Here is a 143442-nt window from a genome sequence, read left to right as displayed (position 1 = left end):
GGCTCGCATGGAGCTCTTCCTCATCTTGGTCTCCCTGCTGCGCCAGTTCCAGTTTGTCTGGCCTGAAGATGCAGGAGAACCAGACTTCACTCCTGTATATGGAATCACAATGACACCCAAACCATACAAGATGGGGGTCAGACTGAGACAGAAACCTGGAGAAATGCAGAAACAGTGAACTGGTCATCTTTTTTTCACCAGTTTAAATGTAATTCACATAAATTACAACTTCATATTTGCTTTTTCTAGTTTTCTGTGAGCTTCATTCTGTGTTGTATGGTATCATGGAATTTTCAAATCCATTTCTCAGATACATTTTTCTTAGCTGATTAAGCCTCATTTTGTTCTTCTAAAATTACTAAAGTAACACCTTGTCTAACCTCCTGTGTAATAAAGGTGGGGCCCTTGGTCCAAAGACTATGGGTGCTAAATAGTACATATTAAAATCAAGTTTTGTAGAAATGAGATGAGACTTAGTATGCACTAATAAACTGTAGTTGAAACACTACCTTGCGTATTTCTTCCACACACAATAAAGTTTCAGTAAATGCTTTGAGGATATTGCTCTCAAGTAAAATATCAACATAAAAATACAGGGGTTGGACAATGAAACTGAAACACCTGGTTTTAGATCATAATAATATATACACTACTCAAAAAAATAAAGGGAACACTAAAATAACACATCCTAGATCTGAATGAATGAAATATTCTCATTGAATACTTTGTTCTGTACAAAGTTGAATGTGCTGACAACAAAATCACACAAAAATCATCAATGGAAATCAAATTTATTAACCAATGGAGGCCTGGATTTGGAGCCACACACAAAATTAAAGTGGAAAAACACACTACAGGCTGATCCAACTTTGATGTAATGTCCTTAAAACAAGTCAAAATGAGGCTCAGTATTGTGTGTGGCCTCCACGTGCCTGTATGACCTCCCTACAATGCCTGGGCATGCTCCTGATGAGGTGGCGGATAGTCTCCTGAGGGATCTCCTCCCAGACCTGGACTAAAGCATCCGCCAACTCCTGGACAGTTTATGGTGAAACGTGATGTTGGTGGATGGAGCGAGACATGATGTCCCAGATGTGCTCAATCGGATTCAGGTCTGGGGAAGGGGTGGGCCAGTCCATAGCTTCAATGCCTTCATCTTGCAGGAACTGCTGACACACTCCAGCCACATGAGGTCTAGCATTGTCCTGCATTAGGAGGAACCCAGGGCCAACCGCACCAGCATATGGTCTCACAAGGGGTCTGAGGATCTCATCTCGGTACCTAATGGCAGTCAGGCTACCTCTGGCGAGCACATGGAGGGCTGTGCGACTCTCCAAAGAAATGCCTCCCCACACCATTACTGACCCACTGCCAAACCGGTCATGCTGAAGGATGTTGCAGGCAGCAGATCGCTCTCCACGGCGTCTCCAGACTCTGTCACGTCTGTCACATGTGCTCAGTGTGAACCTGCTTTCATCTGTGAAGAGCACAAGGCGCCAGTGGCGAATTTGCCAATCCTGGTGTTCTCTGGCAAATGCCAAGCATCCTGCATGGTGTTGGGCTGTGAGCACAACCCCCATCTGTGGACGTCGGGCCCTCATTGGCCCAAAATTGGACGCCTGTGAGCAACGGTGGGTTTCCAAACTCGCCCCGTACTGTTTCGACATTAAATACGTCCCTGGCAGACACAATGTGGTTGCGGATGCATTGAGTAGAGTTCCTTTTATGAAGCCTCTGTCCCAGCGCCTCCTGTCAGAATCGTACTCTGCGTTGCTTGACCAGGTCTGTGATGTGGGAGATGAGAATGTGCAGAGTGCATTTCATTTAACCTGTCAGCCTCAATCCCTGGAAAATCCACCTGACTCGAATGCTGGTGTAGTCACCATGTCAGAAGGCGAAACCTCTGCCTTAATGTCTTCTGTTAGAGACTGGGATGCAGGTCCCTCACAGTGTGCTGCGTCTCTTGTTGAGCACCTTTCATCAGTGGCCCCACCTAGTCAGGACATTTTCTCTGAGTTGCCTTTGACTGATCTCCTTTCCCATCAGGAGTCAGATCCTGTTGTTTCCAGGGTAGCTTTCTATGTTGGGAGGAGACGCCGGTCTTCAAGGCGTGAGCGTTGTGGTGAATGTGTGCAGACCCTTAGGATTCTGAAACAGTGGGATAAACTCACATTTTTGGATGGCATACTCTACCGAGTCACGAGAAACCCTATGAATAAACACAAGAGGTTCCAGTTTGTTGTACCTGACTCCCTGAAATCGCTGGTCCTGTCTGGTGTTCATGACAACACGGGTCACCAAGGTCAACCACGCACACATTCATTAGCTCGCCAGCTCTTCTTCTGGTATGACATGGAGAGGGATATTCGTGACCATGTAAGAAACTGTCACAGATGTGTTCTCAGTAAAACCTTAGAGCCTGCAGCAAGAGCCCCTTTGGAGAGTATTAAGACCTGCGCTTCATTGGAACTTGTATGCATTGATTTTTAGACAGCTGAGGACAGCAACAAGTCTGTAGATATTTTGGTGATTTCTGATCATTTCACAAAATTGGCACATGCATTTCGATGTCAAGACTAAACTGCACAGACCATTGCAAAGAAGCTTTGGGACGAATTTTTTTGTGTTTACGGTTTCCCTGAGCGCATTCACTCTGACCAGGGAGCAAACTTTGAGAGCGAGCTAGTCGCGGAGCTCCTTAATTTATGTGGTGTTCAGAAATCTCACACAACTCCTTACCACCCTATGGGCAATGGACAAACGGAGAGGTTTAACTGTTCTCTATGTAACATGTTGCGGTCTTTACCTTCAGGATCTAAACAGAAATGGCCGCAGATGGTTCAGTCGATGACTTTTGCATACAACTGCACTGCTCATGAGACCACTGGATTTGCACCATTCTATTTGATGTTCGGTAGGGTTCCCAGGTTACCGGTTGACCTCATGTTTAAAAATGTCCTTCATGATAGTGACGTCTGTGATTATAACACCTATGTTACATCTCTGGTGGATAATTTGCGTTCTGCCATGCTTTTAGCGCAGCGTAACAGCATGAAAGAACAGAGACCAAGGGTCTTCCTCTCTCTCTTGGGGATCAAGTACTGGTAGCTAACAAAGGGGTTAAGGGGTGTGGTGGAAATTTTATGATTTCCATTTATGTCAGGCTTTCTTAGTATACATTAAACACATTAGATATAGGGGTTAGAGATCTTTTTACATATACACTACCGTTCAAAAGTTTGGGGTCACTTAGAAATGTTCTTATTTTTGAAAGAAAAGCAGTTTTTTTTTCAATTTAGCTAACAATTAATGCATCAAAAATACACTCTATACATTGTTAATGTGGTAAATGACTATTCTAGCTGTAAACGTATGATTTTTAATGCAATATCTACATAGATGTATGGACACTGTGACGCGCGGGCAGGGCGAAGGATGAGACACTGGAATCCTTGCTTTCTGTTGGTCACTTTAATTAGTAACAGAGATTGCACAATAGCGCACGAGTAACACTGAAACATTCACACAGAAACGTGTAGACTCTAGACAACGACGAGCACAGGACACTGCGCGAACGCACATTAAATAGACAACCCACATTAGCCCCACGTAATTACGAGACGATTCACAGGTGAGACAGATTATCACACGACATAACCCCAACCACGGAGATCCACTGACGCAGACAAAGCACGTGGACAACGTTAACACACGCCCAAAAGGGAGGGGCCGGGGTCCTCAACGTGACAGACGCCCCCTCCAAGGGCACTACCCGTCCCGGGGTGCCAACAGGACTGAGTGCCCCGAACCCACAACGATGGGCGGATCCGACGCGCTCAGTCCTGCGTCTGGGAGGTGACCGCCCTTGGTGAAGCGTCCGCCACCGACTGCCTAGAACACCCTCCCTGGGAACACAGGGGAAAAGACGTTAGACAACGGCACAGTCACGAACACACAAACAGGCACGCTTACACACATAGACACAAACGGGAAGAGGGGGTTTGGTACATACGGGCAGACATACGAACATCGGTACAGACGAACACATAACAGGCGCCAGGCTTCGCCCCAGGAGTAGAGCGATTAGGGGAGAGAGATCCGGAGCTGCTGGTGCTGCGTTGGGCAGTCCCCCCCCCCCCCCCCCCCTGCCTTCGCTGCGAACCCTCCGCCGGGTGCAGCGCGGCTGGCGGACGTGCCAGGTGCAGCGCGGCGGGCGGACGTGCCAGGTGTAGCGCGGCGGGCGAACGTGCCAGGTGCAGCGCGGCGGGCGGACGTGCCAGGTGCAGCGCGGCGGGCGTACGCGCCAGGTGCAGCGCAAGGGAGCTCCTCCTCGAAGTCCATCAGTTCCTCCTCACCCTCCAGGATCCCCTCCATGGGCTCTACCGGGCTCTCAACCCGGGAATAGTCCATGGTGCTGGCCCTGGAAGGTCTGGAGGACGCGTTCTCCCCAGGAGTCCTTCGCCCCTTCACTGTTCCCATTGAGGAGGGAAGGCTCTCCTCCTCGTCCTGCGTGTAGGGGTCGCTCTCCGTCTACTCAGACACTCCTGAGCCCACGGACGGGGAATAGTCCTCCGCGCCGTAGTTCACGGTGGATGCGTCGTATTCCGAAGGAGGGTAATAGTCCTGCTCCTCCTCACCTTCCTGTACGGTGGGAGAGGGACCTACAGACGGAGGGAGGTAGTCCTCCTCTTCTGACTCCTCCTCCTCTTCACCGTAGTCTTGCTCCTCCTCCTCGTCGCCTTCCCCATAATCCACGGTGGGGACGGAGTAGACCGAGGGTCCGAGGGTTATTCTTTTATTTTTTTTCTCCGCCTGCTGTTTGATAGATAGTTGTTTGTTTTGTTTTTTTTTGCTCATGTGTTTTCATTGCCACTTCATTGGAGGACAGCTCCTCCTAGGATTTCCCAGTAATTGTATGTGACATGCATTTTGAGGTGTAAATGGCACCTCTTGGTGTCTATGGGGTATCCTGGGGCCTTGCCGGGCGCCAGGCGGTCTTCAGGTCTCCTAGCCCTTCATTTGGGTAGCGTTTTGCTGACATATGTCACCGTTTTCTTAGTGGTTCATGTAATATTGCTGAGTGTTTTTGTGGGTCTTGTGATTTTGTGTAATTCTGGGGGTGAATGTAACCAGGTTGGTCTGTCACTTGTGTATAATTACACAAAATGTACTGTATTTGTTTATCTGTTTATCTACTAGTTAATATGTGGATCCAGACTCCTCCCCTTTCTGTTTCTTCTTTTGTGGTGTTTTTCCTCCCAAGTATAAATAGCGACCACCCAGCTTGACTCTCCCCTTTTCATTTTAATATCGTGGGAGAGGTATGTCACTATTTGTTATTCACCCATTTTATTTCAGTTATGGTGGTGATGGGGAAATGTTTCACAAATCTATTATTTGTGCTTCACTCACTTTTCTTCCATTATGCTTTTAGAGTGCTGGAGTGAGTTTTTCAGCACTGTTTTATGCACTTGCTATGTACTAACAGGAGTGGCTGGTCCAATAAAAGAAGATCGCCTACAAAGATTGCATGTGGATAGTGATTCTTACACAACGCAGAAACACACCAATCACACATACACACACCCAGCCACACCCACGGATGTACATATAAAGACATGGACAACATTAACACACGCCCGAAGAGAGGGGTTCGGGGCTGTAGCGTGACAGGTAGTTGCATTTGTTATTCAAAATATCTAAAACTCTTCTGTAGAATTAGAGTATTTTAAAGCTACTACTGAAGTTAATGTCAGTGAAAACTGACATAAAAGTTAGAGTGTGCATGTATACCATTTATGCATATTGGAATAGCAATATTACTTGACCAATATTAATTGACCAAAATGTATTTATTTAAAAGGATAAAGTCTAATTGTTTTCCATTCCTATCTGTAATTGGTAGAAATACACTTAATACACATACAATGTATATTTATTTTACAAAAATATGATTCTATGATTAATATGTAGGAGAGAGAAATGATGATGGAAAATGTATTGCCACTCCACTGGTAGTGAGAAGTTGCTGGCTCAACAATATAGAATTGCAGCTGTTTTGCCTGGATGTAAGGGGGTATGTTATCGTGATGGTATGTCCATTAAAACATAGAGTGAACAGATTTCCAGCTTCTTTTATTGGAAGCCGCACATCTACAAAAGATCCTGTCATGAAGGAGGAAGGTTAGAACAATAGTTCAGTTCACTGTAGTTGGATTAGATCAGGGGTCGGCAACCTATGGCACGCCTGCCACCGTTGGCATGCCGAGGCATAATCACTGGCACACGACACGCTGGACCAGCATCAGCAAAAAAATTTAGAAATTAATATAAATTATTATATTAATGGATTATACTTTCGGGAGTGACTGTAGCGCGCGACTCTGCACACCTGCGCGAGCGGCATAGGCGTTTATACCTGGCGATCGATCGCGACATAATACTTAATTTGTCATTTACACCCCCCCTCCAATTTTATTTCTTGATAGTGGCACACTCATTGACTACACATGTTAAAGTTGGCACTCCATGTCTCAAAGGTTGCCGACCCCTGGATTAGATGATGCAGGGTAAGAACATGTTAAGTATTCAAGTGTCTATTCCACAAGTGTCTAGGATTGTTTTACTACTACTATAACCATAGAATGCACCATAGATATATAGTGGTCGGTACGTGTGAACAATGGAGGCACATGGATGATGGATGGTTCACTACATACTACAAACAGGGAAGAAATTAATACAAGCAATATAATTAAATACCTAAGAAAACACACAGCTACCATCACTCTCCAAGCAATACACAAGACATACACTTATGTAAATATGTCACGTTGAGGACCCCGGCCCCTCCCTTTTGGGCGTGTGTATACGTTGTCCGCCCGTAGGTCCCTCTGCCACCGTAGGGAAAGGCGGGGATGAATACCCCGAAGACGACGATGGGGAGGAGGAGTACGGGGATTACCCTCCGTCCGGCTCGTATGCCGAGGAGGAAGAGGAGAGCCCACCTCCCTCGGAACTGTCGGCCGAGAAGGCTAAAGGGAGGCGGACTCCGTCCTCCGATCGCTCCGAGGGAGAGAGCATGGACTGCTCCCGGGGTGGCAGCCCGGAGCAGCCCATGAGCTGGAGCCAGGACAGTGAGGCGACCGGAATGGAGGTGGACGTGCCCACCTCCATCAACGTGACAGACTCCCCCACCAAGGGCACTACCTGTCCCGGGGTGCCATCAACGTGACAGACTCCCCCACCAAGGGCACTACCTGTCCCGGGGTGCCAACAGGACCGAGTGCCCCGAACCCACGTCGATGGGCGTATCCGACGTGCTCAGTCCTGCGTCTGGGAGTTGACCACCCTCGGCGAAGAGTCCGCCACGAACTGCCTAGAACACCCTCCCTGGGAAGACGTTAGACAAACACAACGGAACGTTTACAAAGACACAAACAGGTACATTCACACAAATAGGCACAAATGGGAATAGGGGGTTTGGCAAACATACAGGAAGACTTACAAACACTGGGACAGACAAACACGAAACAGGCGCCAAGCTACGCGCCAGGAGGAGAGCGATGAGGGGAGAGAGACCGGGAGCTGCAGGTGCTGCGGGGGACGGTCCTCCTCCAGCCTTGGCTGCGAACCCTTCGCCGGGTGCAGCGCGGCTGGCGGACGCGCCAGGTGCAGCGTGGCTGGCGGACGCGCCTGGTGCAGCGCAGCTGGTCTTTCCCCTCAGTGAGCCGTAGGGCATTCCCCCTTCTCCTCGCGACCGCCCCCTGGAGCCGGCAGTGTGGTCTTTCACCTCGGTCTCCATCGCCTCACTGCCCTGGCTCCAGCTCATGGGCTGCTCCAGGCTGCCACCCTGGGAGTAGTCCATCTCCTCTCCTCCGGAGCGATCGGAGAATGGGCCCACATCTGGAGTCCACCTCCCTTTCACAGTCCCGGCAGATAGCTCCGAGGGGGGAGGGCTCTCCTCTTCCTCCTCGGTGTCGGAGCCCTCCTCATCCTCCTCCTCTCCACTGTAGTCTACGGCGGGCGCGGAGCACTCCGATGGAGGGTAGTCATCTTCATCCTCCTTCTCCCCACCGTAGTCCACGGTGGGCGCGGAGCACACCGACGGAGGGTAGTCCTCCTCTTCCTCCTCTTCCTCCCCACCTTCTACTACGGTGGGAAAGGGGAACATGGGCGGAGGGAGGTAATCCTCTTCCTTCAAGTCCTCCTCCCCAAACTCGCCCTCGGGGTTGACGCGGTGGCGCCAATTATGCAGGCGCCCACCCTCAGAGGCGAGAGGGCACAGGAAGAGGTGTGTCGCTTTCTCCACATCTGTACCACCCCTTGGTAGAATTTCTCCTTCAAATCGGGATCGTCTGTCACCTGAACCGCCCACCAGGTCCAGCTGCTCCAGTGTCGGCGTGGCTTCTCGGCGCGGTGGAGGGGAAGAAGCGCGGTGATGCCGCTTGCTGGGGCTTGCTCCCTTTTTCGGCCGGGTGGTGTAGCCTGGCATCGTCTCTACGGGCGGCTCATCATTCTGTGACGTTTGGCTGAGCGGCGAAAGATGAGACGTGATCCTCTGCTTTGCGACAGGATGTCACTTTTATTTTATACAAATAACGCATATAGCGCACACAGAACATGAAACATACATGGCAACGTGTAGACTTTAGACAACGACGAGCACAGGACACTGCGCGAATGCACATTAAATAGACAAACCACATAAGCCCCGCGTGATTACGAGACGAGCCACAGGTGAGACGGATTATCACAAGACATAACCGCACCCGCAGAGATCCACAGACGCAGACTAGAAGACATAGACGACGTAGACACACGCCCAAAAAGGAGGGGCCGGGGTCCTCAACGTGACAATAAGAGACAGCATACACAACAGACACATAGAAAACAAACACTCAGGAGCTACAACCGGGAAAGGCGAGGTAAGATACAAGACTAAGTATGAACACTATGACTAAAAGCATAAACCAGAACTAAACAACCAACCTAGGAACATAGAGGAATGAGGGGTATACAACGGAAAAGACAGGATAGACATTACCCCCCCTCTAAGTGGTGGATACCAGGGGGGGGGAGCAGGACAGGGGAAACCACAGCAGGACAGGAAGGACCATACACGAAGGTACAATGGAGGGGAGAGACACAGACGGCAGGGGAGGACACATCACAACCGGAGGGGCCAAAGGAACAGGACAGGGGATGTCGAGGAAGTCCCGGATGGACGGGTCCAGGGGCCACAGGGGCGAGCAGCACCAAACCTGGGCCGGACAAACAGGACAGGATGGAACCAGTATCAGAGACGGGAGTAGGCCTAGACACAGGGGACGAGGAGAACACAAAGGTGAATATATGTTGGATCACAGGGTGTCTGACAAGGACGGACACACAAACTGGGACAGGGACCAACAGAAAGTCCAGAACAGAACATGGCAGCAATGGAAACATGAGAGGAGAAGGGGCATCAACAACAGGGTATGCACGACCATCATCAGTTCCCAGCCCACAGGTGAGCAAAATAGCTACCGTAGGAACCGGCACAGTCCGAAGACAGTCAGCAAGCAGTGGCGGAACCGGCTGACAGGTCGAGGGGATAAGGGAGACCGGCGGACAGGCCGTAGAGACCGGTGGGGCAGGCTGACGGGCCAAAGGAAAAGGATTCTTTTTTGGCGAGACTGGATAGCTTACAATCCTTCCTGGTGAAAGATTCACCAGCAGGCCATGTGACCATCTTTCACCAGGAAGGATTGTAAGCTATCCAGTCTCGCCAAAAAATTATCCTTTTCAGGAGAGGCCGTTAATCCAACTGGAGAGCCAGATTCCTGCTGCGTCACTTTGGCGTGGTCGGTCATCATGTAACGATTGACGGAGGCGGGTAGACGCAAATGCCGGAATGTGGACTTTATTTAAATAATTAAAGTGAGACACTGAACATGAACGGATAACTTAGGTAAAGGGGAGTCACAAGAGTACCGGGAACATACACATACTCAACCAACTAAACAGAAAAGACATGAGAGACTAAGACTAACAGATATGTGAACCATGGAACCAAAGAATAAACACGACAAAGGATATACTAAACAAACTTGAATGAACACAACTAAATACACATGTATGGATATATATATCCATTTGGGCATCCATTTGGGCGTCTGCTACCTGTTTGTTGTTGCCATAAAGGCAATCCCCGGCATTGTCTTGAGATCGCGGTGCGCGATTTCAAAATAAGAGCGGATAATGCGATTGAAAAAAAGATTCCTAAAAAAAAAAACACTTTTCAAAACAGCTCGCGGGCCAGAAATAGATAGCGGCCCGCGGGTCGCTATTTGAGTATGGGGGGCGTAGAGGGATAGTACAGGGAACAAACACTGAACACCGAACACTAATTGAAATAGATTGAGGCACAAGGCAGACAGGAAGCAACAACAAACATACACAGCAACCTAAACCAGACAAGAGACAAGGAGCAGACAAAGCAGAGCTGTGCAGGGCAACGGAAGAACTTACGAACACAATGACCGACAACGAAGGGTCCTTGTTTGTAGTGTATGTTGTTCCTTATATGTAATGTTGCGTATTCTATAACTTAGTTGTTCTGTTAGCCGTGTTGTCCCTCGTATGTTTTCTTTAAATAACATTCCCGTTTACTTAGTAGTTCTTCTTTGTTTTATTCGTTGTCTCCTTTATTTAATAAAGTCAATGAAAACCTGCAATTGCGTCACACCCGCCCCCTTGATAAGTTAAATCCACATTTGTCTCTGTATAATCATTTAAATTCTCTTATGCTGTTTTACCTGATGTCAAACCTCACAGACAAAACCATATGAAGATTTATGTGAGCTTCATTCTGTGTTGTATGGGGGGAGTATGTTGTTTTATCAAATACATTTATCAAATACCACCTTCTGTTATTGCTCTATTCTACAGCGTCAATTACATGCAAATTAGGCGATGATGTTATTCAGGGACTTATAGGGACATTTATGACAGCCATTAGCTACTTTCCTTATTGAAGAGTTGGCAGTTTGCAACTCTGCTGGAGGCAGCTTTTTTCCGGAAGGCATCAGTGGTCATCCCATAGGCACAGGCAGTGTCACCGAAATTTCCAACCCCCTCACTCATAATGTTTGTGTCCTCCATTCAGAATCCCTTCATTTTTTGGTCATTGATTCTCCTGATCATTCTATTATACTGGATTGCCTATAGCTAGCAAAAGACAATTCAATCCTGTCATGGTGTGCAGGTGAAGAAGTAATAAGACCACTGCTAGTCACTTTGTTTGTTCACCACCTTTTGCTTGATAAACATTGAAAGCCCTGAGGTGGACACCAAAATTCACATACCAGAGGACTATGCTGAAGTTTTTTAAACAAATCTCAATCTTCTAAACTACTACCACCAATACCCTTGTATTGGAAGTCTTGAATTGGAACCTTTTGTCATGGCTCCAAAAATGCCAAGGCTGACATATTCTCCAGGATGCATGATGATAGTGGGGGTGAGATTTCTAGCAATCCCACACATATCATCCCACTTTCACTCATAGTATTACACAAGCTCACATCTCTGATCAACCACCTGAGGACTTCCCTGCAGGTAAACTTTATGTAACGGCAGCTATATGACCTGAACTATGATGAGGAATCCATACCATACAAAACTCTGGTCATCCTGGTATTCAGCGCACATTGGCTTTGGAGATGACCTGTGATATAATTCTGGTGACATAACATGTCTGAGGATGTTGCGGCATATGTTAATGCATAATATTTGTACCCAAAGTAGGACCCCTCGACTAGTAGGCCCCCAGGTCTACTGGAACCTCTTCCAATTCCCAGACGCCCCTGGTCTCACCTGACCATGGATTTTGTCACAGATCTGCCCACTTCACGAGGTAACACCTGCATATCGACCATTTCTCAAAAGCTTGTCACCTAATTCCTCTACCTAAACTTCCTAGGGCCATGGACACTGTGTTTCTGATTATTCTGTTTCCTTAACTGTGTATCATCTAGTAAGGAAACAGATTCTGGTTTTTGCCTCTGCCTAGCCCCCTTTGTACCACTGCCCGGTTCATTGTAATGTTCCACTGTTACTGACCTTGGACTGCCATTCTGGTTTTTGCCTCTGCTTCGCCCTTTTTGTACCTCTGCCTGTTTTTTGGACTGCTCTCATGTTACTGACCTGGACCGTCTGTTGTCTTGTTTGCCCCTCACATTATTCTTCATTATTGCTTTTAAATCTTCTTACCCAAACTACATATGGATCCTTATTGTCATCCAGAGCACAGACCATTACAGTAACATGCTAAGGGCAGGTCCTACACATTTACAGAAATGTTTCAAACTTAACAAATTATTTTGGCTCAAATCTCAGTCCTGACAGATGTTTGTGTTTCATAATGTATTTGTAAGTGAATGTCCAAGTGGCCTATATGAAAGGTTTAATTAAGAGATGTTTCACCATGTATAACCTAGGCATTGCATAGTCTAGTCAATTTAATAAGTTTTTACTCAAAACTGTATTTACAAACGAATTAACAAAATGGTTTGGAAAGATATGAACATACATGCTCATAGTTGTTGCATTTGGTAACTGTAATGGATAGGAGTACAGTTAAAATGCACAAAAGTTATACATTAATTTTAAGATGTGATTCCACAGCATTAAACTCAACCTAATTGATGACAGATGATGGTTAGAGAAGTGTTAATATGTAGAAGAGAGGAATAACGAGTTGGGAGAAATGTATTTAGTCATTTTACTCTCTTTATCAGAATCAGTATTTGTGGTTCTGAAAAGTGAGTTTTCAGAAAAGGATTCTGAATACGTTGAGAGCAACAAATGAACTTTCTTCTGTCTGGCTGTCTACCAACAGGGTTCAGAGGCAGGTTTATTAGTTGGACGTGTATCAAAGGTACACAGTGTGGAAAGCTGCAGTACAACAGACATCATGCTGGGATCCTTGATTCTGGTTTGGATTTGTATTATCTTCATCTTCATTTTCATCAGTATCCAGAGACCCAAGAACTTCCCACCAGGACCCCGACCAGTACCCATATTTGGGAACCTGTTACAGCTAAACCCCTTGAATCCGCTGAAAGACCTTGAGAGGGTAGAGTGGCATCTTGTTCCTTTCTGAGCTTCACCAATGTAAAATGTGTTTATCACTCATGCAAGTATCTAACGCTTACCTTGTGTTTAATTGTGTGAAAATAATTATACCATGAAGCAGGCAACTATATTAAACATATAACCACCTTAGTGGACAGTGTAGAATAATATGCAACTCTGAAGCATAACAAGAGATAAAGAATTTATATATATATAAAACTGTATATAACCTTCTGTAAATACATACCGAATCAAGACTAAATGTATGTTTTTTCTTTTAGAAATGTATTTATTTCTTCTGGCTTTATTTCTGTAATTGCTGCAGACTTGGTCCATGTTTGTTGTTTTGTATCTATTTAGTTGGCTGAACACTATGGGAATGTTTACAGCCTGTATTTGGGCAGAAATCCAGCAGTGGTTCTTACTGGTTTCAAGGCTGTAAAGGAGGCTTTGGTGACCAATGCTGCAGACTTTTCTGGACGCCCACAGAACCTCATGATCAACAGCTTAAGGGAAAGACTTGGTAAAATCCAATCATGATGACACCCACTAAACAGATTGAGATCAAATTCCCATTCCTTTGTAGAGTCCATGTTTTAATATTTTTTTCTTATTTTAATTATGTACTTAAACATTTACATGTACAAATGGAACATAAATAGAAAAGTAAAGTTACTTATAAAAGTCTAACTTGATAGGTTTAATAATGGCTGACTATGGTTCTGCATGGAGGGAGCATCGGCGTTTTGCCCTCATGACCCTGAGGAACTTTGGCCTGGGGAAGCAGTCTATGGAGAAGAGGATTCTGGGGGAGATTGAACACCTTGTTGCACGGTTGGAGAAAAGTGCTGGTATCGTAATGTTGCTTCTAATCACTTTTTTAGTCACTGTCTCACAAGTGAAATGACAAAAGATTTCTTACTTGTTGACAACAGCTGTTTAATAATGTCATGAAAGCAAATTTGTCACAAATGTGTATATATGTAGGAGCAGATATGAATCCTAAGACTTTGTTCCATGATGCTGCATCAAACATCATCTACCTGGTTTTATTTGGCACACGCTTCGAATATGAGCACCAAACCCTTAAAGAGTTTGTTCGATGTTTCACTGAAAATTTAAAGATCATAAATGGACCCTGGTCAATGGTGAGTCACTGTATTGTCTGAAACAATATTTGCATGAAAACATTTGAAAATGCAGTTTTGTGATGACTGCTATTCTTATTTTCTTTCAGCTCTATGATATACTTCCTGTGGTGAGAGGTCTTCCCCTTCCCGTTAAGAAGGCCTTTCAAAATTACGACACAGTTAAACAAATCGTACTAAACATGATAAACAAGCATAAGCTAACAAGAGTATCAGGAGAGCCAAGAGACTTTGTTGACTGCTACCTAGACGAGCTTGATAAAGTGAGTTATTGAGAAGTTTGACCTGGTCTGACTGAAGGAAACTCCCTCAACATGTTACTTCTTACAAACAGTTTGTCTACTTACTACACAATATTTAATCATGTAAGTAGTCTTATCAGATGATTTCTTATTTTTAACAGAATGAAGATGATCAGTCTTCTTTTGGTGAGAAGAACCTTTTGGGGATAGTGATAGACCTACATGTTGCTGGGACCGACACCACTTCTAACACTCTCCTAACAGCATTCCTCTACCTCATGGCTTATCCACACATTCAAGGTCTAAACCATAACATAACTATTGTACTCCAACAAACATGTAATATTATTGGTATAATATACTTAATGGTCTTTGTTTATGAATTTAACAGAGGTGGTAGTAGTTCCATATGCCTCGTGCATTTCTAGAATGGTGTTTTATTAAAATTTTAATTTCAGTACAATTTTACATATCAGTTATACACATATAAGACTGTAATGCAAATTTGGTACTAAACTCTCTATTAGTGAAGCATTCCATGGCATACCATTTGCGTAAGGTGTAGAAATCATTTCCCAGAGGATTAGTGCAGTAATGCTCTCTGACTTGTATTTGTAGAGAGATGCCAGCAGGAGATTGATGAGGTTCTAGAGGGAAAAGCTCAGGCATCTTTTGAGGACAGACACAACATGCCGTACACACAGGCTGTGATTCACGAGTCTCAGCGTGTCGCAAACACTGTACCTCTGAGTGTGTTCCACAGCACCTCGAGAGATACTCAACTCATGGGCTACAGCATCCCAAAGGTGACGATGACAGTTACATCGTTACTTTTAGTTATTTTGCTATACTTATCTGTCTAATCTCAAATCTTTCTTTTCCATTGTTCATGTTCCAGGGGACCATCATTATCCCCAATCTCTCCTCAGTACTGAGTGAGGAAGACCAGTGGAAGTTTCCTCATGAGTTCAACCCAGCCAACTTCCTCAATGAGCAGGGACAGTTTGAGAAACCTGAAGCCTTCCTACCCTTTTCTGCAGGTGAGAGTTGGGTACAGTTTAAATGTATACAAGCGAAATAATATTACAGATCTTTTGCTTAATTTAACATTGTGTTATTTTAGCTACTCCATTTTGATAATGCTTCAGCCTTTGTTAAGAAGGTTTAATTTAATGCACTGATTAACTGACACGGTTATTGTGTATGTGTGTGTGTGTGTGTGTGTGTGTGTGTGTGTGTGTGTGTGTATAGGGCCTCGCGTGTGTCTTGGTGAGGGTCTGGCTCGCATGGAGCTCTTCCTCATCTTGGTCTCCCTGCTGCGCCGGTTCCAGTTTGTCTGGCCTGAAGATGCAGGAGAACCAGACTTCACTCCTGTATATGGAATCACACTCACACCCAGACCATACAAGATGGGGGTCAGACTGAGACAGAAACCTGGAGAAATGTAGAAACAGTCAACTGATCATCTTTTTGTCTATTTAAGACTTCACCATAATAAACCATAAAATTCACATAAATTACATATTTGCTTGTTCCAGTTTTTAGTGAGCTTCATTCTGTGTCGGTATCACAGTATCACTGGGATTTTGGCAAAGTCATGTTTAAGGTGTAAAGCTCTAAATATGACCTTTTGATCAACACTGACCCTGCACACATGTGGCTGGTCACTGAATGTAGACATCCCATTGTGGCTTATCACGTGTTTCCTGTGCAACACTGGCAGCATCTCCCTGGGTTGGTGGGAGTGGCAAACGTTTGGTAAGCAGTAGAGATGTGGGTCACATGACACCCAAACAGCCCAAGGTTACAGCTGGTTCTCTGCACTGTGTTCGCAGTGTTTAGTACCATTCTTAACCTGTGTCTTTGTACTGAGCGACCCCTCCATCTTGCAGTAGTAGCTCATTTACAACTGATCTGACTCTGTCTGTGTCTACTTTACAGTATGCCCTTTGAAATGTTTGCTGTGGATTTATTCATTAACCTACAGTATGGTGCAAAACTATTAGGCTGAAATGACCATATAAATAATTTCTCAGTCTTTTTATTAAAATAGAATAGAACAACTTAGAATATTATAAAACTCATATCAATGGTGAACTGTGTGAAGAGCACTCACCATGATGGGTTTAGAGGTTCTGATTTGGGATTGCATCTTCTTCATAAGGATCTAGAGTCCCAAGAATGTTCTTCCTTGGCCTTGACCATTGCAATCATTCGGAAACCTCTTCCAGCTGAAAATTGTGAATCCATTGAGAAACATGGCATGGCTCATGTCCCACATGAAATATCTATGATAAAACCTCTACATGATGGTCTATGATAAATCCTCTACATGATGGTCTATAATGAAACCTCAACATAATGGTATATGATGAAATCTCTACAATATTCTCTATGATGAAACCTGAGTGTCAAACTCATTTTGGTCTCGGGAGTCATACAACATAATCGGATCTCAAGGGGCGTAAACTCATTTCAAAATTACATGGAACGAACAATAAGTCCACTTTTTTTTCTTTGTATTAGTGCAAAGTAAAGTAAATTACAAAAATCTTTATATGAAATTAATTGTCCTTTTACTAAATATATTATGATCAAACAATAACGGTCGAGTGGGTCGACTGGTGACGATCCGGAAGGGTCAGGTAAGACACAAACTGTTCCCATGCTTTGCAATGAAGAAATGCTTTCGCTAACACATGCTGATACTGTTGATAATGATTAAATGTTTTGCAATGAAGAAATGCTTTTGCCTATGCACGTTGATAAAGTGATTAAACCTGCTACTGAGTTTTTGCAAAATAAATATGTTTTGCCATGTGATGAGATAAATTATCACATTTGAACACCATATGCACTCTGTGTGCTGATGACACCGATGTTTCCCATAGCAGAGATAAGCGAGCTCCTGTCAACAGCAGACGCCTCTGAGCTGCCTGAGCGGGGGGGAGCAGAACAGAGGGAGGGGTATTACTGCAAACATTTGGCAGGCCGCCAAATGCATGCTGAGTTATTGTGCAAACCTGTCTTCTGTCTTGTCACTAGTTCACAGGTCGGTATAAGAGGCCTTGCCTAAGCCATGGGAAGGTCTGCAGCACAACCTGAAGCCAGGGTGAAAGGAGGGTGTTCGGGGTGCCTCAGTTGAGTGGGAGGAGTGCAGATTGGACGTGCATGCACTCCACGCACAACAGCTGTCAAGAAAGGTCAACGATCACCCACCATGAACCCTATGCTCTTGCTCATCCTGTGATGAAGCACTATGCCGTTAACGATTCACATGATAGCATCTCTGACATAATAGAATTATGGTGATTATTACTGATTTTATTCTGTGTACCTTGTTTGTTGTCTCTCCTGAGGAGTTGTGTCTTGCAGCTGCAGGCAATGCGCTTACACCTAAGAACCTCTTGATGAAAGACGTCAAGGATGACATTCTGCTACAATGTTCTGATGTTGATTCTTATGATTTCTCCGATGTTAATTCAGTTAAATAAGTAACTAATCTTTCAAACAATGTTGTACTGATGTAATTTGTTTGCCATCCATGGAATTCCTGTAAGTGACGCTATGATTGAAAGCCTGCAATGGAGTGATCTGTAGTTGATGTACTTTGTCCATAAAGGACAAAAAGGAGGGAAATGTGATGGAAATTTTATGATTTCCCTTTATGCCAGGCTTTCTTAGAATATATTAAACACGTTAGATGTATATGTTAGGGCTCTTTGCATATATGTGTATTAATAATGGCTTCAGTAGGCCTCAGAAGTGTTTGTCTTCTCTCTGGATGGCCTCGGCTCACTCCTAATCTGATGTTCCTCTGATGTTCCTAAACAGACCTCGCTGGAGGCACCCAATCTCAACTTGGAAGGGGCAATGGTGGCACTCAGTCCATCATGCCATCATGAGGAAGCTGAGCGTGGATGGGGCATGTGAGGGGAGAGGCCAATATACATCTGTCAAATCAGTGTTAATTATGTCATGTTCATCCAATCACATTTAGTTAATCACCTCATGTTCACCTCGTGGACACTGTGTGTGCTTTTGATTTAAGTATAAAAGATAAGAGTTTGGAGAGGGGAATTAGCTCTCTTTGCAAGCACCTTGTGCTTCTATCAAATTCTATCAAAATGTCATATACAATGAGTAAGTTTTGGTAATTTAAAGCAGCTTAGGAAGGTGCCTCTCTAACGTTATTCCTACAGCAAACTGATGATGTTATCCACTAAATGTCACAAATTAACAAATTCTATCAAAATGTCATATACAATGAGTAAGTTTTGGTAATTTAAAGCAGCTTAGGAAGGTGCCTCTCTAACGTTTCCCTCTCCCAGTGCTGTTACGGTGACAGTCCCGGACCCTTCCCTGTGGGCGTGCCGCTATGTTGTCTGCGTGCTGTTATGTCCATATAAGTAGTTCCGTGGGTGTGGGTTGTCCGTGAGCGTGTTCGTAGTATCACCTGTGCCTTGTCTCGAGATCACGAGGGTCTGTGTTAATCAACTATATAATGTGCGTTCGCGCAGTGTCTTGTGCTCGTCTTTGTCTAAAGTTTCGTGTCTGCGTGAGTGTGAACTGCGTGCTGCTCGCGCTCCGCCCGGAGCTTCACGTCAGTATTAATAAATCGTTGTATGTTCACCTTCAACGTCGTGGTGTCTGCCTCCTTCACCCCGTCGTTACAAGTGCAATGTAGGATTATGTAAGATAAGATAAGATAAGATAATCCTTTATTGATCCCGCAACGGGTAAATTTGCAATATTACAGCAGTAGAGAGGAAGGGACAGAGAGAGGAAGTATAAAGACAATATATAAGATAGATAATAAAAAAAACAAAACAAAAATGTATGTATACTGGTTACAAAAATATATGATATTGAAAAATATAATAATCTTATGTATGGTGATATTGCACATAGAATTAGTAACTATTGTACATTCGCCGTATTGAAAAAAATTGCACAATTTGTCCAGCATGTGGTAGCAATATTAAACATTAACTACAGTCTATTGAGTGCAGCGCATGTTGACGGCGTGTGGAAGGAAGGACCTGCGGTATCTCTCCTTCACGCACCGCAGGTGCGGCAGCCGGACACTGAAGGAGCTGCTCAGTGCGGTCAGAGAGTGGTGCATGGGGTGGGACAGGTTCTTCAGCATGTATTTTAGCTTAGTCCTCATTCTCCTGTCTCCCACCACCTCCACTGGGTCAAGAGGACACCCGAGGACAGAGCTGGACTTCCTGATGATCCTGTTCAGTCTCTTCCTGTCAGCAGTGGAGATGCTGCTACCCCAGCAGACCACTCCATAGAATATAGCTGATGCCACCACAGCATCAAACAAGGACCTCAGGAGTGTCCCCTGCACACCAAAGGATCTGAGTCTCCTTAGGAGATACAGTCTGCTCTGGCCCTTCCTGTAGAGAGCAGCTGTGTTGTCAGTCCAGTCCAGCTTGTTGTTAAGGTGGACACCAAGGTATTTGTAGGACCTCACAATCTCTATGTCTGGGCCCTGGATGTTTACAGGCACAGGATTTGAGTGTTTAGTCCTGCAGAAATCCACCACCAGTTCTTTAGTTTTGCCTGCATTGATCTGCAGGCAGTTCTTCTGGCACCATGTCACAAAGTCCTGCATCAGTCCTCTGTACTCCCTGTCATCACCATCACCATGAGGCCAACGATAGCAGAGTCATCAGAGAACCTTTGCAGGTGGCAGCTGGCAGAACTGTACTTGAAATCTGCAGTGTAGAGGGTGAACAAGAAGGGAGCAAGAACTGTTCCCTGTGGAGCCCCCGTGCTGCAGACAACAGTGTCAGACTGACAGCCCTTTGTCCTCACGTACTGCGGTCGGTTAGTGAGGTAGTCCAGAATCCATGTGGTGAAGTGGTGGTCCAGTCCAGTGCGCTCCAGCTTGTCCTTGAGCATGGGTTGGATGGTATTGAAAGAACTGCAGAAATCAAAGAACATGATTCTCACAGTGCTCCCAGTGGTTTCCAGGTGGGACAGAGATCTGTTTAGCAGGTGAATGATGGCATCCTCCACCCAGATGCCAGGTTGGTAGGCAAACTGAAGTGGGTCCATTGATGAACTCACAAGTGGGCGGAGGTGGACAAGGAGTAGTCTCTCCAGGGTCATCATCAGGTGAGATGTTAGTGCTACTGGCCTGTAGCTGTTGAGGTCTTTGGGGTGTGGGGTCTTTGGCACCGGTACCCCGGTACTGCTGTAGAGCAGTACCTTAGAATGGTGGAAGTGAGAGCTGATAAACACCGGGTTCATGTTCATTTACACCAGGGGTCGGCATCCTTTGAGACATGAAGTGCCAACTTTAACATATCTAGTCAATGAGTGTGCCACTATCAACAAATAAAATTGGAGCGGGTTAAATTGTTGACGGAGGGGGGGGGGGGGGCAGTTTAAATTGTTAGTGGAGAGGACGTGTAAATGGACACAAATTAAGTATTATATCGCGATCGATTGCCAAGTATAAACGCCTCCACCGCTCACGCAGGTTTTTTTTGCTGATGCTGGTCCAGCATATAATATAAACCCGCGTTAATTTTCATCGCGGGTTTATATATAGGCCTATATATAGTTATACAGCGAACTATACAGCATGTATCAGCTATGAAGGATATAAAGACATTATCCTCTGTCTGTGTGGATGTTGCCTACCATTAGCAAAAGTGGATTTCTGTTTAAATTGCTGAATAAATCCCGCTCAAAATTACTGTATTATGATTCACAGGAAAATTATATTTATATTATATTTAGAATTCACCCGCCACTGAATTTTAACCATGATGCTTTGCAGATATACAGTAACATGCTGTATACAGGTTCTACAGTAAGAATTTGATAATTTTACAGCAATAATGCTGTGAAAACTACAGAAATTGATTACAGTGCAGTTTCAAATGACAGTAAAATTGACCAATCATATCTTCCCTCTTAGTGGGCGGGCTTAACTGTATGATAATTTCCGCCCGCTGTGGCGATGCTAGCTGTCGTTAGCGTACCACCTCTAGCTAGCGTTAGCGTACCACCGCTAGCTAGTTTTGATTCATTCCTTTGATGCCCTAGTGCGCGTTGTTTACATATTACGCTTCCGAGGAACACGGAGCTGTGGAACCTTATTTTGCTTAAGAAGTTATCTAGTACAGATATTATTGGTTATTGCTTTTCTAAAGCTGTACTGTCATCTCAATTATTTATTTATTTATTATTATTATTTTCTTTATTGCAGTTAATTAGGAGAGGATTTTTTTTTTGGGGGGGGGGGGGGTAGCGGGCCCAGGTTTAATGGTCACACACATATTTCTATAAAACTGTATGTGAACACTCAGATAAATGAATAAACATGGTAGGTTGGCTTTATTCAGCTTTTATTAATTTTTTTATGAAACGTTAGAGAACATTAACCGTCAGTGCACATTGTGCATCTCGAACTGTCAGACAGGCACTGTGCAAAATGTCAAAAATAGTTTAAATAAAATATGCCTGCCTGAAAATATAAAAAATTGCCACACAACAGCAAAAAAATACAAGGGAAAGGTTCAAGTAACGGGGTTTAAAAGCAAACAACAAAAAATGTTTATAGGCCTACTTGACGAGACGAGACGACACGACTGAAATGACAAACGTTTTTTTTCGCCTTACGTGTTTAAAATGGTATGCCATGTTGGTTGTTGTCGTGCGAAATGAAAGACGTTGATGACATAACTTGCACTTTACTTTGTTTGATTCATCTTTATGTTTTTCAAAATACTTTTGAATTTTTTAGTAGCCATTATAATCTCGGCAGATGCTGCGCGTATTCTGTAGCGTGTTCAGCTCCGTTCATTTGGATTGTGCAACAGCAGGGTGTGATTTATTAATGTGCAGTAAGGAAGATGCCTATTGTTAATGTAACGCTGTGGTGACGGAGGAAAGAGGAGACACGACCAGCGTCTTACGGTGCACACAGAACATTTATTTCTCTCACACAACGCAAAGCCCAGCACAGACGGTGCAAGCACGCAAATGCGGAGGCTTGCACAGGCATGAACTTTAGACAAAGACGAGCACAAGACACTGCGTGAACGCACATTAAATAGGTGAATTACACGGACCCACGTGACCTCGAGACAAGGCACAGGTGTAACAAACGAACACGCTCACAGACGACCCACGCCCACGGAAGTACAAACATGGACATAACGACACGCAGACAACGTAACGGCACGCCCACAGGGAAGGGTCCGGAGCTGTTCCGTGACAGAACCCTCCGCCAGGGGCTCGCTACTCCCGGAGCGTCCCGCGCAGCTGGAAAGCCCCGAACCAACACTGACGGGCAGGTCCGGAGCCACCGGGATCACGAGCCTCCGAGAGCGAGACGGTGAGAACCGCAGCCAACAGCTCTAGCACACCCTCCCTGGGAAGACAGGGGAGAAAACATTAAACAATGGCACAGTCACAAGCACGCACACTGGAACATGAAACACTAGAGGCACGAACGGGGAAAGGAAATTAGGGAGACACAGGGGAACTGACACAAACACGGGTACACAGACATTCACAACCGGAGCCAGGCATCCCGCCTGAGGCAACGCTTGTAGCGGCGCGAAAGCTCCGGGAGCTGGCGACGCTGCAGAAGGCGGTACTCCTCCCGCCTGTTCCGCCCGCTCACCGCCAGGTGCCGTACGGACAGCGGACGCGCTGGGTGTAGCGCGACTGGCCGACCGCTTGGGGGCAGTCCCTCTGGCGGACGCGCGAGGTGCAGCGCGACTGGTCGACCGCTTGGGGGCAGTCCCTCCGACGGACGCGCGAGGTGCAGCGCGGCCGGTGGTCCGCCTGGTGGCAGCACTACCGGTGGACGCGCGAGGTGCAGCTCGACCCGTCTCCTGCTTGGAGGCAGCGCGACTCGCGGCAACCTTCATCTCAGGTCCGCGGCTCCCTCCTCTGGGATTGCCGTAGGGGCTTGCCGCCCCATAAGCCTGCCGGCGCCCATTCCCCCTCTCTGGGAACCCCCCGTAGGAGGCCCCATTGGTGCCAGGCCAGCCTCCCCTGGCTCCGGTATCGGGGGTGGTGTCCATCGCCGGCTCTTCCTCCTCGGCTACGCTCCAGTCCATGGACCGAGCGGGGGTCTCACACCGCGAGTGCTCCATGGGCTCCTCTTCACCGGAGTCCCCACTCTCCGATGCGGGCGGACTGTTCGGTCTGCTCCCGCCCCTTTTATAGACGGTCAGGAGCGAACTCACTGACCGGAGACTTTCCCCCTCGCTCTCCTCGCCCTGCTCGTCGTCTCCCGACGGGGCTGAGTACCACGACGGAGGGGGGCTGATGACCTCCGTCTCCTCTTCGTCAGAGTGTTCAGTGATCTCTGACCACTCCGACGGCGGAGGGCCGGTGTCTTCCTTCTCTTCATCGGAGCGCTCGGTGTAATCGGACCACTCTGACGGCGGAGGGCTGGTGTCTTCCTTCTCCTCGCCGTAGTACACAGTCGGCGCGGAGTAGACTGAAGGTGAGTAGCCGGCTCCACCCTCCTTCTCTTCCTCCTCTGAGTCCTCACTCCTGGACTCGTCCTCTGGAGGGTTGGCGCTCACCATCCCCGCGTACATGACCAGCGGGTCCTCCGTACCCTCTCTGGTTTTGGCAGTGGGGTTGGTATCGCGCGTCATAGCGCGGAGCCCCTCTCTCCACGCCGCCTGGAGGGACACCTCCTCTCTCCTCTCCTCGGCGCTCTCAGGCACCCGCTCGTGAGAGGACGCGCACCGGGGCATGGGTCTCCCTACCTCCGAGACACAACCGCCCACAGCCCTGGGTGGCGGCTCTAGGGACGCGGTGGGGTGTTGGTCCTCCCATACACGCACCGCGGACTGGCGGAGGTGTTCGGCCATCTCAGCATCCTCCGTATTCCGAGCGGCGCAGAGCATGTAAGCACAGATGGGGCTCTGCATCATCTCCTGCTCGGAGACGGGGGCTTCGGGACGCCGGACTGGGGAAGAGCCGTGGTGACGTCGGCTCTTTCTCTTTCCCTTAGGCGCCCTGGTGGCGTATCCAGGCATGCATTCTTTTATTCGGCTCGTCTTTCTGTAACGCTGTGGTGACGGAGGAAAGAGGAGACACGACCAGCGTCTTACGGTGCACACAGAACATTTATTTCTCTCACACAACGCAAAGCCCAGCACAGACGGTGCAAGCACGCAAATGCGGAGGCTTGCACAGGCATGAACTTTAGACAAAGACGAGCACAAGACACTGCGTGAACGCACATTAAATAGGTGAATTACACGGACCCACGTGACCTTGAGACAAGGCACAGGTGTAACAAACGAACACGCTCACAGACGACCCACGCCCACGGAAGTACAAACATGGACATAACGACACGCAGACAACGTAACGGCACGCCCACAGGGAAGGGTCCGGAGCTGTTCCGTGACAGTTAATGCACAAACATAATTTAAAAATATTTATTAACAGAAATTAGGATGATTTTATTTGACAAAAAGCTATATATAATGAAAACAAAGACATTTCATGTAACAACTAATGCTTAGCTGCATCCTTGGGCACCCCATGCAGTTAGAATGGTACATTCGACTATGACGTTCATAGTCGACTAGGGGGTATAGTCGACTATAGTCGAATCAGCGACTATTGCAGGTCACCCCTATTCAGTAGTGTTATAAGGTGGGGGTCATAGCGTGGGGATTGTTCACTAGTCCTTCAGTAATGGTGAGGGCATGACTCTTGTCCCACAATAAATATGAGTTCTGAGATATTCTTAGGTCATCTTGCATACACCACTTATTTAAAGTCTATCCACAAATCCTGTACGATATTAAGGGGCTGTGATGGCCATTCCAGAAGCTTCTGTTTCTTTTTCTTCAGGTAGTCCATGGCCAGTTCATCTGACTTGTTTAGATATTCTGTATCATACTCACAGTAGCAGTTCTAGACCATCTGGACTGGGAGGGCCAGATCGGATCAATATGTCTGTCACAGGGTCTAGAATAATTAATTAAAATAGTGACAAAGTCGATATGTTGCAAATCCTACTGCCACTTTATTGCCATTCACAAAAATGATGTGTCTCGCGCTACACCTCATTTAGGGGGGACATAGGTGGGCCAACGATTTTATCACAGAGGCACAATTTTTAAAAAATCATTTAGTTTATTTTAGGATTTTGCAAATACACTATGCAATTGCAGTGGCAATATTTTTTACCTACCTCTGACCAAAATCCAAATACAAGCTTTGTGCTCTAGTTGATGCTAAATAACTGATTGATGAAATAAATGATGGCTGACACTCTGCCAACAGGGTTCAGAGGCTGGATTATTAGTGGGACACAAGTCAACGGTGAACAGTATGGCAAGCAACAGTGGAACAGACATCTTGCAGGGATCCTTGGTTCTGGTTTGGATTTATATCTTCATCTTCAGGATCCAAAGGCCCAAGAACTTCCCTCTAGGACCCCGACCAGTACCCATATTTGGGAACATGTTTCACTTGAATCTCATCAATCCTTTGAAAGACTTTGAAAGGGTACAGTGACCTGTTCTCTTCAACCGGACCTTCATTTAACATTTATTTCTGATACAACTGTTACCATTACTTTACATTTTTTGTTTGTGCCTAATTGTTTATATATTCATACCATAACATTATAAAGTAAGCAGAAATTGTGTCATAATGGGCAATGTGTGGTCAAAGTATACTAATCTGAAGCCTGACAAAACAAATATTTTCATACACTAAAACTGAATACAGCCTCAAGCCATGGATCCTTGTTTAGCAAAGCTGTGGTTATTTTAGGTCAAAGTATGCATGTGTGTATTTGGGATTGGGGGATGGTTATGTATGGCCTTCGCATTTTTTGTACAAAGTTCCAATTAATCTATAAATACTAATCAAATGCACTAATACACAGTATGCCAGCTGTCTCAGAGCTCATTTTTGTCAGTTTCTCCGTGGTCATTGGGTCAGTCAAGGTGGGAATGGTCTCGTTGGAATGTTGAGGGTCCCTGTTGTAAACAAGTGGTATTTCATTTGATTCTGAGCTACCGCTTTCCCGCTATGAGTTTATAAAATCCAGAGGGTTAAAAATTCCTTGACGAAAATTCCTGATTTATCTTAATTTTAATCCCTCCGCAATCCTTGGCATGAGAAATGTGAGGCCAGTGTCTTTCCAACGGGCTAACCAGGTAGTTTCCCGAGGATTGCACCTTCCATGGCTGAGGATCGAGCATCCAAAGTCAGAAAGTTATGTGCCAATACCTTGGTCTCTTTATGGGGAAACATGCCGGACTGGTCTTGTTGCATACATCCATATAAGGACCGCCTTGGCTGCTAAACGTTGGCCGGGATTGGTGCTTCTTTTTCTAAAATTATTGGTGTGCCCTTTTTCCCTCAAAGTTTGCATACAGAATGTATATACTAGAGGTGGGCATAGATAATTTTTTAAAATCTAGATTAATCTCACTGAAATCTTGAAATTAATCTATATTAATCTAGATTAAAATGGCTCATTCAGAATATGCATGCTACCAAAGTAATTACTAAAAGTTAGTCTTTGATATAGGGTTTCTAACCATGCTTAAGGGCCGGCAGCTAGTGGCAACCCATTGAGCGAAGAGATTGGTAAACTTGTCAGATAGAGCTGCGCTGACCTTGCCTTGGTTGCACTCAAAGTAGTTTGGCGGCGACTCTTCCACTGGGCTGCATCAGTGCTTGACCCAGTGTCAGCAGCATTAGCAAACGGGTGCTTTGCATTTAAATGGTACTTCAGACTGGTAGAACTCCTACAATAAACTAATTCTGAGTTGCATAAGGTGCAAGCAACTTTAGTCTTGTCAATGTCTCCATTAGGAAGCTTCTTAAAAATGAATTTTCCATGAAGCAAACCTGGCGGCTTCATGGCTGCATCCATGCAGTCTACACTGACTGTGACTTATAGTTGCACTGACAACATGACTAAGTATTTTGACTGCCTTGTTCATAGGCGATGGCACACAGACTAGATTTTTTGGGGCAAAAACAAAGAATTTTGAGTGAAGTATCTGCTTTTGCATGTATTTTATTGAGTTTTGCTGTTTGCACTAACTGTTTTGAGAAATGCACTAGTTGTGATGCCAATGTAAAGCATGATGTGAGAAATGAACCAAATCGACTGATAAAAACTGTAAATACTTAAGAAAACACACAGTTACCATCACACTCCAAGCAATACACAAGATAGACACTTACATAAATACACATCCAAATGGGATCAAATCCTGCCCTCTTACAAATTTGGTGTACTCAAGGAAAATGGACCACTCTACCCTTTTAAACTCTTAAGGCCTAACTCTAACACCTCCTCCCCTCCCCCTTTCTGGAGCAAGACCTTCTGGGGTTTTGAGTTCCATCACCTCCTCTTCTGGAATTATTTACATATGTCTTAGGAGAGACATATTTAGTGTTCTTTTACTCACTGTTTCAGAATCAGTATTTCTGATTCTGAAAAAGTGAGTAAAAAGACTGTAAATATGTTTAGAGCTACCAATGAACTTTCTTCTGTCTGACTGTTTGCCAACAGCGTTCAGAGGCCAGTTTATAAGTGGGAGGCGTATCAAAGATACACAGAGTGGAAAACCGCAGTGGAACAGACATCATGCTGGGATCCTTGGTTCTGGTTGGTATTTGTATCTTCATCTTCATCATGATCCAGAGGCCCAAGAACTTCCCTCCAGGACCCCAACCAGTACCCATATTTGGCAACCTGTTACAGCTAAACCTCTTGAATCCACTGAAAGACCTTGAGAGGGTAGAGTGGCATGTTCTTCATTTCTGAGCTTCAACAACATAATATGCAAGTTTCTATCTCTTACTTTAAATAGTTTGTGTATAGGTGCTTGTGAATAATTATACCATGAAGCAGAAAATTCAGTTAAAAATATGACCACATGAATGGACAATGTATTATATTATCCAAAATCTGAAGCATAACAAGAGTTAGATTTGAAAAGCTAAATATATCTTTATGTAAATAGATACTACTTTTACTGAATCAAGACTAAACTTTTATGTTGTGCTTGTATAAATGTATTTATTACTTCTAGTTTTATTTCTTGAATTGCTGCAGACTTGTTTATTGTTTGTTGTACCTATTTAGTTGGCTGAACGCTATGGGAATGTTTACAGCCTGTATATGGGCAGAAATCCAGCAGTGGTTCTTACTGGTTTTAAAGCTGTAAAGGAGGCTTTGGTGACCAATGCTGCAGACTTTTCTGGACGCCCACAGAACCTCATCATCAACAGCATAACAAAACATAATGGTAAAATCCAATCATGATGACATCTGTCCCACTGATCAGATTGAGATCAAGCTGCTATTCCTCTGTAGAGTCCATGGTGTAATCTAGACTTTTCTAATTTTAATTAAGTATTACATTTTTTGCATGTACCAATAGAATCAAAGTTACTCATAAAAGTCCAACATCACAGATTTCATATTTGCTGACTATGGTTCTGCATGGAGGGAGCATCGACGTTTTGTCCTCATGACCCTGAGGAACTTTGGCCTGGGGAAGCAGTCTATGGAGAAGAGGATTCTGGGGGAGATCGAACACCTTGTTACATGGTTGGAAAAAAGTGCTGGTATTGTAATGTTGCCACTTTGTTTGTCACTGTCTCACATGTGAAATGACAAAAGATTTCTTACTTGTTGTCAACAGCTGTTCACCAATGTTATGAAAGCAAATTTATCACAAATGTGTATATATGTAGGAGCAGATATGAATCCTAAGACTTTGTTCCATGATGCTGCATTAAACATCATCTACCTGGTTTTATTTGGCACACGCTTTGAATATGAGCATCAAACCCTTAAAGAGATTGTTCGATGTTTCACTGAAATGTTTAAAATCATAAATGGTCCCTGGTCAATGGTGAGTCACTGTATTGTCTGAAACAATATTTGCATTAAGACATTTGAAATTGCAGTTCTGTGATGACTGCAATTCTTATTTTCTTCCAGATCTATGATTCACTTCCTGTGGTGAGAGGTCTTCCCCTTCCCTTTAAGAAGGCCTTTCAAAATTACAACACAGTTAAACAAATCGTACTAAACATGATAAACAAGCATAAGCTAACAAGAGTATCAGGAGAGCCAAGAGATTTTGTTGATTGCTACATAGACGAACTTGATAAAGTAAGTGACTGTGCAGTTTGAGGTGGTTTAACTGAAGGAAACACCCTCAACATGTTACTTCTTACCAAAGATATACACAGTATATGATGTTTTATTTTTTACAGCAAGAAGATGGTCAATCTTCTTTTAATGAGAAGCATCTTTTGGGGATAGTGATAGACCTGCTTGCTGGTGGGACAGACACCACCTCCAACACCCTCCTAACATCATTCCTCTACCTCATGGCTCATCCACACATTCAAGGTCTGAACCGTAACATAACTATTGTACTCCATCTATGTATTATTATTAGTATAATATACTTAATGGTCTTTGTTTATGAATTTAACAGAGGTTGTAGTAGTTCCATATGCCTCATGCATTTCTAGAATGGTTTTGAATATATTCAGTTCACTATAATTTCCCTGAGGATTAGTGCAGTAATGCTCTCTGACTTGTGTTTCAAGAGAAATGCCAGCAAGAGATTGATGAGGTTCTAGAGGGTAAAGCTCAGGCATCTTTTGAGGACAGACACGACATGCCGTACACACAGGCTGTGATCCACGAGTCTCAGCGTGTTGCAAACACTGCACCTCTGAGTGTGTTCCACAGCACCTCGAGAGATACTCAACTCATGGGCTACAGCATCCCAAAGGTGACGATGACAGTTACATTGTTTCATTTAGTTATGTTTCTATAGTTATTTGTCTAATAGCTCTTTCTTTCATCATGTTCCAGGGCACTCTTATCATCCCCAATCTCTCCTCAGTACTGAAAGAGGAAGACCAGTGGAAGTTTCCTCATGAGTTCAACCCAGCCAACTTCCTCAATGAGCAGGGACAGTTTGAGAAACCTGAGGCTTTCATACCCTTTTCTGCAGGTCAGAGTTTACTCCATTTTGAGTATGCTTGAGTCTATGTTGAGTGGGCTTAATTTAATGCCCTGATTAATTGAAAAGGTAACTCTGTGTGTGTGTGTGTGTGTGTGTGTGTGTGTGTGTGTGTGTGTGTGTGTGTGTGTGTGTGTGTGTGTGTAGGGCCACGCATGTGTCTTGGTGAGGGTCTGGCTCGCATGGAGCTCTTCCTCATCTTGGTCTCCCTGCTGCGCCGGTTCCAGTTTGTCTGGCCTGAAGATGCAGGAGAACCAGACTTCACTCCTGTATATGGAATCACACTCACACCCAGACCATACAAGATGGGGGTCAGACTGAGACAGAAACCTGGAGAAATGCAGAAACAGTGAACTGGTCATCTTTTTTTCTGTATAAGACTTCACTAGTTTAAATGTAATTCACATAAATTACAACTTTATATTTGCTTTTTCTAGTTTTCTGTGAGCTTCATTCTGTGTTGTATGGTATCATGGAATTTTCATATCCATTTCTCAGATACATTTGTCTTAGCTGATTAAGCCTCCTTTTGTTCCTCTAAAACAGGGATGCCAAATTCAAATACACCGAGGGCCAAAAAACCAAATTTGCTACAAGCCGAGGGCCGGACTGGTTTAATGTTTATTAAAACATATTGAAATGATTGCACATAGCCTATTGAACCAAGACCTAACACAGTGTATATTATTTAATGCTTAAATGAATAAAGCAATATTTTCTTATGGATCTGTCAGTAATTTCAAGTGAAAACATTTTTCAACAAGCAAACATATAAAAACAAACTTCCTTCACAGAAAACATGTTCTGTATATTAAATGAAAAAAGTAATAAAGGTTTGAAAAGTGCTGGAATTTAGGCTAAAGTACTTGAAAATGCTTGAAATTGTAACTACTTCGTTTCACAACAAATATCTATCTGACTGAACAGTTCTCTTGTATTACGTTAACAAATACGAGCCTCTTGTAATTCCAGGACGAAACATGAGAGAACGTCAAGACGTTAAGATTGGGCGTTTTGACAATAAACAACCATTAAATAAAGTGAATAAAAAGTGAATTATTTCGAATCATTTCGAATAGATATATAAATATTTAACTTTATTAAGTTTAACGTGCTGGTGCACGCAAAGTTACAAAATGCGAGCGGTGCATGACCTCGCGAATCGACAGCGCGTGATGCCCTCGCGCACGGGCGGAGCCACTGCGATTACGCCATTTTCGCCAAGCGGACCCTCGCCGCTTGTGCGTGCTGCAGTGACTTCGCGGGCTACCGTTGCATTGTGGGGAACGTAGAGTTTGTGCGTGCAAAACACCATCGGGCGGCTGTGGCCTGCGGGCCGGTTCTAATAGTAATTAAATATCATCCAAGGGGCCATAGATAATCAATTCGCGGGCCTTGACTTTGACACATGTGCTCTAAAATGACTGAACACAGAAAGCCAACACATTCACACACAAACACGTGTACCACATTGTCTAACCTCCTGTGTAATAAAGGGCCCTGGGTCCAAAGACTATGGGTGTTAAACAGTACATATTAAAATCAAGTTTAGTAGAATCGAGATGAGATAAACTTAGAATGCTCTAATAAACTGTAGTCGAAACACTACCTTGCATATTTCTTCCACACACAATAAAGTTTCAGTAAATGCTTTGAGGATATTACTCTCAAGAAAAATATCAACATAAAAATACAGGGGTTGGACAATGAAACTGAAACACCTGGTTTTAGACCACAATAATGTATTATTATGGTGTAGTGCCTCCTGTTGCGGCCAAAACAGCGTCAATTTGTCTTGGGAATGACATATACAAGTCCTGCACAGTTGTCAGAGAGATTTTAAGCCATTCTTCTTGCAGGATAATGTCCAGGTCACTACTTGATGCTGGTGGAGGAAAACGTTTTCTGACTCACTCCTCCAAAACACCCCAAAGATCTTCTTCTTCTTTCGGCAATTCCCGTTTAGGGGTCGCCACAGCGGATCAAACTCCTCCATCTGGCCCTGTCCTGAATGTCCTCCACTGACACACCAGCCACTCTCATATCCTCTACCACTGCATCCATAAACCTCCTCATAGGTCTACCTCTCCTCCTCTTGCCTGAAAGTTCCATCCTCAAGACCATCCTACCAATATACCTCTCCTCCCTCCTCTGTACAAGTCCAAACCATCTCAATCTCGCCTCTCTAACTTTATCTCCAAAACATGCTACATGTGCTGATCCTCTAATAAACTCATTTCTGATCCTATCCTTCCTTGTCACTCCAAATGAGAATCTCAACATCTTCATCCCATACACCTCCATCTCCCTCACCTGTCTCTTTGTCAGTGCCACTGTCTCCAGTACAACATAGCAGGTCTCACTACTGTCCTATATATATTTCCTTTCATTCTAGCCGACACCCTTCTATCACAGATCACCCCAGACACTTTATGCCATCCACACCACCTTGCCTGCATTCTCTTCTTTACTTCTCTTTCACTTCCTCCATTACTCTGTACCCTCGACCCCAAGTAGGTAAACTCGTCAACCTTCACCAAATCAACTCCTTGTAACTGGACCTGTCCACCGTCTGCCCTCTCATTCACACACATGTACTCTGTTTTACTCCTGCTCACTTTCATTCCCCTGCTCTCCAAAGCACATCTCCATCTTTCCAAGCTCACCTCCACCTGCTCCCTACTCTCACTACAGATCACAATGTCATCAGCAAACATCATAGTCCAAGGGGACTCCTGCCTAACCTCGTTCGTCAGTCTGTCCATGACAATTGCGAATAGGAAGGGACTCAGGGCTGATACCTGATGTAGTCCTACCCCAAATTTAAACCCATCTGTCATTCCTACCGCACATCTCACTGCTATCACACTGTTCGCATGCATATCCTGCACTACACTCACATACTTTTCTGCTACTCCTGACTTCCTCATACAATACCACAGCTCCTGTCTCAGTACTCTATCATATGCTTTCTCTAAGTCAACAAACACACAATGTAACTCCTTCTGTCCTTCCATATACTTCTTCATTAACACTCTCAAAGCAAACATAGCATCTGTGGTGCACTTAGTTGGCATGAAACCATACTGCTGCTCACATATCTCTACCTCTCCTCTAAGCCTAGCTTTCACTACTCTTTCCCAGATTTTCAGGCTGTGACTGATCAACTTTATTCCCCTGTAATTACTACAGCTCTGAACGTCACCCTTATTCTTGAAAATTGGCACCATTATGTTTCATCTTCACTCCTCAGGCATCTTCTGACCTTCCAAGATTCTGTTAAATATCCCAGTCAAAAACTCCACTGCTGTCTCTCCCAAACATTTCCATGCCTCCACTGGAATATCATCCGGTCCAATTGCCTTACCACACTTAATTCTCCAAACTGCAATCCTTACTTCCTCCTTGCTCACCTGAGGCACTTCCTGATTCACAACCTCTACCTCTTCTAACCTTCTATCCCTTTCATTCTCTTGATTAATCAGTTCCTCAAAATACTCCTTCCACCTTTCCAAGACACTCTCCTTACCAGACAACACATTTCCATCTTTATCCTTTATCATCCTAACCTGCTGCACATCCTGCCCATCACGGTTTCTCTGTCTGGCCAATCTGTACAGATACTTTTCCCCTTCCTTAGTGTCCAACTTCTCATACAGCTTGCTATATGCCTTCTCTTTAGCTTCTGCTACTGCTCTCTTTGCCTTGCGACACATCTCCTTGTACCTCCTTGTCTACTTTCTTAGTCTCGCTGAAAATCCCAATTCTTTTTAGCCAACCGCTTTCCTCTCAAACTTTCCTGAACTTCCTCATTCAACCACCACGACTCCTTGTCTATCTTCCTCTGTCCTGAGGTCACACCAAGTACCTTCCTAGCCACATCCCTCACTGCATTTGAAGTCTCATCCCAGGTATCCAGAACACCACCACCATTACCCAGTACCTCCCTCACCTCATCCCTGAATTTTACACCACAGTCCTCATCCTTTAACTTCCACCACCTGATCTTAGGTTCCGCTCTCACTCTCTTCCTCTTCTTCACCTCCAAGACCATCCTACATATCACCATCCTATGCTGTTTAGCTACACTCTCCCCTGGTAACACCTTGCAATCACTAACCTCTTTCAGGTTTCGTCTCCTAGAGAGGATATAGTCGACCTGTGTGCATCTTCCCCCACTCTTATATGTTACCCTGTGCTCTTCCTTTTCTTAAAGTAAGTGTTAACTACAACCATCTTTATCCTTTTAGCAAAATCTACCACCATTTGTCCTTCCGTATTCTGTTCTTTAACACCATATCTACCTAACACCTCCTCATCACCACAGTTCCCTTCACCAACATGTCCATTTTAATCTGCTCCAATAACCGCTCTCTCTTCTTTAGGATCCTGAAAACAACATCATCTAACTCTCTCCAGAATTCTTCTTTCTCCTCCACATCACAACCTACCTGAGGAGCATAAGCACTGATGACATTCATCATCACCCCATCAATCTCTAACTTTACACAGATCACCCTGTCACTTACTTGCTTTACCTCCACTACACTCTTACTAAACTCATCCTTCAGGATTACCCCTACTCCATTTCTCTTCCTGTCTACACCATGATAGAAGAGTTTGAAGCCACCACCAATGCTCCTGGCCTTGCTCCCCTTCCACTTGGTCTCCTGTACACACAGTATATCTATCTTCCTCCTCTCCATCGCATCAGCTAACTCTCTCCCTTTACCTGTCATAGAACCCACATTCAACGTACGAACTCTAACCTCCACCCTCCTGCTTTGCCTCCTCTACTTCAGCTTCAGAACCCTCTTCCCCCCTCTCCTCCTCCTCCTCATCCCAACAGTAGTCCAATTTCCACTAATGCCCTGTTGGACAACAGCATCAGTGGCGGTCGTTGTTAACCCGTGCCTCGACCAATCCGTTATGGAATTTCTGTTTTTGATCCGCATCATTTGATTTGGCGCAGTTTTTACACCGGATGCCCTTCCTGACGCAACCCTCCCTATTTATCCGGGCTTGGGACCGGCACTAAAATACACTGGTGTGTGCACCCTAGTGGCTAGGTTCAAAACACCCCAAAGATGCTCAATAATATTTAGATCTGGTGACCAGAGTTGTATAGTAACGAAGGAGTAATCAGTAATCGGATTACTTTTTCAAGGTAACTAAGCCATCACTGTTCAATTCACAGTAGTTGGATTAGACGATGCAGGGTGAGAACATGGTAAGTATTCAAGTGTCTATTCCACATAGGAAAGATGGTTTTACTACTACTATAAATATAGCATGCACCATAGATATATAGTGGTCGGTACAATGTGTGAACAATGGAGGCACATTGATGGATGGTTCACTAAACATTACAAACAAATATAGAACAGGGGATAAATTAATACAACCAATATAATTAAATACTTAAGAAAACACACAGTTACCATCACTCATCAAGCAATACACAAGATAGAAATTCACACAAATACACATCCAAATGGGATAAAATCTCCTGCCCTCTTACAAGGTGTGCTCAAAGAATATGGACCACTCTACCCTTTTAAACTCTTAAGGCCTAACTCTAACACCCCCCCCCCCCCCCCCCTGGAGCTATACCTTCTGGGATTTTGAGTTCCATTACCTCCTCTTTTGGAGTTATTTATAGATACATTTAATGTTCTTTCTGTATTTCAGTATTTCTGATTCTGAAAAAGTGAGTAGAAAGACTGTGAATATGTTTAGAGCTACAAATGAACTTTCTTCTGTCTGACTGTTTGCCAACAGTGTTCAGAGGCCGGTTTATAAGTGGGAGGCGTATCAAAGATACACAGAGTGGAAAATAGCAGTGGAACAGACATCATGCTGGGATTCTTGGTTCTGGTTGGTATTTGTATCTTCATCTTCATCTTCATCCGGAACCAAAGGCCCAAGAACTTCCCACCAGGACCCCGACCAGTACCCATATTTGGGAACCTGTTACAGCTAAACCTCTTGAATCCACTGAAAGACCTTGAGAGGGTAGAGTGGCATCTTCTTCATTTCTGAGCTTCACCAACATAAAATGCAAGTTTCTAACTCTTACCTTAAATAGCTTGTGTATAGTTGCTTGTGAATAATTATACCATGAAGCAGGCAATTATTTAAAAAATACGACCATATAAATGGACAGTGTATTTTATATTATCCAAACTCTGAAGCATAACAAGAGATGGAATTGAAAAGCTAAATATATCCTTGTGTAAATAGATCCTGATTTTACTGAATCAAGACTAAACTTTTATGTTGTGCTTGTATAAATGTATTTATTTCTTCTGGTTTTTTTTCTTGAATTGCTGCAGACTTGGTCCTTGTTTGTTGTATTTATTTAGTTGGCTGAACACTATGGGAATGTTTACAGCCTGTATTTGGGTAGAAATCCAGCAGTGGTTCTTACTGGTTTCAAGGCTGTAAAGGAGGCTTTGGTGACCAATGCTGCAGACTTTTCTGGACGCCCACAGAACCTCATGATCAACAGCATAATACAAAAAGCTGGTAAAACCCAACAATGATGACACCTGTCCTCTGATCAGATTGAGATCAAGCTGCTATTCATTTGTAGAGTCCATGGTTTAATCTAGACTTTTATCATTTTAATTATGTATTACAATTTTTGCACGTACCAATAGAACCAGAGTTACTTATAAAAATCCAACATCACAGGTTTCATATTTGCCGACTATGGTTCTGCGTGGAGAGAGCATCGGCGTTTTGCCCTCATGACCCTGAGGAACTTTGGCCTGGGGAAGCAGTCTATGGAGAAAAGGATTCTGGGGGAGATTGAACACCTTGTTGCATGGTTGAAGAAGAGTGCTGGTATTGTAATGTTGCTACTAAATTTTTATTCACTGTCTCACAAATGAAATCAGAAAATATTTCATGCTTGTTGACAACAGCTGTTTAACAATGTTACGAAAGCATATTTGTCATAATCGTGTATATATGTAGGAGCAGACATGAATCCTAAGACTTTGTTCCACGATGCTGCATCAAACATCATCTACCTGGTTTTATTTGGCACACGCTTTGAATATGAGCACCAAACCCTTAAAGAGATTGTTCGATGTTTCACTGAAAATACAAAGATTGCCAATGGACCCTGGTCAATGGTGAGTCACTGTATTATCTGAAACAATATTTACATTTGAAAATTTAGTTGTGTAAAGACTACTCTTAGTTTCTTTCAGATCTACGATTCACTTCCTGTGGTGAGAGGTCTTCCCCTTCCTTTTAAGAAGGCCTTTCAAAATTACAACACAGTTAAACAAATCATACTAAACATGATATACAAGCATAAGCTAACAAGAGTATCAGGAGAGCCAAGAGACTTTGTTGACTGCTACCTAGACGAGCTTGATAAAGTAAGTGACTGTGAAGTTTGACATGGTCTGACAGTTTGTCTACTTACCACAGAGATACACAATATTTAATCACCAGTCTTATCAGATGACGTCTTATTTTTAACAGAAAGGAGATGATCAATCTTCTTTTGGTGAGAAGAATCTTTTGGGGACAGTGATAGACCTGCATGCTGCTGGGACAGACACCATCTCCAACACCCTCCTAACAGCATTCCTCTACCTCATGGCTCATCCACACATTCAAGGTCTAAACCGTAACATAACTATTGTACTCCATCAATGTAATATTATTGATATAAAATACTTAATGGTCTTATATACTTAATACTTAATTTATGAATTTAACAAAGGCAGTAGTAGTTCCATATGCCTCATGCATTTCTAGAATGGTGTTGAATATATTCATTTCAGTACAATTTTACATATAAGTTATACACATAAAGACTGTAATGCCAATTTGGTACTAAACTCTCTATTAGTGAAGTAGATGGCATACCATTTGCGTAATGTGTTTCTTGTAATGACATTACTATGTTGTATAGAAGCAGAAATAATTTACCAGAGGAATAGTGCAGTAATGCTCTCTGACTTGTATTTGTAGAGAGATGCCAGCAGGAGATTGATAAGGCTCTAGAGGGAAAAGCTCAGGCATCTTTTGAGGACAGACACAACATGCCGTACACACAGGCTGTGATTCACGAGTCTCAGCGTGTCGCAAACACTGTACCTCTGAGTGTGTTCCACAACACCTCGAGAGATACTCAACTCATGGGCTACAGCATCCCAAAGGTGACGATGACAGTTACATCGTTACTTTTAGTTATTTTGCTATACTTATCTGTCTAATCTCAAATCTTTCTTTTCTATTGTTCATGTTCCAGGGGACCATCATCATTCCCAATCTCTCCTCAATACTGAGAGAGGAAGACCAGTGGAAGTTTCCTCATGAGTTCAACCCAGCCAACTTCCTCAATGACCAGGGACAGTTTGAGAAACCTGAAGCCTTCCTACCCTTTTCTGCAGGTGAGAGTTGGGTACAGTTTAAATGTATACAAGCGTAATAATATTACGAATATTTTGCTTCGTTTAACATTGTGTTATTTTAGCTGCTCCATTTTGATAATGTTTGAGTCTTTGTTAAGTAGGTTTAATTAAATGCACCCATTAACTGACATGGTTATTGTGTGTGTGTGTGTGTGTGTGTGTGTGTGTGTGTGTGTGTGTGTGTGTGTGTGTGTGTGTGTGTGTGTGTGTGTGTGTGCAGGGCCTCGCATGTGTCCTGGTGAGGGTCTGGCTCGCATGGAGCTCTTCCTCATCTTGGTCTCCCTGCTGCGCCAGTTCCAGTTTGTCTGGCCTGAAGATGCAGGAGAACCAGACTTTACTCCTGAATATGGAATCACAATCACACCCAGACCATACAAGATGGGAATCAGACTGAGACAGAAACCTGGAGAAATGCAGAAACAGTGAACTGGTCATCTATTTTGTCTGTATAAGACACCATAATAAACTATAAAATTCACATAAATTACAACTTCATATATGCTTGTTCCAGTTTTTAATGAGCTTCATCCTGTGTCGGGTGTCATGAGCTTTATGAAATACATTTCTCACATTTGTCTTAACTGATTATGCCTCCTGAACACAAGTAGCCAACACATTCACACACTAACACATGTCAGTATTTACCAGACAGACCCTCATGCTGTACAGTATTGTCCACCAGTTGCCTAGTGCAGTAATATTGATTCCACTATTGCATGGTCCACATTTGTCTCTGTATAATCATTTAAATTATCTTGTGTCTTTTTACCTGTTGTCAAAGCTCACACAGACAAAAACATTTCATGATTTCTGTGAGCTGCATTGTTGTAGGAGAGATTATGGGTTTTTATCAAATGGGTAACAGACATGGCGCTTATTCTTTTCTGTCTCTGAAGTTTAAATAACTTTAAAAATGTGATCATTTCAAAATAAAACTATAATTTACTTTTAAAGATTAACGAACACGCTCACTAACGACCCACACCCACGGAACTACAAACATGGACATAACGACATGCAGACAACATAACGACACGCCCACTCGACTGCATCAGTTGTCGACGCGAGTTCCGGAACGGATTATCGTCAACTTCCAGAGTACTATATACCATAATATACAGCTTGAAATGTAGTCTAAAAATAATTATAAAATCTCAAAATGAAATCAGTTTTTAATTTCACATTTCTATATGATAGTACACATCATATGTTATGTGTATGATATTACTTGATTTTAAAAGTAACTACGTTAGATTACAAGACCACAGACCACAGGCTATCAGAACCCCAGACGAACCTCAATCAAGCATGGACCCACCTACAGAGTTGAACCCGGAGCCCATCCAGCCACAGGTCGCAGTAGAGAGGAAGATGGAAGGGCGGAAGCCTCAAATCCAGAAAAAGGAGTGGGAAATCATCAACATAGAGTTAGTCCATCTCCTAGAGGGACTGAAAGGAGTTGTAGAGAAGAAACTGGACAAGATTGGAGAAATCATTTAAAGCTATGGGGCAGAGAGATTTGGGGTGAAAAGCAAGCGTCATAAGGTACCGAAGGAACCAGCTCATGCCAAGTCCAGGAGGCAAAGAGAGATTGAAAGGCTTGTGAAGGAAAGAAGGTGTCTGAGAAAACAGTGGAAGAAGGCCACGGAAGGAAAGGATTTGAGGCACACCAAGGTGACATCAAGCAGCATCTGGCAACGCTGAGAAGAGCTGAATGCCTGAGAAAGCAGCGCAAGAAGAAGGAGAGAACGAGGAGTGCCTTCTACAGAGATCCCTACAAATTTGTGAAAATCCTTTGTCAACGAAAAATCTGGAACCCTCAAAGCACCCATAAGGGAACTGGAGGAGCACCTGAGGAAGACCTCCTCTGACAATCAGAGGCACGTGCCAGCCAGCATTCCAGGTGACATGCCACCAATCCAACAGGCGGAACACCAGATGGAAACATCGAGCGAAATTGAGAGCACAGTAAAGCGGGCAAGAGCAGCATCAGCCCCTGGGCCCAATGACGTTCCATATAGGCACTAAAAGAACACGTCGGGAGTTGTGAGGTACCACTGGAAGCTGATGAGATTGGCATGGGAAAAAGGAATTATACCAAAGGCATGGCGAAGGGCAGGAGGGATCCTGATTCCCAAAGAGAAGAACTCCTCAACCATCGAACAGAGACCAGATCAGTCTCTTGAATGTGGAAGGGAAGATATTCTTCAGTATTGTGGCTCAGAGGCTCTCAGCTTTCCTGCAGAAGAACAACTTTGTTGACAACTCAGTGCAGAAAGCAGGGATAAGTGGATTCTCAGGCTGTCTGGAACACACAAATGTCATCTGGCACCAGATACAAATGGCGAGGAAGGAGAAGAAAGACCTATATGTGGTCTTCCTAGTGTTTTTCATAACACTGAAAAAAATCTAGTTTATTAGCAGTTTGTACCAGATATGTTAAAAAGTCACAAAATACAACTCTAAGTCAAGTCACGAGTCTTTAGGCTAGAGTCTAAGTCTAGGATAAGGATTAGCTTAATGACATAAGATGGAAAAGAACTATTTTATATATTACCTTGGTAGTTCCTATTGCCGGTCATCACCCATATCGGCCACTTCCTCATATTGCATATTTTTTGTGTCTCTTCGCCACCACCGTTGAATATTTTCAAAGGAAATGTATGCTCCTGTCTTAGAATGACATTTAAACTTTATTTTAGCAAAAAAAGAAGTCAAATGAGTCATAAACATTAATTTACACACTCCTGTAAAACAATTTTTGTGTTGAGTAAAATACTTTTGTTTTTTGAATTAACTTAAAATGTTGATGGTTGATTTGATGTTTGTTTATTTTATTGGGGCAATAACGCTAGCTGTAATGACGGCTAAGTGTCTAACGTAAAATAAACAAACATATCTGGGGAATATGTCTGTCACGACCAGACAGAAGAGCAGACACTCGCAGAATGATAACAGAATTTATTTAAACAGAAGCTTACCCACGACAGGGTCGAGAAACCATACAGAACGAAAAAGAAATCCTGGAATAGAACAACAGATGACCAAACTGAAGACTGACTATATACGGATCCAAAAACCACAGCGATAAGCACACGGAACACAGAGACGCATGCATAAAAACAAATACTGAGCAATTCGTTCCTACTCGTTCCCACTATTTATAGGGAGGGGGACAGGTGCTTCCCATCAGTACGATTGTTGGTCTGAACGCTGGGGGTCACATGAGCCCCCGCGGTATTCTGGGTTCCGTCCGTCCGGTGTGGCAGGCACGGATATAACCGGACAGGTCGGTATCACGGGCCTGACAGTATCCCCCTCCAAAAGAACCGGGGGAGGACCAGAGTGAGGACGACCACGGCGACGGCCACCCACCGCACCGGAACTGGGACCCGCCCTACCAGCGGAGGACCGGGAACCACATGGACTGGGAGATGGAGATGCTCGTCTGTCAGGACAGGAGCCAGACAGGAACTGCCTCGGACGCCCCCTGGGCCTCGGAGCAGGCTTAGAAGGGTGACAACCATGAAAATCTGCAATCATACCGGGGGTCCAGGACATCTTTAGTGGGAACCCAACTCCGCTCCTCAGGACCATAACCCTCCCAGTCAATAAGATATTGCAGGATTCCCCCCCATCTCCGTGAGTCCAACACCTCCCGCACAGCATATACGGGAGACCCCTCCATCTCCACGGCTGTGGGCGGAACGTCACTGGGCAGCCCCTCATCCAATGGGCCAGGAACCACAGGCTTAAGGAGAGACACATGGAAGGAATTAGAAATGTGAAAATTCACTGGCAGCGCTAAATGAAATGTAACCTCATTAATTTTGTCGGTTATAGGAAACGGACCGAGAAATTTAAGTTGGAGCTTCCTGCAACCCTCATCAAACCTGAGGTCCTTAGTAAAGAGCCAAACCGATCTCCCGGACGAAAAGAGGGTGCATCGGCCCTTTGCCTGTCCGCCTGTTCCTTATAACGAGACAAGGCATCCGAGATATGACGATGCGTCTCCTCCCAAACCTCTCTACTACGCGTCATCCAATCTTCCACCACAGGGACCCTGGACGTCACGGCTGTCCAGGGAGCCAAGGGCGGTTGGTAACCAAGCATACACTGAAAGGGACTGATCTTTGAGGTGGAATTAATCAGTGAATTTTGTGCTATTTCTGCCCAAATGAGAAACTGAGAGCAGTCATGGGGGTTGTTATGACAAAACAAACGATGGAATTTGCCCAATTCCTGATTGGCTCGCTCACACTGGCCATTGCTTTGGGGATGATACCCAGATGTAAGACTAATATTCATGCCTATATGTTCACAGAACGCTTTCCAGACATGAGAAGTGAACTGGGGACCCCTATCAGAGAGGACGTCCTCCGGAATACCAAAATGATGGAATATGTGACTATATAACGCCTTGGCTGTGTCGAAGGCTGAGGGAAGAGACGGGAAAGGAATATATTTAACACCTCGTGAAAACCTGTCAATGATAGTGAGGATAGTAGTGTTGCCCTCAGAGGTTGGCCGAATACCGAGCTGTAATAAGCTGCGCTGTACGTGTCTCACCCACCTGGATGCCCTGCAGAAAGCGAAGAGTGAGCCCAAGTAATTAATCTATCCCTGAATTCAGCTGGTACGTAAGTCTTCCCCTCCGGGCAACCTGCAGGTCTAACGCGGCCTCTATTAGCCTCTGCAAGCTGTTCATCTAATTCCCAATGAATGGCAGATACAAAAACAGACGACGGTAGAATAGTCTTGGGTTCTTGCTCATAACCTTCACCCACCTCTCCCTGATACATGTGCGACAAAGCATCAGCTTTGATGTTACGGCTTCCAGGATGAAAAGTCATAGTAAACTGGAATCGGGAAAAAAACAAAGACCACCTCGCCTGCCGGGCATTCAGGCGCTTGGCCGTACGGAGATACTCTAGGTTCCGGTGATCTGTAAGTACAGTAAAAGGGTGGAGAGCTCCCTCGAGCCAATGCCTCCACTCTTCCAGCGCCAGCTTAACCGCCAGAAGTTCCCTATCCCCGATACCATAATTGCGCTCAGCGGGCAACAGCTTATGCGACTAGAAAGCTACAGGGTGTAATTTAGGAGGGTTCACACTGCGCTGGGAAAGGAAAGGACTGCTCTGACCCCAGACTCTGAGGCATCCACCTCCACCACAAACGTAGAAGCCGGGTCAGGGTGCTTCAATATCGGGGCAGTAGTAAAGGCTTCCTTTAAAGCGTCAAAAGCTGACTGTGCATGCCCAGACCAACTAAGCCTTCTCGGACCCCTTCGTAATAGGGCGGTGAGAGGGGAGGCGATGGCACTATAGTTCCTAATAAACCGTCTGTAAAAATTAGCAAAACCAAGAAATCGCTGCAGATCCTTCACAGACTTAGGAGCAGGTCAATCCGCAACTGCTTGAACCTTGTGATCGTTCATAACCACCCCAGACAAACTTATAATGTACCCCAGAAAAGATACTGTGCTTAAATGAAATTCACATTTTTCAGCTTTGACGTACAGATCGTTGTCAAGAAGTCTACGGAGCACCTGACGTACTTGGGAAATGTGCGTTGGCAAATCTGGAGGATAAATCAAAATGTCTATATAAAGTCGATCACAAACTTCCCAAGCATGTCACGAAATACATCGTTAACAAAAGACTGGAAAACAGATGGTGCGTTCGACAAACCATAACTCATCACTCGGTATTCATAGTGTCCTCTTGTGGTAATAAAAGCAGTTTTCCACTCGTCCCCTGGTCTGATACGTATCAAATTATATGCAATCCTGAGATCGAGTTTGGTAAAATACCGTGCTCCCCTAAGTTGCTCCAATGCTACGAGAATGAGCGGTAGCGGATACGCGAACTTCGTGGTGGCATTATTTAGTACCCGATAATTGATACACGGTCGCAACCCACCGTCCTTTTTCTTTATAAAAAAAAATCCGGAAGCGACCGGGGATTAGGATGGGCGAATAAAGCCCTGCGCAAGGGCCTCCTCAATGTAATTCCCCATAGCCTTCTCCTCCTCCTGTGTAAGAGGATAAACACAGGATTTGGGCAGCGGAACACCATCTATAAGCTCGATCGCGCAATCATATGGTCGGTGTGGAGGCAACTTAGTGGCGTGGATCTTACTGAATACTTCACCGAGATCCGCGTATTCTGCTGGTATAACGGTATGTTTAGGGGATTGAGGACTCTCAACGGACGTAGCGTGAACACTTACCAATGCATTCTTTAAACATTGTGACCGACAAAAGGGGGACCAAGACAAAATGTCATGCTCAGTCCAAGAAATAACTGGGTTATGTTTCTCTAGCCACGGCAAGCCCAAAATAATAGAAAAATCCGAAGCAGGGAGCACCAACATGGGTAGGTACTCAAAATGCAGAAAACTTGTCTGCAGTCCAACTGGTACGGTAACACAAAATATGGGTTCACTTCCAACTGGCAACCCATCCAATGCGCAGACTTAAAACGATTTGGGCAGGGACTCCACTTCAATGCCAAGGTGGTCCGTGATCCGTTGGCTGATGAAGTTCCCCTCAGATCCAGAATCAATCAGGGCTGAAACGACAAGCGAGGCAGAATGGCCGTACACCACCACAGGAATACAGAACGACTTGGAAACCAATCCTTTTGTGTGAATACTCACCACACTAGCTGTCCAGAGGTAGGTGCTGGATTACGCAGTGGACGCCTTCCACAGTCACGCCTAACATGACCCGCTCCTCCACAGTATAAGCATAGCCCTTCGTGTAGACGGCGCAGACGTTCTTCAGTCGACAAGCGGCCGGAATCGCACTGCATAGGTTCAACTGATGGGCTGACTCGGGGAGGAGGATTGGCAGCATATTCTGGATGAGCTAAGGACAGTGGTACAGACCCACGGCGCTCATGGGTTTGAGTTCGGCGAGTCACCCTTGACCGCCGGCAGAGCAGCTGGTCTAAGCGGATTGTCATAGCAATAAGTTGATCTAAGGTAGATTCATCATCTCGACAAGCAAGTTCAGTAAGAATCTCAGGATTCAGACCATTACGGTAGACGTTTTTAAGGGCCGGCTCATTCCATCCGCTCCCAGCTGCGATGGTACGAAATTCAAGAGCGTAGGCGGCTGCGGTACGAGAACCTTGCTTGAGCCTTAGTAACAGCTCACCCTCCAACATTCCACTGTTAGTAAACTCAAAAACCCGGCGAAAGGTTGACAAGAATTCAGCGTATGACTTTGTATGCAAATCCTCCCAAACCGCTGTAGCCCAATCCAACGCCTTGCCAGACAAGCGGGACACCACAAAGGCTATCTTAGACCGATCTGAACTGTGCTCTCAAAATAAACTGAGCACTGGAGCAAAAAACCCTTACATTTATCCGGATCTCCCTCAAATATCTCGGGCTTACTCACTGGGTAATAGTCCATGCCAGTCTCCGCAGGCGGTACCGGACCGCGAACAGACAGGTGGGCAAGATTCTCACTTAGTTGAGCCAGTTGTTCCTGCTCGGTGCTTTGTTGATGAATCAGTTCAGAAACGGACTGTGACACTTCTTGTATAAGTTGTTGATGGTGGCCCAGCAACTGTCCCTGGCTAGCCAGTGCAGTAGTTACAGACTCCGACTCTGCTGTCTGCATTGTGAAAGGCTCAGTATTTCTGTCACGACCAGACAGAAGAGCAGACACTTGCAGAATGATAACAGGATTTATTTAAACAGAAGCTTACCCACGACAGGGTCGAGAAACCATACAGAACGAAAAAGAAATCCTGGAATAGAACAACAGATTACCAAACTGAAGACTGACTATATACGGATCCAAAAACCACAGCGATAAGCACACAGAACACAGAGACGCATGCATAAAAACAAATACTGAGCAATTCGTTCCTACTCGTTCCCACTATTTATAGGGAGGGGGACAGGTGCTTCCCATCAGTACGATTGTTGGTCTGAACGCTGGGGGTCACATGAGTCCCCGCGGTATTCTGGGTTCCGTCCGTCCGGTGTGGCAGGCACGGATATAACCGGACAGGTCGGTATCACGGGCCTGACAATGTCATCATTCATTGCCTGCATATGACTTCACCAGTTTAAAAATAATTCACATACATTACATTACTTCATATTTGGTTTCAGCACAGAACTACATTCTTTGTTGTATGGGATATAATGGGGTTTTATCAAATAAATGTTTTTAATATTGTCTTAACTCATTGTACCTCCTTCATCTAATATGATACTTAAACTGAACACAGAAAGCCATCACATTCACACACAAGCACATGTCAGTGTTTTCCATGTTTGGTTTTTTGGGATTTTAATCGGTTTCCTTCTATGTGTCATAGTTTTATCAAATGAGACCTTAAGTCTTCATGGATCATGGCCCACATCTCTCACCTAGCAAGAAAACTACCAGCCATACTACATCAGAATGCAGAATCACACAGAAAACACACCCTGTCTGTCTGGTCTAGACAGCAGCTGACAAAATCTGTTACCACTCATGATGCCTTGCCCATCGGCTACCTGCTTTGGTGGTAGTGACGGCACTGCGTGACCCACATTTGCACATCTAATTAAGTTTTTATGGCATTTTATCTGTTTATCTGTCAAATCATCAATTTATTTATTCAGTTTCCAGCTGGTAGATCTGGGCTCCCTGTTCCCTCTCTTTTCTGGAAGTGTAGGGTTTGGATTGTCACTCTTTTCTGTAAGTGTAGCATCCTCCTCTCAAGAAGGGGAACTGAACAGTTTCTCCAGGGAAACAAACGTTTGCCTAAGTTGAGCATGGTGCTTGTTATTGCCAATATACTCCAGTCTGAGATTTTGGCAAAGTCATGTTTAAGGTGTAAAGCTCTAAAGATGACCTTTTAATCAACACTGACCCTGCACACGTGTGGCTGGTCACTGAATGCAGACATCTCATTGTGGCTTTCCACATGCTCAGTCTCCTGCGCAACACTGGCAGCATCTCCCTTGGATGGTGGGAGTGACAAATGTTTGGTACAGCAGTAGAGATGTGGGTCACATGACACCCAAACAGCCCAAGGTTAAAGCTGGTCCTCTGCACTGTGTTTACTGAACACCGCCTTCACTCTCATTCCCTCTTTTCATCAGTTGCAGCCATTTTCAATCATGGAATCATTTACTACCATTCTTAACCTGTGCCTTTGTACTGAGCGACCCCTCCTTCTTGCAGTAGTAGCTCATTTACAACTGTTCTGATGCTGTCTATGTCTACTATACAGTATGCCCTTTGAAATGTTTGCTGTGGATTTATTCATTAACGTACAGTATGGTGCAAAAGTTTCCTCCAGATTTGAACCTGGAGGAAGTGGCGAGTGTAAATTGTTGACGGGGCGGAGTAAAATGGACACAAATTAAGTATTATATCACGATCGATCGATCGCCAGTGGTTGGCGCCAGAGCGAACTAGTAACTCATTGAATCATAGATATGGATCAGAGGTAAATTAGATTTTTTTTTCGGCATGAGAATTCGGATGTGTGGCGTGAGAGCGTGTGAAGACAGTCAAATGCGTGTGTCTCACGCTCAATGCGTGAGAGTTGGCAACCCTGTTATTTACCCATGTATTTATTGTCCATTTATTTATTTATTTGGATCACCCTATGGGTATTATGCTTCTTATCCTGTGTTTTACCCCTGGTTTTAACACTTCAAGCTATTATTTTATTTCTCTTACTCTATGTGGTATGAATAGTTTGGGTAGGAATGATCCCTCAAGTTTTTGTATGCCCAGCCCCCTGAAACACAGGTCTTGGGACAGAGAATGCACAATGATCCCTCTCACTTTCTTGAAATGATCCCTCGAAGTGCAATAGCTCGGTGGCAGAAATGGACTTTCCGTTTCTTAAACGACTTGGAGTGGATGGGCTGGTACTAGAAATGTTAAACTTGTTGGAAATACATGTATGAACCCATCGTTGTGAAACAATAAAACACTGAAAACAAACAAAAAAAACAGTTTACCCCCGCTTTCATGTAGTGTACCGATACTGCTTTTCCCGATCTTTTGCCGTTCTTTTTGTCGGCAAGTGTGAAACGTTCGCGTCGCTCATGCTGCTTTCAGTCTGCTCCTCTTGAACGTATGCACGGAAGTAAGGCGGGAGTTTGTCGACGTTACATCAAGACGACATCAGTGATTGGTCAAATTTGCGGGAAAGTTGCGGTGATTTGCTGAAGTTGCAACACCGCCCTGAATTCGCGGGGTTTGCTTGAATTTGAATTGAAGTTGCAAATCGCAACATCGGGAAATTCTGGAGGGTCTTAGTAATACTCATAGTGCATTAACGACAGCGAAGCCTTAGTAATGCTCGTAGCGCGTTCACACACAGCGATGCTTTAGTAATGTTCATAGCGTGTTCACAAACAGAGATGCTTTAGTAATGCTCGTAGCGTGTTCACAAACAGAGATGCTTTAGTAATGCTTTCTGTAAAACGCTTTGTGACAACATATGTTGTGAAAAGCACTATACAAATATATTTGATTTGATTTGAACTAACAACTTAGAATATTATAAAACTCATATCAAATGTGAATTGTGTGAGGAGCACTCACCATGATGGGTTCAGAGGTTCTGATTTGGAATTGCATCATCTTCATCAGGATGCAGAGGCCTATTCCTCTTGGGCCTTGAGCATTGCAATCATTCGGGAACCTCTTCCAGCTGAAAATAGTGAATTCATTTAGAAACACTGAGAGAGTGTCATGAACTATTACTGCTGGCATACCATGGATTTGTCCCCCCACAATGGTAGCATGTAACTTTTGTTGACTCTGTCTAAATATTCTCAGAACTGACCACTCAGTAATGGTCCCCTGGTTTGATTGCTGCAAGCTCTATTTTGGCACATGGCTCTGTGTGAAAGGGGCTATAAGACTGCCATGGTTTTGTAACCTTTCTAATGCTTTACCTTACAGTGCAACATAAAGCATTCACTCTTCTCACTCTCATTTGGGATAGCAATACAAGGTACACCTCATTATGGACGACCATAAGGTAATTTAGCCAAGAATCCCAGTTTGGTCACTTTGTGGCAGCAACAAGTCATCTGGGTTTAGCTTTAGCTGTGCAATAGCTTGAGTTTGACACAAACTGGAGCTACGAGGCTGCTTTCAGCGAATTGTCTGTGACTCAGGAAATACATTTAGGAGGTCCTTCCAATGCCTTTCCCTGAATGCCAGCTTAATCTGAATGATCAAAGTCAAAATCAGATGCATTTCTATAGCGTTTTTTATTTATTTATTTATTTATTTTTTACAGCAGTAATTTTCACAAAGCCGCTTTACATATGTTTGTGTCCAAGCCCCTTTTCTCATAGTCTGCAAATTCCTCAATATAAAATTTTTAATTAAGGCAATATGGCTGAATTCATTATTTGGCTTCATTATTCTGATAAATTGAATGAAGCAGAATTCAGTTTATTCTATTACCAAATTTAGTGAAGTAGTTTTTTTTTTCTGAATTCATGTAAATATCTGACTGCACAATTTTGTTACATAATATAGATAATAATCCATTCTGGCAAGGATAAACCAATCAGATTTTGTTAGTGTGCATGTTAAAGGCTGGAGGGTGGGGAACTTTCACCTTGTGCTTCAGCAGTGGTGAGGGCATAGCTCGTGTCCCAAATGTAATATCTATGATGAAACTTCTACATGATGGTCTATGATGAAATCTCTACAATATCCTCTATAATGAAACATCTACATTATGGTCTATATTGAAACATCAACATAATGGTCTGTGATGAAATCTCTACAATATTCTCTATGATGAAACATCTGCATGATGGTCTATGGTGAATCTTCTACATGTTCATGTGGTTAAACTGAAAAAAGACCTTTGCTTTTGGATTATATGCATGAACTGCCATGCTAGTGAATTATTTATATTAGTAAAGTGAGTTTTTTTGAAAATGTGCAATTTGGTTGGTAATGGGCACTAGTCTCAAAACTCACGTCAATGATTAATCCACATCATCATCCATTTAGGTAGACTATACACATTCAAACACTCACTGGCAGCCTGCAAACATAGTTGAAAAAATAATAGCGGGAGGACTCTACAAAAGCTGGAAATTAGTGGCCAAAACTGAGCAGAAAGTAACCAAATTGAGAGGAAATGTCACACACACATTTGTAGACCATACAACAGAGCAGTGACCAGAGTAATACAGACAACAGACTACTCAGAAATTGATCATAAGATAAAAACAAGAGTATAAATATTACTCAATAAGGCACACACATATTTCTATAAAACTGTATGTGAAAGTTTTGGCGCATTTGGCCCAATGACACATGCTCTTTTTAAATTTGAAAAATAGTGAACACATTAAGTGTAATCTAATCAAACATTAAACAGCTTTTTCAGCAACATATAAAATCCTAGTCTGGCCTGTGTTATATGCAATGTTGGGAATAACGGCGTTAGGTAACGGCGTCATGTTGTCAGTAACGGGATAATATAATTAATTACTTTTCCTGTCGTTACAACGCCGTTGATGTTATTGGTCATTAAAAGCGGTGCGTTACTATATATTGATATACTAACAGTAATGTGAGCGGACCCCTGCCCAGGCTAGTGAGGAGTAACAGATCTCGATAGGTCACAGCTCTCAGTGTAACACCTGTTTAACTTAACAAGTCAGTAAGCGATTGGCTAAGGCATCGTTATGGTAGCCAATCAGAGCCAGTGTTTTTACACGCGTGCCGAAGCACGCCAGTGACACGACACAAACGGAGAAGAGGCAGAAATGGCGAGTCAGAAGCAAGCCGAAGGAAAATTAGCATTTTCAAGGTGGCTATATAAACATTATTTAAGAAAATACTTGAAGTTCCTGAATGTCTACCAGACTGGGAATTTGATTTATTTAATTAAGAATAGAGGTTTTATTGTTAAGTTTACTTCTGTTGTGAACAAACCAGTTGTCTCAGGTTGAGAATTTAAATTAATTTGATAGATGTAAATGCACTTTATATAGTGTAACTTTTTTTTTCCAAAGATTTTGGATTTTAAAGGATTTTATCATGCACTGGTCTGTTGATGTGCAATAAATATCAAAAGTTAAACACCTTTATGATCTACTCATTTCAACTGACTGTGAAAACTGCTTTTTCAAAAAATCCTTATTCATTGGCATATAACTTTTTTTACTGTAATGCAAATAGTTACTTTCCCTGGTAACAAGTTACTTTTATTATAGAGTAATTCAGTTACTAACTCAGTTACTTTTTTGAACAAGTAGTGAGTAACTATAACTAATTACTTTTTTAAAGTAATGTTCCCAACACTGGTTATATGGCGGGGGTCATGGGGTGGGGATTGTTCACTAGTATTGTTCAGTAGTGTTATAAGGTGGGGGTCATAGCGTGGGGATTGTTCACTAGTATTGTTCAGTAGTGTTATAAGGGGGTCATAGGATGGGGATTGTTCACTAGAGCTTCGGTAGTGGTGAGTGCATGACTCATGTGCATGACTCATGACGTAGAGCTGGGTGTCATCCACATAGCAATGAAAACTGATATTAAATTTCCGAAAGATATTGCCAAGGGGAAGGAGGTAGATAATGAAAAGAAGGGGGCCCAGGACAGAGCCCTGGGGCACACCTGACATAACAGATAAAGGCTGGGTATCAGAGCGGGGGATGTAGGAGACAAAATCCCCCGCGGGTTTTTTACGGTAGTGGACTTGTCCGTGCAATAAGCAATATTACAAGTGCGAGAAAACAAAATTAAGTTGCGCTGAATATTCCGTGCAGATGACGAGGGAGAACTGAAAGTAATCGCAGAAATACTCAACGCGTATAACAGGGGAGAACAGAAAGCAATCGTGGAAATAATCAATACATATAACAGGGGAGAACAGAAAGCAATCAACGCGGAAAACACAGGAGAACAGAATTATTCATGGAATGAAATCAACGCGAAAAACAAACAAAAACCACAGAGAAACAAAGGACGCCAGGGGAAGTAACTGGCTGGCTGGCAAACGCTGCAAAGAACAAAAAAGGTAAAGGAGGTAAGTACTCGAAGAGACAGTATAACAAACAAAAAATCTCAAACAAGAAAGAGGCAGGGTGGCGAGACACCTTGTCATGACAACAGAGAGAAGGACTCTGGCAACAAAGAAGGCAGACAACTCAGTGGTGAGATATTGTCTCTGTCTTCCTTATAAACCCAGGACAACAGGTGCAGGCCATCACTGCTGATTAGCCTGAGGTCTGGCTCGTGGGCTCCTCCTGGTGGTGACTGAAGGACGCACCCTGGGGCCAGCCCTGACACTGGGATATGAATGACTTAACCTGGGTGACCTGAATGCGGCCTGTGAGGTAAGATTTAAACCAATTGAGTATGATATGACGCAAACCAATGAAATATAGCCTTTTGAGAAGGGTGGTGTGACAAATAGTATCAAAGGCCGCACTCAGGTCAAGAAGGATGAGAATGGTAACTAGTCCAGAATCAGCTGCCATAAGGAGGTCGTTAGCAATTTTGAGGGGGGCTGTCTCTACACTATGAAGAGGGTGGAAACCAGACTGGAACTGTTCATACAAGTTATTATAAGTTAAGTGGGAGTGAAGTTGAGCAGCTACAGTTTTTTCAAGAATTTTCTATATGAAGGGAAGATTTGAGATAGCAAGTAAGTTAATGAAGTTAGTTGGGTCAGCACCAGGCTTTTTGAGTATTAGAGTTATTACAGCGGATTTGAGAGAAGGAGGAACTGTCTCAGTCATAAGAGAAGAATGAATGATGTTGGAGATTAGAGGAACTAGAGAAGGGATACAAGCTTTGATAAGTACTGTAGGAAGGGGATCAAATCTAAATACTTCTTCGCAAGCCTTGTGCTCTGGTAGATGCTGAGCTGACTGGTTGATGGAAATAAATGGTGGCTGACACTCTGCCAACAGGGTTCAGAGGCTGGATTATTAGTGGGACACAAGTCAACGGTGGACAGTATGGAAAGCAGCAGTGGAACAGACATCATGCTAGGATCCTTGGTTCTTGTTTGGATTTGTATCTTCATCTTTATCTTCATCAGGAACCAAAGGCCCAAGAACTTCCCTCCAGGACCCCGACCGGTACCCATATTTGGGAACCTGTTTCACTTGAATCTCACCAATCCTTTGAAAGGGTACGGTGACATGTTCTCTTCAACCTGACCTTCATTGTAACATTTATTCCTAGTACAATTGTTACCATAACTTTACATTTTTTGTGCCTAATTGTTTATATATTCATACAATATCATTATAAAGTAAGCAGAAATTGTGTCATAATGGGCAATGTGTGGTCAAAGTATACTAATCTGAAGCATGACAAAACAGATATTTTCATACACTAAGACTGAATATAGCCTCCAACCATGGATCCCTCTTTATCAAATAGCTGTGGTTATTTTAAGTCAAAGAATGCATGTGTGTATTTGGGATTGGGGGTGGTTATGTATGGCCTTTGCATTTTTTTGTATGATGTTCCAACGAATCTATAAATACTAATTAAATGCACAAATACACAGTATGCCAGCTGTCTCAGAGCTATTTTTTGTCAATTTCTCTGTGGTTATTGGGTCAATCAAGGTGGGGATGGTTTCGTTAGAAAACTGAGGGTCCCTGTTGCAAAGATGTGGTATTTCATCCAATTCTGAGCTACCGCGTTCCCGCTACAAGTTTATAAAATTCCAAGGGTTCCTTGATGGTTGATTTATCTTCATTTTAATCCCTCCGCAATCCTTGGCACGAGAAATGCGAGGCCAGTGTCTTTCAGAAAGTCAGAAAGTTATGCGCCGATACCTTGGTCTCTTTACGGGGAAACATGCCGTAAAGAGTAGCATACATCCATATAAGGACGCCCTTGGCTGCTAAATGTTGGCTGGGATTAGTGCTTCTCTGTCTAAAATGATCGGTATGCCCTTTTTCGCCTCAAAGGTTGCGTCGGAAGAGAGGGGCGTGCGCCGCGTGCTCTGTAAATATATTTATATAGGAGTTTTTCCTGCTACTTCTTTTATATGTTTTCAGTTGGCTCAGCTTTATGGGAATGTTTACAGCCTGTATATCGGAGGAAGACCAGCAGTGGTTCTTAATGGCTTCAAAGCTGTAAAGGAGGCTTTGGTGACCAATGCTGTGGACTTTTCTGGACGCCCACAAAACACTCTGCCTAGCCATGTCACAAGAGGCAAAGGTTATGTCTATTTCACATACACCAGTGATCTAACTGAAGTTAAACTAGTTAACTTTGTACAGTCCATGTTTTCAACATTTGTTTTTTTTTATTGATTAAATGGTTAACCTGTTGCACATATAAATAGAATAACTTTAAGTCAGTTTGTTATAAGATTACATGTTACAGGAGTCATATTTGTTGACTATGGTTCTGCATGGAGGGAGCATCGGCGTTTTGCCCTCATGACCCTGAGGAACTTTGGCCTGGGGAAGCAGTCTATGGAGAAGAGGATTCTGGGGGAGATCGAACACCTTGTTGCACGGTTGGAGAAGAGTGCTGGTATTGTAGTGTTGCTTCTAATCACTTTTTTAGTTACTGTCTCACAAATGAAATCAGAAAAAAATTTATACTTGTTGACAACAGCTGTTTAACAATATTACGAAAGCATATTTGTCATTATCGTGTATATATGCAGGAGCAGATATGAATCCTAAGACTTTGTTCCACGATGCTGCATCAAACATCATCTACCTGGTTTTATTTGGAACACGCTTTGAATACAAGCATCAAACCCTTAAAGAGATTGTTCAATGTTTCACTGAAAATACAAAGATTGCCAATGGGCCCTGGTCAATGGTGAGTTACTGTATTATCTGAAACAATGTTTGCATTAAGACATTTGAAAATTTAGTTCTGTAGTGACTTCTCTTAGTTTCTTTCAGATCTATGATTCACTTCCTGTGGTGAGAGGTCTTCCCCTTCCCTTTAAGGGCGTACTCACACTAGGCACGGTTTGCTCGTTCCGTGCCGGGGCCCGGTTATCCCCCCTCCCCACTCCCCCTCTGGCCTGCACTCACACTCGCTTCAGCAACCCGGCCCGAGCACGCTTACGTCATCACAACGCCGCTTTATTTGGAAAAAAAGCGCGCTCGCACAACACTATGGAGTTCACGATTCTCTTTTTATTGTATTTTTGGAGTGCAGAAACACGGTGCAAGCACAGATTTATCGATAATTTAACACAACGATTGTCTGCTAATCGCTTTGCCGCTATGACTGTTTAACGTGAGCGTCGCATCACTGATGTCATGTTTGAGTTCCAGCGAAATGAACCAATCACACGAGGCACCAAGCGGGCCCGGGCACGGATAGCGCTCACACTAGAAGCGAACCGTGCCCGAGTCCACATGAATCGTGCCCTGGCCCACCTCTTCAAAGCGGGCCCGAGCACGGTTAACTGATCCGGGCCCGGGCACAGTTGGAGCGCTCACACTAGCCAAACGAACCGTGCTTCGGCAGGCAACCGTGCCCGGGCCCGGATCACAGAGCCTAGTGTGAGTACACCCTAAGAAGGCCTTTCAAAATTACAACACAGTTCATCAAATCATACTAAACATGATAAACAAGCATAAGACAACAAGAGTATCAGGAGAGCCAAGAGACTTTGTTGACTGCTATCTAGACGAGCTTGATAAAGTAAGTGACTGTGAAGTTTGACCTGGTCTGACTGAAGGAAACACCCTCAACATGTTACTTCTTACAAACAGTCTACTTACCACAGAGATACACAATATTTAATCATCAGTCTCATCAGATGATGTCTTATTTTTAACAGAAAGGAGATGATCAATCTTCTTTTGGTAAGAAGAATCTTTTGGGGACAGTGATAGACCTGCATACTGCTGGGACAGACACCACCTCCAACACCCTCCTAACAGCATTCCTCTACCTCATGGCTCATCCACACATTCAAGGTCTAAACCATAACATAACTATTGTACTCCAACAAACATTTAACATTACTGGTATAATATACTTAATGGTTTTTGTTTATGAATTTAACAGAGTGGTGCATTTCTAGAATGGTGTTGAATATATTCATTTCAGTGCAATTTTACATATAAGTTATACACATAAAGACTGTAATGCCAATTTGGTACTAAACTCTCTATTAGTGAAGCATTCCATTTGCGTAATGTGTTTCTTGTAATGACATTACAATGTTGAATAGAAGCAGAAATAATTTACCAGAGGAATAGTGCAGTAATGCTCTCTGACTTGTATTTGTAGAGAGATGCCAGCAGGAGATTGATAAGGCTCTAGAGGGAAAAGCTCAGGCATCTTTTGAGGACAGACACAACATGCCGTACACACAGGCTGTGATTCACGAGTCTCAGCGTGTCGCAAACACTGTACCTCTGAGTGTGTTCCACTGCACATCGAGAGATACTCAACTCATGGGCTACAGCATCCCAAAGGTGATGATGACTGTTACATCGTTACTTTTAGTTATGTTGATATAATTATTTGATTAATCTCAAATCTTTATTTCTTTCTTTTCCATTGTTCATGTTCCAGGGGACCATCATCATCCCCAATCTCTCCTCAGTACTGAGTGAGGAAGACCAGTGGAAGTTTCCTTATGAGTTCAACCCAGCCAACTTCCTCAATGACCAGGGACAGTTTGAGAAACCTGAGGCTTTCATACCCTTTTCAGCAGGTCAGAGTTTACTCCATTTTGAGTACGCTTGAGTCTATATTGAGTGGGCTTAATTTAATGCCCTGATTAATTGAAAAGGTAATTCTGTGTGTGTGTGTGTGTGTGTGTGTGTGTGTGTGTGTGTGTGTGTGTGTGTGTGTGTGTATAGGGCCTCGCGTGTGTCTTGGTGAGGGTCTGGCTCGCATGGAGCTCTTCCTCATCTTGGTCTCCCTGCTGCGCCGGTTCCAGTTTGTCTGGCCTGAAGATGCAGGAGAACCAGACTTCACTCCTGTATATGGAATCACACTCACACCCAGACCATACAAGATGGGGGTCAGACTGAGACAGAAACCTGGAGAAATGCAGAAACAGTGAACTGGTCATCTTTTTTTGTCTGTATAAGACTTCACATAACAAACTATAAAATTCACATAAATTACAACTTCATATTTGCTTGTTCCAGTTTTTAATGAGCTTCATCCTGTGTCACACACATTCACACACTAACACCAGACATGTATAAAGTATTAGACCCATACTTGAGTAAAAGTACAAGTAGGGGAGAGTGGGGACAGTTGCAACGTGTGGCAGTTGCAACACTGCAGATTTATAAAATCAGAAACAACCTAGAGTGTTGACAGTCATACTGCACATGCTCAGTTGGACCCTCCTTCTTTCTGCAAGATTGTAGCCACTTTTGAACATCTCTTCTGGGTAAACAAAAAACAAGGTAAAAAAGTAAAAAAATTTATGAACAGAATTTTTCTCATAGTGTCTAATCTGTTTGCATCAAGTATTGGAAAGTTGTGTCATTGTAATCTGCAGTTTCTTAGCTTTTAAAAGACACAGCTACCATTTGTCAACGCTAATGTGCTAAGCTATTATAGCTAGTTTTAAGATGGCTGCCAGTGTAGGGACAATTTTATTGGCCTGATCATGAATACATCATGTATATCAATAGTTTATTGTATTAAAAGAACCAAACATGGCTGTATTGTGTTTTTCACAAGTCTATCTTTGTGTTTTTTTAAGGATGTTACTTACGCCTATGGTACAACAGTTTTTGCAATAGGTTAACAAGGCTGTTTTGCCTTCCCCACTTTTTATCAAGTCAGTAAACTCATTGAACACTGTCAGATCACAATTAAACAAAACAACATGAATAATGATTCTCAAGAATAATCTTTGATTACTTTTTTATAAGTGTTACAACTGTCCCTCGGTTGCAACATTTCACTTTCTCCATTATAATGTAATTTACTACAATACAATAATATTTAGACATGTTGTATCAGTATGGCTGGATAGGTGACAGATGTAGGTTTAATGTATTTTTTAAATTGTCTTTCTATTGCGGTCTCTGAGATACTGAAGGAAATACATAAAGTGTTGCTACTGTCCCCACTTTCCCCTACTCGACTTGAGTAGAAGTTGATGTGTTCTTTAAAAACTTTGCTTAAGTGGAAGTACAGAAGTATTCAGCATTTTTTCTACATAAGTACTGCAAGCATTTTATTCTAAAATGTATTACTCATACTGAAAGTAAAAACTACAAGTATTGTCTTTTGAATTAATTAAGGAAAGCCGTCAAAGTTTGATTATCAATTGTCACTTACAAATCAAAGCTGTCAAAGATCACAAATACAAGTGTTCTGTATGTAAAAAACAAGTAGCAACTTAAAAAACGGGGCTTAACACTTCGTACACAAAAAAAAAACAGATAACCTGTGTCTATGGCGTCAAATCCAATTAAAAAATCGAAAGCGCGGAAAATCATTTTGCTTGCTCGAGGAAAATTTGTCACACCCTTTCTGCTTGCGTTTGATTTTTGACAGTCATGGGAGGGACCCAGACAGAATTGGTTGCGGCTGTTTTTAGGATGTGAATTGTGATTGGCTGTCAGAAGGGTCTGTTTCATGTTTATTCTTTCACAATAGGCCCTTTTCACAACAAAGCGGAAATACGTCGCGGAAATACGTCACCGCTGTGTAAAACAAGTTTTTGTACTCGCAGACAGCCCCGTCGACAGGGGGGGACAACCGGGTCTGTTGTCCCGGGCCCCAGGGCCAGGGGGGCCCATCAAAGAGCCCAGCAATTTATTTTTTATTTAAAGTCTATAATTTTTAATAATCTTGAAATCTTTCATTAATATAAATTTTTGTACTCAAAATAAGCTCAATGGCTAAAATATATGTTTTTTACCTATCTGCATATTTTCCATTAAGTGCATACACCCCCGCCTCCCACTGAAAAATGGTTTGATCCAGCATCGACCGTAGCTGGCTGGTACCCGTCCAACAGCGGGAAATACAGTGGTGGAAAGTAAATACAGAAATCTGGAGCGCAGAAAAGAAAGTCGAATTTTAATGTATTTTAATGCATTGTGTTCCAGGTTTGAAAAGTGCTGGAATTTAGGCTAAAGTACTACTTCGTTTCACAACAAATGTAATTCCAGGACGAAAAATGAGAGAACGTGAAGACGTTAAGATTGGGCGTTTTGAAAATAAACAACCATTAAATAATGTAAATAAAAAGCAAATTATTTCGAGTATATGTATAAATATTTAACTTAATTATGTTTAGCGTTCAGGGAAATATTGAAATGGACCTTTAAAGTGACGTACAAGTGCTTGAATTCTACCTTATAAAGGTGTATGAACCCTGCAAACGTGACTTTGTTCATTGCGCTGAAGCGCGGCGCGCGCGAAGTTACAAAATTCGAGAGGTGCACGACCTCGCGAAGAATCGAAACCCTTGCGCACGTTTGGTGCCACTGCGATTACTTCATTTTCGCTGCGCGGACCCTCGCGCTGCTCGCGACACGTCAAGTATAAACCAGTCAGCTGTCAGAAACAGCTGATGTGTGGCTGTATTATATACTATATGACCTAACACAAGGATTGTCTGCTACAGAGAAAATTCAAATGACGTAAGCCGGGGAAACTTTGAAACTTTCTTGTCCCGGGCCCCAGCAAGAATGTCAACGGGCCTGCTCGCAGAAGATAGTTCTTGTCAATTCACCTCAGCATGGAGCATATATTTACTTAATCCCTGTCGTCGCTGCCGAGACAGAATATTGCGGACAGCCTTTGAGTGGGAACATGGAAACTCTTCCACTGAAACCGGCTGGTAACAGCACCAACTTTTAGTCGCGAGCTTCCTACTATGTAGTCTGCAGCAGTGAAATGCTGGCTACACACAAAGGTACTTCCCCTCCACATCACAAAGTTTTCCCCTTCATCTCTCCTGATTGCACAAACCCATTTTCTTTTCTGCTCGTCGTCAGCCAGAAAACCATGGAAGCTAAGATACGGCTGTTTTCGCTTCGAGTTCGAACACCCTGGTACACTGCAAATGCTCTTGTTCTTGGACTCTGCTATTGTTTACTGTTTAACGGAAGTAACTTTACCCTGCGAAAGGGCCTATATCAACGCATTTAGGCAACTGGCATCTCCAAATACTATGAACTATGGTAAAACAAATGTTGTGATGACATCCAAGGTGACCATTTCAGTGGGTAAATAAAAAACAGTGACTTAACCAATGAAAACAATCATAAATATATATTTCTCTTTACATTATAGACTGTACAGTATTTGTGCACAGATATATCTTGTAAATATCATCTTGGTTAAAGCGCCTACAATACCAGTATCATCACTCCGACACGGAATGAAAACCTGGCGTTCATCGCAAGACATTTATGTAGCCAGGTGGACTAGTGTGCTTATATGTTACTAATGGGACAGCTCTGTGTTGTTGGCCGTCTAAATTTCTGTTGGGTTACTGTCCCTTTAAGAAACCGGACTTGCACGCATGCGCGAAGTTGCACCCGCGTGATTTCAGTTGATTGCTCATTTAGAGCACATTTTGGAAGAGAACGAACATAACGGATAAATCGGCTGTAATCCTGAGGTAAATATTTTATTTTATTTGCATGGGAGATGTAATATCCACACACATCCACACACAAATGTTTTCTACCAGTAAATTGGGTTAAGATATTTGGATATTACCAGGGTTGACAGATGGATTGCACACATGGCATGTTTAAGCTAATTGTAATTTCCTTTAAAAATGTGTTTGTACTCCTGTCGTGTTTCAGTGTGATGTGAAGTAATTAATGCATAACTTTTATTTAAACAGCTGTAGACTTTTTGTGTGGATGCCATACTGTGCAGGTCAAGCCTTTAAAGTACCTGAGATGTAAGTGTTTTGTTTTATTTTGTATTACCTAGTGGGTTGATATTGGTTACTCAATATTGTTAATGGTGACATGTGTTTTTATTTACTTTGCCTGTTTTTGTTTGTTCTACAGTAGACCCACTGCCGTATTCTTTTAGGAAAAAAAAGGGGAGAGAAAAGAATAAGCGTTGTTTTATCTCATACTAAACAACGAGCAAAATAAAAGAACCCCTATTAATTAATTTGTGTCCTGTGTGGTACGTTTCCCATAGGCTACATAATTTTGGTACCAGGAGTGGGGTTTTGCTTTTTTTCTCTTACTACAGGTCAAGGGCAAAATTGGTGCTCAGTTAAATACGGCAGTGGGTATAGGTTGTCTTCTAGGAGGCCTACCGTGGACATCGGGACTCTTGGTAGGAAGGACAGCGATACCTTCAGCGTCAAACCACCAGTAGTAGTGGACACTGCCACGGCTACACAGACAGCTGCGTGAGGACACCAACTGCAGGGAGAGCAGTGGAACTGATACGTATCCGTAAGACTGTACACTTGTTGTGGACTCTCACCGTGGACCGGGTGCACAACAAACCTGAGTGAAATGTCACGAGAGCCTGGTGATGAGGGCCCTTCTAGGTCAGGGGTGCAGAGAAATAATGACTTTGAGGATTTGCAACATCGTTTAGAAGAGCTTAGCCGATGGCGAGATGAAACCATGGCTCAAACGGCTATGACAGGAAATAGTTCTACACGCTCCTACATATATGTTCCCAGGGAACGACACATCCAACATTTTTGTGGGGATTTCAGTAGGGATGAGAGATGTGTGGAGGAGTTCATTGAAGAAGTGGAAAGGGTATTGCGTGCAAGGGAGCAAACCCAAGAAGAGCAGGTTGATTTTATAATGTCATTATTGAAGGGGTCTGCCCTAGAGGAAGTAAGATTGTGTATGGGGAATGAGCCTAAGCCACCCAGTGATATTTTCACATTTTTAAGAGAAGCATTTGGCGAGAAGCGTAGTGCAGCTCAGCTTTTGCAGACATTTTACCAGCGGAGTCAAGCTGAGGGTGAGAGTCTCATAGAATACTCCCATTCTCTATCACAAATTATGAAGTCTATCTCAAAACAATCCCCAAATGCAGTACCAAATGACAAAGTTATTCTTAGAGATCAGTTCATTGAGGGTTTAAAAGACACCTCTCTTAGAAGAGAACTGAGAAAATTTGTGAGGGAAAAACCACAATCGGATCTACTTCAGGTACGCAATGAGGTGATGTTATGGTCTGCAGAGGAAACAAAGTCCCACAGTTCGAGGATAGTCAAGAACAGACATGTGCAGTCTGAAGTTGCTAACGAGACTGATTGCTTGGCGGTCAGCGCTCAAGAGCAACATCCTGCTATCCTGGGTGATATACTTAAGGCAGTAGCACAGCAAGAGAAGCGCTTAACAGAACAAGATCGCTCTATTGCTGAGCTTACAAAGGTCATTAAGGAGCTGGCTGTGCACAAGACCCCACAGAGGGTTCAAAACTTTGAGGGTAGAGCTAGGAACCAACCGAAGTTTACAGATGAGGGGCAACCCATATGCTTTAGGTGTAATGGGGTGGGCCATATTGCCAAGAAATGTGTTCAGAAAGATGATTGGAAAGTTAGTGGTTCTAGGCGGTCTCCCACAGACCAGGGAAATGGGTCCCCTCGGTTGCTGTGAACCAGGCAATGCGAGGGGGTACCACAGGCTCTTCCAAAGACACAATATGCCAGAGTAGGTTACTGGAGCGTGCAGTGGGTAAATGTCCGCTAATAGACTTAAAGATCAGGGGGGTCTCTGTGTCCTGTCTATTGGACACTGGAAGCCAGGTCATTACGATAACAGAGAGCTTCTTTAGGGAGCGTTTGTCAGGTGGGGATGAGGACATTCTGTCCACGGCAGGGTGGTTAAAGTTAACAGCCGCCAATGGGCTGGACATACCATATCTAGGCTATCTAGAACTGGAAGTGGAGACTATGGGCGTGACATTGCCAGAGTGTGGTTTCCTGGTAGTGAAGGACACTGAAAACAATTCCTCTGTAGCAGGCCTCATAGGGATGAATATCATCAGTAGATGTAGACAAATGGTACAGTCAGAGTTTTACACCACCTTAGATGGTAAGCTTGACTCAGACTGGCGCAAAGCTTTCCAGCAGATGCAGATGGTAACCCTTGGAGGGGGTGTCACCTTGGCCCAGGTAGCAGGAAAATATAGTGTCCATGTGCCAGCATCCTCCGTGTCAACGGTCATGGCTAGGGGCCTTAGGGCTGTGAGTGATGATGGTCCGCTGTTACTCTTAGAACAGGTTCATACATCTCTACCTTGTGGTTTAGTTGTTTTATCCACCTTGGTGACATCTCAAAGTCATTTGTTCCCTGTGCAGGTTATTAACATCTCTCAGGAAGACATCTGGTTAAAGCCTAGGACCAGATTAGGCATTCTGTCCCAGATAGATCAGGTGCAGGCAGATGAGCCTTGTGAGGTAAAGTTCCAGAGAATCTCTGCCAACCTCGAGCAGGTCACTGTCGACATGAAAGGAGGACTGTGTGACTCTCGGCAAATTCTTGACCGAGTACAGTTGGGGGGTTCTGAAGAACAGCAGTCTCAGCTGCGTGTTTTGTTAGAGAAGTACTCTAATATATTTGCCGATGAGGATTTAGGTTACACAGACAAAGTCCAACACGAGATCCATTTGACCGACGACGTACCGGTGACCCTACCCTACAGACGCATTCCACCTACACAATACAAAGAAGTCAGAGAGCACATCTCGAGTCTTTTAAAAAAGGGTGTAATTCAGGAGAGCATGAGCGCTTATGCCTCGCCAGTGGTGCTCGTACGTAAAACTGATGGCAGTCTCAGACTTTGCGTGGACTATAGGCGGCTTAACTCCAAGACAAAACGTGACGCTTTTCCTTTGCCTCGAATTGATGAGAGCTTTGATGCTTTGCAGGGAGCAAAATTCTTCTCAACAGTTGACCTAGCCAGTGGCTATCATCAGGTAGCCGTACATGAGCGGGACAGACCAAAAACAGCTTTTGTTACGCCGTTCGGACTATACGAGTACCTGAGGATGCCATTTGGGGTCTGTAATGGACCGGCCACATTCCAGCGGCTAATGCAAGCCACTATGAATGATCTGGTATTCCAAATAATGCTTGTTTATTTGGATGACATTCTTGTTTTTTCTGACACCTTTGCTGAACACTTGCGGAGGCTGGAAGTTGTGTTCAAACGCTTATTGGAAACAGGGCTGAAGGTAAAATTACAGAAATGTAACTTTCTCCAAGAGGAAGTGCGTTTCTTGGGTCACCGTATTTCAGCAGAGGGCATAGGAACGGACACCAGCAAGGTGCTGGCTGTAAAAGAATGGAAGGCTCCTGAGACAGTAAAAGAATTGCGGTCCTTTTTAGGATTTTGCAGTTACTACAGAAGGTTTATCCAGGGATTTTCTAAGGTAGCTGGCCCATTGCATGATTTAGTAAATTTCTGCATGCAGCAGGGAAAACACTCAAGATCAGGTACCATGCTTAAATCAATGTGGACTGAGGAATGTGGCAGTGCGTTCGAGAAATTGAAGGAAAAGCTTACAACTGCCCCCATATTGGGCTTTGCAGATTTCACACAGCCATTTATACTAGAAACTGATGCTAGTCTTCATGGTTTAGGTGCTGTGTTGTACCAGCAGCAGGGTACTACTAGAAGAGTCATCGCATATGCCAGCAGACGGCTCCGAAATGCTGAACGTAATGACCGTAACTACAGCAGTATGAAACTTGAGCTTCTGGCTCTAAAATGGGCTGTAGCTGAAAAATTTAGAGGATACCTACTGGGCTCAAAATTTGTTGTCTTGACTGATAATAATCCCCTCTGTCACTTAATTGGGTGCCATAGAGCATAGGTGGGTAGCTCAGCTGTCTGTTTTTGATTTTGAAGTGAAGTATCGGCCAGGTTGTAATAATGCGGCCGCAGATGCACTCTCTAGGCAGGAGTTTGCAGGGGAGCCCAGCTTAGACCCAGATGCAGAGTTGGATGATTGTGTGGCTATTTGTAGTCTCATCAGTCGCGGTGCTGCCAGGTTCGGCAGATACGTGCTCTTGACTCAGGGGTGGCCGAGGCAGAGGAGCCACCAGGTAGTTCGCACACCCTCCCCGGATACACTAAGGAACAGTTAGTCGAGTTCCAGAAGACTGATCCCACTCTTAACGAGTTCAGGAGGTTCTGGGACAGAGAGAGAAAGCCTAGTCACGGTGAGAGAGTGACATTGAATATTTCAGTCAGACGGCTCTTGAAACAGTGGGGCTGTATACGTCTGAGGGATAGACTACTCTACCGAGTCATAAACAACCCTCGCCAGGGTCAATGTTGGCAGTTACTTGTACCGGAATGTTTGAAGGATCGGATTTTGGAGAGCGTACATGACAAAATGGGGCACCAGGGCACTGAACGAACTGTGAACCTGTTGAGGCAAAGATGCTTCTGGGTGGGAATGTATGAAGACGTGGACATGTGGGTGAAAAGGTGTCAGCGGTGCATTCTCACAAAAATGCCTCAGCCTAAGATCCAGGCTCCTGTAAAGGCATTTTTAGCTTCCAGACCACTCGAGGTGGTGGCGGTAGACTTCACTGTGTTGGAGCCAGCTTCTGATGGTAGAGAGAACATCCTAGTGGTCACTGATGTGTTTACTAAGTTCACACAGGCCTTTCCTACTAGGGACCAGAAAGCTGAGACTACCGCAAAAGTGTTATTGAAAGAATGGTTTATGAAGTATGGGGTTCCTGAGCGACTTCATTCTGACCAGGGACGGAATTTCGAGAGTGAAGTTATCGCTGAACTGTGTAAGCTGTATGGGGTGAAGAAGTCGCGTACAACCCCTTATAGACCTCAAGGGAATGCACAGTGTGAGAGATACAATAGGACCCTACATGACTTGCTCCGTACACTTCCACCCGAGAAAAAAAGACGCTGGCCTGAATATCTGCCTGAGTTGGTATATGCATACAATGTTACACCACACTCCACAACAGGGTACTCACCCTATTATTTACTTTTCGGGGTACAGCCACGGTTACCGGTAGATGCATTGTTGGGTCATGTGGATAATTTGGATAGGAAACAAGACTGGTTGTCTGTTCATCAAGAGCGGCTTGGACTGGCTCACGAGAAGGCTAGGCAATATTTGGAGCAAAAAGCCACAGAGAGGATCTCTCTGCAAAATGAGAGAATGTTTTGTCCTCCGGTAGCAGTGGGACAGCTGGTATATTTGCGCCACAGGCCTCCCGGCAGGAACAAGATCCAGGATGCATGGAGTCCTATTGTTTACAGAGTTGTAGATATACAGGGTACCACGCATGCCGTTGAACCTTTGGAAGGAGGGCCAGTTGAGAGAGTTCATAGGACAGAGCTGCGTCTGTGTGAGCCTCCTGTTCCTAAGCCACGAGCTAAGCAGCAAAGTTTGCTGCGGGGTTGCCCAGACGAAGAACAGGTGTCAGAGCTAGCTGACGATAGGATAGTGATACTTGAAGAACCTGAACCCGCTGACAATGATGTGCAAGAGTCAAGTTTGACGGGTAATTTGGCCAGTCCTCCCATTAGGAGGAGCACGAGAGCAACTGCAGGGAGTCATTCAAATCCTTTTCACCTACCCAAGTCCACATGTAATGCAGTTGCAGTGGGTACAGAGATGGTCTCCCAGGTTTTAACAAATCTTGGTACAGCACTGTTTGAAAGGGCACTACAGGGAGCAGTGGTATCTGCACAGCCAAACGTCATCGAGGACGCTGACTGGTTGCAGGGGAGACTGTAGCCAGGTGGACTAGTGTGCTTATATGTTACTAATGGGACAGCTCTGTGTTGTTGGCCGTCTAAATTTCTGTTGGGTTACTGTCCCTTTAAGAAACCGGACTTGCTCGCATGCGTGAAGTTGCACCCGCGTGATTTCAGTTGATTGCTCATTTAGAGCACATTTTGGAAGAGAACGAACATAACGGATAAATCGGCTGTAATCCTGAGGTAAATATTTTATTTTATTTGCATGGGAGATGTAATATCCACACACATCCACACACAAATGTTTTCTACCAGTAAATTGGGTTAAGATATTTGGATATTACCAGGGTTGACAGATGGATTGCACACATGGCATGTTTAAGCTAATTGTAATTTCCTTTAAAAATGTGTTTGTACTCCTGTCGTGTTTCAGTGTGATGTGAAGTAATTAATGCATAACTTTTATTTAAACAGCTGTAGACTTTTTGTGTGGATGCCATACTGTGCAGGTCAAGTCTTTAAAGTACCTGAGATGTAAGTGTTTTATTGTATTTTGTATTACCTAGTGGGTTGATATTGGTTACTCAATATTGTTAATGGTGACATGTGTTTTTATTTACTTTGCCTGTTTTTGTTTGTTCTACAGTAGACCCACTGCCGTATTCTTTTAGGGAAAAAAAGGGGAGAGAAAAGAATAAGCATTGTTTTATCTCATACTAAACAACGAGCAAAATAAAAGAACCCCTATTAATTTGTGTCCTGTGTGGTACGTTTCCCATAGGCTACATTTACATTGACAATATCAACATCCAGAATTTTCATTCTAGTTACCTTATACTTAGCCTGATTGTGTAATTTGTTTGTAACTTGTGTATTCATCTGTATAATTTGTTTTTGTGTAATTTGTAATTTGTGTTAACGGGCCGCCCAATGGAGGATGGGTTCCCTTTTGAGTCTTGGTCCTCCCAAGGTTTCTTCCTATTCTCCACCATCATAGGGAGTTTTTCCTTGCCACTGTCGCCTTTGGCTTGCTCATTAGGGATTTGGACCCATAGTATTGTTAACCTTGTAAATCCTGTAAAGCGCTTTGTGACAACATGTGTTGTGAAAAGCACTATACAAATATATTTGATTTGATTTGTGTTTACTGAACACCGCCTTCACTCTCATTCCCTCTTTTCATCAGCTGCAGCCATTTTAATTCATGGAATCATTTACTACCATTCTTAACCTGTGCCTTTGTACTGAGCGACCCCTCCCTCTTGCAGTAGTAGCTCATTTACAACTGTTCTGACCCTGTCTGTGTCTACTTTACAGTATGCCCTTTGAAATGTTTGCTGTGGATTTATTCATTAACGTACAGTATGGTGCAAAAGTATTAGGCTGCTATGTGTTTGTGTTGTTTTAGCAATGGAAATTACCATATATAATTTATCTGTCTTTTTATTAGAGTAGAACTAACACCTCAGAATATTATAAAACTCATATCAAAGGTGAACTGTGTGAAGAGCACTCACCAAGATAAGTTCAGAGGTTCTGATTTGGGATTGCATCTTCTTCATCAGGATCTAGAGGCCCAAGAATGTTCCTCCTGGGCCTTGAGCATTGCAATCACTCAGAAACGTCTTCCAGCTGAAAATAGTGAATCCATTTAGACACACTGAGAGAGTAAAGTGTCATGTACTATTACTGGTGGCATACCATGGATTTGTCCCCCCACAATGGTAGCATGTAACTTTTGTTGACTCTGTCTAAATATTCTCAGAACTGACCACTCAGTAATGGTCCCCTGGTTTGATCACTGCAGGCTCTATTTTGGCACATGGCTCTGTGTGAAAGGGGCTATAAGAGTGCCATGGTTTTGTTACCTTTCTAATGTGCTACAGTGCAGCATTCAGTCTTCTCACTCATTTGGGATAACAATACAAGGATCATCTCATTATGGGAGACCCTTTAGCCAAGAATCCCAGTTTGATCACTTTGTGGAAGCAATAATTCATCTGGGTTTAATGCAATAGCTTGAGATTGACACAGAGCACAGAGCAGCTTTACATATGCTTGTGTCCAAGCTAGGGCTGTGACGATAACTGCATTATCGCAACACCGCGGTTATGTAATGTCTACCGTTATGTAATGTCGCACGAGACATAACTGCTTCACCGCGGTGATACGTTGCTCTCTCACCGTGGTAAGAAAAAATCCATACCGTCACAACCCTAGTCCAAGCCCCATTTCTCGTGTCTGGAAATTCCTCAATATTTAATTGGCTAGATTTGTTATTTTTAATTAAGGCAATATGGCTGACTTCATTATTTGGCTTCATTATTCTGGTAAATTGAATGAAGCAGAATTTGGTGAAGTAGCTGTTTTTTCTGAATTCTTGTAAATATCTGACTGCACAATATTGTTACAAAATTGTTACAAAATAATATAGATAATAATCTATTCTACCAAGGATAAACCAATCAGATTTTGTTAGTGTGCATGTTAAAGGCTGGAGGGTGGGGAACTTTCACCTTGTGCTTCAGCAGTGGTGAGGGCATGGCTTGTGTCCCACATGAAATATCTATGATGGAACTTCTACATGATGGTCTATAATGAACCCTCAACATGATGGTCTTTAATGAAATCTCTACACGATGGTCTATAATGAAGCCTCAACATAATTCTCTATGATGAAACCTCATGAGGTCTATGGTGAATCTTCTATATGTCCCTGTGGTTAAACTGAAAAAAAGACCTTTGCTCTGGCATTATATGCATGAACTGCCATGCTAGTGAATTATTTATATTGGTAAAGTGAGTTTTTTGGAAAATGTGCAATTTGGTTGGTAATGGGCACTAGTCTCAAGACTCACGTCAATCATCCATTTAGGTAGACTATACACATTCAGACACTCACTGGCAGCCTGCAAACATGGTTGAAAAAATAATAGCGGGAGGACTCTTCAAAAGCTGGAAATCGGTGGTCCAGTAGTGTTATAAGGTGGGGGTCATAGGGTGGGGATTGTTCACTAGTATTGTTCAGTAGTGTTATAAGGTGGGTGTCATAGGGTGGGGATTGTTTACTAGTGCTTCAGTAGTGATGAGGGCATGAGGTGAGGCAAATCCTGTACGATATTAAGGGGCTGTGATTGCCATTCCAGAAGCTTATGTTTCTTGTTCTTCAGGTAGTCCATGGCCAGTCCATCTGACTTGTTTAGATATTATGTACTTACAGTTGCGGGACTATCTGGACACAGGGACACATTAAAATAAGCTAAATAATTTTTTTTTTAGGATTTTGCAAATCTACTATGCAATTGCAGTAGCAGTATTTTTCCCTACCTCTGACCAAAATCCAAATACTTCTTCATAAGCTTTGTGATCTGGTAGATGCTGAGCTGACTTGTTGATGAAATAAATAGTGGCTGACACTCTGCCAACAGGGTTCAGAGGCTGGATTATTAGTGGGACACAAGTCAACGGTGGACAGTGTGGAAAGAAGCAGTGGAACAGACATCATGCTGGGATCCTTGGTTCTGGTTTGGATTTGTATCTTCATCTTCATCTTCATCAGGATTCAAAGGCCCAAGAACTTCCCTCCAGGACCCCGACCAGTACCCATATTTGGGAACCTGTTTCACTTGAATCTCATCAATCCTTTGAAAGACTTTGAAAGGGTACAGTGACATGTTCTCTTCAACTTGACCTTTATTCCTGGTACAATTGTTACCATAACTTTACATTTTTTCTTTGTGCCCAATTGTCTATATATTCATACCATAATGTTATAAAGTAAGCAGAAATTGTGTCATAATGGGCAATGTGTGGTCAACGTATATTAATCTGAAGCATGACAAAACATTTTCATACACTAAGACTGAATATAGCCTCAAACCATGGATCCCTGTTTACCAAACAGCTGTGGTTATTTTGCAAAGAATGCATGTGTGTATTTGGGATTGGGGGGTGGTTATGTATGGCCTTTGCATTTTTTGTACGACATTCCAATGAATCTATAAATATTAATCAAATGCACAAATACACAGTATGCAAGCTGTCTTGGAGCTTATTTTTGTCCATTTCTCCGTGGTCACTGGGTCAGTCAAGGCAGGGATGGTCTCGTTGGAAAGTTGAGGGTCCCTGTTGCAAATATGCAGTAGGCCTATTTCATCCGATTCTGAGCTACCACCTTCCCGTGACGAGTTTATAAAATCCTGAGGGTTAAAAATTCCTTAACGGTTGATTTATCTTCGTTTTAATCCATCCGCAATCCTTGGCACGAGAAATGCGAGGCCAGTGTTTTTCCAACGGGCTAACCATGTAGTTTTCCGAGGATTGCACCTTAGATGGCCGAGAACCGAGCATCCAAAGTAAGAAAGTTGTGTGCCGATACCTTGGTCTCTTTACGGGGAAACATGCCGGACTGGTCTTGTTGCATACATCCATATGAGGACCGCCTTGGCTGCTAAATGTTGGCCGGGATTGGTGCTTCTTTGTCTAAAATCATCTGTGTGCCCTTTTTCCCCCTCAAAGTTTCGTCAGACGGGATGGGTGAGCGACGCGTGCTCTGTCAACTTCATTGCGATCCCGGGTTAGTGATAAAGGGGGGAGTGTCTCGTTAGATAGGGGGTCTCGTTTGCGGTGGAGGGGGGGGGGGGGTGAACTTGTATTGTGTGTGTGTGTGTGTGTGTATGTATATATATTTATATAGGGGTTTTTTCTGCTACTTCTTTTGTATGTCTTCAGTTGGCTCAGCAATATGGGAATGTTTACAGCATGTATATCGGAGGAAGACCAGCAGTGGTTCTTAATGGCTTCAAAGCTGTAAAGGAGGCTTTGGTAACCAATGCTCTGGACTTTTCTGGACGCCCACAAAACTCTCTGCCTAGCCATGTCACAAAAGGCAAAGGTGATGTCTGTTTCACATACACCAGTGAGCTAACTGAAGTTAAACTAGTTAACTTTGTACAATCCATGTTTTCAACATTTGTTTGTTTTTTTTTAATTTACTTTGATTAAATGGTTAACCTGTTGCACATACAAATAGAATAACTAAGTGATTTTCTATTACAAAATTACATGTTACAGGAGTCATATTTGCTGACTATGGTTCTGCATGGAGGGAGCATCGGCGTTTTGCCCTCATGACCCTGAGGAACTTTGGCCTGGGGAAGCAGTCTATGGAGAAGAGGATTATGGGGGAGATTGAACACCTTGTTGCACGGTTGGAGAAGAGTGCTGGTATTCTAGCCATTTGTTCATTTTAATCACTTTTTTGCAAGTCATGGCCAGAAGTTTTGAGAATGACACAAATATATTTTCACATGATCTACTGCCCTCTGGTTTTTATGTGTGTTTGTCAGATGTTTTTAGCACATACAGAAATATAATTGCAATCATATTATGAGTAACAAAATCTTTTATTGACAGTTAGCGCATACTCACACTAGGCACGGTTTGCTCGTTCTGTGCTGGGGCCCGGTTATCCCCCCTCCTCACTCCCCCTCTGGCCTGCACTCACACTGCCTTAATTAAGCCGGCCCGAGCACGCTTACGTCATCACACCACTTTATTTTGGAAAAAAGCGCGCTCGCACAACACTATGGAGTTCACGATTCTCTTTTTATTGTATTTTTGGAGTCATTTTGGGAGTGCAGAAACACGGTGCAAGCACAGATTTATCGATCATTTGTCATTTGCCGCCATGACTGTTTAACGTGAGCGTCGCATCACTGACATCATGTTTGAGTTCCGGCAAAATGAACCAATCACACGAGGCACCAAGCGGGCCCGGGCACGGATAGCGCTCACACTAGAAGCGAACCGTGCCTGAGTCCACGCGAATCGTGCCCTGGCCGACCTCTTCAAGCACGGTCTTCGGGCACGGTTTGGAGCGATCACACTAGTCAAATGAACCGTGCTTCGGCAGGGAACCGTGCCCGGGCCCGGATCACAGACCCTAGTGTGAGTACGCCCTTAGAATGAGTTAATGCAGCAAGTCAATATTTGCAGTGTTGACCCTTCTTCAGGACCTCTGCAATTCTCCGTGGCATGCTCTCAATCAACTTCTGGACCAAATCCTGACTGATATCAGTCCATTCTTGCACAATCAATGCTTGCATTTTGTCAGAATGTGTAGGTTTTTGTTTGTCCACCCGTCTCTTGATGATTGACCACAAGTTCCCAATGGTATTAAGATCTGGGGAGTTTCCAGGCCATGGACCCAAAATCTCTGTTTTGTTCCCTGGGCCATTTAGTTATCACCTTTGCTTTATGGCAAGGTGTGCCATCATGCTGGAAAAGGCATTGTTGATCACCAAACTGCTCTTGGATGGTTGGGAGAAGTTGCTCTCGGAGGACATTCTGGTACCATTCTTTATTCATTTCTGTGTTTTTAGGCAAGACTGCGAGAGAGCCGATTCCCTTGACTGAGAAGCAACCCCACACATGAATGGTTTCAGGATGCTTTACAGTTGGCATGAGACAAGACAGGTGGTAGCGCTCACCTCGTCTTTTCCAAACAAGCTGTTTTCCAGATGTCCCAAACAATCGGAAAGGGGATTAATCAGAGAAAATGACTTCACCCCAGTCCTCAGCAGTCCACTCCCTGTACCTTTTGCAGAATATCAGTCTGTCCCTGATGTTTTTTTCTGGAGAGAAGTGGCTTCTTTGCTGCCCTCCTTTAGACCAGGCCTTGCTCAAAGAGTCTCTGCCTCACAGTGTGTGCAGATGCACTCACACCTACCTGCTGCCATTCCTGAGCAAGCTCTGCACTGCTGGTAGTCCGATCACGCAGCTGAAACACTTTTAAGAGACGGTCTTGGCGCTTCCTGGTCCTTCTTGGGCGCCCTGGAGCTTTTTTGGCAACAATGGAACCTCTCTCCTTGAAGGTTTTGATAATGCGATAGATTGTTGACCAGTGTTGCGAATAACGCCGTTAAAAATAACGGCGTTAGGTAACGTCGTCATTTTGTCAGTAACGGGATAATATAATTAGTTACTTTTCCTGTCGTTACAACGCCGTTGACGTTACTGGTCATTAAAAGTGGTGCGTTACTATATATTGATATACTAACAGTAATCCGAGCGGACCACTGCCCAGGCTAGTGAGGAGTAACAGATCTCGATAGGTCACAGTTCTCGGTGTAACACCTGTTTAACTTAACAAGTCAGTAAGCGATTGGCTAAGGCAGCGTTATGATAGCCAATCAGAGCCAGTGTTTTTACACGCGCGCTGAAGCACGCAAGTGAAACGACACAAATGGAGAAGAGGCCGAAATGGCGTCAGGTGCAAGCCGAAGAAAATTTAGCATTTTTAAAGCGATATAAACATTATTTAAGTGTCACGTATGACCGTGCCCCCCTCCGTTAGCTGTCACTCCGAACCCCTCGTGTCTGTGTTCCGTACCTGTTTACCCCGCCCCGCTCGGTTGTCTCTGTGATTACCTCGTTTGTTCCCACGCCCCTTGTTATTACCGTCACCTGCCCCTTGTTTAATGTCTGTGTATATAAGCCCCTGAGTCTCCCTTGTCCTTCGTCCGGTATTTTGAATTGATTTGTGATGTCTGTCCCATTGCTGTTCTCTGTACCTGACCGTTTTCGTGTTTCTCCTGTTTCCCGTGCTCCCTGTCTTGTAATGCCTCTCTTTGCGTGTTTCACGGACTGCCCTCCTGCTATCGACCCTGCCTGGCTTTCAGACGATGATTACGGTACTCCCCTGAATAAATCTCGCTCTTCTCAGCACTTGTGTCTGTCCTCTCGCTCCGTGGCGCGAGCCACGTTACATTAAGAAAATACTTGAAGTTCCTGAATGTCTACCAGACTGGGTATTTGATTTATTTAATTAAGAATAGAGGTTTTATTGTTAAGTTTACTTCTGTTGTAAACAAACCAGTTGTCTCAGGTTGAGAGAATTTAATTTAATTTCATAGATGTAAATGCACTTTATACCTATAGTGTAACTGTTTACTTTTGCTTTTTTTTTTTTTTACAAAGATTTGGGATTTTAAAGGATTTTATCTTGCACTGGTCTGTGAATGTGCAATAAATATCAAAAGTTAAACAATTTTCTGATCTACTCATTTCAACTGACTGTGAAAACTGCTTTAAAAAAACTTAATTAATTGGATTATAACCTTTTTTTAATTGTAACGCAAATAGTTAATTTCCCTGGTAACAAGTTACTTTTATTATAGAGTAATTCAGTTACTAACTCAGTTACTTTTTTGAACAAGTAGTGAGTAACTATAACTAATTACTTTTTTTAAGTAACGTTCCCAACACTGTTGTTGACTGAGATGCAATCTTTCTAGCTGCGATACTCTTCCCTGTTAGGCCATTTTTGTGCAGTGCAATGATGACTGCACGCGTTTCTTTAGAGATAACCATGGTTAACAGAAGAGAAACAATGATGACAAGCACCAGCCTCCTTTTAAAGTGTCCAGTGGTGTCATTCTTACTTAATCATGACAGATTGATCTCCAGCCCTGTCCTCATTAACACCCACACCTGTGTTAATGGTACAATCACTGAAATGATGTTAGCTGGTCCTTTTAAGGCAGGGCTGCAATGAAGCTAAAATGTTTTGGGGGATAAAGTTCATTTTCTAGGCAAATATTTACTTTGCAATTAATTGCTGTTAAGCTGATCACTCTTTATAACATTCTGGAGTATAAATTGCCATTATAAAAACCGAAGCAATAGACTTTGTAAAAATTAATATTTGTATCATTCTCAAAACATTTGGCCATGACTGTAGATGTTGTTAGTAATTGATTACAGCTGCTCAGTAGTGCTACAGAAGCACATTTATCACAAACATATATGTGTACGTATATGTGTATATACAGAATGCTCCATGAATCCTAAGACTTTGTTCCATGATGCTGCATCAAATATTATCTACCTGGTTTTATTTGGGAATCGCTTCAACTATGAAGATGAATCCCTCAAAGTGTTTATTCGATGCTTCACTGAAAACACAAAAATTATCAATGGGCCTTGGGGAATGGTAAGTGACTGTTAAGTTTGCATTTGTACTTTTGAAAAACAGTGACAGTGGCACAGTGGTAACATAAGGGTGTTGTGATGACTGACTCATTTTCATGCAGATCTATGAGATGCTTCCTGCAGTTAGAGCCCTGCCACTTCCCTTTAAGAAGTTCTTTGAAAATTGCAAAACAGTCCAAACAATGGTGAACAACTTGATAAACAAGCATAAGACCACAAGAGAACCTGGAAAGCCAAGAGACTTTGTTGACTGTTATCTAGACGAGCTTGATAAAGTACGTTAATTGACATTTCAATTGACTTTGGAAGTTTGTTCTGATCTGACTGATAATTAAGTTTTATTGTTACCTCTCCTATATCAATTATTTATTGTATTCGTATAGATACAATTTATAATCATGCAAGTAATCTTATCAAATCACATTTTTTAATAGAAAGGAGAGGGTCGATCATCCTTTGATGACGAGCAACTTACAAGATATGTGACGGACCTGCATATTGCTGGGACAGACACCACCTCCAACACCCTCCTAACAGCATTCCTCTACCTCATGGCTCATCCACACATTCAAGGTCTGAACCATAACATAACTTTTGTACTCTATTTCAAATGGGAGATATTTGGATATCTTACAGATATATGTATAGCCTATTTTGATAAATCTAACAGTGCTAATAATGTTAGCACATGCCTTCTTGTTGAATATAATATTGATTACATTCAGTTCTACCTTATATTTAAACATGTTAAGAAGTAAACAGTGTAATTCAAATCTCAATATCATTGTTACTGCATTAAAATGCAGTAACAATGCAGTGAATTACTACTAAAGTATCTATATCAAAGAAATACACAAGACAACAGCACAAGACATACAAGATATGTAGATACTACATGGCAAAACGGATGACAAAATTAACAGTAATGAAACCAAAACAAACCAGACATTCTTTTGCCCCCAGAGACAATGGTTTATGTTGTTGCAGTAGATGTGTTTTATGGTACAGTAGATAAGTGGGCCTATTACTTTTGCTCATTTCACAACACCACAGTGCTCTTGTGGTTTTTCATGTGAAAAAACAATCATGCACGAGACACATCTGCATATCTGATATAAGGCTGTGAATGTAGGAGACACATCTGCATATCTGACATAAGGCTGTGAATGTAGGAGACACATCTGTATATCTGATATAAGGCTATGAATGTAGGAGACACATCTGCATATCTGACATAAGGCTGTGAATGTAGGAGACACATCTGCATATCTGACATAAGGCTGTGAATGTAGGAGACACATCTGCATATCTGATTTGTTTAATTCAGGAAGTCATATGCAGCTTTCCAAAGCTCCACAGTTTCACAGATAATAGCTAATACAAGAAGTTAAATATTACAGGGGGAAATTTTGTGATTAGTAAAATAGTTGTAATGGTGCTGTTTGTCTTCTGGCTTGTGTTTGTAGAGAGATGCCGGCAGGAGATTGATGAGGTTCTAGAGGGAAAAGCTCAGGCATCTTTTGAGGACAGACACAACATGCCGTACACACAGGCTGTGATTCACGAGTCTCAGCGCGTCGCAAACATCCTCCCTCTGAGTCTCTTCCACTGCACCATGAGAGATACTCAACTCATGGGCTACAGCATCCCAAAGGTGAGGACTGTAATTATTTGATTTATTTGTGTCACATGCTTATTTATGTCTTGTTTTCTTTGTTTTTCTCTGTGTTCCAGGGGACCATCATCATCCCCAATCTCTCCTCAGTACTGAGTGAGGAAGACCAGTGGAAATTTCCTCATGAGTTCAACCCAGCCAACTTCCTCAATGAGCAGGGACAGTTTGAGAAACCTGAAGCTTTCATACCTTTTTCTGCAGGTGAGAATTCTGGACAGTGTAATTGTATGCAGCATGAGTTTTGGTAAATTCTTAGTTCACCCCATTTAACTGACGTGTGTGTGTGTGTGTGTGTGTGTGTGTGTGTGTGTGTGTGTGTGTGTGTGTGTGTGTGTGTGTGTGTGTGTGTGTGTGTGTGTGTAGGGCCTCGCGTGTGTCTTGGTGAGGGTCTGGCTCGCATGGAGCTCTTCCTCATCTTGGTCTCCCTGCTGCGCCGGTTCCAGTTTGTATGGCCTGAAGATGCAGGAGAACCAGACTTCACTCCTGTATATGGAATCACACTCACACCCAGACCATACAAGATGGGGGTCAGACTGAGACAGAAACCTGGAGAAATTCAGAAATTATGAACACAATGCTTAAACTGAATACAGAAAGCCAACACATTCACACACTAACACATTATCAGTGTTCACCAGACAGACTGTCTTGTCTACCAGCTGCCTAGTGCAGTAATATTGATTCTACTATTGCATGGTCCACATTTGTCTTTGTTTAATCATTTAAGTTATCTTATGCCGTTTAACCTGATGTCAAAGCTCAAACATCAGGTTAAACAGCAATACATATATATATATATATATATATATATATATATATATATATATATATATATATATATATATATATATATATATATATATATTGTAATGTCAAGTGGATGAAAAATGCATGGGAGACAATAACGCCATTGTGTTATTTTTATTAATTAAATACGCATTAAACAAACACATAGCTTTGCTGCATGTCACTACTGTATCATACGTGTATTCAGGCAGGGGGTAGTGGGGTTGTCTCAAATATGTGCTGGATGGATGCTCCACAACCACAGTTTTCATCTGGTGTTATCTAGCTCCTCCCTTACCTTTCTCCATCTATATCACTCATTTCTAGGGGTGTGACGATACACTGAGCTCACGAGACGAGATGAGACACTATATTGGGTTCACGAGAACGAGACGAGATTTTAAGAACACTAAAATGACAAATTATATGACTGGACAACAGACTTTTATTTAACTGAGTTACACATGCATTTCATTTTGAAATGTTTTATTATAACTCTTAACATGTAAGATGTAAGCATGAACTTTTAATAAACTTCTTCCTCTACAAATTGAAAAAAAAAATTCATAAAAGTTAAAATAAAATAAATAAAATTTAATATTTCTCCTTTTTTCAAGCGCAAACAATATTACAGTGAGTCCACGCTGTGAGACGGGGCTAGAGGCTGAAAAGTCCGTTGTAAAGTAGTTTTCATCGTTAAGCGTGACCCTAGATTTAGATATGCTTAGATCTTAAATACAGTATAGAAAAAAACTATGTTCTCATGCATATAGCGTGAGAAAGAGTGATTGCGTTGCCGAGAAGGGTTGCGGTAGAGGCTGCGCTGCCTAAGCTTATCGTACACAACACTCCACTGTGCTGCTACTGCTCCTCCACGCACCGCGCGAAATAAAAAAAAGGTTGGTCGTAACTCTGGTCCGTCGTTAACCAGACCCATCGTTAAGCGGGGACTCACTGTATTATGTGCAAAACAAAAAGTCCTACTCTGTCAATACAGAGTGCAAATAGTGCAAACAGAGCCTGACCAAGTATGTCATTGAATTTGCTGGAACTACACTGCCATGTTCATTTTAAAGAATATTAGCATGTCCACATATTAGCATATTAGCATCCCCACACTGCTCCCGATATCCTTTGCTGTCTCAACTTGCCAAAGCGTGTCTTTCTGTCCCTGCTACCTCTGTTCAAGTGAGATATGTTGATTTGAGTACTGAGCTGTGGTGGTGCTGTAAATGTCTCTGCATCATGCTCGTATTAGCCACGGTGTACGGCATTATTTTCATACAATGTTTGAATATGGTCCGTGTCTTATCAGTCACTCTCTTGCCATTTATCATTTCCGCCGGGTACCCAAAATGCTGCCAAACAAACGATTTGAAAGAGGCGGGTGCATCTTCAATAGTAATACCTGTATTTTCCGACGTCATTCTGGCTGCTTGCTGGATCACAAATCCCGCGAGATGCGACGAGAAATATCGCCGAGTTACATCTCACGAGATCTCGTGACACGAGATCTCGTCACACCCCTACTCATTTTCTCTATACTCTGCCTCCTCTCTGGTGGTCCAGTTTAGTGTTGCCACCTGTCCCGGGTTTTCCCGGGACTGTCCCGGTTTTCACGTGCCTGTCCCAGTTTTCCCGGGCTGTCCCGGTTTTTCTTCTTTTTAATATTCGGCCCTGGCAAAAAAACGCCAACAGATTACACTCGCCACCCTGTGTCAGTATGACAGTGTCCTTGTTTTTTGTCAGACCTAGGTGGCAACCCTAGTCCAGTTGTGGTACGTTGAACTTGCTTCAGCCATGGGTTTCTTGTTGCAGGTACTTTAGAGGCCAGCTTCAGTTGTATGAGACTACTAAAACAATGTAGTGTGGTGTTATGCTGAGACCGGTACGGCATCATCACCAACCTACCTGGTATTACATCAGCCTACTAGGTGAGAGGGGAATACGTACCTGATTAGAGATTACCTTGTCAAGACATCGGATCTGTAGACGTATAGACTGATGATGACTTACTAAATTAATTGGTGTGGAGATATTTGTTTTCCAGAAGAGCGTATGCCGCACCTGGGAGAACTTTGATTGGCCCACCCTGATGAGCGGCCTCTTACCTGGAATTCGCCGCGGGAATTTTGGGTATAAATTGGGGCTGGCAAAAGGGGAAGGGGAGTGCACTTTAGTTGAAAGCCTGTTGGAAACTTGAGAGAGCTGAAAATAAAGTAGCGACTTTTGATTATAATTGACCGCCTCCAGTCTTCCTTAATACAATTGCCTAAGCCCACAAGGCCACACTACCACATGTGGGTAAATGTTAATGGTTTTTGTTAAGTGTCTGGGGCTTCTTCCTGACTGACCTAGTAAAAGATTAAAATGCAAAACAATGACACCTGCCCCCCTTGATACTTCTATGTCATGTACATTCTCACATTTCCAATGTTGTGTTAAAAGTGGCACATCATCATCATTTATAGGACGAGCCTCTCAAATGGGCCGTCCTGATCAGTGTTGATCACACAGCATGAGAAAGGTGCTTGATCCTTTTGGTAGACATTTCAAGCGCCCAAAGGAATTGTATTAATGTGTTTAAAGAGGGCAGAATATGTCCCCTTAAATTTTATTTCATCAAAAATACAAGTGCAACTTTTAGTTTACAAGTTCTCAAGTTAAAAATACACGTACAGATTTTGTTTTACAAGTTCTCAAATCAGCTCCTTCATGCGCTCAAGTTTTGCAACAGATTTAGCTCCATAAAATGTGGTCAGCACTCAGGATGACTAATGTCCAGGGATGTTATCATTCATGGTATTACATGCACTGTTTTATCATTTCTTTATCATTTCTCTCATCATTCTTTTACTCATTATCATATGTTCTTAGGGTGATTTACTTAATTTTATGAGCTTTATTTCTTTCTATATATTCTATTCTAGACTTTCTGCTTTCAGAACAAAGACGGTTTTCCATTAGCCTACTGGGTGACACTAGCTTTTTCTGTTATTGCTGTTTGCATTGCATTGCTTCACACACACCTCTGTATGTACATCTCTACACACCTCTGCCTATTGACGCCATATTAGCCCTTGATCAACTTGAAAATTACCTTACAAGTTAATAAAAAAACCAAACACACACATAACAAACAAAATGCTTAGCAAGTGTTAAACTTCACTTTTTTGGAGCAGTTTGAAAAATGACCAACATTTAAAGTAGAAAGAAGAAAAAGAAAATAAATACAAAAATATCAAAAATGTAATTGAATCTTGACCTCTGAAATAAAAAATAATAATTTGTGTATATTTCCCCCCATAAATAAATTCTTAAAAAAAATTCTTTTAAGGTATGTACACAGTAGTTAGTATCTACCAAAAGTGACGGGAAATGGTTTGAAAAACATGACAGAGTTCACTGTGTTGATTTGGCCTCAATGTTGAGCACTTGTGGCTTGTGCGGAAAAAGCAAGTCAAATCTGAGGTCCCTGAAAAGATCTGCTGCTAATGTCTTGGTGTCAGATACCAAAGGACACATTGACAGGTTTTGTGGAGTCTATGCCTTGCTAGGTCAGAACAATTTTGGTGCATGAGGGGTCCGACATATTATGCAGGTGGAATGTTATGACTGCTTTGCTCCAATCAGATCTATTATTTATATATTAAAAATCCTCGTTAGGCTCACTCTCAGAGCTAACAATCAACTCATGGTTCAAGTTCCCACTATTTGTCTTTTTAGTTTCTTGCTATTTACAGATCTACTAGAGACTTGATGATTTACCATAGACCACATGTACTTTTTACACTTTACTGGCATTTCCTACTAAGCTGGTATTCATCTAATGTGGTTTAGCTACTACATATCTGCATAACAATCATAATAATCCACAATAATTCATAGAGTTTAAAAAGTCTAAAAAAGATTATCAGTTTTGGACCTCTGGCCAGGATTTGTAATGGAGCTGCATTCATAACTAAATAATTCCTGAAGGTCATGCTGATTTAATCCCACAAACTTGTTGGGATTAGAATATCATGCCTTCATATCTTTGGTTGCTAGGGAAGCTGTGGTTGATTACATTTAGATGAAAGTTTGCAGTCAAGGTTCCAATAAAATTAGCCAATTTTACATAATTTTTAACACAACTTTTAAACTGTTAAAAATTATGTAAAATTGGCTAATTTTATTGGAACCTTGACTGCAAACTTTCATCTAAATGTAATCAACCACAGCTTCCCTAGCAACCAAAGATATGAAGGCATGATATTCTAATCCCAACAAGTTTGTGGGATTAAAAATAGGCATTATTTTTCAAGGGAGTGTACATATCATGGCTAAATATTGTAAAGTTCAATCACAGAAATGATGACAAAGTATATTATGATACTATAATGTATGCAATTCATAACTCCGTTAGACATTTCACACTTTTTTTCTATTTTAAGGGTCTTTTAATTTGACGTATGTGTCCTAAATATTGACGAACACGAACGTCAGAAACACGCGACTGTTAGAAATCACATGGGAAAATGTGTACTCTTAGCATTCTGGATACAGTTAATAGGTGTTTATAAACATTTAAGACCAGAGCAGTCGAGCAAAAAATCGAAACAGAGTTTGTTCGTGATAAGCTTCTCTTGTTACAAAATGGCGACAGATGCAAAGAGACCAAAGGTAAAAAAAAGACTTTAAATGTCGGGTAAAAGCTATTGTGAACTATTTCACATAGCTAACGCTATCGGTTTCACGTTCATCTGTCTGTATGTGTTCGTTCTTAGTTTTTATTCAGAGTTGATTTTGTATTATGGAGGTCATGGTAAGTGTATGCAATTACTTTTAATTTTAGAGGGAAAATGAAAGCACAGACCGAAGCACTGATGAACTTCTGCAGAACTTCTTATCATGGTGTGATAAAGTGAATCTCACGCTTAGCAACAAGGCAAGTCAAAACCACATTGTACATCATCGACCCTTCCCCATTGATCAGACGCTGAACTGGATTGAAGTTTTATGTAAATACATAAGGTATACATAGGTTGATATTCCCCAGATCAAGCACCTGTGGCAAGTGCTGGAAGGGTTATGTAAACGCATTTTGTTTTGCAGGTCTACTTAAGTAAAGAAGGCACAATAGCGGATTATGGCATGCTGGCTAAAGATGACATAGAAGAAGGCCATGTCGTCTTCTCAATCCCCAGACAAGCTCTCCTGCATCAAGGCACTTCTGCTGTCAAGAAGGTTCTTGAAGAAGGTACAGCAATGGACCGACTCTCATCAGCTTCTCAGATTAGATGTGCTGATTGGCTTCTGACTCGGCTATCTTTCCCAGGAATTAGCTGTTTAGACAGCAACTCAGGGTGGGTCCCGCTCATCTTAGCCCTGATGTATGAATACACCTGTCCAGAGTCCCACTGGAGGCCCTATCTGTCTCTCTGGCCAGACTTTAGGAAGCTGGACCACCCCATGTTCTGGTAAGAGGTTTTAAATCGTCACTAAATATCAGACTGTGTTTGATCATATACACTGTCTAATGAAAAGCTAATTTAACTTGTGTGCTGCCCTGGATGAAGTCAGCTCTATTCTATTTTTAAATTGGTTATTGTGGTTTAATTTGCGTGTCTCTCTGGCAGTACACAAGATAAAGTCACTGAGATTTAAGTTGCTGGCGTGGTAGTCTGCTGGTGTTATGTATGCAACTGCGCTAAGATGTTCAACACACTGACATGTAGGTCCAAGGAAGAGAGAGAGAGGTTGCTGAAGGGGACGGGTATCCCTGAGGCGGTGGACACGGACCTGACCAACATCCAGAAAGAGTACGAGGACACGGTCCTACCCTTCATCGCCTCGCATCCTGAGCTGTGGGACCCAGTGCAACACTCCCTGGAGCTCTATCAGAGTATGGTAGCTTTTGTCATGGCCTACAGGTTAGCTACTCTCTCACAGCCATCAGAAACAGCTGGTGTTGCAAAACACATTCCACGGGCTGGGTTACTGTCCAAGAATGTTTGGATTTATGATGATATGAATTTTTTCATATTACATTTTCATATGTAATATGAAAATATTACAGCTTTGGATCAGGACAGATATTTGTTTTACAGTCAGAATGAAGAGGATTACAGTATAGGAGTTGAGTGGCAGTTCTTAAGAACTCTCCTCTGCTGTTTATCTTGAGATCTGAATTACTGTAAACGGGAAGAATCTTTGCTGAAATTGCAGTCCTGCCCAGAGGCGGATTGTGAAGACACAGAGCTAACTGTGGCACACCGTTTCTGTTGTTCCTTCACATTTTAGTTTCCAGGAGCCTGTTGAGGATGAGGAGGATGATGAAGTACCCAGCCCTCCCATGATGGTACCCATGGCAGACATGCTGAACCATGTGTCCAATCACAATGCAAATTTAGAGTACACACCTGTAAGCTTCATTTAAATAAGTCTCATTAACATTTTCCTCCCTTCTCTACTTTAACTACTACCTCAACTGTAGAACTCAGGATTGCCCAGGCACTTTTGAATGTGACATTCGATATTGTAATGTAATATTTCCAATGAGCTTATTGTTCCATTTCTCACCTGCAGGACTGTTTGAAAATGGTGGCTCTGCGTGAGATCCGGAAGGGTGAGGAGATCTTTAACACCTACGGCCAGATGGCCAACTGGCAACTCCTGCACATGTACGGCTTCACCGAGCCCTTTCCCACCAACAGCAACGACACGGCAGACATCCAGATGTCCTCCATGTACAAAGCAGGTGTACAAGGTGCCGTCACATTTCACGCAGTCACAACTTCAGGCTTAAAAACAGCATTTTTTAAATTATAGGAAGACAGGCAGAGTGGCTCAATATCACGCGATCAGTGATGGCTTAGTTACCTTGAAAATGTAATCCGATTACTGATTACTCCTTTTAAAAGTAACTTAGTTACGTTACTGATTACTTGATTTTAAAAGTAGCTACGTTAGATTGCAAGTTACTTTAGTAGTTACATTCAGCAGCAAAATTTATTTTTCTAATACTCACTTTATTGGAAGTGCATTTTTAACAGTAACAATGTATTGAAGCAGAAACTGCTTAATCCAAAAATCCTGAGGAGGGAAACTTTATTGATAACGCAACTGAACAATAACACTGTTCGCTCTCTCAACTCTTCCTCACTAGCCTGCCGCCCCCCCAGTGTCACATAAAGGGCTAAGACTCCTTGAGTGGCCAAGTGCCTGTCAGTTAGGGAATTCGTTGTGAGGAGTAGTAGTCGCTACAGTATCTCCTGACATTACGTTTGTGTAGCTGCGCAGTATTATTTGTAAATTTATTTGTTAACGTAATACAAGCAAACTGTTCAGTCAGACAGCTACTTGTTGTGAAAAGCTCAAATGTTGATTGACTGGTGGGTGCCAGATGACTGGACCAAGGAAGACAGATTTAAAAACAAGGAGCTGTTTTATAAGAGGTCTGATAGTTAAGTGACTGCTCCCTGTCTACTCTAGGACATAAACCTTGTTCTAGATGTTGCTGTGCAAGCTGTCAGTCCTTTTATCCCCCTGCAGCTACAAAGAGCGAGGCAGAACATCGCCTCCTGGTGGCCAAGTGGAACATGCTGTGTGAGATGGAGATAGTGGGGGAGAAAGGTGCCTTTATTTTTGGCAAGAGTGGATCCCTCACAGACACGGAACTGTATACAACCCTGAAGGTATCTGACTGAGGCTGACTTGCAAAAGAACATTTAGTTCATCAAGTATATAAAATGGATGTATGTACAATGTAGATATGCTCTCGGAAGTACTTGCACAGCTGATGACGGGCCTGGATCTGAAACATTTTTTCAACTGAAATCTTATGTACTACACTGCACTTTCTATTACCACTACATTTTTAAACCATAGTACACTGCATTTACCTCCTGGGGGTGGGGTGTTTTTAATCATAGAAGAGTGCCATGCTGGAACATCTGCATGCCTGTGGTGCTAATGAGTCCCCACTGTAATGGACGGCATTAAAAACCTAAAGCTTGTTTCAAAGAGCCATTCAGCAGTCGAGGTCTGGAGCCAGTGTTACTTTGCTAGTGTCGTTCTCACTGCATTACCATTTTGTTTATTGCATTGTTTGCAGGTCTTATCCATGAGTAAAGCAGAGTTTGAAGAATTCCAGGAGAATCAAGGCTGGGAGGTAGATGAGGGTGGTGATGAAGATTCTAAAATGGCACAGGCCCTGAGCTTTGAGGGGCTGCCAGCGCTGGATCCGCGGTGGAAGGGTCTCCTGCAGGCGGCCGCAGGCTTCACACTGGGCATGTACGCAGAGGACGAGGAGACGGACCGCCGGGTGCTGGAGGAGCCGGCCGCCCTGGCCAAGCTGAGCTCCAGAGAGACCAGAGCACTGCACGTGCGCCTGGGTCAAAAGAGCATCCTGCAAAACCTGCGGCGGCTCACCCAGCTGTAGTGGGCCCGAGCCCCAAGGATCACAGTCCACGTTTTCACTTTAGCCTAGCATTGAACGTCAACGTAGCTTAGAATATATAGACCTTCTGTTGGGCTCCATGGACTCATTTGAGAAAATGTGCTGGCTTGAGTTGCAGGACTGAAGTGTACTCAAACATTCCCAACATCGCCAAGTCAGCCTACCACAATGTCAGGTTCTCCAACACTTCTGGACTGTTGAAAGCTGGATTCATCACTACTCTATAGTCTGTGATAAATGTATTAAATGTTACTGCAGCTTAATTCAAATAAACTTTAAATTTAAAAAATCATATCCATTTTACAAAACACTGAAGCAGTGGCTCCCAGTCTGATGTTTGGTCAACTCACTCCCATCCACCAAATGCTTCTGATTCTGATGGAGAGCTGTTCTGAAACCCAAGGCAATGCATGGTCCTCACTGATTTATGATTGTTTTTCAGTATGGATGAGCCAATCAAAAACCTGAAAAGGATCCATCCTGCGGGGGTGATGAACTAGAGCCAAAGCTCACTACAAATCCCGTGAGGACAAGACAGACGCTTACAGAAACAGATCAGTGCAACATGGTGACCTAAATGTTTTGCGTGTCGTTGTCTACAACAGTGACGTTGCTAGCAAGACTCAATTTTCAACATGGTTCTGTTTAAAATCAACAGTACGTCAGAATGCAGTTTCAAGTGTTTAATGCAGTAACTACAGAATGCTTACATACAGGAAATAAGTAGCAAGAACTAAAGGCAACTAGAAAGTACTACAAAATACAACACGCGGACCAATACATTTACAAAACATTCAAAATCCTTACAAAATGGGCTGTATTGGTCCTCCTTTTTGTTCCGCAATTTGGATCTTTGTACAAACTTTAAGATTCAATTTACCATCAAATTTCTGAATATTTCCACAATTGTACAAGTGCCAGGGAGAACCTCCCACCCACTCTCTTCAAACGGTGCAGAGCAGTGAGCCCGTAACACCACTGCCAGACGAGATCTGTCTGAGCTCTACGCCTCTTCACACCAATAGCTCTCCCCTCAAAACGAAACCAGGGGGAAAAATTAATTACAACAGCTTCCATAAGCCACTAGCATTTATCCTCCAGAAAGAAAGTGTTGAAAGAGAAATAAAATAAAAAATTCATGGTGGTAGAGAGAGAGAGAGAGAGGGGGGGGGGGGGGGGAGGGAGAGAGAGAGAGAGGGAGAGGGGGGGGGGGGAGAGTCGAGAGAGAGAGAGAGGGGGGGGAGTCGAGAGAGAGGGGGGGGGGGGGTCGAGAGAGAGGGGGGGGGGGGGGGGGGAGTTGCGAGAGAGCGGGGTAAGACTGTGCGCACCAAGTGTTCAAGTGTTGAAGCATGTACTCATGCTTGTGTCAGATCTGAGGGAAGGGGAAGGTTATGCCAAAACTGCTTAGAAAGTCCCTTTTCTTAATATTTACACTGAAACAATTTTTAGACTGTTTGTTTTTAACAGCATGCCTTCCACTTGCAAAAAAAGAAAGGAGGAAAAAACCAAAACAAAAACGCACACATCCCTGAACCCTTTAGTCTTGAGTACGAGGCGGTCCTGGTCCAAGGTGGAAGGGAGTCCAGTGCTGGCAGAGCTTTGAGATGATTGGACGAGAGAGCGGTGTCAGTGGAGGGGTGGAGGAGGGGCTGACAGGAGGGGCGGGGTTTCACACCAGGCTCCTGCAGCTTAGCTGGCACCTGTGCCCTCCATCACCTGCTGGGCCTGCTTCTGCCCCATACAGCACTGCGCCACCGACTGGAACAGCCTGACACACACAATGAACATCACATTCATTTTTAGCAGCACAAAAGCTATAAAATAAAAGTACAAAAAGGGAGAGGAAGCAACTCACTTTTCGATCTCTGGGGCACAGTGTACAAAGTCGTGGCTCCAGAACTTGAAGGCTGGATTCTTGATGAGTTCTATGAAGGTGATGAGAAGCCCCCATGGGTGCGGCCTGTTCACGATCAGCCTCTCCAGCAGGACCCTGCATCACAGCACACAATCAAAACCTCACCGATCCAAGCAGGCCTCAAACGCAACCCCGGCCAGAGGGGCTAGTCACACGTGCCGTTTCCAGACGCTAGCATGGCTCACAAAGCTAGTGGCAGCACCAACTGCCACTGGAGAAAAAGTAGCATGTATACAATGGCGTTTTTAACGCTGCCTTATTGGAATCACTCATGCCATTGGTCCAGGGTGAAGGATGCATCCATGAGTGGGAGGAGGCGTGGCCTACCTGGTGATCTGCTCCTGAATGGCTTCAGCATTGGCTTCAGCAAACAGGTAGAGCATGGTGCAGCTGAAGTAGTGGGTGTGACTGTTCGGGTAACGCAGCTGATTGGCTATTGCGTTGAGGAACAGGTAGCGCCCTGGGGGAGGGGGAGGGGGAGAAGAAAGGAGGATAAAGTGGCGGACCACCACAAGGCCAGCGGCCACAGCCGTGGAAGCCCACGGTGGGAACACTAAACTGAAGTCCTGCAGCATGAAGCAGGGTGGTATGCGCACGCGTCCCTCCTCACCCTCGGTGTCCAGGTCCACGGCGAGGTTCTGGAAGATGTCCATGTGTGCCGAGTGCGTGATGGTGCTCATGGAAGGGGTGCTGCCCTTGTTGTGGATGTGGCCGATGGCCTGTGTGCCCACGTACAGCACCAGGGCGTTGATCAGCTGGATGTTGTAGCGGTTACCGGGCTCGTTGGACACCTGGCGCATCAAGAAATAAAAACAAAAACGCTTGAACGCGGTCAAATCTCCCCTCCACGAAGAGCTCCTGGGAAGCGGGGCGCCCCCTACCTGCAAGTTGCTGCGCAGCTCGGAGAGGAAGGTGACGGGCGAACGGGTCTTCAGGTACGAGTCCAGATCCTTCTTGAACTGAGAGGGCATCACACCGGTGAAGTTGGTGAGGATGCGCGGCGCGATGTTGATCTCACTCAGCATGTCCACCTAGCACAGGACAACGACAACGTGGACATTGTTTAATGAAACATGTAGCCCGTCATAAGGGACATCTGGATGACGCTGCGGCGTGAGAGACGGCACTACGATGTGGGAGCAGGCCAAGGCAGAGCACCACCTTTAGGTTCGGAGTGAACGGATCTGGAAGCCTCATGTTGCGGGGAAAGGCACTCAGGATCAGGTTCCTCAACTGGATGCAGTTGGGCGGTATCACGTCACAGAAGCCGTAGTGATAGTCACACAGGAACTCTGGGAAATCATGCAGCAGGACAAGGAGGACTCGCAGGGTGCCCTGAAACAAAAGCACATGACCCGTGAGGTCAAGGGAAGGGATCACTGCTGCACTGCTGAAAAAGCGACGTACTGCGGCCACACCACACAAGGCTGATGGAGCCATCGAGTACGTTCGTACCTTATAGAGGATTTGCATAGGTTTGTTAAGCTCCACGTTCCTCAGGAAGGGCGCCAAGTACTTGAAGAGATCGATGAGCAGCTGGGCGTACATGGGCCACCCCTACAGAAGAACGGGGAGGGGAGGAGTTTAAGGTTGTGGCAACGCGACACCAATGGCATGAAATGAACCCAAACGTTCCCAGCGTTCTGTGGGTACATCGGGCAGCCGGGGTACCTTCTGCTGCGGGGTGTGAGCCAACATCCTGGCTATGAAGATGCGGTGGGAGATGAGCTCCAGCCAGGCGTACACAAAGCCCGGGGCCTTGGTCGGCCTCAGGATGTGGAAGGTGTTGCTTTAACGACAAAAAAAAAAAAAACCCCAAACATTTCAGTACGAGATCACACCGTTCTGCAGTTATACAAAACTCTGGTTTAGCTTTCACCTAAAGCGTTGAGAGTCTCTTGCTAGTAAAACACATTAAAACAGAAGGAGGAACATGGCAAACAGGTCTGTGGAAGCCCCGCTGTGCCACGCCAAGCGAGCTCCGGCGGGCCGGCGTTACCAGAAAGCAGTGAGGGTCTGGAAGTTGATGGTCTCCAGCACGTGCTCTGGGGCGTTGAGCTCCAGCAACAGCATGATGAAGATGCGGTGGTACGGCAACTGCTGGAACTCCGTCTGCCGCACGTCGTGGTCCTGGATCAGCACGCCTACCACGATACCCAACACCTACCACAGCACACGGTTCACTCAAGGTCAGATAACTCCGCACAGCCAAAGGCAACAAATCCCTCATGTCTGCTTACGCACACCAGCTGATTCAGACCCACTAGGACAACAAGACTTCTGCCCTGAGCTTATCACCATGTCCCCCCCCACTGGTGTCCAGTTCGGAGCGTCCCTCCTACTCACCTTGTTGAGCAGGTTGATCTTGGTGACTGTGTTGGTGGCCTCCCCCGAGTGTTTGACCAGCAGGGCGATGAGGCGCACGAAGGCGTCCAGGTTGTGGTAGCACTTGGCGCGGATGATGGCGGCGCTGGCGGCCGGGTTGTGCTGCTGCTCCGCCTGGGCCCGGTAGCTGATCTCCACGCACATCTCCGTGCACAGCCGGAAGAAACGCGTGATGAGGTCGTCCGTCTTCAGGATGCCCTGCTGGTGCATCTGTGATGGGGAACACGCATCATGGTGAGATAGGAGCGATGGTGAAAGTAGCTGGTCCAAGATAGTCTTACCAAAAACAAGATCCATAAACCAAACCATGATTTGTTCATCTAGGTGGATTCCCAACTTGGTAATATTACGCTAGTGCTCACTCCCCCACCCTGCAGGGGTGCACCGTCTCCTCACCTGGCCCACGAAGGCAGAGAATGCCTTGGTGCTGTCCCGGCCTGCAGCTGCAGAGTGGTACAGGTTGACCCACTCCCTCAGCAGATACTCCGCCTTCTCGCGCAGGCCCGCAGGGTCGTCGTATTCCGACGCCTGCGAGATCCCAGAATGCATCATGAAGTTGGGCCCGCCGTGGTGCCGGTCGATCATGGCCTCGTAGTTGGAGCGGACCACGTCCATGAGCTGGGGCAGTCTGCAAAAGACCAGACGTGGCTCAAATGCAGTGCTTGCAAAGCCGGTCGCCAAGTCTAATCTTGGGGGAGAGGAGTGTGTGAGATATACAAGCCGTGCTCTAACCCTTCGGGTGCGTTAGCTCGGGAGTGTGCGCAGGTCCTCATGAGGGTCTCGATGGTGTGGAAGAGGTCGGCCTCAGTGATGTGACTGACGCTGCGCTCGTCCACCAGAAGGAGCTTCACCAGCTGCATGGCGAAGGCCACGGCCATGTAGTGCAGCCCGTTCTCCATCGACTGTCGGGGCAGCGGGTGTGGGCGCGTTAAACATCTTAAACTCTACACATGCTTTAACTAAAAAGTACAACAAAACTTTCAAAAACCAACAGCGCCCTGGGTAGTGCGGGAGGCGTGAGGAGGCGGGGCGTCTCACCTGGGCCAGGTGAAGGTCGTACTGCTGCATGTTCACCAGGTGGTTCCTGATCAGCAGCTCTACAGCCTCCACGTTGTATTTGTACTCATCGCGGCATTCGATCAGGCACCTGCAACGTTCGACGCCACGTTAGGAACGGCAGCGCGACACCGGGTGCGTGCGGGACAGGTGGGCGGGGCTAGAGAGTGACCTGGTGATCTGCTTGTTGCACCACTGCGGTCCGTAGGCGCGACTGTCCTGCAGGGCCTTCAGCACCAGCAGGTGGCACTCTCTGTAGCTCAGCAGCAGGTCCGCGTCCGCTCCACTGGTGGCGTCCAGCAGACCCTCCACGGCCTGGACGTGGGAGGAGGAGACAGAAGGAGGACTGAGATACATTCCTAGGGGGAAACCCCCATTAAATAGATCACAGAAGGGGAGCAGAGGCAACAGAACCAGAAGGACTGACCTTCTGCAGCAGGCCCAGGGCGGTGATGCCGTCGCGGGAGTTTCGGGCCATGGCCACGGCCTCCAGCAGGCTGCGCAGGGCCTGGGCCTGCGGGTTCATGGCCAGCGCCGGTGGGATGGCGTGCAGGTGCTGCTCCAGGTCCGAGATGCATTTGTCGTAGATGTGGGCCATGTCGTCGGTGGGCCACGCCTGCTGCTGTAGGTGCAGAGTGGGGGACGCGTGAGGATCCAGAGCAACACCCTGCACACGTAAAAACCTCGCAATGTGGACCTTACAAACGGACCTAATCACTTAGCAAACAAGGCACTCAAACAAACATAACCCTAAACATTAAACTAATTAGTAACATTAGGCAGGAAATGTTAAGCCAGTCTGGAACGTACCTTCATTGGCTGAGCCAGGAACCCAGTGGGCTGAGACAGATCGTTGCTGGGCAGGAACCCCGGAACGTTCCGGGCAAATTCCTCATAAACAGCCAGCTGCTTAGGGTCCACACCACCGACCTGTGGAGCAGAGACACATTAACACACACACACACACACCCCCAACTCCTGACTTCCACCAGGTTGAATTGAAACCTTATGCAGCAGTGAGCGTTCTGTGGCCAAGGCCCAGGGCTCGGGGTGGGGCGGACGTGCCTTGAGACGGATCTGCTCGGGCATGCGCTCAGCCTGGTAGGTGAGCACCATGGGGTCACAGTAGCGTCGGCCCTCCTGACGGGCATGCTTCCTCAGCTCAAACTCCTACGGCACACACACGTTAAGACGTTTAATTTCATTGGCTAGGATGATGTGATGCCCCCCCCATCCTCCACACAGGACACTAGGGTTTAAGGAGTGTGGAAGACGAGCGTCCTCACCGTGGCCAGTCTCTTGTCCATCTCTGGTCCAGCCTTCTCCACAGCCGTCTTCTGTATGAAGCAGCAAGCCAGTTCACAGTTATCCTGCGCAATGCGGGCGGCGGCTTCCTCCATCATCTCCCTCTGCTGGGACGTGGGTGCCTGGAGAGGGACACACACACACACACACACACACACGCGCACACACACACACACACACAGCGTGAGTGACCGCAGCAGAGCCTCGACGGCCTCCGACGTCACACACACCGCCTGGCCCAGTTCTACCGTTCATCTCCCTCACGTTGGGATTCCCAAATCACAAGAAACCACCACGCGGAGGCTGGCGAGCGTGACCACACACCCTGAGCGCAGCGGCGAAGCTGTTCTTCAGGTTGGTGGCGATGCTCATCAGGAGCGGCTCCCTGCAGGTGATCATGGCCATGCCGGCCGTCAGGTTGCGCATCATGTGGTGGGCGGCGACGCGCATGTGCGACTCCTCCGAGTCCAGGGCGAAGTCCTTCCGCACGATCTGCTCGCAGGTGGTCATGGCGATCTTGATGGAGCGGTCCACCACGGGGTGCACGAGCTCCTGCACCGCCCGCTCGATGGCCTGCCGCACGCACTGCTTCAGCTGGGGGTGCGCCTGAAGGAGGGCCACCTGCTCCCGGGACCGGAGGGGGAACGCAACACGTCAACACACGCGTGAGCTCCTCACACACCTGATGTACTGGTGAGGTAACGATCCGAGCGCTAAGCGGTGAGGAGGGCGAGTTAAGCTCACGTTGCTGTTGATGTTGATGTGTGGCGCCAGGCCTGCCAGTGCGTACACGTTGATGTCATGGTAGCTGAACTGTGGGGTGGGCGGGCCGGTGGTGGAGGTGGCTGCCGTGGAAGCAGGAGCAGATGGGGCAGCTGCTAACAGAAGAAAGTGCATTTAAAAACAAACAACCAACCATGTCCCTGAGCGCCACGGGAAATACAAAATGTACAACATGAAGCAGACAGAGGTGTTAAGTTTGAATCTTTTCTGTTCCCTCAATTTTTTTTCCCTAACAACCAACTCGCATGTATCTCTACTTAAACGAGTAATTTACTCAAGAGGGTGTGAAAGTATAGGCACAACAGTGTTATGCTTCTTTACACTAAGCAGGCATGCAGACACCCACACTGGACTCCTGTAGTGACTATAGGAATCTCCTCCGGTGGCTTGGTCTCCTTCTTTGGTGCGGACAGCTGCTCCTCCAGACTCTTGAGCTTCTCTTTGTCCTTCAACAGGTTTCCTGGCTTCAGGTCATTAATGTCCAGAGACAGGTTCTTACACAGCACCTCGATCTCAAACTTCAGGTTGAGCTGTATAGAGAAACGGCAAGAAATGGACTTTTACATTGGTACTGAAGACAGACACTGCAGAATGTTGTAGAAGGTGTAAGAAAACCAAACCACCACATTAAAGTGGCTGAAGAATCACTGACCTTTAGATCATGTTCCTGGTGTAGCTCAGCCAATACATTCATGATGGCCATGGTCCAAGGGTTCTGTGGCCGGAACACCTACAGAACCACCACAAAACCACACTGTGACTAAGGCGTTCATTCTTCTGCTGTTCAAGTCACTAGGCGGGTTGGAGGAAAAACACCCCCCCCCCCCCCACGCCGTTCAGTGCTCTTGTGGTTTTAATTTACAATGTGGTTTCTAAATTACAACTTAAAATGTTAAAATGCTTATAGCATTACACAAAACCTTCACTCACAGGTTAGGATTTCCAACCTTTTCTACCTTCTCTCTTTTTTTTAAGTACAGGGTCAAAGCCTTATAACAAAGCATGACACAGTAGCCCGATACCAGATACCAAAACCATAGTGTGTGTAGGTGGAGATGGATTACCACGCTACGCAGGCTGGACTCCAGCACTTTGGCCACAAAGGGGACCACATAGAGCAGCTCCTGCTGTCCCTTCACATACGCCTCTAGCAACAGAGACTTCACCTCCAAGTCCTGCACAGAGCCACAGCAATGACGTCAACACATCTGCAAAAAAAACCCCTCCATACAGACGCACAGATCACCACTGTTTAATATGAATGTCAGAGCAGGATTCGGAGGAAGAGCTCACGGTATAGAGGATGGGCTTGTTCTTAGCCAGGGTGATCATGCCGAGCCAGTGACCCAAGTTCTTCAGCAGGGATCGATCAGAGAAATTAGCAGCTGCCTTGTCAGAGGTCAGGAGGACCTAAAGAGAGAAAAAGAAAAAAAAAAACAAATGCAGAAATGAGCTGCTTGACAGACGAGCTTTGGGGGGAGGGGGTTATGGTCGGAGCACGACGGAGCAGTTACCTTAATATTCCTGTACGTCTCGTTCAGAACCATTTTGACAAACTCTGGGTTTTTCAGTGTGTCGAGGAAGTTGGAGTAGAGACTGTGGAAGTTTGGTTCAATGCTAACACGTTTCATCACCAAGTACTGAGACACCCACGGCATGAACTCTTCCTTCACCGTTTCCTTTAGCTCTTCAACCTTACACACAAAACAGAGTTACGTTTGGGTACCATGCCATGTTTAGACTTTTGGGGAGGTGGGGTTGCAGTGTGTGTGTGTGTGGGCCACTTTTGTACCTTTTGAGACATATTAGACTGTGATAGGTTGTTGAAAATGAAAGCAATCTTCTCCTGCACGTTCTCTGGGGGTTCTACAATCCTCTCGGTTTGGTCTGTCGCTACCAGCAGTGTGTCTATGTTTGTGGTGTTGATCGAAGGCTGTGGGTCAAAAAGCAGACGTACATTACAGAACATCCTCACAAACACGGCTCGGCTTTTTGAAGCAGGATCCAGAATTCTCACTAATCACCAGCGTGCTGCGCATCTTGCTTCTCCTTTCTCAGTCACAGAACCACACTACAATAGGACTGCACCAACAATCAAATCCTTGCATTTATTCCAGCAAGCACCAATTGTGATCGTGTTACTCACCGGCACATCCTTCTTAAAGCCTGCGGTAGGTCTGGAGATGGTGGTTTTGGCAACGGTGGTGGTGGTTGTGGTGGTGGTCACAAGGGTGCTAGCCTGGCCTGGCTGAGGTGCTTTGGTTGGTTGAGACTGGGCCTGGGCCTGGGCCAGAGCCAAGCTGCCCGGCGTGGTGATGGAGCCCTGCATCTTCACCGGAGGGTCACGGGACTGCTGCCCATACTCAATATACTGTACACACAGGACATGGAAGACACAACCGGACTTATTAATCTAGAAGTGCTGTAGGGTTAGAATGGAAAAAAGCTTTTGGTTAACAGCAGGCAAAATTAAGAAAAATATACAAGAAACCCATTTACCTCTTGCAAATGGTGAGGGAACTGCAGAAAATGGCTTATTGAAGCCAAATGCTGACAATACTGTGGATAGTCCTTCAACCTACAAAACAGGATCTAATGAACCTTAAGCACAAACAGAACCACTTCTCATTGGATTACCTAGTTTGCTCAATGGATCACCTAGATTGCTCATTGGTGTGGGATACCTTCCACAGAGCCTTCATTTTAAAAATAATCCAGACATGCATGCAGAATCCTAAACAGCCAAAGTATTGCAGAAACAGAAACTGAAGCCCTTACCGATTCTTAAACCGATCTAGTGCAGCGATTCCAAAGTAATACATTTTGGAGCCGTAGGGCTTGCGCAGTGCCTCCAGAACGTATCGCAGGGCGAGGCCCAGCGCCATGTAGGTGACCAGCCCCTTCTCGATGATGCCGCCGAACAGGCAGGCCGTGATGTGCAGCTCCTTGTCTGGGTACTGGGGGAAGAAGCGGTACTCCTCAAACAGGTTGCGCAGCATACAGTTAAACACCTCCCGCTCACGCTTGATGTTGGAGTCCTTAAACCTCTGCAGCATCTCCAGCACCTGGGACGGACAGGACGGACAGAAATGTGTGAATTTCGGACAGTCTCCAGAGAATGACGCTGCTACAAAGCGCACGCACAGATCCAATGGGGATGTGAGCTCACCTCATCCACAGACATGGTGGGGTGAGGTGGGTGGTTGTAAATCCTCTGAAAGTAGCTGTTGGCCTCATCGTCGATCTCCTTACTAAAGTGCTGATTGGCCTCAGGCCACACCTGAGAGAGGTCAGCTGGGGGAGGAGGCAGAGAAGACCTTAAGGCACCATCTGAGCACCGTCATCAACATGACCGTCACTATAAATACAGGCCAAGCTCTAGAGCAGAGATCTCGGATGAGATTTAGTCCCCTGCAGAGTCGAGATCCAACCCTAACCCTCACAAATCTGTTCCAAGACATCTAAACATGGGAGTCAGATGGAACTGAGCTTTGCCGGATGGTGGCGATACGTCTCTGGAGCAGAGTGGTACCGTTCTGACGCATGACTAACAAACAGACAGTGTGCACAAGGTCAAAATAGGTAACCGATTCTTGCCAAGCAGCTTTTTAAAATATATCTATATAGCATTTCCAGACACCAGAATTTTGAGTGACTGCACAAAACAAGCTTGTACTTTTGGACAAGCTGGTTGGCAAGGAGAATCTCACAGTAATGTAGACTGATCTGTATTTCCTCTGGAGACATACAAAAATAGAGGGTAGTACAAATACATTTGCAATTTAGCACCCTTTAAAAGTGTCTGTAAGCCACAGGAACACTGCCTGGGGTGGGAGGTTCACATTCAGAGGAAACACAGCCGAGGCACCCGGGCTCAGTCACACCACCACTTTCAGGGCTTCAACCTACAATGCTGGAAGGTGGGCGGGTTCAGCCCTGGGGTGCTCATCTTGCGCGGGCCAAACGGGTCGCTGCTCACCGCTGGCATGCCCAGGCTCGACCCAATGCCACTCAAGCTGCCGGAACCCAGCGGACCTGATCACAACACATCACTGCAGTTAGTAAAAAAAAACACACACAAAAAAGTAGATGCCACAGCAAAAAAGGTTGTGGATTGGTTTGAGGTAAGCTTTATTTACAATATTCAGAGGCACCTGGGAGCTGGGAGGAGAGGCCACTGATGCCGCCGAAGGCCGTGCTGGGGTTGGGGTTGGTGAGAGGGGGGAAGGCCTTGGCAGGGGACTGGGGGTTGCTGAAGGCGGATCCCAGCGGCGTGGGGAAACCTTGCATGTTCTGGGTGTGGGTGCTGGCTGAGCTGCCCAGGTTTAGAGAGCCCATTGCAGTGAGGGGGTCCACCTGAAAACAAGCAGGAGACATTAAACCATTAACTAACCAATAACGCCAACTATGGTATATGGAAAAAACTCCAGAAACACTACTAATAAAGGGTGGCAAATGCGAGTGCATAGGTAAGATACCAATCTGAGAAGCAGAAGTGGGCCAAACCCATTTTTACACTATGTGATAACAGGTATCAATTTGGTATTTTTCAGAGTTGAATCTGATCAACTTTCATACAAGATACTGAAATCCAACATGCATGTGAATCACAGCATGCACTGGATTTCATGCGACTTGAACATCAATCCGGTTTGATATCGATCAACATTAGGCACTGGCAGGAAGACGAGATGGACAGCATACATTGCAGACACATCAAGACGCAGCCCTTTAAGTGAAGCAGTCGCCATGACTCCAGAGAGAACATTAAGTCCTGTGCTGCCAAGTTCCCGGGCAGCCTTATTAACATGACCATTAGGCCAGTGGTCGCTATGAACGGCAGACTAAGTGGCATCTGGCTGCAACACAGCTGGAGTGTCACTTGAAGTAATGCTGCTTTACATATGGGGGTTTATGAGCATGATCTGTCCTGGCCAAATTCAGATTCAGGACATAAATCAGGACCAGGAGCGCTTTCACCTGCAGTGTGGTAGCCTTACAGAACTAAACTCAGACCCTACACTGGGTGGTGTGTTGTGGAGGTGGGGAGGGGTGTGGTGGTGTACCGGGGAGATGGCGTCCAGGCTGCTGGTGCTGGGGGCCCGTCCCTTGGGCATGACGCCGGGCGGAGGCTGACGAGCCTTGTTCATCACGTTGCTACAGTTGGCCACCATGGTCAAGATGGTCTCCGACAGTTCTTGAGACACGCTCCTGCTCAGCAGCAAAGCACAGGGGTCACACTACGCGTACTACAGGTCATCTACCGCACTGCACCAGCACAAGGGTGAAAAGTGCAATTGATTCAAGACTGTTCATTCGTTACAATTTACGTCCTTACCCTGCACAGGACTGCAGGCAGGCCAACATGGTGGCCAGGGTTTCAGGAGGCAGCTGGGCGCTTTTGGGCTGGTCTTTCTCCGGGGCCAGCCCGCCCATGATGGTAGGACAGCGTCTCTTCAGGAAGGTCACGCATGCCTGGATGAAGGGCTCCTATCACATGCAGGACGACAGGACTTTAATCTCTCGCTGACCCGACACCACTGATCAACTCTAACGAGTGGCGTGACCCACACACACACACACACACACACACACACACACACACTTACCCCATGCTCTCTGATTTTATCAGTCAGCCATTTGTCTAGTTTGAGGTATTCGCGGCGAGAGGCGAGTGCAGCGAGGTCAATAACAAAGGCAAACGGAGTACCATTTAGCAGCATCGACAGAGACTGGAACACAGAAGGGGGCGGGGTTTGGGAGGGGCGGGGAGAGGGGAGTGAGCAATCTAGTCAGTGCGCATGCTCGGCATTACGTGTGTGGGTGGAGTTTACGGAAGAGCGGCTCCACCTTCAAGTCCTGAGCCACATCCAGGATGCGGGAGAGCTTGGCCTGGTCATACTGCTCCCCCCTCATGTACCACTCCGCCATCGAGTGCATGATGAGCTGGCGAATGGAGGGAGACTGGCCCTAGAAGAGGAGCAGCAGAGGAAGAGACCCAACGTCACCCTCGGCGAAGCCGAGAACCGCGAGGCAGTTCTGGAGAGAGAGTCAGAGGGGGCGGCGGCCGTACCTGCCCGTGCCAGGCGTAATGCAGGATGATGGCAGAGTTGGGGTGGTTGCCCAGGAAGATGGGCATGAGGGTGGAGATGAGCTCGTGCCGCAGCGTGTGCCAGGACGTGCTGATCTGCAGCAGCGCCAGAACCAGCATGTCGGGGCAGTGCTTGATGGGGAAGCTGAAGAGCTGCTTCACCTGCTCGTACTGACCCACCTCAGACAGGCGCAGCAGAGACTCCACCAGGTCCAGGCTCTTCCTGTCAACACGGCAAACCACACGCCTCCCGTGAGTTCAGGAACGCACGCGCGCGTGTAAAACCACGCTAGTCGCGGCAGCTAAACGAAGCTAAACGGAACAGACTCTGCGACCAACACGGATGTATTTCGTGAGGACTTTATCTCTAGGGGCAGAGTTACACGTCACGTTACGGGGAGGCACAGACCATGTGGCTATCTCCCTGTTGTCATCCTCGGGTGGAGCTTTGAGGATGTCGATGGCGACCGTGTGACAAGGGAAGTCGGCGAAGCAGAAAACGTCGGGGCTCATGAGGGACTGCTGGATGAAGGAGAGCTGCAAAAGGAGAGGGAGGGAGTGAGATGGAGAGTTCCACGACTGCAGGAACTGACCCAACAACCAGTACTTAATCAGGCAATCACACTAAACGCTTCATTGCTCTCCACAGCGTGGAAAACCGATTCTAACTAAACTACTCTGGAAGAGTGAAGCGGCGTAGAGTGAACGGGTCGTGCGAGGCCGTTTACCTGCCCTTCTGCATGTTTCCACGGCCGGTACACCAGGTCCACGGGGAACACCTCCATACCCAGGCCCCGCTGAATCCCGTAAACCACTATGTGCAGGCCCTTGCTGTCCCGTATCATGAAGCCTGGGTGGTCCAGCTCATACGTCACCTCTTTGAAATTCAGATTGGGATTCTGACAGGAAACAAATCAAATTAAAGAACAAAGTCAATTTAAAAAAGGAATAATAAAGTTAGCTAATAAACATGACCAAAATGTTTTAAATGGTGAAGACTAAAACTGTTTTACTGCAGTAACAGCCAGCCAATACTAAACATTAAGTTCATCACTATGCACCAAAGAGCAGTGAACAGGACTTACGAGCTCTTTAACAACATCAATGAGAACTTCCACGTTCCAGGTGTGGGGCTGAGAAGTGTCGCTTTTATCCTTCCCATCACTCCAGATGCCGCTGCCCGGGGCGGAGATGGACTGCAGTAAAAGCAGAGCAGAAATCAGAAAAGCTCGCTGGGCACCCCGCCACGACGGGCCCACGCAGGGACAGGCGCACGCAGCGCTGCAGAGGGGCACGTCGACGACGCGTGGACAGTACCTGGAGTGGGATTCCATCAGAAAGGCCAGAGTGTGTGCGGGCCATCATGCCCAGCACTCTGGCCACCTGGCAGGCGGTCACCTCACGCACCCCATACTGCAGGATAATGTTCCTGCACTCATCGACACTGCACACAAAGCCACAGGCAACACGTTAAACATCACGCGCCTCCCGTGGCGTCGGACAAAGGAACCGTATGCGCAAAATAAAAAGCACCTTGCACAAAAGCCATAGCCAACTTCTTGCATAAACTCTGCAAGGGAACTCTCCATCATGGTCTTGGCTAACTCTCCAGAGTCTGGCAGGATCCTGTCCATGAGAATGTCCCGTTTCTCAGGGTAGAGAAGTGGTGCAAGCACCACAGGGCAGCGCTCCTGCGGGAAATCTGGAGGGGACAAGGGACAAGGCGTGACGACACTATAGACCCGCGAGCATAGCATGAACCCACTGCTAATTCTACAGACCAGTGCACAGCATTAACCCGCTGCTGATGCTATAGACCCACGCACAACTATCCCGCCACTAATGACCCACACACAGACACCAATCACACTGCTAATGCCAGAGAATGACGCACACACCATAAATCCGCCGGCAACACCAGATTAACCCACACCCACCCCAAATAAGACTGATGCCAGACAAACGCAGAGCATATACCAGCTGCTACCATCAGACCAACACAAACCTGCCACCAAGAACGCACACACACACACACACACACACACACACACACACACAATAATCGCATAGCTTATTCCACAGACTGACAAACAGCATAAGCCCAGCACAGTTCCAGCACAGTTCCCTATTATAGGTGTAAATATGACATCTTTAGCGAGTATCCTTCTGGTGTACCCTGCATCAAACATCTCTTCCTTTGTCCATGGTTTCACAGCACTGAGCAATTTACTTTACATAGATCATATTTTGTTCATCCACTAGGAAATAACTTGGCTAAATACATCTGACAGCAAAAATGCTGTTAGCAACAGCTACAATTAATTCCCTAGGAAAATACAACAAGGTATTACAGGTCCAGTAATTTATAGGTTCTAGTAATCCAGATAATGTTTTGTCAACATCTAGTATGTAGTAGTGTATGCTTATCTGAGGTCATTCCCCCCCCAAAAGGACTTTACTCAAAGCATCTGTTCAAGTTCACACACAGCAAGAACTGGCACCCGTGCCCAGGTGGGCCCTTCACGTGGGCCCTTCACGTGGGCCAGGCCACAGGCCCTCACCTCTGCACAGTGTTTTGAGGAAGGCGTCGATCTGCTCCTGGCCGACTCCGCTGGAGCCCTTCTGCCCAAACAGCAGGTGAGAGAGCAGCAGGTGCAGAGCCTCTATGGCAATGTCCTGGAAGCCACCTTCCTGGCTGCCCCCGAGGTCGGCGTCCACGTACGAGCGCAGGAGGTCCGGGAGCTTCTGCTTCACAAACTGGCCGGCTGGCAGAGTGGAGAAGGTGGTTGGGAAGCAGCTTCAGACACAAAGTATTCAAGAACACTGTCCCCGCCAACAACAAATAAAGACAACATTGTGTATTTAAGGTTTGCACATGTTTTAGGACTTGGGATTTCCAAAATAAAAAGGACAAGTGGATGAAAAAAAACAAAGACGCCCGCCCATCCCACCCATTCACATAACCCTGCAAGAAAAACACTGCAATAAACCAGCAGGAGACAAACTAAAACCAAATTAAAAAGTGCCCAGAGCAGAGATTTAGCAATTCAAAGACTGAAAAAAGCTGTAACTGTATTCAAGGGTTAACACTCATCAGGCTAAACCTATAGCAGGAAGGGCCCCAAACACTTACCAAACCCTCGAAGGTCTGTGTTACTGGAGTTCAAAAGAGCAAGGCCAAAAATGACCTGGTCCACCACAGCGTGGGTCGACATAGGAAAGAGCATACTTCAGTGAGCACACACAGTAGCGCACACAAGCTCTGCATAGATTAGCTACCGCAATACAGTGATCATCTCTTACCTCTTGAACCTTGCTTAGTTTAAGGACTTTACTAAGTTGTGGGAACAAATGTTGCGAAGGCTTCAAACTCTGGGTGGGGGGAATGTAGAAAAACCAACATGAAAAACTAATTTATGGCTAATGGTTGGTGACAGTTTCAGAAACATGCAACAAGGTTTCATTAAAACTGCATCCGGCAGGATAACAATACAGACGGCACAAGGTTACCTTCTGATAATGCAGAGGATTGTCAATGGCGTAGCACAGCGTCGAAATAAAATTTGGCTTCGTGATAAGAGACACACACTCCTGGATCAGAAACTGTGTCTGTGGCAAACGGATGAACAAAAAGCAGAGCATGAAGCACTGGAAGGACACACAGCCTGCAGAACCTTCAACAGCAAGATCATGGGTGTGAACAGGTGTACATTGTTTCTATAAAAAGTAATCAAAACAATAGTCACTCTGGGAACTTTTGACTTAACAAATTGAACAATACACAGTGCTGCATGGTGCTTTATGCCGATAACCAGTAAATTATTAACTAAATTGGTTCGACCTGCATTTCGTCATGCCTGTTGTGGGGGAACCACGTCCCTGGTGATTACGAGATTACCATTTGGTGCACCATAAGCATTGAGGTGCAGGTTTGTGCTCCAAGGACGTTCAAATATGAATCAATTATCTGCTTGGTGCACATACGCAACAAATCTGCATTTATTCTAGGATATTTTTTACACTGCAATGCAGCAGAGAAGCTTTGACTGTATCACAGTCAAACACCAAGGATGCCCCATTATCCCTCAAGCACATACATTTAAATTATATACTTATGAAAAATTATGCACTGCAAAAAATACCTGGTGGAAATCTTTACCACTGCTTTTACCATCGCCACTGAAATCGACATGCGAAAAGAGACAGCGTAGTAAATGCCTGTCTGCCTCAGGGCCGTGACGATTCACAATCTACGAGATGGAGAGACAGATGGGAAGAGCACAAGTATGGTCCAGGTCCATCAACAAGCAATAATTCTCTCCACTGACTTAACACCATTACAGCATCAGTCAGTAAAACACTTCTCACAAGTCCTTCAGCTAGAACAGGAACAAGGCTTGGAATGTTGCTGGGGAGTGTTGGACAAATTTTCCAATTACTGTGTTCTTCAGCTAAATTCATGTCCATGAATTCTAGCAACTACGGCCCCATAAAACCAACCCCATCATTAGTAAAAATGTAACTCACGTGCTGTATTTCTTGCTGGCTGGCTCTGTAGTTTTTCTTAGTTAAATTGTCCACCAGGTAGCTGATTTGAGACAAAGCCAGCGAGAGCGAGTCAAGATTCATTGCTGGTTGGGGCGGAAGCAGGCGGCCGAGCCCGGCGCAAAATCACCATTATTCCCCTTTAGTCACTTCAGTGATAGGTTACTTCTGCTCCCCCCCCCCCAAAGGTGTTAAAATGTCCGTGTGTTCCAACAAGCTGCTTCTACCAGTGGATCCTGATTCAGTGTAAGGTCCCTCAGTGCAATTTCAACTTGGACATCTATACAATTTTGGGAAGGAAAACAGAAGAATAATGTAAATAGTGAGAAATAAGTGAACATAAATCTCTAATACAATAAAAAACAGATCTACATCACATTTATAATCAGAATTTTTATACGCATTTAATAACATGCATAACACTAAAAACGTTTAGCATATTCTCTGCAATGAATATAAGTGCTTACATTTCTACCTGATACAACTATGGCGGAAGGCACTACAGTACAACGAAACTTAACGGTGTAGCTGCTGCATATCCGGAAGCCATATTAACTCCCGGGTCTAAGGCCTTGCCCTTTAGCATTGAAAAAACTTTACTGGCATAAGGAAAGTTTTAAAGCAGTTTGTTACACACAAACTACTCGACTACTCCCGTTAATTATGTCAAAATGTGACATTTTGAATTTCATTTTGGGGGTTGGGGGGGGGGGCGACTCTAAATGTAGTTGTAGCTAATAAATGCCAAAACGCAATCGACTAATCTTCGACTAATTGCCTACCGCCATAATTGCGGACTGCATCGCTCATGCAGATATCAGTATGCACGTACAATTCACACTTTTATTAAAAGACACGCAAATTTTAATTTACGGCGCAACAGACAAAAACAATCGAAATCTGCGACGATGTTGGCTGTCTGGCTAGCTGGAAATCCAAAACGCTCCTTAAACAGCCGTACTGTACGTGATGTCTTGTCAAGTTTGCCAACTCTAGCGTTAAACATATATTTAAAAATGGAACCCAAAGCTTCCCGGTATTTTAAAGATGTAAATTTGTGGCTAGAAGAGAAATCGAAAAGCATGTGCCAGGTGACCAAGCTGGTTGGTCAAGTGAGTAAACTTTCGATAGCACACATTAGCAGGCCAACATTAGCAATTCTACAAAACATTACAGGTAGCACTCAACCCAAACTAAATGATGGGGACCTTACACGGTTAAGTGTCTAGTAGACCCACTCGACATGATTTAAATGTCACAAGTAACGTTAGACGTTAATCAATCCACGTTAGTTGGTTAAAAAAACGAGCTGTGTCAAGTTAGCGAGGTGATTTCTTGAATAATGTGACATGGTACAACTTGGCTAATAAGCTAGCCAGCTAGTTAACTGCTGTCCTGCGTTAGCTGGTCGACTTGGCTGAAACGTTTATCGTGAAATGATCCAGGAGCGGCAGGCGGACCACCGCAGCGCAACACGACACAGGACATCACTGGTGATGTGCACTTAAAACCGCAGTAATTACATTTACAGTCACTTACTCACTACAGTAAAATGGGAAGTCATCGGTGGGCAACACGTCTGTCGAACAGCCGTTCGCTAACAAGTTGCCACAGTCGTTTAATATCTGACAAGATAGCTCGTGTTAAACTACAGCCACTTGACTCTCCTGTGGAGAATATAAATCACGTATGCCTCAACTTGGTGTTACAATTTAGACAAAAAATATATATTAATGACTTCCCGTGTATTTAGGTAGCTATGCTAGCTAGCTAGCCGACTTGGCTAATACTTACAGGGGTAAAATTCACGTTAGCTACGGGACCACCAGCCCCGACAGACCCAGCAGGCTAACTATTGTTCCAAACCGAGCCGAGCGCACCCGGCCACAGGCAGCGTTAGCCGAGCGTGTGGCTAGCTCGAGCACCCGGGCGAACGGCAGCTGGAGGGGAAACGTCAGCCCGTCGTTTCGCTAGCTAACCGAACACTGCGCATTGTTAGCGGGGGTTAATTGCGAGGGCGACGGGGGCGGCTGTAGCAGCAGCAGGGCCTCGCAGCTCCGCGCCGCTCCAACACCAGCGAACCGCGGCTAGCCGGCCAGCCAACGTCGGTGTTGACGTGTTAGCCGAGCGGTTTAGCTAGACAGCGAAAACGCGACCCGGGTTACAAACTACTCGCGAGTGGCTTCGTGAGAATTATAATTCTTTTCTTATTAATTATAAAAAAATTATAATGTTTTTCTTATTTTGGTTAAGTGAGCAGTGTGATAGTAAAGATAGCCCGGGCATGCTGCCCCTCACTCACTAGTTCATTTGCGAGCGCTGGTTGGCTTGATGCAGCAGTTTTAGCATCTTAGCTTAGCTTAGCTAGCCAAGTTGTACGTTAGCGCTGGCCAAGCTAGCGTTAGCCAACTGTGCAATGCCATGAGATAACATATAATAATCAAATGTATCACAGTATGTGATTCGGCCAAAAAAGAGACAAAGCAAATACACGTGTTACCTCGATTCATACAAATTATGTGCTGATGATCATTTTCTTATATTTCTCGTCTCAATCTTGACAGATAAAAGGTCGCTTTCTCCACAGTTCAGTTTGATTTTTCAAAATAAAATGGCGACTGTCATGTCTCGCGCGCCCCCAGTGCAGTCTTCTTATGCTCGCTCCCGAGCTCGTGACACAGCAACCTATCAAATGGTGTGTGCCCTATTCGTGCAGCAGGGGCAAAAAATTGCTTGAGCCATTTTAGCCATAAAAAGCTGCACATTACATTCAAACGGCTTCGCTCAAACATCAGGCATTCTTAATATTTGAAGTAGAAAGTCCTTCATTTAATAAACACGATGCACTCTTTCACGTTTTTTTTCCAAATTGTTTCCTACTGTGATATACTGGCTCATTAATTTGCTAAAACATTAGGTACACACTAGGTTACATTTATAGATGTAACACATAGAATTTACCCTGAGCTACTGACCTAAGCTGATATAACCAATATTTGCATGGATTTAACGCTTCACGCAAAAAAAACGCCTCATGGTTAGGAGTCTTAACATTGCTTCTAAGAGCCTTGGTTTCCTTGCGCTCAAAGACAAGAAATATGGAACTATAGCATGAATGGCTTCTTACATATAAGCAGACATTTATCTAAGTCACAATATGGACAGTGTAAAACTTTATATTGGAATATCTTTACTAAACATATACTCGAGATAATTTAACGAACAAAATAACTTTACATTTAATAACTAATAAATAGGCTACAGCAGATTTAGTTGTCATTTCTTCAATGCTTTCAGTAGCTGCTTAGTCTGAGGCAGAAATTAGGTCAGAATGCTGACATAGCAGTTCTAAAATACTGATCACTGTAATTTGTTAAAACTTTAGAAACAGCAACGCAGCATCAGATTGCTGGTCACCATTATTCACACAGGAGGATCACTGGTGCTCATTGGTTAGATTTCTGCAGACACAACATTCAGCTCAAACGTTCAGCTCAAGGTGTTCCTCAGCAAGCCAGCAATGCAATGACATTATACTCCCCCCCCCCCAATTCCATTTATTTTGCTCTATATCCAATTATTATGTTGGCTTGCGAAGCAGCCAACATACTGTTCTCCCTATTCTTCTTTTTCTTATTATTATGTTGGCTTGCGAAGCAGCCAACATACTGTTCTCCCTATTCTTCTTTTTTATGTTGGCTTGCGAAGCAGCCAACATACTGTTCTCCCTATTCTTCTTATTTTTTTTATTATTATTCTATTCGACTTTTCGGTAACTTTCACAGGCCGCAATTTTTGAGCTAGAACCTTGAAAACCGGCAGGATCACAGATCCCATATGGAAGAAGTGTGCTTGTGCTTTTGGGACATGTCGGACATACGGTGTCCTCAGGACAAGTCCTCAAAGTTGACTTTTTCCCATAGAGAATGAATGGCGGAATGTTCAGAACTGAACATTCCGTAAGGGAGATCCCCACAGGCTCACACAACACACGCACGGAACCTCTTCTCTCCCTCAGTCCCTGCAGCAGTATTAACTGTATAACTGAACAACAACTCAATTTTAACTAACCCACAACCAATTACCCCTCAACAGTAATTGCCCCATAACAGTAATTGCCCCACCACAAATAAATACCCCCTCAAAAAAAACAAAAAAAAAAACACAACATCTAAACAAGCTTTTACCAGGAACTACACAATAATCTTAATACCCATCAACAACAATAACCCCAACAGGTCAATAACCCCTCAATATCAACTACCCCACAGCCAATTACCCCTCAGTAATAATTACCCCAAACAGCTAAATCACCTCTTAACATTAACAACACCATTAAACTAATAGCCTTTAACAATAACAAATACATCTGCATTAACTACCCCAATGGCAATAGCCCCTCAACAGTAATTGCCCCACCACAGGTAATTGCCCCTCAACAACAAATACAACATCTAAACAAGCTTTTAACAGGAACTACACAGAAATCTTTAAAGCTATCAACAGCAATAACCCCAACAGGTCAATAACCCCTCAATGTCAACTACCCCACAGCCAATTGCCCCTCAACAATAATTGCCCCACCACAGGTAAATACCCCCTCAACAAAACATTCCACATCTAAACAAGCTCTTCACAGGAACCACACAGTAATCTTAATACCCATCAACAACAATAACCCCAACAGGTCAATAACCCCTCAATATCAACTACCCCACAGCCAATTACCCCTCAGCAGTAATTGCCCCAAACAGCTATATTACCTATTAACTGAAACAACACCATTAAACTAATAGCCTTCAACAATAACAAATACATCTGCATTAACTACCCCAATGGCAATAGCCCCTCAACAGTAATTGCCCCACCACAGGTAAATACCCCCTCAACAAAACATTCCACATCTAAACAAGCTTTTAACAGGAACTACACAGTAATCTTAATAGCCATCAACAACAATAACCCCAACAGGTCAATAACCCCTCAATATCAACTACCCCACAGCCAATTACCCCTCAGCAGTAATTGCCACAAACAGCTATATTACCTATTAACCGCAACAACACCATTAAACTAATAGCCTTCAACAATATCAAATACATCTGCATTAACTACCCCAATGGCAATAGCCCCTCAACAGTAATTGCCCCACCACAGGTAATTGCCCCTCAACAACAAATACAACATCTAAACAAGCTTTTAACAGGAACTACACAGTAATCTTAATAGCCATCAACAACAATAACCCCAACAGGTCAATAACCCCTCAATGTAAAATACCCCACAGCCAATTACCCCTCAACAGTAATTGCCCCACCACAGGTAAATACCCCCTCAACAAAACATTCCACATCTAAACAAGCTTTTAACAGGAACTACACAGTAATCTTAATAGCCATCAACAACAATAACCCCAACAGGTCAATAACCCCTCAATATCAACTACCCCACAGCCAATTACCCCTCAGCAGTAATTGCCCCAAACAGCTATATTACCTATTAACCGCAACAACACCATTAAACTAATAGCCTTCAACAATAACAAATACATCTGCATTAACTACCCCAATGGCAATAGCCCCTCAACAGTAATTGCCCCACCACAGGTAATTGCCCCTCAACAACAAATACAACATCTAAACAAGCTTTTAACAGAAACTACACAGAAATCTTTAAAGCTATCAACAACAATAAACCCAACAGGTCAATAACCCCTCAATGTCAACTACCCCACAGCCAATTACCCCTCAACAGTAATTGCCCCACCACAGGTAAATACCCCCTCAACAAAACATTCCACATCTAAACAAGCTTTTAACAGGAACTACACAGTAATCTTAATAGCCATCAACAACAAAAACCCCAACAGGTCAATAACCCCTCAATATCAACTACCCCACAGCCAATTACCCCTCAGCAATAATTACCCCAACAGCTAAACTACCCCTCAACTGCAACTACCCCTTTAGCCAAATACATCAGCATCAACCACACCAGTCAATTTAGTAGCTGATGCCTAGTGCTACACTGATCATATTGATGCCATTTGTCTATCCTCCCCTTCTTTCATTTCATTCATCCCTCCATCCTCCCATAGGAATGCATTGATTTCATCAATCTCTTAATTTTCAAGATATAGTAATCAAACTTGGTAAAATGACTCAGGAGCTGATGTGTAGCACTGCACTGAATATCATATTGATGCCATTTGTCTATCCTCCCCTTCTATCATTTCATTCATCCCTCCATCTTCCCATAGGAATGCATTGATTTCATCAATCCCTTAATTTGCAAGATATATTGATCAAACTTGGTAAAATCACTTAGGAGCTGATCCCTAACACTACACTGAATAACATATTGATGCCATTTGTCTATCCTCCCGTTCTATCATTTCATTCATCCCTCCATCCTCCCATATGGACCCATTGATTTCATAACTCCGTTAATTTTCAAGACTTAATGATCAGACTTGGTGAACTGACTCAATAGCTGATCCCTAGCACTGCACTGAATATCATATTGATGCCATTTGTCTATCCTCCCCTTCTATCATTTCATTCATCCTTCCATCCTCCCATAAGAATGCATTGACTTAATCACTCCCTTAATTTTCAAGATATAGTGATCAAACTTGGTAAAATGACTCAGAAGCTGATCCCTAACACTATACTGAATATCATATTGATGCCATTTGTCTATCCTCCCGTTCTATCATTTCATTCATCCCCCCATCTCATAGAAATGCATTGATTTAATCAATCCCTTAATTTTCAAGATATAGTGATCAAACTTTGTAAAATGACTCAGGAGCTGATCCCTAACACTATACTGAATATCATATTGATGCCATTTGTCTATCCTCCCATTCTATCATTTTATTCATCCCTCCATCCTCCCCTACACTGAATATCATTTAACAGTGATAACATTGAAACAACCTTTAACATCATTTAGCAGGTTGTCAACATTTAAACAGCCTTCAACATCATTTAGCAGGATATCAACATTAAAACAACCTTTAACATTAGGAGGTCAACAACATTCAAAACAACGTTTCAGCTGCTTTGCAAGCCAACATAAAGTTTGTTCACAAACTTTGCCTATCTAGTCTTATTATTATTATTCTATTCCACTTTTCGGTAACTTTCACAGGTCGCAGTTTTTGAGCTAGAACCTTGAAAATTGGCAGGATCACAGATCCCATATGGAAGAAGTGTGCTTGTGCTTTTGGGACATGTCGGACATACGGTGTCCTCAGGACAAGTCCTCAAAGTTGACTTTTTCCCATAGAGAATGAATGGCGGAATGTTCAGAAATGTCCCCAGTTAGTGTGCTGTCATGAAAAATCTCCTGGATAAACAGCTGTAAATTCCTTCCACTTTCATCTAGAAGCTCAATTTAAATTTTAAATGAGAGAGATATTTGTCCTTTCTGGAACGCCAAAATATCTAATCATTTTATTAATTACTTTTAGAGTTATGAGCATTTGTTTGGCACTAGACACAGAAAACTGCCCCATTAACTCCCATGTTAATTTCTCAAAATCAGAACTGTCTTTTTCACAATTTGCCTCTGTGTTTAACTTGTCATAAATCAGACAATATTGGGTCAAACAACACATAAATTACACCAAAATGATCAGCCAGGGGTCCTCTCTCATACAATATCTTCGGTTAAGCGATACGTTAAATAGAACCCGAACTACGACCGTTTGTTCGGAGGGTGCAAATCACATTAAACAAGGTGTCTACAGTGGCAGAGACCGTGTTTCAGTTAAGGGATTTTTCACAATTTGCCTGTTTTTAACTTGTCATAAATCAGACAATATTGGGTCAAACAACACACAAATTACACCAAAATGATCAGCCAGGGGTCCTCTCTCATACAATATCTTCGGTTAAGCGATACGTTAAATAGAGCCCGAACTACGACCGTTTGTTCGGAGGGTGCAAATCACATTAAACAAGGCGTCTACAGTGGCAGAGACCGTGTTTCAGTTAAGGGATTTTTCACAATTTGCCTGTTTTTAACTTGTCATAAATCAGAAAATATTGGGTCAAACAATACACAAATTACAGCAAAATGATCAGCCAGGGGTCCTCTCTCATACAATATCTTCGGTTAAACGATACGTTAAATAGAGCCCGAACTACGACCGTTTGTTCGGAGGGTGCAAATCACATTAAACGAGGCTCCTCCACTCAGAGTGGTGTCAGTTATGTTGAATGTGTCTCCCCCTCCCCCTCACACACGTACGCACACACACATGCATCTCTCTCATACCCACTCCACACAGACACACACATATACACCACACACACACAGATGGAGCAGAGGAACAGATGGGGAAGATGGAGCAGAGGGGCAGATGGGGCAGGTAGAGCAGCAGGGCAGGTAGAGCAGCGGGGCAGATGGAGCAGACGGGCAGATGGGGCAGATAAAGCAGATGGGGCAGAAGGGCAGATGGATCAGAGGGGCAGATAGAGCAGATGGAGCACACACGCACGGAACCTCTTCTCTCCCTCAGTCCCTGTAGCAGTATTAACTGTATAACTGAACAACCACTCAATTTTAACTAACCCACAACCAATTACCCCTCAACAGTAATTGCCCCACCACAGGTAAGTACCCCCTCAACAAAACATTCCACATCTAAACAAGCTTTTAACAGGAACTACACAGTAATCTTTATACCCATCAACAACAATAACCCCAACAGGTCAATAACCCCTCAATATCAACTACCCCACAGCCAATTACCCCTCAGCAGTAATTGCCCCAAACAGCTATATTACCTATTAACCGCAACAACACCATTAAACAAATAGCCTTCAACAATATCAAATACATCTGCATTAACTACCCCAATGGCAATAGCCCCTCAACAGTAATTGCCCCACCACAGGTAATTGCCCCTCAACAACAAATACAACATCTAAACAAGCTTTTAACAGGAACTACACAGAAATCTTTAAAGCTATCAACAACAATAACCCCAACAGGTCAATAACCCCTCAATGTCAACTACCCCACACCCAATTACCCCTCAACAGTAATTGCCCCACCACAGGTAAATACCCCCTCAACAAAAAAATCCACATCTTAACAAGCTTTTAACAGGAACTACACAGTAATCTTAATAGCCATCAACAACAATAACCCCAACAGGTCAATAACCCCTAAATGTCAACTACCCCACAGCCAATTACCCCTCAGCAGTAACTGCCCCAAACAGCTAAATTACCTCTTAACATCAAGAACCCCATTAAACGAATAGCCTTCAACAATATCAAATACATCAGCATTAAGTACCCCAATGCCAATAGCCCCTCAACAGTAATTGCCCCACCAAAGGTAAATACCCCCTCAACAAAACATTCCACATCTAAACAAGCTTTTAACAGGAACTACACAGTAATCTTAATATCCATCAACAACAATAACCCCAACAGGTCAATAACCCCTCAATATCAATTACCCCACAGCCAATTACCCCTCAGCAATAATTACCCCAACAGCTAAACTACCCCTCAACTGCAACTACCCCTTTAGCCAAATACATCAGCATCAACCACACCAGTCAATTTAGTAGCTGATGCCTAGTGCTACACTGATTATCATATTGATGCCATTTGTCTATCCTCCCGTTCTATCATTTCATTCATCCCTCCATCCTCCCATATGGACCCATTGATTTCATAACTCCGTTAATTTTCAAGACTTAATGATCAGACTTGGTGAACTGACTCAATAGCTGATCCCTAGCACTGCACTGAATATCATATTGATGCCATTTGTCTATCCTCCCCTTCTATCATTTCATTCATCCTTCCATCCTCCCATAAGAATGCATTGACTTAATCAATTTCTTAATTTTCAAGATATAGTGATCAAACTTTGTAAAATGACTCAGGAGCTGATGCCTTGCACTGCACTGAATATCATATTGATGCCATTTGTCTATCCTCCCATTCTATCATTTCATTCATCCCTCCATCCTCCCATATGGACCCATTGATTTCATAACTCCTTTAATTTTCAAGATATCGTGATCAAACTTGGTAAAATGACTCAGGAGCTGATGCCTTGCACTGCACTGAATATCATATTGATGCCATTTGTCTATCCTCCCATTCTATCATTTCATTCATCCCTCCATCCTCCCATATGGTCCCATTGATTTCATAACTCCTTTAATTTTCAAGATATCGTGATCAAACTTGGTAAAATGAATCAGGAGCTGATGCCTTGCACTACCCTGAAAAGTATATTGATGGCATTTGTCGATCCTCCCCTTCTATCATTTCATCTATCCCTCCATCTCATCAATCTCTTAATTTTCAAGACTTGGTGATCAGACTTGGTGAAATTACCCAAAAGCTGATCCCTAGCACTACACTGAATATCATTTAACAGTGATAACATTGAAACAACCTTTAACATCATTTAGCAGGTTGTCAACATTTAAACAGCCTTCAACATCAATTAGCAGGATATCAACATTAAAACAACCTTTAACATTAGGAGGTCAACAACATTCAAAACAACGTTTCAGCTGCTTTGCAAGCCAACATAAAGTTTGTTCACAAACTTTGCCTATCTAGTTATTATTCTATTCCACTTTTCGGTAACTTTCACAGGTCGCAGTTTTTGAGCTAGAACCTTGAAAATTGGCAGGATCACAGATCCCATATGGAAGAAGTGTGCTTGTGCTTTTGGGACATGTCGGACATACGGTGTCCTCAGGACAAGTCCTCAAAGTTGACTTTTTCCCATAGAGAATGAATGGCGGAATGTTCAGAAATGTCCCCAGTTAGTGTGCTGTCATGAAAAATCTCCTGGATAAACAGCTGTAAATTCCTTCCACTTTCATCTAGAAGCTCCATTTAAATTTTAAATGAGAGAGATATTTGTCCTTTCTGGCACGCCAAAATATCTAATCATTTTATTAATTACTTTTAGAGTTATGAGCATTTGTTTGGCACTAGACACAGAAAACTGCCCCATTAACTCCCATGTTAATTTCTCAAAATCAGAACTGTCTTTTTCACAATTTGCCTCTGTGTTTAACTTGTCATAAATCAGACAATATTGGGTCAAACAACACATAAATTACACCAAAATGATCAGCCAGGGGTCCTCTCTCATACAATATCTTCGGTTAAGCGATACGTTAAATAGAGCCCGAACTACGACCGTTTGTTCGGAGGGTGCAAATCACATTAAACAAGGCGTCTACAGTGGCAGAGACCGTGTTTCAGTTAAGGGATTTTTCACAATTTGCCTGTTTTTAACTTGTCATAAATCAGAAAATATTGGGTCAAACAATACACAAATTACAGCAAAATGATCAGCCAGGGGTCCTCTCTCATACAATATCTTCGGTTAAACGATACGTTAAATAGAGCCCGAACTACGACCGTTTGTTCGGAGGGTGCAAATCACATTAAACGAGGCTCCTCCACTCAGAGTGGTGTCAGTTATGTTGAATGTCTCTCCCCCTCCCCCTCACACACGCACGCACACACACATGCATCTCTCTCATACCCACTCCACACAGTCAAACACATATACACCACACACACACAGATGGAGCAGAGGAACAGATGGGGAAGATGGAGCAGAGGGGCAGATGGGGCAGGTAGAGCAGCAGGGCAGGTAGAGCAGCGGGGCAGATGGAGCAGACGGGCAGATGGGGCAGATAAAGCAGATGGGGCAGAAGGGCAGATGGATCAGAGGGGCAGATAGAGCAGATGGAGCACACACGCACGGAACCTCTTCTCTCCCTCAGTCCCTGCAGCAGTATTAACTGTATAACTGAACAACCACTCAATTTTAACTAACCCACAACCAATTACCCCTCAACAGTAATTGCCCCACCACAGGTAAGTACCCCCTCAACAAAACATTCCACATCTAAACAAGCTTTTAACAGGAACTACACAGTAATCTTTATACCCATCAACAACAATAACCCCAACAGGTCAATAACCCCTCAATATCAACTACCCCACAGCCAATTACCCCTCAGCAGTAATTGCCCCAAACAGCTATATTACCTATTAACCGCAACAACACCATTAAACAAATAGCCTTCAACAATATCAAATACATCTGCATTAACTACCCCAATGGCAATAGCCCCTCAACAGTAATTGCCCCACCACAGGTAATTGCCCCTCAACAACAAATACAACATCTAAACAAGCTTTTAACAGGAACTACACAGAAATCTTTAAAGCTATCAACAACAATAACCCCAACAGGTCAATAACCCCTCAATGTCAACTACCCCACATCCAATTACCCCTCAACAGTAATTGCCCCACCACAGGTAAATACCCCCTCAACAAAAAAATCCACATCTTAACAAGCTTTTAACAGGAACTACACAGTAATCTTAATAGCCATCAACAACAATAACCCCAACAGGTCAATAACCCCTAAATGTCAACTACCCCACAGCCAATTACCCCTCAGCAGTAACTGCCCCAAACAGCTAAATTACCTCTTAACATCAAGAACCCCATTAAACGAATAGCCTTCAACAATATCAAATACATCAGCATTAAGTACCCCAATGCCAATAGCCCCTCAACAGTAATTGCCCCACCAAAGGTAAATACCCCCTCAACAAAACATTCCACATCTAAACAAGCTTTTAACAGGAACTACACAGTAATCTTAATATCCATCAACAACAATAACCCCAACAGGTCAATAACCCCTCAATATCAATTACCCCACAGCCAATTACCCCTCAGCAATAATTACCCCAACAGCTAAACTACCCCTCAACTGCAACTACCCCTTTAGCCAAATACATCAGCATCAACCACACCAGTCAATTTAGTAGCTGATGCCTAGTGCTACACTGATTATCATATTGATGCCATTTGTCTATCATCCCGTTCTATCATTTCATTCATCCCTCCATCCTCCCATATGGACCCATTGATTTCATAACTCCGTTAATTTTCAAGACTTAATGATCAGACTTGGTGAACTGACTCAATAGCTGATCCCTAGCACTGCACTGAATATCATATTGATGCCATTTGTCTATCCTCCCCTTCTATCATTTCATTCATCCTTCCATCCTCCCATAAGAATGCATTGACTTAATCAATTTCTTAATTTTCAAGATATAGTGATCAAACTTTGTAAAATGACTCAGGAGCTGATGCCTTGCACTGCACTGAATATCATATTGATGCCATTTGTCTATCCTCCCATTCTATCATTTCATTCATCCCTCCATCCTCCCATATGGACCCATTGATTTCATAACTCCTTTAATTTTCAAGATATCGTGATCAAACTTGGTAAAATGACTCAGGAGCTGATGCCTTGCACTGCACTGAATATCATATTGATGCCATTTGTCTATCCTCCCATTCTATCATTTCATTCATCCCTCCATCCTCCCATATGGTCCCATTGATTTCATAACTCCTTTAATTTTCAAGATATCGTGATCAAACTTGGTAAAATGAATCAGGAGCTGATGCCTTGCACTACCCTGAAAAGTATATTGATGGCATTTGTCGATCCTCCCCTTCTATCATTTCATCTATCCCTCCATCTCATCAATCTCTTAATTTTCAAGACTTGGTGATCAGACTTGGTGAAATTACCCAAAAGCTGATCCCTAGCACTACACTGAATATCATTTAACAGTGATAACATTGAAACAACCTTTAACATCATTTAGCAGGTTGTCAACATTTAAACAGCCTTCAACATCAATTAGCAGGATATCAACATTAAAACAACCTTTAACATTAGGAGGTCAACAACATTCAAAACAACGTTTCAGCTGCTTTGCAAGCCAACATAAAGTTTGTTCACAAACTTTGCCTATCTAGTTTATATTTGACCTTTAACTTGTTTAAAACCTCATCTCCTTTGCACAGCAGAAAGAAAAAAAACTTGAAAGAACTACAAGCTAAAAATGGCTATTTAGGCTTAAAAATGCATTCTTGCTAATCAATAGTGACTAATAATTGGCTATTTTGTGCCAGTTTTGAATTGAATATTTAGAGAAATGTCATCTTTAGCAAAAATGAACACCGTATAAGTGGTTTCACAGTTGACACTTTCAGATGCAATCTGCCAGTTAGTGAGCAAGGATATATTAGATACAGCTAGAGGCAAAACAATCACAAGCAGGATGAATTCACTCATAAATCTTTTAATATTTACAGGCCACATTGTACAACTGAATTTATCAAAGATCCAAAGATACAATGCAATTTAATACAGTGTGACAATTATTTGATAAAAATTGGATAACCAAAAACTTAAAAAAGAAACTAAATGATAGCATTGAAGCTAGGAAATGTACACACTATGACCAACATTTTCATTCTGTGTAAAACTGACCAGACCAAAAGAAATGATGAAAACAAAGAATGACAAATAAATACTGTACAAGTAAATGTCCTGCAAGCTACAAACGTATGATGAAGTTGGCAGAGGAGACAGAAGTAGAACAGTGTAGTGTATACAACGCAGCTACTTACGCTGCAGTTGGTGGAGTATTTTGAGAGATAAAAAGTTATGTACAGCATCAACCATAAAAAAAAAAAAAACAATTGAAAGATTTTGAGTAATATCATTCCAGCAGTATAATATGCACCTTGGCCAGAGAACTGGTCAAATTAGCACCATAGCACCATAATATATGCGAGTCTGTTAAGCACATGTAAAGCAGACATGACGTTAAAACCACAACATGTAATTCTTGCAGACATCGTCTCAAATCTCCTGACTAGCCTTGGAGTTTTTTTGGCAGCTTGTGACTAAAAGTTTAAATTAGGAGGTGTCCAACCCTACTTCAGAGAGCTCACTCCAAGCAGGACAGTGCTAGCTGTGATCTAACACACATCACCCCACTAATCACGGTCTTCAGGACTAGCGGCAAGTGTGTTAAGGTTGGACATAAATTCTGCAGGGGCATTTATCTCCTTAAGAGGGTTGAGCAACACCATTTTAAAATGAAGACCCTGGGGTCTTACGTGAACTTTGTTCAAAAGACCATTTCAAAGCTGCATGCAAAAAAAGTTTAAAATTAGTGCAATATAATTTGGCAGGTAGCAGACAATAAACAAGTTGACGTTTAGCAAATAACTAATCATCACTGGGGAAACTCAAACGCACTCCACTAGTAAGTGTCAAAACTTGCCCTGAACTGTAGGAACAATTGCCCTTCAAAATGTAACCACTTTTGGGTTGATCATATGTTTCCAGGTACTGACAAGTAAGATATTAAGTCATCTGTGAAGTCAGTCCCAAGAGCCCTGAGCAGTTAAGGTCCCCATTAAGATGGGAGAGAAGCTCAATCTGCTGTCAACACAGGAAAACGTGAAATGCTGGGAAGCCTGCAGAGGTGCCTTTTATTGCCTGAAAAAGTTTCCACTTTACTTGCCTGACAAAACCTTTTGAAAAACATTTGCTAGAAAAAAAAGGAGAGGCTCTCGAGTAATATCAAGCATGAAATTACAAGAACGGGAAGACAGAACATTTTGTTTGTTGTTGTCTGGACATGCATTGTATATTTAACCTGAATACAGAGAAAATGACATCATCCCTGGCTCATGTAGCTCTTGGTGCCTATGATATTTCAGGGCCGAGCACGGATCCCTGAGGCACACCACAATTGAAACAAATGGACTTGAAATTTGCAATTAAAATGATAACATTATTTGGCAATCGAAGGGACCAAATTCTTAAATTCTGGCCTGATCAATACCTGAGGTTGTTCAGACTAAACAGAATCGGAGCAAATCAACTCAACACACACACAGACACACAGCACTCTGTCTCATAAGTGAAGTAAAACTATAATTAAAAAAAAAAACCATACACACTGTTGGTACAGCTGCAAAATGTCTCTCTACATGGATTAAGACATGTCTTAGAAAAATAAATACTCTTAATTCTTTGTAAAAAGAGGAGTAGCCAAATACACTTCAACAGAAATAGTCAAAGCTCTCCTCCCCAGTACAACACCAATCCTTACTGGGACAGAGATCATTCTTATTGTTAGAGAAAACTCAGCACCACTTCAGACAGTTAAGAATAATGAAACAGCAAAGCCTACTCTGTGTTTGGAGATAATGGCACATCGACACAATTCCCCAGAGTCATTTTAAAGCATTTATAAAAAGGACTGGTATGATTAGTTTAACACATATGTTAACACTTCTAAAATAGGAACTACTGTTTCAAATTCAGTTTGCTTGTCTTAAGAGTTCTGTGAAACAGCAGAGCAGAAGCTTGCATAAAACCAGCTTTAAGGAGTCTGCAAACACTAATGTCATGAGAACATATTGACTCCTTTTATGTAATCATGAACATCAAATTATGTAATTATGTTGCCATTTAAGTGACCATCATCTCAATGTACTTAACTCTTTGCACTTTAAGGTTGAATTATATAAAGGAAATAAAAAAACAATGAACAAAGACATACTTTAATTTTAAATTTAAAAAAATCTTATTTGTGCTGCTGTAATGCATCAAACACTGGTCCTCTTGTAGATCTTGCAGAGGGTATGTACAAGAGAACTCCATTAAAAATATATATTGTCTTGAAAACAAAAAGTTCACATTAAAATAACAACTGATCACTCTTAGCAATAAATACATATTTCAAGCAAAGTTAACAGAAAAAAACAGTGACTGAAACAAGCACCAAAAGTGTAAAAATTGGAATAAATTAAAAGGAAAAGATGTTTCTGCCCATCAGGACAGTTTTGCACATTGTGACTACATCTTTGCCCACTAGGGGGCAATAGAGAACTACCTTCCAACATTGGATTCCCTGCATGTAACGCAAACTTGATTTTCAAATGGGAGTTGATGGGTAAAATGTTAAAATACGTTTCTTCCCGTCCGTGCCCCTTCCACCCTTTCCAATATTGACTGGACCTGATCCGCTGATTGGAGCCCGTTTCCATCCCCGCACTGAAGGCAGACAGCATGGTCATTTGAGCCGGAAAGATCACGTTCTCCTTGAAGTTTCTTCCTCAGCAAACGTAATTAAGGAAGAGGTGAGATGAGGAAGATGAGGGCTGTGAGCTTCCCCCCCTCCCGTCACATGTGGCCTTGTGGGTCGGGAACGAGCATGAGCAAGTGAGCGCCATTTTGGAGAATCACCTCAATGCTCATATCACCATCAGATTTTTTTTTTTTCGTTGGAAGAAGTGCCTTTCTTATGGCGTCCTTTCCCCTAGGAAGGGCCACAAGAAAAATACTCTGATCCAAGACGTTCATCATCTCCTCTCCAGTGGTCCTGAGGTCTTGCAACACACCTTTGATCCAAAATGCTGGATGCCACACAAGCGAGGCTCTTTCCGGGAACAAACACAGCATCCAAGGGTTCTGCTCAAACAAGCGCCTGCATATCCTGTACTGCTAGCTGTTGACCGTGTCTCTGTAGCCATTTACTTTTCACACAGAGTGTAGAGAACTGTGCTTCTTAAATACCCTGTGACCCAACACACACACACACACACACACACACACACACACACACACACACACACACACACACACACACACACACACACACACACACACAATGTGGGCAAGATACAGAAGGTCTGTTTGTGTAGCACTCCCACAGGTTGAGACTGCAGTCACCTTCAACACTAAACAAAAAATGGTTTATGTCTGTTGAGTTTGAGGATCTTCCCTAGTCTTTGCTTAGCCGTGGCCATGCCTTTCTTCGGACGCTTCCCTGAGAAAGAAGAGTGAAATGTACATGTGATTAAAGCAAAGTGGGAACCCCCCCCCCCCCCCCCCCCCCCGACCAAAACCATGAGAAAAATTATAGTTACAGACAATAAATACAGCCAGGACTCAAGTACAGTCTGTTTGGACCTTGATTAAATGGTGAACTCAAAAGAAAAAAGCTTCTGTTTGCAGGGTGGGGGCAGTGGACCGCTGGCTACATACCTTTGGTGGCCTGGTTGCTGATTGGTGGTGGATTGGGGGCTGGTCTTTTACAGGGGTGCAGGGGTGGGGATATAGAAGTCTCACAGTACTGGTAGCCTGAGGAGGCGGGGCTCTCTCCACGTCCTGGCGAGGGGGCGTGGCTACTCCAGGTCTCACTACTGCTGCAGCTGCCTTGGCTGTCCATGAAGCTAAGGTTTTCCTGGACTCTGTGGCCTCGTCTGGCTCCGCCCTCCCGCCGCTGTTGCCTAGACACTCGGCTCTCCTCCTGCACCGTACATGCAAACATGCGTGAGTGAGCAGGGCCTGCCCGAGTGACAGCGAGGCCAGAGTTTGGCGTTTTGGCTCAGGTTTACCTGACTGCTGACTGTAGAGTTGCTGTCGGAATCATGGTTCTCCTCTACTGATGCAGGTTCTTTCCCACCTGAGGAGAAAAAAAAGATGAAGGTGAAGGCAGACGTGTTACCTGGCACTGGAACCCAGGTCTAAGGGGAGGTCACCTTCATCACACCATCCTCCCCTTTGGAAAGCGATGGTCCAAATCACAACCTTGTTTTATTTACTGCGAGATCTTCACTGAAGGGTAGCCGTGAAATTAGACACGCAATCATGTTGGTCTCGCTTTTAGCCACCATATGAAACCCTTACTGTAGACTGGGGACGGCTGGTTGGTGCAGGACCACCAAGACTCCTGGGAGCTGGCGCCCTCCTCTGGCAGAGGAGGGTACAGCAAGCCTGCCATGGACAGCATGCCCTGAATAGCATCCTCCTCTGTGCTTGGTGAGGTAGAAGGGTCTCTGAAACGCAGAAGGAAAGGAGCAGGTGCTTTTATGATATAGTGGAACAGGCATCCGAGGATGAAACACACATGCTCCCAGTGCAGAGTTGGGATGTGATCTGTGAACAAATCAAGCATATGTCTGACCTTTTCAGAGGTTTGCTGTGTTGTCGCTGGCTAACAGGTGTGAAGTGTGTTGGGTCACTGGAGCAGTGCACGGTTGTCCTGTTGGGTGAGACATCCTTCTTCCTCAGCACGTCCTCCTCCTCTTCCTCCCTCAGTGAGCTCTCTGAGTCTTCTCCGGACGACGACTGCTTTTTCTTTGGAGCACAGACGAGCATGTGAAATTTGCCTCAGTGAGATCTCAAGTGTAGAGAAGGACAAGCAGTCTAAGGATAAGGCCAGGGACGCACCAGACTGATTTAGAAGAACTAACGATAACAGTGACTGATGGTCGTGTGGCCATCAGCTCACAGTTCAGTTCACAGTTGGCCTTCGTTGCTTGCGTGTGCTGCACTCGAACAAATCAATCAGACTACAGCTGCTAAACGACTTGCACGTAGTTTCTGTGCATTTGCAAAATAAAAATAAATCATGCTGAATGCTTCTTACAATGGCGTATATGGAGTTCTGAGAGACTCCCATCTCATCTCAAGATCCTCCCATAAAACTGCACATGGTAGTGTAATAACAAAAAATATATCTGCTCTCTAGATAGATACCACAAAGTTACTTTCTAGCCTAGCACAATGCCCTGGTAGAACAAAACACAATGTGACAAAAAACCTTTCTGCAGTTTATGTCTATATTATTTCGATTTAGAGTCAAACACCTGTCGGCAAACTCTCCCTCACAGCTGACAGACAATGACAATTCAACATGCCCGTCTTTCTCTCCATGTGTCTTACCCATCTGCCTGCCTACTTACCCGTCTGCCTGCCCACTTGTATTAATACAGCCACACAACCATGACAACTATTGCAAAAAAACGTACCTGACTGCTGACCAAAAGCCAATGCTTCTTCAATACAAGACTGTACAATCATGGTCTCAAACGCAGTCAGCGGCACATACCTGTCTGACGCAATGCCCCTCCTCCTCAGAGTCAGACGAGGAATCTGATCTTGTTGATTTGTTGTTGCAGAGTTCTGAGCTCTCCATCTTACAAAGATCTAGAAACCAGAGAGGAAACCCATCAGGTTGATTCCTGTTTACAGTTTACATGCTCGCTGTATACATGAGTGTGGTTCTCCAGCAGGACCTTGGACCAACCGGGCAGGCCACAGTGTTGCCCCATTCTATTACCCATCAGTCTTGGGGAGAACCGTTCAGAAGACTGAATACCTCGTACATCTGCACCGTGACTAAGGTTGGAGCAGACGCGTAGATCATTTAGGTTAGAGGTTCCTGAGGCGTGGATGAAGAGGGACTGCGCACGGCTTTAGTCTCACTTCAGAGATCAGGGAGGTGTCACAAGGGGTGGTGTCCAGGAGTACGTCCAGCACGAGGACGTGGAGCTCACCTGCAGGAGCTGCGGACTTCTGCTCCACCTGCGCCAGCTCCTCTTCACGCTCCAGCGGGGCCGGGAACCTGCTCTGCTCACCCGTACCTTCTCTCTCCGGCAGGTCTTTCCCTCGCACGTGCCACCTCTCATCCCTGTGAGGAGGTGTCATGGCGACCGCCGCAGAAACCGTATTACACTACCGCCTATTACTTCTTACAGTTGTGCACTCGTTTCGGGAGGAACACAATCGAGCCGTTTTCTGCGATGGATGACTATTCGAAAAACCTCAGCTCAAACGAGTACCGAGACGTGAGGGAGATTCGGACATGGCACGGTGTATGGCTGGGAGTCACCAGCAGATGGCGAGAGAGTGCGCTGACCTGATGATGCGGCCGTTACACATCACCAGACGCAGGTGGTTGTCCAGGCTCCGCTCGGCCGCAGCGGCGGACGCCGTGCACGCCTTGTTGAATTTGCCGTTGACCTCCATGCCGAAGGAGGAGTCCTAGACAGGAGAGGAAGAAGCACAATGACCAGCTACACACCCTCCTCTCACTCTCCAGGCTGTGTATTCACATGCGCTTCCCTGTCTAGAATAGAGGGTCTGCCAAATGAATGCATGCAGACGTGTGTGCGCGTGTCTATATGTGTGTGTGTGTGTGTGTGTGTGTGCGTGCGCGCGCGAGTGTGATTCCTACATCCTCAAGGGGGCCCATCTCCAGTCTCTTCAGAACCTCTTGCGTGTGCTGCTCAAAGATGTCCAGGATGGAAGGAGCCTTGGGTGTGTGGGAGTGGTGATGGTGGTGGTGGTGGTGGTCCTGTCGCAGACGTCCCGCGTTCCTGCGGGCCTGAGACCCCGTCTCGTGCGATGTCCTTGTGGACGGACACACTGAGCTTCCCTGAGACTTCATCAGCTTGCCTCCGCCGTTCCCACCGTGATCCTCCTACAGGCGTGGCAGACAGAGGCTTACAAATAAATCAGCATTGACATTAAATCCTTTTTTTTTTTTTACATACTAGTATTGCTCTACACTACACAGTATACCAAGTATGGCAACAAAATGGTAGGTAATGGGAATCTAATCTTTTGCCTGAGCACCATTTAAAAGTTATGACGCAAGAGACTAATTTAGATTTGCAGTCCAAGTTCCCAATCCTGCTTCCGAGATCTACAACTCAAACTACGTTCAGATGTAACCTGAGCTTCCACTGAGAACGTGCCCCAGCTGAAGCACACACACCCCTCTGCGCATGTGTGTTTCATGGCCAGATCTCGAATTCAATTTACAGCCCTTGGATTTTTTCTGATTATTTTTAGCAGACTTTTAAACTATTTTAACAGACTGGTTCATTCATCATGACCACTGGGTAGATGGTGAGCTACAAGAAATGGACCTTAAAAGATGCAATTTGCAAACCTATGACATAATTCTATGGCATCATTAAATATGAGTGACTATAAAATTCATGGCTGGATTGTGTGTGTGGAGCTCTGCTCTGAGAAGGGTACCTCTAAAAAGCGTATTTCCTTGGTGAGTTCCTTAATGAGATGGTTAGGTCTGATATTGTCAGGAACCTCGCTTGTTGGCTCCGTGACCTGGAGTGGAACACATAACAGATAAAAATGACACGTTTGTTCTGGCAGAGGTCACACCAGTGAGAGCATCTCCACGACACACTGCGAGAAGCTCAGGGCAGGAAGCCCAAGGAAGCAGATTAATATGCAGTTTGAAATGCATTAGCAAATATATTAGAAATAAAGGTTTGCTCAGTACAATTTCCAACACAGGGACAGTGACCGCTTTACATGCACAATAATCCGAAACCTGCAGAAAATCATATGGTTTTGTTAATAATCTGATCAACACGTTTATATGTACTTGGGTATGCAGATAAAAGGAAAGCTCTGGGATTACATGATTCAGGCCATAATCGGATTTTTACTTTGCAACCAGCCATCCTCCCATCTAACAAATAAGCCAACAGATAAATAGAGATAATTAAGGAGTTCTCTATTAGGAGCACACAGTAATGGTGTAATGTCATAGACTACGTGCCAGTGCCCACAGTAACGTGTTGTCATAGTGTCCCACCTCTCTCCTCAGCCAGCTCTTTAGTGCGACGATTAAAGCCTTAACTCCCTTCACCAGGTAGTTCGGAGGCAGGCAATTGTCCTCTCGCAGGTCTGATAAAGAGAAACCAGCAGCTGATAGAACATACAGCAGGCCAACTCTGGCCCAGACACCGGCCAGAAGTAATAAAAAAATTCATAACACTTCGTCTCAGGGGCATTTGCACATATATGGACCGAATTTAATAACAAAATATATACACAAATACAAAATCATATAGGCTGGGTTTTGCATTAGTAGATTAGATCAGCGTTGGTCAGCCATCACACACCTTTGAGGGTCTCCAGCAGGCTTTTAGCCACGTACCAGCATATAGCCTCAAAGTACGGGAACTTGAAGAGGTCAGGAGTCTTTAGTCTCCTTTCCATCTCATAACACCTGGCAAACAGAACCACAGTGGAAGATCCAACACAGAAACTCACTAGCTGAACACACACACACACACACACACACACACACACACACACACACACACACACACACACACACACACACACACACACACACACACACACACACACACACACACACGTCCTGAGCAGGGACGCTCACCTGAGCTGCATGCCGATGTTGAGGTTATGGAGGAAATTCCCTCCGTACGCCATGCAGTCCTGGGAGGTAAGAACTGCATGGATCCATCCTGAGCAGAGAGATGGACCACATTACCAGCTGACCAGCAGATGTGTTCTCACTCGCACGCTCGCTCGCACGGTGGGTGGCAAAAGTGCAGCAGTTCTTACTTTTCCAGCTGCAAGCCATTCATATCCTGCTAGCAGTTAACTTAGCCATGACAGCAATACGGAGGCACCATATATTAATGGCTCCACCAGTTCCCTGCTCTCCCCTGGTTACCACCTAATGTGAAGGCATGCCTAGTCCATCACCGAGCAGGCATCTGAATCAGTCTCTGTACAGTGATGTAAAGACTCTTCTCAAGGCTCCCACCATGCAGAGTGTTCATTTGTGAACAAACACGCTGGTTGCACCAATCCCTTCATGAGCTGAACAAGGTGCAGGAAAACGCATCTGAGCTGTGAGGTGAGGTGCATGTGCGGGGGTCTGAGGGAGGCTTGGCCCACAGCACACGTGGCGATGCACCCACGAGGGTGGACACATATGCTGCAAAACCTCCAGGACAAGGCCTCCACACATGACCATGCAGTGCGGGACCAGGGACAGGACACCATCAGGACGGTGACTCTGGGATCAGGTGTGTGTGCAAGCTTCTCTGATTCAGTGCACTACTGCTGGTCCCTCATAATGAGTGAATATCCCAATATGTGCAGGGGGGACGCGGGTGTCTGCTGGTGGGATCCAGTCTCACCTGTGGGGATGAAGAGGGTGGTTCCCTGATGGACCACACACTTGTAGCACTTGTCCACTTTCTCCCCGAAGAACACCTCGCTCTGGTTCGGGGACGAGCTCCACTCCTCGTACAGTGCCAGGTTGGCGGAGGTTGGCTTGATCAAGTAAAAAACCTTCTCCCCCTGCAGGTGGCGTAGACAGAAACACAATGAAGGTGAACACAGACAGCCCGAGTCTTCATACGGGACTCCTCTGAGAAGCTCCATGCTCAAGTAAAACTAACATTTTAGTCTGGGGCTATTCAGTGGTGCAACAAACGACCTACATTTCTTTAGTGTGGTTATGAACTCACAGGGTTGTAAAAGAGCACCAAAGGTTCAGGTGTGAAAAAGTGCCAATAATCTGGAATGTGATATGAGTGTTTGAGTGAGTAATTACCACTATTCCACAAAGCAAGTGTAAGAATATAAACAAATGTAATGGCAATTTACAAAGCGTCTGGAGGGTGGATACCAAAACAAAACGAGAGGGAGAATTAATCATCAGTTATGAATAGCAATGAAGCACTGAGGAGATACTGTATGGCTTCTGTCTGGGTTCCAGTGCTGAGGAACACAGTTTGGTGCAACAAGAATGTTTCAACACAGAGGTGATTAAACATTCGTAGAGCGATTAGTGCGACACACTCAGCACTAAATGCAGCATCGCTCACTCAACAAACCACCCCGTGTGAAAAAGGCTTTGTGTGGCAGATGTTCGGTTATGGTCAGGAACCCATGAGAACGCACCCACAGCACGTGGTACCACACCGACGTCCCGCCGAAGTCGACGTGGAAGTCCGTGTAGCTATCCTTGACGCTCATGAGGCAGTACTTCTGTACGAAGGGTTTGGGGAAGTACGAGTCGTCAGGCCAGTAGTTCTCCACCCAGGACATCTTCTGGGCGATGTCTGGCACCTCCACCAGCTCAGACATCCTGGAACACAAGATCACTGTGAGGTGGACACCAGGAGCTTGGGGCCGAGGACAAGAGGCACTGCCTCCTCCGTCTCTCCTCCCCGTGGGAATATGTCTGTGCGATCATTCTTTAGGAGTGACGACTGAACACGACCCGGCGTGACGGCTCGTTCTTTTGTGCCGATTTGGTGTATCGTTTATATTCATAATGCACAAACAGCATGGTGGGTGGAGCTACTTACTTGGTATCGGAGAACTCAAGGCTGATGACGTTGAGCACCTTAGGACGCTGGGAACCGTAGTAATACTTCACAAACTCCTTTAGCTTCATCTTGCTGTCTGCTTGTCTGGCCACATCAATGACGTCGATCACCTTTTCCCCACCTGTGAGTGCAGTCATTGGGTTTCATTTGAGGACATGTCTGTGCGTCACCCGAGCGATATGCACGTGTCCCGTAGGATCACGAAGCTCAAGCACACGATCACAGCGGGAACGCGTGCGAACGAGAGAAAGAAAAAGACAACAGCTCAACATTTGTAAGCCTGTTTGAATGATTTAGCGGTTTTGCTACATACAACCCGTGGATTTGCACATTATGCTCACTACTGGGAATATCACACAAAGCATTAGTGTGAAATGTGACCTGAGCAGCTCGCAGTTCCAGGACATCACACATCAGTGTCTCCTAAGGCCCTAGCACGCTCCTGTTCCACACCTGATATGTGTTCTTTCCTCTCACACACCTGGTTCAGTGTTAATATCAGCACATCAGGAGCGTGAGAACCCAAACTCCAGTGCACGTGACCCTCTGGGACATCACTGCAGCGCCCTCAGGGGGCATGGCCAGAACACCTGCCGTGCAAACGCACCAAACAGCTGGCAAGCAACAAATCAAGCCCGTCAGAGGGAAGTGTTGAGAGGAGCAGTAGACACCCAGGAGCTCAGCGCAGGACAGTTGTAGAGAAGCTCCCAGAACTTCGCAGCTGCCGGCCTGACAGGAGACGCACTTTTACTCTCATTTCTCCGTTTCTATCGGATCACGTTTTGTGTGCATCAAATGTTTTCATTGCATAGAAATACACAAATATTGCTTAGAAAAATCCTGGAATTGCTCTTTCTGGCTTATGAAGTTTTGTCTGCACCGCCTCTATATGCAATCAAAAACAAAGATTGTAAGAATCAAGTATCAATATATCTTTCAATTGTCCAGGCACAGAGCATTCATAGCTTTCTCACACACACACACACACACACACACACACACACACAATAATATTCACATACAAATTCTTCTAGCTTAACGTCCAGCTTGCCATACAAAAACTCCTTTTATTGTCAACATCTGGGGCAGTGGACTGACTGTCAAACATCTTTAAAACATTCGTCTGAAAAGCAGCACGTCACAAAAGTGCCGTTTCACAGGGCAGTGGGGTGGTGGTGGTGGGGGGGGGGGGGGGGGTCGGGACGTGGCCCATGGCTTGGGAGCAAAGGGCAATGCAGAAAAAAGCCAACTAAGTGAGGCAGAGACCGGTGGCGAATGCCTGCTAAGGTCAGAGGTCAGCCCAGCAGCCAACCCGCAGTCGCCTTCCAGGAGCACGATTTTCGGACACGGAGCCGCCAGGGGGGTTAGCGAGCAGACGTAACGTCATTGGCGTGTAAAACATTCACGCCCATTCATCAGCCTGGGTATCCTTTTAACAGCAAAATGACAAATGCCAGATACTTTCGGCTGTATGCTATTTGTTAAGCGTGTCATGCTTAAAACTATATTGTTCTTCAAATATTTTCTTTTGTGGTTTCTAACAGTTCAAAGCATTGGTTCTAATAAAACAAAGAAATATTACCATTCCCCTGGAACATATATAAATATGATTTATAAAAGATGTTAAAAAAAGAAAAGGGAGAGAGAAGGAACTGAATGAAAATTGGGGTATTCAGAGGTGACCTCAAAGTGAGGTTACGTCCACGGAACAGCTGGTACTCTGTTCACTGTGGCTCCTGCCCGTTCCACAGCTCCAACGTCCCTGTACCGCGTCAGGAGCAGCAGTGGGCGACTGCTTATGTGAAACATGGATGTCATTCCACAGTGGCTAAACAACTCCACAGATAATCACAGACATGTTCTAGATCAAGTCAGACACCCCATCCCACCTAGTCCAGCACCCCCAATCTCACCCCACCACCCCCAAACTCAGCCCTCCTCCTTACCCACATATCGCTCCACGTCCTTGATGGAGAAGTGGGAAGGGGGCAGTCGGAGGCCGAGCCCCTCCACATGGGCCACGGCGATGGGGTAGCGGAAGCCGTGACGCTCCAGGTAGCGCCGAGATACCTGGCTGCCCTGCATCCACAGCAGGATCTCCTCCGCACTGCCCAGCAGGAGACCGGGCGGACACACACACACACACACACACACACACACACACACACACACACACACACACACACACACACACACACACACACACACACACACACGCACACACACACACACACACACACGCACACACACACGCACACGCACGCACCAAAATCAGACATGCAGGAATAAGCATGCAAGGGAAGCGCTGGCAGTTCACACATCTTGATTCTTCCATAAAAAGGTGATGGAATAATCTGTAACAGGTGCTTGTTACAGTCATTTATAGCCAATTTAAAACTGCCATAAGACAGTAAGGGGTTCATGTCTAATAGGTCAGTCAGCTGCACAGCTGTATTTTCATTCGTTGGGTCGTCTGTCCACTGCTCAGTGTGTGTGCATGTGTTCTCTATCAAAGACGTCAATTCATGAAAGAAATTCATTACACCTGCTAGAATCTTAGACGTCTCATTAGTGTGTTACTATTGAATTCTGGGAGCTGTAAAGTGGCCAGCACATTTTGCCCCAGTAAGAGGGTGGGGGTGAAGTAGCCTGGTGAGGGGTGTGTGTGTGTGTGTGTGTGTGTGTGTGTGTGTGTTTGGGGTGTACGGAGGGCACTCACCTGATGAAGGCCTTTTCTTGTAGCTTCTGCACGAAGACGCGGGTGCCCGCCTGCACGGGCCTGCTGCCGTCGTCTGGCTCCGTGTAGTCGTGCCTGTGCCAGTTGTTCCGCTTCTTCACTGTGAATTCAGACAGAGGTACTGAACTCCGAACCCCTCCTGAACCATCTCCATCTAGACATCAGGTTGTGCAATTAGCCTAAAAAGGCCCTGCCTCTCAGGGGAAAGGGGAAATCCCAGGTGTGTGAAACAAATGGAACAAATCAATAAAGCTTCATACAAGATGAGGAGAGGAGATGAGAGGATAGAACTTACTCAGGGAGGACAGAGGAGCAAACTTACTCAGGGAGGACAGAGGAGCAAACTTACTCAGAGAGGACAGAGGAGCAAACTTACTCAGAGAGGACAGAGGAGCAATCTTACTCAGAGAGGACAGAGGAGCAAACTTACTCAGAGAGGACAGAGGAGCAAACTTACTCAGGGAGGACAGAGGAGCAAACTTACTCAGGGAGGACAGAGGAGCAAACTTACTCAGGGAGGACAGAGGAGCAAACTTACTCAGGGAGGACAGAGGAGCAAACTTACTCAGAGAGGACAGAGGAGCAAACTTACTCAGGGAGGACAGAGGAGCAAACTTACTCAGGGAGGACAGAGGAGCAAACTTACTCAGGGAGGACAGAGGAGCAAACTTACTCAGGGAGGACAGAGGAGCAAACTTACTCAGGGAGGACAGAGGAGCAAACTTACTCAGGGAGGACAGAGGAGCAAACTTACTCAGGGAGGACAGAGGAGCAAACTTACTCAGGGAGGACAGAGGAGCAAACTTACTCAGGGAGGACAGAGGAGCAAACTTACTCAGGGAGGACAGAGGAGCAAACTTACTCAGGGAGGACAGAGGAGCAAACTTACTCAGGGAGGCTCCATGTGTGGCTTCACAGTTGGGACAGTGATAGACATCAATATCGGCTGCATGGTGCTCCTCGACGTGGACACAGCTGGAACACACAGCATGTCCAACATGTCAGTCATGGAGAAAATACGCATATCTAATTTATAAAGCATAGTGACCAGAGTGCTGCATGGTTTAGTTGACAAGATGTTACACATACACCATCTTGCCAAATGTATTTGCTCACCCATCCAAATGATTGGAATCACGTGTTCCAATCACTTCCATGGTTGCAGGTGTATAAAACTATCACATAGGCATGCAGACTGTTTTTACAAACATTTGTGAAAGAATGGGTTGCTCTCAGGAGCTCAGTGAAATCCAGCATGGAAGTGTGATAGGATGCCCCCTGTGCAACAAATCCAGTTGTGAGATTTCCTCGATCCTAAATATTCCACTGTCAACTGTCAGTCAACTGTCAGCTGTATTATAAGAAAATGGAAGTGGTAGCAGCAACTCAGCCATGAAGTGGTAGGCCTCGTAACCTGACGGAGCGGGGTCAGCGGATGCTGAAGTGCACAGTGCGAAGAGGTCAGCAAGTTACTGCTGAGTCATTCACTACAGACATCCAAACTTCATGTGGCCTTCAGATTAGTTCAAGAACAGTGTGCAGAGAGCTTCATGGAATGGGTTTTCATGGGCGAGCAGCTGCATCCAAGCCATACATCAAGTGCAATGCAAAGCACCGGATGCAGTGGTGTAAAGCACGCTGCTACTGGACTTTAGAGCATGGAGGTGTGTTTTCTGGAGTGAGCTAGCAATCTGATGGACAAGTCTGGGTTTGGCGGTTGCCAGGAGAACGGTACTTGTCTGACTGCATTGTGCTAAGTGTAAAGTTTGGTGGAGGGAGATTATGGTGTAGGGTTGTTTTCAGGAGCTGGGCTTGGCCCCTTAGTTCCAGTGAAAGGTACTCTGAATGCTTCAGCACAAAGATATTTTGGACAATTCCATATTCCCCACTTTGTGAGAACAGTTTGGAGCTGACCCCTTCCTCTTCCACCATGACTATGCATCAGTGCACAAAGCAAGGACCATAAAGACATGGATGGCAGAGTCTGGTGTGGATGAACTTGACTAGCCTGCACAGAGTCCTGACCTCAACCTGATAGAACACCTATGGGATGAATTAGGGCGGAAACTGAGAGCCAGGCCTTCTCGTCCAACATCAGTATGTGACCTCACAAATGCACTTCTGGAAGAATGGTCAAAAATCCCAATAAACACACTCCTAAACCTTTTGGACACCCTTCCCAGAAGAGTTGAAGCTGTTCTAGCTGCAAAGGGTGGACCAACGCCATATTGAACCCTATGGATTAGGAATGGGATGTCACATAAGCTCATGTGTGAGTCAAGGGAGGTGAGTGAATACTTTTGGCAATATAGTGTATGATAAAAACTATACCAAACAATCACCCAATTTACATACAGAAACATATAAAGTATAAAAATGTGTTTTAGGCCTTGGCTTGAAAGCAGCATGTGACTGTCAGTTTTTTGGTGAGACTAGTAGCTGCATTCAATACTAAGAAATACTTTCTAACCCCAGAAATACTTACTAACCAATTAATCTAAAGATTATAACACTGAAACTATGCCCAGGCTTTCTGATAAAATCTGTTTGTTTTGACCTGCCAAAAGAATAATTTCAGCCTTATTATCATTAAATTACAGGAAATTATTATTCATGGGTGACTCATGTGGCCTCTTGCAATCTCACTTCAACGTCTGAGTGCACTCTAGTTTATTAGGGAAAACACACACACACACACACACACACACACACACACACACACACACACACACACACACACACACACACACACACACACACACACACACAAAATTCACCTGGTGGGTTATTCAGACCTGCTTTTTTTTTTTTTAAATGGTGGACTCTACATCATGCTGACCAATGAGAATGAAGGATGCAAAAGGTAGACTGCCTGCATGACCCTACTGTAGGCTGGAACATGTTATCCTCATGGAAAGGTGTGTAGCCATGCCATAAAAATCTGTATCTCCAGCCAGTGTCGTGGCTTTCCTTCCTCAAAACTCAGCTCTCCAGTCAAGGAATAGGACCACACTGCTACACAATGATAAATGATAAACTCTATTTAAATGCATACAAGGAGTAATATAGTGCTCAATAATTCATGGTTATACACCAAATCTTCATAAATCTGCAGAAAGTAGTAATTTGGCCCAAAGGTTTGGAACATGCTACCGTAAGAGGTTAGTAAAACTTCAAACACATGAAATCTGACTGAAGGCCAGAAGCTGATAGAGTTGCACAATCCACGCACTTTTGTACTAATCTAGTGTTCTTACATACTTTACATGAATGAAAAACAAAACCATTATGTTATGTACTGATACAAACATAAACTAAGTTGACCATTCTCCATCTCTGCGGGACGTAAGAATGTGTCCTGCCAGGCCTTCTAATCTCCAGGACAGGATGGTGATGTTTCTACAGTCAGATGCACTGGGTGGTTGTTCTTGCTTTGACCAGTCTATCCAGGTCCTGCCTTCTAACACACAACAACCGCTTGATCATGGACACGCCCTTAACGATACCATTGGTCAGACTGATCATGGACACGCCTTTAATGGTACCGTTGGTCAGACTGACTGTGGACACTCCCTTAACAGTACCATTGGTCAGACTGCATTTCAATATACATCGCTGTGTCGCTGCATAACAAGACCTAAAAACACCCAAACACAGGAAATTAAAGGAAAGTCCTTGAAAGGTTCTTTATTAAGGCATCTTGGGTATAGGCACCATTAGGGCTGTTGTGTACACACAGGCCATTCCAGGAATATTAAAGCCCATAACCGTCTTCAGGTGCCAGCACACAGAAGGCTCCTACGACCTGCGAGTGACCCCAGACCGGGTCAAGCCTGATTCCGCCCGCCTCTGTCGGGACTCCAGATGTGCGGTTATATCTGGGCTCACTCCAGGGCACGGAAGTGGGGGTGGAAGTTTTGGAAGCGGGGGTGGGGTGGGGTGGTTTAGGGCATGTAGCACAACAGGGTCTGTAAAATAGTGACGTCCTGGTAGCAGCAGAGGTGTCCACATCAAAGCTTTGCCTAGGCCCTCCCGCCAGGCAGAGCAAGCTGGGAGTGTGTGGGAGTGTGTGTGTGTGTGTATAGTTAAAGGGGGGGATGGAGGAGCACAGAGCCTGATGTCTCAAGGGGGTGAAAAATCTGCTAGCACAGCTCAACAGTGAAACGTCAGTGTTAAAACGAGGACACACAGCACGTTTCATTCCCTTTGGCTGGTACCGTCTGCCTTCTCCTCTCCATTAGCACCAGACTACCACCACAGCGAAAAACGAGATCCGCGCGTTAATCTGGTGCACACAGGAGGATTCGGAGTAACCACAACACATGCTCCGCTGCATTAGCTCTTGGTCAATTTACCGGACAAAAAACTGCTAGTTGCAAATTCTGACAGCTGGCCAAATCCCTCCCTCCCTCGTGTCCTCCATTTCTCTCTTTGGACTGGCCATGGGAGCCAACAATAAGAGCCCTCATAGTGCCAGGGTGTCGATTAAAAAGCTTCTTTTTTTTTTTATCACTGAGGAAGTGACTCACAGGGATGCCTGTGCCACTCTGCCAGTGCACCGGACCCACTGCACAACAAACTGCTGGATGTTGGTCACCTAGTCGCAGGGAGCAGATCTGGACCTTTGCTCCGGTTGAGAAGTGATCCAGGAGCAACGGCAGCGTGCGAGTGGAAGAATGAGGGTCGCTGGCACCCGCCGGTTCACGTGCAGCGTGAGAAAATAAAACGGCGTGGGGCACGTACGCCCACACCTCCGCGAGGGCCAGGGGAGGAAGTGTGGCAGTGGTCGCGACATCAGAACGAGGAGAAAGAAGCTCAGCGCAGCGTCTCGCACCCAAGGAGGCGTCCCCGCCACGGAGGCGACCGCTCTAGACACCGCAGCGGCTACGGTAGCTCTCCATCAGACGGCATGACGCAACATGCTAGGAAAGTGTGTCAGTGAAGCACAACAGAAGAGGCACGGGCTCAGCAGGAGACAGAGGCAGCGTGGCAGCCAATCACAGAGGCAAAGTGGTAGCCAATCACAGAGCAGCGCTGGAAAGCATGCGCCAACAAGCCTGAGCTGCCTCCGGGCGTGTGGCGGGTACTTTCGGAACAGCTCCGCCGATGCTAGCATTTCTCCACAACAAATCAACATGATGGACAGACTTCATGACAACCATAACGACCTTGAATGACCTTCATGACAACCATAATGACCTAGATTAGACAAATATAATGTCTATATCGCTGAACCTTCAGCAAATGTTGCGTATGATAAAGGCATTAAAAATAATCCTCTGCCTAGTGACGGCATTCACTTCCTATTGCACGGGGGTTGCATGTTGTTTTTGTGAAGCAGCAGATATTTACAGCCATGGCTTCTGAAGTGCATTCTGGGAATTCGATAAGGTGCTTTATTCATTAGCTGGAATAAATCAGATTATGTAACACAGATGCACACTGGAAGTGGATGAATACAGGCAAAGCAATGGTTGCTTGATCCTCCCAATGTGAGCTGTTAGTATATTTGAAATGCAGAAAAACAACGACAAAGACGACAACCATAACACCACCACCACCACAAGTCCCCAGTTTTACTGTATTCAAAAAATTCTTAAACCTCTCTATAGAGTGTTTGTGCCAGGAAGAAACATCATTGCAACCTTCCAAAAGACAAGAGTTGGAGCTTCAACACCCAAACACCAGAGCAGAATAGAGCAGTTCTGGACAAACAGAAGGAGAATCCTCTTCTAATGCCCCTACTCTCCAACTGCCCCCCCACATCTCTGTCAGCTGACCTGCCTTTTGAGTCAGTGTCCATCAGTAGGCACAGGAGTGCTGGGAGCTTGTCGGATGGACCCAGAATGCAAAGGAGTCTGGGCAGAACAATGAAAGGACACGTTCGTCTTTCTTAACACCGCTCTGCCAGATTAGAGGCTGGTGGTCAGCACATTTCTGGTGGTGGACACAGATAATAGGAGAGGCAGGGTTCCCAGCTGGCCTGGGAAGCACACAAACCCTGCTTGTGCAGGATAAAGTTTGTTTTGTTCATGAAAAACACTCTCCTGAGGCTGTTTGCCCCCAGGACTACTTCTGAAGTGCTATAACTCAAGTAGTAAAACATTTCAACCAATGGCTCTCCTACAGATCTATTCAATAGTTCACCTATAGTAAAGCGGAGAAGAAAAGTGTCTTCATAGTTACGGCAGGCATAGCTGCAGAATTCTCAGAGCGTCAGCTACAGCGGTCTCTCCACACCCACACGCTCAGACACACAGCGCACTTATATGCTGTTAACATACCTCAACAGGCGAACAACAAACTCATCTCAACGTGGCCTGTGTTTACCCCTAAACAAGTTATGGTGTTGGACTCAGTGTATGTGCTACGAATTCCTGATTTTCCTTCACCGTCGTCACACACACACACACACACACGTGAATAGCAGTGACCAAGGTCAGCTCTTTGGCCGGATTCAAATGCATGGGTGACGAGCGTGAGCAGAGGTGTAAGGTTTCTGTTGTCTCACAAGAACCTGTGAAATCTGAGCAAGGAAGCCAAACGGAACCCGACAGTGACCTCACGGGTGCATCCATCAGCAGGAGCAGAAACGCGGGCCAGACATGTGCCCGGATGCCATACGTTTTGATATATGGGCTGCCACTACGGGCTAAATACAGCTTTGTTGAGGGAAGACAGTGGAGGAAATAGAACACAAAGAGAGCTCACTCAGCAGACATGGGGCAGCAGGAAGTGTGGAAGCGTGATAAAACCAGGCGAAGATGGACCAGACTCTCCACCCAGCCTCCCCTCGTGATGGCCAAGGATGTAGAAGTCGTTTGGGGTTAATGAGCACAGGAAGTTGTAAAGGAAACAGGCCTGCAAGGCCAGGACCATCGCCCGGTCTGCGGCCGGCAACTTCCTGCAGAAGCCGCTGCAGCGTGCATGCATGGGCTCTGTGAGCAAGCGTGCACGTTCCCCACAGCCCGGCCAATCTCACAGAGCGCAGAGATCTCAACTCTCACACAGAGCACTCACATCCCAACTCCCCCGGGACCTTCTTCTGTGAGCCATGGTTTGCTGTTCCTTATTTTGATCACGCACGTCCTTTAACACAGGAAACTAGGTTTGGTTTTACCTTTCATAGTCCAGTTCAGTGAACTGGGAATGGCTACTTCTGGATGAAGATTAGCACGCCTGATAAATATAGTCTGCATGGTTTCCTGTAATGAATCATTGGCACTAGCCTATATCCAGACAGAAGGACGTTACTCTAAGCATCCATTGGAAATCAATGCTGGACGGACGACTGCTCACACGGTCTTTACAAGGGAAGGTACAGGTACACCACATATCCCAGCTTACCCGGCATGATACCGACCTGCAGAGCTGAACATGTGCCCAGACTCCTACATCAAGCATCACACTTCCTCGTGTTGTCCCTCCTAAACGCTGCCAAAGTTTTAACGGCACCGTCAGGACATGAAGGCCTGTTGCTGCAGATCTTAAATACTAGCAGAAGGGTTCTGGACATCTAGGCGGAGACGTACATGTGGCACGTAGGAGCTGGAGGTGAATCGCTGATGGAGGGTAGATCGCCAAGAGTGGGGCCTAGTTCACTCAAGCCCCAGTCATCATCGGTGCTAAGGTGTGCGAAAGTCAACCGTTTCAACAGTTTTCAACTGAGCATTGCTTTGTTTTATTAGTTATCTACCATTTGCATGAACCCCTACATGGACCATATCCACTTACTGTACTTCCAACTGAAGAACGAGGCTCTTAAACGAAGGGCCTTTATGCCCCCTTTACACTAGAGTGGTTTATGGAAACATGTAGGAAAGCTGCGCACTGAATAAAGGACCTGGATATTTCTATTGTATGCAAGGTTCCATATCACAAATTTTAGAAATTTAAAGCATTACTAATTTAATAAAATTTCCCCAGTCAGTCTGAAAGAAATGGACTATTTGTACCATTGGATGAAACCATGTAAACATTTGGGTAGAAAGACAGAGACCATCTATCTCCCGTTTGCATTTTCATCACTGACAGACATTGACCGATGGGGCTTTGAACTTGCCCATGGCTAAGAGTCTCTATCAATCTTGTCTTTGCTTCTCCTTCATGTATTCTTAAACACACACACACACACACACACACACACACACACACACACACAAACACCATATCATATCATATGCAAATTTCCTTGCTGAGGGATGAATAAAGGATTATCTTATCTTATGCTACAAGTTCCAGGATCTAGGACAGTGAATGGCAATTTTATTGTTTCAATAGACCAAAAAAAACCCCAATAAAAGTAGATATTATACAAACTTAAGCCTAAAACTCTCAGTGGATCACGGTGGATCCTAATCCCCTGACCTCCTCACCTCTAGACTAGACAGTCTAATCTGGTGGCATGTAGTAATTCTGCACATTTCAACAAGATGGAAAGACAGGATCTCACACACGACACAAAACACTGAGCAGTGAGCCACAGAACACACATCGGCGTGACACTACCGTGCCTTTGAGTAGCAAACAACACAGACGACAGACAGTCAGTATAAGATTTTTCTGTAATTTTACACACGGCCAAAACTTGCAACGGACACGTCAAAGAGACGCGTATCTCTTTAAGAGGCGGGCCTTCATCCAACCACTAGGCGGCACCCACCACGTGCCCATATTTGCAAAAAGGGGGATTTAAATGCCCGACCCCCGCTGCCAATCAAAAGACCAAACACTCGTAGCAAAAGCTTCATTATCTCACGAAGACACGGGCTCCTTGGCCTTAAAAACAAGTTAGCGTCAATAATTGAAATAAAAGGCTGATCGTGTGCATGAAGGGTACCGAAAAAGATTATATAATGCGGACAAATTGAGAAACTCTGGATTGGTTAACTAAACCGCTGGTCTTTGTTTAGTATCTTCTTCTCACTCGTCAAAATCAGCTTGCCCTTTCTTTGACCGCTTTGCTCCCGCAATTATGTCAATATACCTTTATGTCTAGGTGTATATAACACTTGGTGTATCAAATTTATAAATTAGCAAGGAGCAACGAAAGGGCGACCTTTATTTGTTTACCAGATTAAAAGTAGGATCAGTTTTTACCAAAAACGCTATACTGCACACGCCAAAGTAAAATGGAACCATTAACTTTATAGCACTTCAATATTTTGGCAGTGATTGCGATACAAAGCTAATATACAAGATTGCACAATAGGTTTAGACTGATCTTTGTCTTTAAAATATATATCTTGACGAAAAATAACAGCTGTTACCTACTAAACACATACCAGTTCTACCAGTGTGTCTGACATGAAGGCTGAGGTCTCGTAATGAGAAGGAATGCGCCTCTCTTATAACTCAAGACCCGACATCCATCACCTCCTGTTAAGTTCTTAATGGAAAATTCACAACACCTCGGCGCCAGTTAAAGCCCACTGGTGGCACTTCACGTTTAAAGGAAGCTTACATGGCCTGGATTTGTTCACGTTATCCAGAACACAAACTGTTTTAAGCCGCAGTGCAAGCAAATGTGTCACGTTAGCAACTTAGCCAGCGAGATTGCGAGAGCCCGGGTCGTGTTCGGATATTTTAAATACACAAGGAAAGGCTGCCAGGCTTTAGGGACGTAAAGTAGACCAACAGTGTCAGACAAGCGGCCGCAGCGACATAGTTGCCGTTTCAGGAGCGGAAGCGACAAGACGCGTTCAAGAGACCACGAATCACAACAATGATGCCCGTGAAATCGCCTCGGCTGCGGTCCGTGCGCCCCAGCTCATCCACCACTATTCACAACGCAGTACGGGGCGCCAACAGAACCGTTTGTTTCCCGTTTTGTCTAACGTGTCACGCGAAAAGAGTTTTTATATCTTACCTGCCGTGAAACCAATCCTTACAAATGTCGCATTCTATCATAAACCGGCTTACGTCGTACGGCTGCCGGCAGACGCAATACAGCGGGGCCGTCGCCATCTTCGGACTGTCCCCAAACAACGCAGCGAGGCTGCGACTACAGTTGGGCGGGGACTCCGCTTTATTTACGGAAATAGCCGAGGACTAAAACCCGATCACGCACGAAGATTGTCGCGAAAAAAACGTGTGCTTTGACGTCATACTCCAAAGGACAGCAGTCCACGCAAGCGTTGCAAATTACATAACACATTATGTACATATTTGCAGTCTAACCAACACAGATACAATGCTGTTCACCG

General features: G+C 44.6%; 8 protein-coding genes across 26 annotated transcripts in view; 6 read left to right on the top strand and 2 right to left on the bottom strand.

The window, feature by feature from the left end:
- LOC143527100 (cytochrome P450 2F2-like) overlaps positions 1-450 on the top strand; it is a 5882-nt gene extending 5432 nt beyond the window's left edge. For all 4 annotated transcript variants that reach the window (XM_077022050.1, XM_077022049.1, XM_077022051.1 and 1 more), the window contains one exon: positions 1-450. This exon is cut by the window's left edge and continues 28 nt beyond it. In XM_077022050.1, coding sequence (XP_076878165.1) covers positions 1-178 — 178 coding nt within the window. In that variant the 3' untranslated portion in view covers positions 179-450.
- Positions 451-12756: 12306 nt separating this feature from the next.
- Positions 12757-16035, top strand: LOC143527097 (cytochrome P450 2F2-like). Its single transcript, XM_077022046.1, has 9 exons — positions 12757-13120; positions 13480-13642; positions 13818-13970; positions 14107-14267; positions 14357-14530; positions 14671-14809; positions 15128-15315; positions 15408-15549; positions 15761-16035. Exons 1-9 carry the CDS (start codon positions 12959-12961, stop codon positions 15955-15957), a joined length of 1479 nt encoding a protein of 492 aa, XP_076878161.1. The 5' UTR covers positions 12757-12958; the 3' UTR covers positions 15958-16035.
- A 9886-nt stretch (positions 16036-25921) lies between these two features.
- Positions 25922-31574, top strand: LOC143527099 (cytochrome P450 2F2-like). The gene is made up of 10 exons (XM_077022048.1): positions 25922-26029; positions 28062-28289; positions 28638-28800; positions 28970-29122; positions 29252-29412; positions 29502-29675; positions 29780-29918; positions 30122-30309; positions 30393-30534; positions 30691-31574. Exons 2-10 carry the CDS (start codon positions 28137-28139, stop codon positions 30894-30896), a joined length of 1479 nt encoding a protein of 492 aa, XP_076878163.1. The 5' UTR covers positions 25922-26029; positions 28062-28136; the 3' UTR covers positions 30897-31574.
- Positions 31575-36399: 4825 nt separating this feature from the next.
- Positions 36400-39829, top strand: LOC143527098 (cytochrome P450 2F2-like). Its single transcript, XM_077022047.1, has 9 exons — positions 36400-36558; positions 36909-37071; positions 37240-37392; positions 37525-37685; positions 37764-37937; positions 38044-38182; positions 38539-38726; positions 38819-38960; positions 39202-39829. Exons 1-9 carry the CDS (start codon positions 36400-36402, stop codon positions 39405-39407), a joined length of 1485 nt encoding a protein of 494 aa, XP_076878162.1. The 3' UTR covers positions 39408-39829.
- Positions 39830-67798: 27969 nt separating this feature from the next.
- On the top strand, positions 67799-79081 carry LOC143527095 (cytochrome P450 2F2-like). 6 transcript variants are annotated; one of them, XM_077022042.1, is made up of 11 exons: positions 67799-67866; positions 68098-68157; positions 71052-71285; positions 72355-72517; positions 72697-72849; positions 76458-76618; positions 76719-76892; positions 77052-77190; positions 78084-78271; positions 78352-78493; positions 78656-79081. In XM_077022042.1, the coding sequence occupies exons 3-11, from the start codon at positions 71127-71129 to the stop codon at positions 78859-78861; spliced, it is 1485 nt and encodes a 494-aa protein (XP_076878157.1). In that variant the 5' UTR covers positions 67799-67866; positions 68098-68157; positions 71052-71126; the 3' UTR covers positions 78862-79081. The 6 variants fall into 6 exon arrangements, with proteins under 6 accessions (XP_076878157.1, XP_076878159.1, XP_076878158.1 ...); XM_077022044.1 differs by lacking the exon at positions 68098-68157; XM_077022043.1 differs by lacking the exons at positions 67799-67866; positions 68098-68157 and adding an exon at positions 70521-70609.
- A 4446-nt stretch (positions 79082-83527) lies between these two features.
- Positions 83528-87833, top strand: setd6 (SET domain containing 6, protein lysine methyltransferase). The gene is made up of 9 exons (XM_077022039.1): positions 83528-83740; positions 83913-84005; positions 84173-84317; positions 84396-84537; positions 84796-84990; positions 85361-85481; positions 85646-85826; positions 86612-86754; positions 87174-87833. The coding sequence occupies exons 1-9, from the start codon at positions 83588-83590 to the stop codon at positions 87498-87500; spliced, it is 1500 nt and encodes a 499-aa protein (XP_076878154.1). The 5' UTR covers positions 83528-83587; the 3' UTR covers positions 87501-87833.
- A 962-nt stretch (positions 87834-88795) lies between these two features.
- Positions 88796-108249, bottom strand: cnot1 (CCR4-NOT transcription complex, subunit 1). Of its 11 annotated transcripts, none has more exons than XM_077022035.1 (49): positions 108099-108249; positions 105581-105878; positions 105196-105303; positions 104564-104662; positions 104357-104425; positions 104187-104241; positions 103615-103818; positions 102587-102755; positions 102371-102497; positions 102139-102249; positions 101782-101952; positions 101463-101590; positions 101036-101276; positions 100813-100932; positions 100572-100694; positions 100301-100452; positions 100029-100173; positions 99102-99318; positions 98872-98997; positions 98132-98256; positions 97741-98027; positions 97463-97540; positions 97109-97343; positions 96755-96895; positions 96477-96656; positions 96256-96372; positions 96027-96137; positions 95615-95692; positions 95309-95492; positions 94924-95057; positions 94504-94800; positions 94161-94301; positions 93940-94044; positions 93685-93804; positions 93302-93541; positions 93047-93189; positions 92857-92965; positions 92551-92720; positions 92215-92446; positions 91780-92028; positions 91433-91596; positions 91105-91222; positions 90889-90990; positions 90595-90768; positions 90315-90464; positions 90044-90224; positions 89761-89893; positions 89374-89508; positions 88796-89286 (listed from the first exon to the last, which is right to left on the bottom strand). In XM_077022035.1, exons 2-49 carry the CDS (start codon positions 105680-105682, stop codon positions 89208-89210), a joined length of 7179 nt encoding a protein of 2392 aa, XP_076878150.1. In that variant the 5' UTR covers positions 105683-105878; positions 108099-108249; the 3' UTR covers positions 88796-89207. The 11 variants fall into 11 exon arrangements, with proteins under 11 accessions (XP_076878150.1, XP_076878151.1, XP_076878152.1 ...); XM_077022036.1 differs by having other exon boundaries at positions 93302-93496; XM_077022037.1 differs by having other exon boundaries at positions 93302-93496; positions 97109-97333; positions 97462-97540; positions 99117-99318.
- Positions 108250-119779: 11530 nt separating this feature from the next.
- On the bottom strand, positions 119780-143240 carry kdm7ab (lysine (K)-specific demethylase 7Ab). Its single transcript, XM_077022026.1, has 20 exons — positions 143106-143240; positions 134127-134212; positions 133220-133337; positions 132447-132607; positions 130480-130621; positions 130070-130256; positions 129301-129463; positions 128529-128616; positions 128248-128354; positions 127938-128029; positions 127355-127441; positions 126543-126788; positions 126225-126349; positions 125863-125996; positions 125415-125512; positions 124488-124660; positions 124211-124359; positions 123919-123986; positions 123566-123830; positions 119780-123347 (listed from the first exon to the last, which is right to left on the bottom strand). Exons 1-20 carry the CDS (start codon positions 143201-143203, stop codon positions 123259-123261), a joined length of 2676 nt encoding a protein of 891 aa, XP_076878141.1. The 5' UTR covers positions 143204-143240; the 3' UTR covers positions 119780-123258.
- Between the last annotated feature and the right edge of the window lie 202 nt (positions 143241-143442).

Source organism: Brachyhypopomus gauderio, chromosome 11, assembly GCF_052324685.1.
Source record: "Brachyhypopomus gauderio isolate BG-103 chromosome 11, BGAUD_0.2, whole genome shotgun sequence".
NCBI classification, from domain to species: domain Eukaryota; kingdom Metazoa; phylum Chordata; class Actinopteri; order Gymnotiformes; family Hypopomidae; genus Brachyhypopomus; species Brachyhypopomus gauderio.
The sequence above is the reverse complement of the archived record's forward strand: the minus strand, read 5'-3'. Positions and strand labels throughout refer to the sequence as shown.

Bases quoted from the DNA above. Each gene is read 5' to 3' on its own strand.
- kdm7ab (XM_077022026.1), bottom strand. From the start codon at position 143,203: ATGGCGACGGCCCCGCTGTATTGCGTCTGCCGGCAGCCGTACGACGTA. The intron at 134,213-143,105 runs GTAAGATATAAA...TGTGTGTTCCAG, and splicing joins AAGGATTGGTTTCACGGCAG to CTGTGTCCACGTCGAGGAGC. The intron at 127,442-127,937 runs GTGGGACACTAT...GTTCCACTCCAG, and splicing joins AGAGCTGGCTGAGGAGAGAG to GTCACGGAGCCAACAAGCGA.
- LOC143527095 (XM_077022040.1), top strand. The intron at 71,286-72,354 runs GTACAGTGACAT...GTATGTCTTCAG, and splicing joins CTTTGAAAGACTTTGAAAGG to TTGGCTCAGCAATATGGGAA. The intron at 77,191-78,083 runs GTCTGAACCATA...TTGTGTTTGTAG, and splicing joins GGCTCATCCACACATTCAAG to AGAGATGCCGGCAGGAGATT.
- setd6 (XM_077022039.1), top strand. From the start codon at position 83,588: ATGGGAAAATGTGTACTCTTAGCATTCTGGATACAGTTAATAGGTGTT. The intron at 84,991-85,360 runs GTTAGCTACTCT...TTCACATTTTAG, and splicing joins GCTTTTGTCATGGCCTACAG to TTTCCAGGAGCCTGTTGAGG. The intron at 86,755-87,173 runs GTATCTGACTGA...CATTGTTTGCAG, and splicing joins AACTGTATACAACCCTGAAG to GTCTTATCCATGAGTAAAGC.
- LOC143527098 (XM_077022047.1), top strand. From the start codon at position 36,400: ATGCTGGGATTCTTGGTTCTGGTTGGTATTTGTATCTTCATCTTCATC. The intron at 36,559-36,908 runs GTAGAGTGGCAT...GTATTTATTTAG, and splicing joins CACTGAAAGACCTTGAGAGG to TTGGCTGAACACTATGGGAA. The intron at 38,961-39,201 runs GTGAGAGTTGGG...GTGTGTGTGCAG, and splicing joins CTTCCTACCCTTTTCTGCAG to GGCCTCGCATGTGTCCTGGT.
- LOC143527099 (XM_077022048.1), top strand. From the start codon at position 28,137: ATGCTGGGATCCTTGGTTCTGGTTGGTATTTGTATCTTCATCTTCATC. The intron at 29,123-29,251 runs GTATTGTAATGT...GTATATATGTAG, and splicing joins ATGGTTGGAAAAAAGTGCTG to GAGCAGATATGAATCCTAAG. The intron at 29,919-30,121 runs GTCTGAACCGTA...TTGTGTTTCAAG, and splicing joins GGCTCATCCACACATTCAAG to AGAAATGCCAGCAAGAGATT.
- LOC143527097 (XM_077022046.1), top strand. From the start codon at position 12,959: ATGCTGGGATCCTTGATTCTGGTTTGGATTTGTATTATCTTCATCTTC. The intron at 14,810-15,127 runs GTCTAAACCATA...TTGTATTTGTAG, and splicing joins GGCTTATCCACACATTCAAG to AGAGATGCCAGCAGGAGATT. The intron at 15,316-15,407 runs GTGACGATGACA...TTCATGTTCCAG, and splicing joins TGGGCTACAGCATCCCAAAG to GGGACCATCATTATCCCCAA.
- cnot1 (XM_077022027.1), bottom strand. From the start codon at position 105,682: ATGAATCTTGACTCGCTCTCGCTGGCTTTGTCTCAAATCAGCTACCTG. The intron at 96,896-97,108 runs GTGAGTAACACG...TTTGACCCACAG, and splicing joins GCTTTAAGAAGGATGTGCCG to CCTTCGATCAACACCACAAA. The intron at 94,045-94,160 runs GTGAGGACGCTC...TGTGTGCCGTAG, and splicing joins TGGACAAGAGACTGGCCACG to GAGTTTGAGCTGAGGAAGCA.